Source organism: Capricornis sumatraensis, chromosome 21 (genome assembly GCF_032405125.1).
Source record: "Capricornis sumatraensis isolate serow.1 chromosome 21, serow.2, whole genome shotgun sequence".
NCBI classification, from domain to species: Eukaryota; Metazoa; Chordata; class Mammalia; order Artiodactyla; family Bovidae; genus Capricornis; species Capricornis sumatraensis.
Window position 1 is genome coordinate 37,329,638 of NC_091089.1, and position 122,603 is coordinate 37,452,240.

Below are 122,603 nucleotides of genomic sequence, written 5' to 3' on the forward strand. Positions count from 1 at the left end.
TAAGCGAACTTTTTCACTCTCCTCTTTCACTTTCATCCAGAGGCTTTTTAGTTCTTCTTCACTTTCTGCCATAAGGGTGGTGTTATCAGCATATCTGAGGTTATTGATATTTCTCCCAGCAATCTTGATTCAAGCTTGTGCTTCCTCCAGCCCAGTGTTTCTCATGATGTACTCTGCATATAAATTAAATAAACATGGTGACAATGTACAGCCTTGACGTACTCCTTTTCCTATTTGGAACCACTCTGTTGTTCCATGTCCAGTTCTAACTGTTGCTTCCTGACCTGCATACAGATTTCTCAAAAGGCAGGTCAGGTAGTCTGGTATTCCCATCTCTTTCAGAATTTTCCACAGTTTATTATGATCCACACAGTCAAAGGCTTTGGCATAGTCAATAAAGCAGAAGTAGATGTTTTTCTGAAACTCTCTTGCTTTTTCGATGAGCCAGTGGGTGTTGGCAATTTGATCTCTGGTTCCTCTGCCTTTTCTAAAACCAGCTTGAACATCTGGAAGTTCACGGTTCACACATTGTTGAAGCCTGGCTTGGAGAATTTTGAGCATTACTTTGCTAGCGTGTGAGATGAGTACAATTGTGCGGTAGTTTGAGCATTCTTTGGCATTGCCTTTCTTAGGGAATGCAAAGCTAGAATCATATCATATAATGTAATCACAGGAGTGGTGACATTGCATCACTTTTTTCCTATTCTATCAGATAGAAGTCAGTCACAGGTTTTATCTGCACTCAAGGAGAAAGGACTATACAAAGGCATGGGCACCAGGAAGAAGAGATCACTGGGATTGTGTTGGGGTCTGAGCTCTCATTTCCTTATCTAAATTGGAAAAGAAAGAAAGTGAAGTCGTTCAGTCATGTCTGATTCTTTGCAACCCCATGGACTGTAGCCTACAAGGTTCCTCCATCCATTGGATTTTCCAGGCCAGAATACTGGAGTGGGTTGCCATTTCCTTCTCCATATCTAAATTGGAAGTAATAGGGAATTTCCTGGCAGTCCAGAGGTTAGGACTCTCATGCTTTCATCACTGAGGGTCTGGGTTCAATCCATGGTCAGGGAACTAAGATACCACAAACTGGGTGGTGGAGCCACAAAGGAAAAAAAAAAAAAAAAAAAGGAAGTAATGGTTCTTTTTTTTTAAATTGGAGTACAGTTGCTTTACAATGTTGTGTTAGTCTCAGCAAAGTGAATCAGCTATACATATACATATATCCCATCTTTTTGGGGTTTCCTTCGCATTTAGGTCACCAGAGTTCCCTATACTTCACAGTAGGTTCTCATTGTGTGTATTAGTTGCCATTTCATCCAACCATTTCATCCTCCATTGCCCCCTTCTCTTTTTGCCTTCAATCTTTCCCAGTATCAGGGTCTTTTCCAATTAGTGGGCTCTTCACATCAGACAGCCAAAGTATCGGAATTTCAGTTTCAGCTTCAGCATCAGTCCTTGTGATGAATATTCAGGGTTGATTTCTTTTAGGATTGACTGGTTTGATCTCCTTGCTGTCCAAGGGACTCTCAAAAGTCTTCGTGCTCGTACGACTATCCCAGTCTCCCAACTCATCTGACTGCCTCCCCTCCCCTCTTGGTGTACATACATTTGGTCTCTATGTCTGTGCTTCTATTTCTGCTTGGAAGTAATGGCTCTTTTCTTAAGGAAGATTCTGAATGTGCTTCTTACAGGAAACGTTGCAGGGAGGAAGCCAATTCTGACTCCACGTTGGAACTTTCTTTGACTTGCTTTTTGTTGCTTTTGTTTTATAATGATACAGGGTGGTTTGCCTCAGAGAATCCTGACCCTCTGCCTGACTGTTAAACTAAAGTGCCTTTGTTCAGAACCCTGCTCACCAGTGGATGGCAAGAAAGAAGAAATTAACACATCCCCTGCCTGAGGGTTGCCATTCTAGGAGATATTTGCAAGATTAATGGCCTTTTTACTTCACTTCCTCACCTCCCCTCATCTCTAATATGTAAAAGAACCTGGCATCCAGACCCCAATAAAATGGTTCTTTTGTGGCGCTAGCCTGCCATCTTGTTGGTCTATCGGCACTCCAATTAAAGTCTCTTCCTTGCCTCATGACCTCCTCTTTCGGATTCATCAGGCTATCATGCGGGGAGTGGAGAGTGAGCCTGGACTTAGTGACAGAAACTTGGGCCTCTTCCATTTCAACCATTTTATTTTAGACACAAGACATTGGAGGCTCTGAAAGAGTACATGATCTAAGCTTGGTGGATGAGTTCAGAATTGCTTACTTGCAGGAAGCACCTATTCTGCACACTGGGATGCCAATGAAGAATTTCATATTTTTCACTTCAAACTTAAGCAAAATGACAACTACATGTACCTGTTAGTGGGGCAGGGTACAAAGCAGAAACAGGCATTGCAAAGAATGCGGCAAGTAAATTGTCAAAGATGGCAACCATCATGGCAACCACCATATGCCTTTGAGTTTCTGAGTGTGTTCAAGTACAAGAGTCAGTGACTGAAAGAGAATTACTTACATTCAGGTGGAGGCCAACACATACATCATTCAATTTAGTCATCTTAATAACTCTATAAAGGCAAAAATTACTGTTCTACAGACTGAAAAACACAGGCTCAGTGAAGATAACAATTATTCTGAGTAACGGCAACCATCAAGTTCATAGCCAAACAACATAAACTGCTCACTCTTGCCCATTTCCCTATCACTTATTTATACCATTAATTTACAGTTCTGTAAAGTCTGTCATAGTCTGCACAGCCCTTGCCTTTTTCCCTTTTCACTCTTGGTACATTTTGACGCAAGGAGCTCATAACAACGGATTGTTAAATCTTCTAATCCCTTCAGATGCATGTGAGCAGCTCCTGGCTTTAGTCATGTTGCCATAAATAAGCCTAGCAGGGGCTACTTCACAAATGGTTTCTCCTCTGTACATTAGGTAACTCTCAATTTCCATGTATCAATAAGTTGAAGACGTTAAAGAACCACAAATAAGCTTTTAAAAATGTTGAATCCCAGTTCCTACTCTTGATCTCATTTATCTTCAGGAACCACTTCTCATTTAAGGCATACTCAGCTACTTAAAGGATTCAGGGAGATTTAAAGTCAGTACGAGTGCCCTCACCGTTGACTGTTTATAGACTATTGTTTCTCTTTTGATAGTTTTCTTGAGGCAACACAGCTTCCTTGGGCGATGTAGGATTTTTTTCACTACGTAGGGCATTCTCCCAACATGCATGAACTCTCCCAACATGCATGAACTCTCCCAACATGCATGAACTCTCCAAATCTTGTAAGTCCAAGGTATCCTTCCCCGGCACCCTAAACCTGCTAGTTCATTACATACAGGATTAACCAAGACCCTGGCAGAATCGGTCAAGGTCACCGGGGCAGGTGCCAGTCCCCCAGAACCTGAAAGCGCGCTTCCAGGCCCATTTCCATCTTCGCGCTCCCACCCCCACTCCCACCCCTACTCCGGGGGTTCGCTCGGGCTGACGGCGACTTGGTCCGGAGACGCCTCCGCCCTCACGGTGGCCCGGCTAGGCACTGCTCCTCTGGAAGCTTCCTGAGTGGCAGGCGGTGGGGGCGGCCCGGGGGAAACCGGGGCGGAGCCGGCGGCGGCCGAGGGGCCGGGCTACGCCTCCGGGGGCTGATCGACCGCGCCCGCTAGCGGAAGCCGCGCTTAGCCCGGCTGGAGCCGCTCGCGTAGAAGGTCCGAGGCAGCGCCGCGCCCGCTGTCGCCGGCTAGCCGGCCTCCCGCCCCAAGACCCGCTCCCCCGCGGTCCCCGCGCCATGCAGCGCCTAGCCATGGACTTGCGGATGCTCTCCCGGGAGCTCTCGCACTACCTGGAGCATCAGGTCCGGGTGGGTTTCTTCGGTTCAGGCGTGGGCTTCTCCCTGATCCTGGGCTTCAGCGTCGCTTACGCCTGCTACTACCTGAGCAGCATTGCCAAGGTGAGCCGGGGGATGGCGCGGGCGCCTTGGCGCAGGGCCGCGGGCAGCTTTGCCTGGAGTGACAAGAGCAGGCGAAGCCGGAGGTGCCGCTGGCAAGCCAAGGGCGAGTGGCCAGGGCCGTCCGGGGGGCCCCTTTCCCCGGCATCTGATGGATGCCCTCCGAGAGCGCGGGACCCTGCTGACCTCGGCGCGGGTGGCGCTACCCGGTCACCTTTCGCTAACCCGGCGGGGCTGCCCCCGAGATGCTCTCTTAACATTTTTCAGGGTGACTCCCGGGCGTCAACTCTCGCCTTTCCCTAGAGAGGTTTAATAAACCACTCTTAGGTTCGTTGTGTTTGAAGAACTTGCATCAGGCTTCCAAGAAGGATATTAATCAGACGGGTCTCGCGCGCTGGGGGACTAGTCTGCGCTTGTTACTGGTTTTCGGTCGGCAGAAACTTTGCTCTGTTCTGGGCCCTTCACTGATACTGGCTCTCCCCACAGAAGCCCCAGTTAGTGACGGGGGGTGAGAGTTTCAGCCGCTTCCTTCAGGACCACTGTCCCGTGGTGACAGAAACCTACTACCCGACCGTCTGGTGCTGGGAGAGTCGAGGACAGACGCTGCTGAGACCTTTCATCACTTCCAAGCCCCTGGTGCAGTACAGGAAGTATGTAAATTTCCATTTTTCAGTCATTTCTTCAAAGTCACAGTGTTTTGCATACTTTCAGTGTTTGGTTCATAGAACCTCTGGCTTAGAAAGTATATAGAAGAGCAAGGAGGGATGAAGGTGGAAGGTATGTGTGCCACACACGCGCAACCGCAGGAAGATATTCACGTGTCACCTTTCATCACTGTGCGGGGGGAGGTGCTCTGGTGTAAACGGTTTATTTCTAAGATGACAGAGGTGCTTGGGATTTATCTTTTCCCAATTTGCCCTGCATCTGGCTCTGAGAGCCTAGATTCTTTGATGATGTACATTGAGCTGGTGGTGGGGGTGAGATGGATGCCAGTTAATTTGGACTTTCTGTGATGGACCCCAGTAAAATGCTTATCATATTGATAAACAAATGGGTTTCAATGATAATGTCCTTAAGGTGTTAAAAGATGTGGTCCAGAATATATCAGTAAGCAGGAGATTTAAATGACGCCTATTATTAATTTTCCTGAGTCATCTATTCCTTTCTGGAATTTCTTTTGTTGCCTGGAACTTGCACTATTTATTTGGGAAAATTCTTCAAGGTTGTAGATACTGTGTGAGAAGTACTTGAAACCTTTAAGAAGCCAGTTTTGTAATAGGCACTATAAGGAGACTGCATTATAGAATGAAGACAGCAAGAGCAGTGACCATACCAGCAGTTTACTTATTCATCATTTCCCTGTTGAATTATTTGGGTGACCTCAATCAAATAGGGGTTAAATGCTGGGTATTTCAGAGTAATGAGGAAATGATTAAAATAAGTATGTGAAGTAGTTTGAAGTTCATTTTTATATACTACCTTTTACTGATCTTGCTGAAAATACTTATTGTACTAATTTCGTGACATCCATGCAATGGAAGAAAGTGATGTGTGTGTTAGCGGATGCAGAAAAAAGTTAAGATGACTAAATAATGTCAGGTATATATATGAAATTAAGAACTAACACTAAGACATGACTTGTGGGACTTCCTTGGTTGTCCAGAATTTAAGACTCTGCCCTTCCAATGCAGGGGTTGTGAGTTTGATTGATCCCTGGTCAGGGAACTAAGATCCCACATGCCATGTGGTGTGGCCAAAAAAAAAAAAGTGACTTGAAACACTAAAGGAGTATATCTTTTGTATTATTTCTTTCAGTGAACTTATTAAAACTGCAGATGGAGGACAGATCTCCCTGGACTGGTTTGATAATGATAACAGTAAGCGTTATACGGATGCCAGCACCCGGCCTACTGTCTTATTGTTGCCTGGCCTCACTGGAACAAGCAAGGAATCCTATATCCTTCATATGATCCACCTCAGTGAAGAACTAGGATACAGGTACCCATGAATGATTCCTTTTATTTTTCACTTAATTCATTTTAAGTGAGGCTTCACTGTGTCTATGTTTGTTTCTGAAATACTTGTTATTTCTTTCATGGATTAAGTAATCCCCTAAATTATTATTTTTCCCTGCTTCCTCCTTTCCCTCTTTTTTCAGGAAAATGCATAACTGAATCATTTCACAGAAAATAGCACTTCATCACTGAGTAACAGATTTTGGCCAAACGAATGAAATTAGAATCACCTAGGAATTATAGGATCTAGGCCTGAGAAGCAGTAGGTCACAGTGAAGGGATTGCTGGGAGAACAGTGATTACAAACCCCTAAGAGACCACACAGGGGCCCCCATGTCAGACTTCATATTTGAACCCTGGATCCACTAATCTTCTCTCATCAGATCGGATACCAAGTGGTACAAAATATTCAGAATCAGCTTGTAGGTCATCCTTATTTTTCCAAAGGTGATCTGTGCCATTTCTGTCCACCTGAGTTTGCAGGTGCACAAGGCCAGGGCCTAGTTAATGATGGTGCAGCATTTTTAAGTAATTATTATTCAACTCAGTCACCAGATACTATTTAATTTTTCCGAGCAACTTAGCAACTTTAAGTTTCTGGTTCAGCTCTAAAATTTTAAAGCAGAGTCATGTGAAAGGTACTGCTTTTTTGAACCTTTGTCTTTTTTCGCCAGTGGTAATTATGGTTGTGGAATGCTGTGAGTTGCGGTTAAAGTAGAGTTGTTATCTTTTCTTAAACTTAGAAGACTTGTTTGTGTAAAAAACTGATGTTGACTTTATATTAATAAAAAACATTTTCATATAAAGAAGAAATTGCAAAAAAAAGAAGAAAATACCATAATAGCTGATTCAATTTTAATAAGTTGACTCTGATTTTTTTTATATATAAAGCTGATTTTGTTCATGAGGTGACAGTCTCTTGGAAGCTTTAAGATGGTATTCCAGAATTATGGTTCCAGTTAAATTTGTACTCAGAAATAGGAGGAATTTTATTATTATCCCATGTTTAAGCACCATTTAGTTAGTTCTAATTGATTCCAGTTATCTTGCTGAAACTTAGTCATGCTGAAAAAGTAGAGATCATAAAGCCTTTTGTACATATTTAAATTGCTAATTCTATACTTTGCCTGAACTGTCTCCCAAGATTTAGAAAGTGCTTTTAAAAACAGTGACTTTTTAAAAACGGTTTACATCAAAAATATCTTTGAAGAAAAAAAAGAGGGGGAGGGGGACTTCTCTGGCACTCTAGTGGTTAAAACTTTGCCTTCCAATGCAGGGAGTGGGGTTTGATCCCTAATTGTGATGCTAAGATCCAACATGCCTCTTGGTCAAAAAACCAAAACATAAAAAGAAGTAATATTGTAACAAACTCAATAAAGACATTTTAAAAATGGGCCACATCAAAAAATAATCTTTAAAAAATGAAAACAGTGTAATTGTAGGGAGATGGGGAGTAAGAGGAATGGACTGGGAGTTTGGGGTTAATAGATAGAAACTATTGCGTTTCGAATGGATAAACAACAAGGTCCTACTGTATAGCACAGGGAACTATATCCAGTCTCCCAAGACTGAGCGACTTCACTTTCCCTTTTCACTTTCATGCATTGGAGAAGGAAATGGCAACCCACTCCAGTGTTCTTGCCTGGAGACTCCCAGGGACGGGGGAGCCTGGTGCGCTGCCGTCTATGGGGTCGCACAGAGTCAGACACCACTGAAGTGACTTAGCAACAGCAGCAAGGTAAACCATAATGGAAAGAAAATAAGAATGTATACATGTATGTATAACTATATACATAAATAAAACACAATGTAGGAAAATCTCAAAGACTGAATCTCATCAGCTGTAGAGTTGCCCATAGGTGTGGCTTTTTCCATCACTTGTGAAAGTTTACAAATTTTATTACCATGGCTATCATTACACTGTGCTTCAAAGCTGTGAAAGTGAAAAAGTGAAGTTGCTCAGTTGTGCCTGACTCCTTGCCACCCCATGGACTGTAGCCTACCAGGCTCTTCCATCCATGGAATTTTCAAGAGTACTGGAGTGGGCTGCCATTTCCTTCTCCAGGGGATCTTCCCAACCCAGGGATCAAACCCGGGTCTCCTGCACTACAGACAAACACTTTAGGAAGGTTCTAGTTTCCTTAAGGGCTAAAATCTCTTCTACTGATTCAGAAATTTTATTGAGACTGTACAATAAAGAAGGCTTTACATTGTGAGGGGAAACAAAGAGTTATGGCCAATTGCCCTTATCACAAGGAGCCTAGAGAGCAACAGGCTAGACCAGTTCACTGTTGGCTGCTTGAAGACACAGCTTATTTGGGTTTCAGGAACTCTAATGCTGATCACACTGGATTGAAGGTAGCAGAATGTATGAATAAGCAATGACCAGTAAACTTTTCAATAGCCTTTGAGCCCAACCTCATTTGTTTTTAACTGCAAGGAATCTCTGACCCTACATTGAGAGGGCTAGCTTTTGTTGTATAACAAATTATCCCCAAACATAGTAGCTAAAAACAGCAGCATTTCTACTCACAATTCTGTGCATCAACAGTTTGGGCTGAGCTCAGTTGGGTGGTTCTTCTGGCCTTGGGTGGAATGATTCATGCATTTGTGGTCAGCAGCCAGGGCAACTCTGGGCTTGGGAGTCAGCTGTAGCAATGGTTCATGTCAGCTCCGTGTGATCTTTCACCCTCCATCAGGCTCACCAGTGTTCACTGGGTGGCAGAGGGTCCCGAGAGTCCAAAAGTCAGACCTCCCTGATGGTCCAGTGGTTAAGAATCTTCATGCCAATGTAGGGGACATGGGTTTAAAGAAGATCCCACATGCTGTAGGGCAACTAAGCCTGTGCACCACAGCTACTGAGCCCTTGCTCTAGAGCCTGTGCTCTGCAACAAGAGAAGCCATAGCAATGGAAAGCCTGCAAACCACAATGAAGAGTAGCCCCCACTCGCCACAACTAGAGAAAGCCCATGCTCAGTAATGAAGACCCAGCACAGCCAAAATAAATAAATAAATAAAATTAAAAAAAATTTTTTTAAGGAATCTAAAGTGACAGCTGCAAGTCTTCTTCAGGCCCATTCCCTGGTGGTGGCTCAGACAGTGAAGAATCTGCCTGCAGTGCAGGAGACCCAGGTTCAGTCCCTGAATGAGAAAGATCCTCTGCAGAAGGGAATGGTAACCCACTGCAGTATTCTTGTCTGGAGAATTCTACGGACAGAGGAGCCTGGCGGGCGATAGTCCATGGGGTCACAAAGAGTCAGACATGACTGAGCAACCAACACTACGGTTTAAGCACTCTCACAACATTGTTTCTGCCAGATTGTATTCCAAACAAGTCATGTGGTCAACCTTAAATCAGCAGGTAAGAATTTAGACTCCACCTCCTATTAAGTATGTTTGCAATCTATTGGAGACAGTCAGGTGGTTTCAGTGCCGCTGACATTTAAAAAAAAAAGGATCCTGTGCTTTGGTACAAGTCTAGACTGAGTTCTTAGGTTGCAAAACAGATCTGAGTCACTGATGATCCCTTGCATGGGATGAAGCAGATAACAGAGCTTGGGGAAAGGTGTGTGACGTGCGGGAAGTACATGGGCTTTAAAGCCAGGTCTGGGTTCAAATGTTGGAACTACCACTTGCTGAGGGACCCTGGGCAACTAATTTTTAGCTTCCCCAATATAGCTTCTCACTTACTACAGAGCTGAAACGAATTAGGTTGTAGCAGGTGGTTTCATGCCTTGAACAAAGTAGATCTGTAGCTATGTTTGTCTTCCTTCGTGAGCTTTCTATTCCCTGAGCAGAGTAGAACAGTTTTTTTTTTTTTTTTTAATAGTTTAAAGAGCAAGTACGAGCAAACCTGCTTCTTGGGAAACATCTAGTTTCCTCAGAGGAATGCTTGTACATTATGATAATGTTTCTTATACAGTAGAGTTGCATGAGCACCCCAATATCATCAGGAGGGTGCATGTGCCTTCAAGCCTCAATTACTATCTTACAAAAAGTTCAAGTTTATAGGGAGGGTTGTGCATTCTGTCAGGTCACCAGGGAATCATTGGTGTTTCACTGGTGAGATATGATTTAGAGACAACTTAACTCCTCTCATGTGGACAACTGGGAAACCTAAAAATTTACTGTTACTCTTAAGTAGATGTCTTTTTCTGTACCCCAAAACTAACAAAGAGGCAGAACTTTGCTGTTAAAGTCCAGTAATTCAAAATTAATAATGAAAGGAAACTAAGCTGAGGGTCGTTTAAGGTAATGGTGAGCAAAGGAGGGCAAAGGTAAATGAAACTGAATGGGGAATACTTGGCCTGCCTTCACTGGCAGAGTGCACCATGTACTCGCTGAATTAACTTGCCTCTGGGAGGAGAAGAGAATTTGCTGAGTTGGACAACTCCAGTCATTCTTCCAAATTGTATCAATTAGAAAAGTCCTTCCTCTCCCAGAGAGCAAATAAGGTAAGAAGACCAGGAGGCCAAAAGTGTATTTAGAGAGAAGCCCTCACAGAAACCAGAGTACTAGAGAAAAAATTATTCCCTGTAACAAGTTATAATCATATAATTGATAAAGTAGCTGGAAATCTCATTCATTTCTCTAAGATTTCTTTAAAAAGAAATTCTATTCAATAACACAGCCTAAGAGGTATTATTTTATATACAAGGATAATATCCTGTTTTCTTAAATCTTTTTCCCATTCTCTGAATTAAGTTCCAACACTTTCCCAGTGGCTCAGTAGTAAAGAATCTGCCTGCTAATGCAGGAGACATAGGACACTCGGGTTCGATCCCTGGGTTGGGAAGAGCCCCAGGAGGAGAAAAGGGCAACCTACTCCAGTATTCTTGCCAGGAAAATCCCATGGACAGAGGAGCCTGGTGGGTTATAGTCCATGGGGTCTCAAAGAGTCAGACATGATTGAAACAAACACTATACTGTATACTACTTCAAGTAAGGTCAGAGAGAAAAATGGTAACTCTAAGAGCATCTTAATCATCTTCTATTGAGACCATTCATCTATTTTATGCCACCCCCAACTAATATTTAAAAAGAGTGACCTGTCTAGAATTGTGTAATAATAAGTTCATTGACATCTAGGTCAGTTATTAAGTATTTTGGCACAATCAAGTACAGTATCAGAACCTCTGTTCCCAAAGAGCATAAACACAGTCTAGTGGAACTGACAGAGAATATTCAGTAATAAGAAAGGAATTCATTAGAGAGGACCAGGATTGGCTTCAAGTGACAGAAAACTCAAAATGACAGTGACTTAAACAAGATACAGGTTTATTTCTCTCTCATGTGAAAATCTAAGAAGGTGGACTGAGATTCTGTAGCATCAGAAGAGCAAGTTTTGGGACTTCCCTGGTGGGCCAGTGGCTAAGACTCTTCACTCCCAAGGAGGGGGCCCAGGTTCAATCTCTGGCCAGGGAACTAGATCCCACATGCTGCACCCGAGACCTGGCTCAGTCGAATAAATAAATACTTTAAATAAATAAATAAATAAATACTTTTTGGAAAAAAGTAAGTTTCTTTTCTCATGTTGCTTCATAACTTATGGCTGCTTCAGCTCCAGCTGTCACATCTGCATTCCAACCCCCAAGAAGAAGAAAAAAGGGAGACTAGAGAAAGCACCATCTTTTATTAAGGATGCTTTGCAACAAATGTGCTTGTCAGTTTTGCTTTCCTCACATGGGTCTGCTCTTTCTTAGCTGGAAAGGATGTTTGAGAGTAAAATTTTTATTTGGAGCAGCTATGTACCCAGAGGAAACTGGGGGACTCTGTTACTGAGGAAGAAGGGGAGGGTGGATATTGAGAGATCCCTGACAGTCTCCAGCACTGACTGATCAGAGCGTTGAAAGTGCCAGGATTCTGTACTACCAGGAAGCAAGCGAGACATTTTATAGAGGGAAGAAATAGGTCAGCATGGTTGGATGCAACTGAAAGGGCCAGGAGAATGAGGGTGGATAAAGCACAATTTGAGAAGATGTAGCAGGGACAGAGGAGCCTGGTAGGCTGCCATCTATGGGGTCTCACAGAGTCAGACACGACTGAAGCGACCTAGCAGCAGCAGCAGGGCAGGAGGAAGGAAGCCCAGCTGCTGGGCAAAAAAGGCCTCAGGAGACAAGAGCAAGAGTGAGTCACACATTTGTTTGTTTGTTTGGCCAAACGGCTTACAGGAGCCTAGTTCCCTGACCAAGGGATTTAACCTGGGTCCCCTACAGTGGAAGTGTGGAGTCCTAACCCCTGCACTGCCAGGGAATTCCTGGGTCACACAGTTAAATTTTGACAGAGAAATGAGGGAAACAGCAGAAGAGGACAAAAGGATCAATTGAGGAATTAGTCAAGATTGCAGGCGTATGTTTCAAAAAATTTCCTTCTTGCCACGCTTAAAAAAATACTCACAGGGGCTTCCCTGGTATCTTAGTTGTGAAGAATCCTCCTGCCAATGCAGGAGACCCAGGTTTGATCCCTGACCCAGGAAGGTCCCACATGCTGTGGAACAGCTAAGCCGTTGCACTGCAGCTACTGAAACCAGTGTGCCCTAGAGCCTGTGTTCAGCAACAAGAGAAACCAGAGCAAGGCAAAGCCCTCACAGTGCAAACAGAGAGTAGCCCCAGCTCACTGCTTCTGTGGTGGTAAAGAATCTGACTGAAATGCAGGTGACCTGAGCTCAAAAGCCTGGATCTGGAAGGTCCCCTGGAGAAGGTAATGGCTACCCACTCCAATATTCTTGCCTGGAGAATTCCATGGACAGAGGAGACGGGCGGACCATAGTCCATGGAGCTGCAAAGAGTTGGACACAACTGAACACCTAACACACCAGCTCACTGCAACTTGAGAAAAGCCCACCCCCACAGCAATGAAGACCCAGCACAGCCAAAAAGAAAGAAATCTTTTAAAAAATCAAAAAAGAACATTAAAACAATACAGAAAGCACTGATTTTCTTCTGTGGTTTGACAGGACTGATATCTCCTGTCCTTCATGGCAGAGCCCACTATTGAGAGCAAGGATGTCAGTGTCCATCATTTATCTTTCTTAGATATTTAAAGTGGGTGATGACTTATTTTTTAAATTTTAGGATGATTAATAGATGTATGAAGTTGACAAAGAAGTAAAGGTCAAGTGTATCAAAATGCTTCAGCAAATGTCTTTTCAACATGAAAGTAATGCAGAAATACAAACAATTCCAGTGTCAACCTTTGAGCATCAATAACTCTTTTACCTATTGGAAAGAAGAAAATTCGATATATTTATGCTTCCTAGTTTAAAACTTACCATTATTGTAACTCTAAGAGCTATAAATGTTTCAGGAAGAATAAATACACATCACATGCAGAGAACTCAAAATTTCTTGATAACGCCACACAGTTGCTAATACAGATACATCAACCTAATATCTATGTTGTCTCCTTTTATCACTTTTTGTATTTTCTCTGTCTTTTTAATTTTCTCTCTTTGCTACTGTAGATTATTTTAGCCTAAGAGCTACTCCTTTATTCTCCTTTCCGTTAAAGTGGGAGGTGATTTTCAAGAGGTTAAAATTTGACTAATTGTAAATGTTCCTTCACTTTCCAGTTTGGAGTTTGGGCTTGCGCATTTTTCTATGTAGAGGAAGTAGCTCCAGTGGAGGCTAGATGGTTAGCTTTCCCTGAAGCATTAAGAGCACAGTGGAGGGCTGTCCGGAAACTTTTCCTGAGGGAGGAAGGAAGAGGAGAATGAACTATCGAAAATCAGGCACAAAAACGAAAGGATGAGCTAAGCTCTGGTTTTTCCAGTAGTCATGTACGAATGTGAGAATTGGACCATAAAGAAGGCTGAATGCCAAAGAATTGATGCTTTCGAACTGTGGTGCTGGCGAAGACTCTTGAGAGTCCCTTGGACTGCAAGGAAATCTAACCAGTCAATCCTAAAGGGAATCAACCCTGATTATTCATTGGAAGAACTGATGCTGAAGCTGAAGCTCCGGTACTTTGGCCACCTGCTGCAGAGAGCCAACTCATTGGAAAATACCCTGATACTGGGAAGGATTTCAGGCAGGAGAAGAGAGTGACAGAGGATGAGATGATTGGATGGCATCACCAACTCAGTGAACCTGAGTTTGCACAAATTCATGGTTTTGAGCTTTTGAGTTTTGAGCAAATTCAAGGAGATGGTGAAGGACAGGGAAGCCTGGCATGCTGCAGTCCATGGGGTCGTAAGAGTTGGACACAGCTTAGTGACTGAACAACAGTCTAAAAGCAGTATCTTAGATAAGACATCATTTTAAATTAACATCAGAATGTTTTTTATCTGAAAGTATGTTTATGATTTGTTGTTAAAATAATTTCATTTTTGAAGTTTTGAGAATGAGTCAGTTAACTTGATTATTCATGAGACTGGCTAGGCGAGATAATGCTAAATGTTAGAAAGCACTGAATGAGGTACTTAGCTTATTTAATGGCATTTCTGGGAAGGGATATGGTGGATGCCAACAAGTGATCCTGTTCTCTAGGGAACTCGCTGTTAGATGTTCCACTATAAAATGATACCTTAATTAACAAACTTTCAGGGACAAAGCTCTTTTTATCAGAGCTGACATGCACTCAAAGGGTACTCTGTGTTCAGAGCATCCATCTTTTTGGAAAAAGAGACTTTAATGTTACTAGCTTAGATAGCATGGGGCAGCATAGTGAGCTGTTTAACTGGATCACCAAGTCAAATCTGCCTGCATTCAGATTCCAGCCTTGTCACATACTACCTGTGTTTCCATGGACGAATTATTTAGTTACTCTGTGCCTCAATTTTCTCACCTGTAAAGACACCTATACTTCATAGGGTTATAAGGATTGCATGTAATGTATATGAAGAACCTTGGCCCATGATGAACATTTGTTAAAGCACTAAGCTAGGAAAGTTAAAGAAGTGAATCAGGCCATGGTCTGGTTTAGAAAAGACCCTTGGACTTCCCTGGTGATCAAGTGGTTAAGACTCTGAGCTTCCAATGCAAAGGGCATTGGGGTGGGTTCCATCACTGGTCAGGGAATTAAGATCCCACATGCCTCACATTCTTTTAGTCTGGCCAAGGAGCATCATTCTTTTAGTCTGTTCAGATGGAAATGAGGTACTTACTGCCTTGGCCCTGTTATCAGCTGAGAAACCATCCTAGGAGGGCCCAGAGATAGCAGGGCCAGGCAGTGGGCAGAACAGGGAGAAGGAAGGTGAGACCTGGCTAAGGTGGAGCAGCCATTGGAATCTACGTTGTAGAACACATACATGTCTGACTCAGTTTGGGGAGATAAAGTTGCCAGCAGTGAGCTGTGACGTAGAGTAATTCCTGTTAGTTCATTATTATTATTTATTTTATTTTTTATTAAAATATTATTATTATTATTGATGTAGAACTCTTTTGCTCTTAAATAGGATTTTCTGTAGGTTAGTTCAACTGGGTCTTAAGTTAACAGAAATACCAAAGAGACCCAGCTAGAATTCTAATTAGTAAGATAAAATATGAGAATGTCAGAAAACAACTGAGTAAATGTTAGGGAAAATGGGAGCACTAATGGGGAAAAAAGATTCCAATAAGACATTTTCAGAGATTGTTGAAAGAGAACTCTTGACACTGATGGTATAATAAGGTTTTCAGCTTCCTCACATCAAAGATAACTGACGTTTTCCCCTTGTGGCACTGGTTTTGAAATATTTAGCCTAATACATTGCATTTAGTTAAATGTTAACTTGTTGGTCTCTTTTTGTTTTAAATTCACGAGGGCACTTAGAGCTTGTGATCAGCAAGAAATAATTAGAATTGCTATTTTTGTTTACCATAATTAAATTTAGCTTTGTTGAGTGCCTGCCACATACTAGGTGCTCACTCATTCATTCATTTCAGTCGCTCAGTCATGTCCGACTCTTTGCGACCTCATGAATCACAGCACACCAAGCCTGCCTGTCCATCACCAACTCCCGGAGTTCACTCAAACTCATGTCCATCAAGTCAGTGATGCCATCCAGCCATCTCATCCTCGGTTGTCCCCTTCTCCTGCCCCCAATCCCTCCCAGCATCAGTGTTTTCCAATGAGTCAACTCTTCGTATGAAGTGGCCAAAGTACTGGAGTTTCAGCTTTAGCATCATTCCTTCCAAAGAACACCCAAGGCTGATCTCCTTTAGGATGGACTGGTTGGATCTCCTTGCAGTCCAAGGGACTCTCAAGACTCTTCTCCAACATCACAGTTCAAAAGCATCAATTCTTTGGCGCTCAGCTTTCTTCACAGTCCAACTCTCACATCCATGCATGACTACTGGAAAAACCATAACCTTGAGTAGATGGACCCTTGTTGGCAAAGTAATGTCTCTGCTTTTTAATAGGTGCTATACACAAGTTATTTTATTTAATATGAACTCAACTCCAAGATATATATTACTAACCCCATTTTACCAACCAAAAACAGAACTATGGTATTAGTAATTGAACCAGAATTAAACAGTGTGACAGGGTTAAGTTTCCACTGTGCAGCCTTGCTGCAGAAAGATACATGACTTCTGTTCAGTTCAGTTCAGTCACTCAGTGTGTCTGATTCTTTGCGACCCCATGGACTGCAGCTTGCCAGGCTTCCCAGTCCATCAGCAACTGACTTCTGTCAGGCTCTTTGAAATCTTGGTCATTTTTGAAAACTCTCCTTTACTACATTTTCACATCCTTGGATATCTCAGGCTCCCAACTTGGGAACAATTAGCTCCTCAAGTCCCATGACTTTTGCTTATAGACTAGATAATGTAGACCTGTAATATCACAGGACTCAATTTTATCAGGAAACTAAAGACACGACAGGCAAATAAGTCATGTTTCCTACTCAGAGAATAGATTTTATAGGGAAAGAGTTGAAACAAGAGAATGAGAGAATGAGGCTCATGATTTATGAATTAACTTTCACTCTTCTCCATTACCATGTGATAATCAGGAGCTGGGCATTAATGTGGTCATTAATATATTCTTGTTAATTATGTGTTTGATTTCTGATGCTTCATATTCTAGACGAAAGTATATGAATTATATTTATCTGTCGTGATGTCTTTCTGATCTTAGTGATGTTGGAAATATTCAGGTATTATCATTTTTTAATGAGAATGTATTACGCTATTGGATGTAGTGTTATACAAATGTAAATTGGGTTAAGATAGTTGATTAGGTTATACAAATGTGAATAAGGCTAAGATAGTTGTTAATGTTATTCATATACTTTATATATCTTTACTAATTTTTTTGTCTTGCTGATGTGAGGATGTTAAAATCAACTATGATTATGGATTTTCTATTTCTCCATTTAATTCCATCAATTTTTATGTCATGTATTTGGAACCTCTGTTATCAGTCACGTGTACATTTATGATCGTTAATCTTCCTGTGAATGAACTCTTACATCATTATGATATGTCTTTCTTTGTCTCTGATTATAACATCCATCTGATATTACTGTATCCACTCTGTCCTACTTAGGCTTATCATTTATGTGAATATCTTTTTTTATACTTTAACTTTCAAAGTATCTGTGTTTATTTTCAAGTGCATTGCTTGTAGATAGCATATAGGTGGGTCTTGAAGGTTTTTATCCAGTCTGACAACATCTACCTTTTAATTAAAGCTTTTAAGTCCAATCACATTTAATGTCTTTATTGATATGCTAGATATCGAGTTTACTGTTTTACTGTTTAATATTTTACTGTTTTGTGATTTTTGATTCCCTCCTTCCCCTGTCACCTTTCTCTCTCTTTTTGAGTCTATGAATTGTGTCTTTTAAAATCAAATTTGTAAAAACTTTGGCCATTATTTCTTTAAATTTTCTGTCCTATTCTTTCCTCTCCTTCTGGCTCCAAAATTACAGGCATGTTTTATCTTTTGATAATGTCCCCCAAATCAATGAAATTTTATTCATTTTTTTCCAATCTTTTTTTTTTCCCTCTCTCATCTTGAGATTGGAAGTGCAATTTGCAAATCCAGTGAGTATTTTTTATTTCAGTATTGTATTTTTTTAACCTAGGCTTTCCATTTTTGATAGGTTTTATTGTTCTTCTGATATTTCCTTTAAAAGAAAATTCATTACAAGCTAATTTTCATCTATGTCCTTGAGGATAGTTATAAAAACAGCTTGAAATCCACACCTATTGATTCTAACACCTTGGGCTGTCTCGGCTTCAGTTACATTGATTATCTTATCTCTTGAGTTGGGCCACATTTTTCCGTTTCTTCACAGTATAGTAATTGTGGATTTTGTTCCCATTGTACAGACTCTGGATTCTGTTAAGTATTTCTAAAGAGTTTCTATACATTTTCTAATGACTGATTTTTGTTCTTCAGGCAGATAATTTGGGTAAATTCAAACTTCAAACTCTGCCCCATCTGCAGCAGATAGCAGCTGAGGTCTCTGTCCAGGTTTTCATCCTTACCTGGACTGCTTGGGGCCCATGTCACAGAAAACTCAGTCAGAGCTGTGCACCCCGTGTTTTTATTGAGAATTTAGGCCTCTGCCTCTGTATCTCTCTCTTTTCTGAGGTTTCCTCCCTCATTTTCTCTTATAGTTGCAGCAGATTCTGTTTCCTGATTTTCAAGCCCATGAGACTGAACATTTTTATTTGACCTTTATCTATTACTGGATAATACCAGCTGGTGCCTCTCCTCAGGCAAAAAGCTGTGAACGAGACTTACCCAATGCCATTTTTTTTTCTTCCAAGTGTCAAGTCCCATTTAGTTTCTGCCTGCTTTGGGTGTTCTCCATTGCGTTTATAATTTAGCAAGCATTTAGTTATTATTCTATGGAAGGGCTGGCCTTGCAGGATCTACCATGACATTTCTGGAAGCAGAACTTCCTTGTCATTTTTCCTTAGCCTGGCAACCTGCACCCTAAGCCTATTTTGATCCTAACTTATTTTTTTTAAATTTTCTTTAGTTTCTATCATTAGCCTAGTATCATGTTTCAACTAACATGATCTATTTTCTCATCCCTTAGAAACTTTTATACATTCTTACATAGCGGCTCAGATGGTTAAGAATCTGCCTGTGATGCGGGAGACTTGGTCTTCCCGATCCCTAGGTCGGGAAGATCCCCTAGAGAAGGGAATGGTAACCCACTCCAGTATTCTTGCCTGGAGAATACCATGGACAGAGGAGCCTGGAGGGCTACAGTCCTTGGGGTCACAAAGAGTTTGACACGACTGAACAGCTAATACTTTCACTTTTTCTTCCTGAGGCCAGAAACCTTATATTTTTATTTTGTTTTTCTCCTACAAGCACTAACTGAATCTTTAATTCAGTAACTAGTCTGTTGAATAAATTTTTGAATGAATGAGTCATTCTATATTAATATTCATATAAAATGCCTAGAAGATGATCTAGCACATAGTAAACACTGATAAATATTATCTGTTGTTATTATCTGAAATCAAAATAGTGATCCCTTAATATTCTTCTCACTCCAGCCTTTGCTGATTATTCTTTTCATTCATAGACTCAAAGACTCGTGGAATCTTAGAACTGAAAAATAAAGTTGTATGATAAAAATTCCTTTGTTCTTGTGGATCACTGGGCTTGAGCAGATTCAAGGCTATCTGACCCATTTCTTTGTAACAGTGGTTCTCAACCAAGTGGTTCTCAATAGCCCTTCTACAAAGAAGTACTTGATCCAAAATGCCCATAGTGCCCAACGTTGAGAAATCCTGCCTTGTGGGTAGCTCTCTGCCTCTTACTTAACCTTCTTTAAGAGCTTTCCTAGTTAATGTGGTCTGTTGTCATAGAAAATCCTCAATTCCAGATTTTATTTATTTAGTGTCTCCTCTTTATTTGTATTTTACCTGTTTTAAGAAGAAAATTTAAATAGTTAAAATGCATAGGAAAAATAAGTTTTACAGAAAAATTTCCCTCATATACATACCCTTTAAAATTACTTGGAGGGAACTTCTCTGGTGATCCAGTGGCTAAGACTCCATACTCCCATTGCAGGGGGCTCGCGTTTGAACCCTGGTCAGGGAACTTGATCCCAGATGCCACATCTAAGAGTTTGAATGGATCTTGCATGTTGCAACTAAGACCTGGTGAAGTCAAATAAATAAAACTTAAAAAAAAAAAATAAATAGTTTGGGAGAAATTGTGAAAATAATTTGGATAGAGCAGTTATAAAGTTAACAGGGGCCTATCAAATGTCTTAGGAAGAGTAGTTGTATTTCAACCAGTTCTTTTCGTTTTGCTAAAGTGTCCCCTGACGATGATGAAGGCAGAAAAGGGGTTAAATGAGAGCAGCTAACTGATTGTCACCAATTGGATGGGAGAAGGGAGCCATGTGGAAGCCTTCAGGCTTCCTGCCTCCAAAGCTGCTCTGTCTTATCCTCCTGTATCTCTCTGCCTCATTCCCAAGGCTAGAGGTAGACACTGTGGTGAACGCATAGCTTAATCCATAGAAGTACATACAGATGATTGAACAGGGTCAAGAACAAAGGCCTGTGGAGGGGTCAGTACACTTTCTCCTCTAGCGAGAGGTATTGGAGCTATGAGCCACTGTTCAGAGTGGCCTAAAAGAAAGTGCAGACATCTCTGTCTGCAGTTTGGAAGAAAATCCCAGGTGCGTAGGCTGCTCTTTCCTGAGTGTGCAGACCATCGCTTTCTTTCTCCTCACTAGCTCTGTCCCCTTCTCTCAGGGGATATCTTACCCCGGAAGCCATTTTTTATCCTGAAGTGGTGTTTGCATGCTGAAAGTGGTTCTTTTCTCAATGACAGAAAGCTTCAAGGTCATAATTAAATTTAGCTCCAATTCCTGTGTTATTTAGGTGCTTATGCAATAAATACAGGTGGCTGTCTTGCCATTCTTTTTTAGCAAAGATTAACTGACCGTGTAGCACTTTAACTTTCCTGCATGTTTTTGTAGTATATTAAAAATCTTTCTCTGATTAATCAGTAAAATTTAATATTTCTAGCCTTGTCTCAAATCAGAGTTCTGAGATTTTAAATAATTTGTCTTCTTTAAGTTCAGTTCAGTCGCTCAGTCATGTCTGACTCTTTGAGACCCCATGGACTGCAGCACGCCAGGCTTCCCTTCCATCACCAACTCCTGGAGTTGACTCAAACTCATGTCCATTGAGTCAGTGATGCCATCCAACCTTCTCATCCTCTGTCGTGCCCTTCTCCTCCCACCTTTGATCTTTCCCAGGATCAGAGTATTTTCAAATGAGTCAGTTCTTCGCATCATATGGCCAAAGAATTGGAGTTGCAGCTTCAGCATCAGCCCTTCCAATGAATATTCAGGACTAATTTCCTTTAGAATGGACTAGTTGGATCTCCTTGCTGTCCAAGGGACTCTCAAGAGTCTTCTCCAACACCACAGTTCAAAAGCATCAGTTCTTCAGCGCTCAGCCTTCTTCACAGTCCAACTCTCACATCCATACATGACTACTGGAAAAAACCATCGCCTTGACTAGACGGACCTTAGTCGGCAAAGTAATGTCTCTGCTTTTCAATATGCTGTCTAGGTTGATCATAACTTTTCTTCCAAGGAGTAAGCATCTTTTAATTTCATGGCTGCAGTCACCATCTACAGTGATTTTGGAGCCCCCCAAAATAAAGTCTGACACTGTTTCCATTATTTCCCCATCTACTTGCCATGAAGTGATGGGACCAGATGCCATGATCTTCGTTTTCTGAATGTTGAGTTTTAAGCCAACTTTTTCACTCTCCTCTTTCACTTTCATCAAGAGGCAAATCTGAGGTTATTGATATTTCTCCCAGCAATCTTGATTCCAGCTTGTGCTTCATCCAGTCTGGCATTTCTCATGATGTACTCTGCATATAAGTTAAATAAGCAGGGTGACAATATACAGCCTTGACATACTCCTTTTCCGATTTGGAACCAGTGTTGCTTCCTGACCTGCATACAGATTTCTCAAGAGGCAGGTCAGGTGGTCTGATATTCCCATCTCTTTCAGAATTTTCCACAGTTTGTTGTGATCCACACAGTCAAAGGCTTTGGTAGAGTCGATAAAGCAGAAATAGATGTTTTTCTGAAACTGTCTTGCTTTTTTGATGATCCAGTGGATGTTGGCAATTTGATTTCTGGTTCCTCTGCCTTTTCTAAAACCAGCTTGAACATCTAGAAGTTCACGGTTCACACGTTGTTGAAGCCTGGCTTGGAGAATTTTGAGCATTACTTTGCTAGCGTGTGAGATGAGTGCAGTTGTGTGATAGTTTGAGCATTCTTCGGGATTGCCTTTCTTAGGAATTGGAATGAAAACTGACCTTTTCTAGTCCTTTGGCCACTGCTGAGTTTTCTAAATTTGCTGGCATATTGAATGCAGCACTTTCACAGCATCGTCTTTTAGGATTTGAAATACCTCAACTGAAATTCCATCACCTCCACTAGCTTTGTTTGTAGTGATGCTTCCTAAGGCCCACTTAACTTCATATTCCAGGATGTCTGGCTCTAGGTGAGTGATCACACCATCGTGATTATCTGGGTCATGAACATCTTTTTTATGTAGTTCTTCTGTGTATTCTTGCCACCTCTTTTAATAACTTCTGCTTGTGTTAGGTCCATACCATTTCTGTCCTTTATTGTACCTATCTTTGCATGAAATGTTCCCTTGGTATCTCTAATTTTCTTAAAGAGATCTCTGCTGCTGCCAAGTCGCTTCAGTCATGTCCGACTCTATGCAACCCCATAGACGGCAGCCCATGACGCTCCCCCATCCCTGGGATTCTCCAGGCAAGAACACTGGAGTGGGTTGCCATTTCCTTCTTCAATGCATGAAAGTGAAAAGTGAAAGTGAGGTTGCTCAGTCGTGTCCGACTCTTAGCGACCCCATGGACTGCGGCCAACCAGGCTCCTCCGTCCATGGGATTTTCCAGGCAAGAGTGCTGGAGTGGGGTGCCATTGCCTTCTTCAAGGAGGTCACTAGAAGCTGTTATAACCCATCTTTCTCAGTCATCATAGCCAGGGAGCTATTGGTTATAATAAGTAGCTTGGTAGGTCCATACCATTTCTGTCCTTTATTGAGCCCATCTTTGCATGAAATGTTCCCTTGGTATCTCTAATTTTCTTGAAGAGATCTCTAGTCTTTCCCATTCTGTTGTTTTCCACTATTTCTTTGCAATGTTCACTGAGGAAAGCTTTCTTATCTCTACTTCCTATTCTTTGGAAGTCTGCATTCAAATGGGTATATCTTTCCATTTCTCCTCTGCCTTTTGCTTCTCTTCTTTTCATAGCTGTTTGTAAGGCCTCCTCAGACAACCATGTTGCCTTTCTGCATTTCTTTTTCTTGGGGATGGTCTTAATCACTGCTTCCTGTACAGTGTCACGAACCTACGTCCATAGTTCTTCAGGTACTCTATCAGATAGAATCCCCTGAATCTATTTGTCAGTTCCTCTGTATAATCATAAGGGATTTGATTTAGGTCATATCTGAATAGTCTAGTGGTTTTCCCTACTGTCTTCAATTTAGGTCTGAATTTGGCAATAAGGAGTTCATGATCTGAGCCACAGTCAGCTTTTGGTCTTGCTTTTGCTGACTGTATAGAGCTTCTCTATCTTTGACTGCAAAGAATATAATCAATCTGATTTCGATATTGACCATCTGGTGATGTCCGTATGGGGAGTCTTCTCTTGTGTTGTTGGAGGAGGGTATTTGCTATGACCAGTGGGTTTTCTTGGCAAAACTCTGTTAGTAGGGGCCTTTTAGTAGGGGCTCTTCTTTCAGTAGGGCATAATAAAGCTGTCTATATGACCTTTCAGATGCGAGAAAGAATTCCTTTGCAAAAACATCCTGAAGTAAAATCTAACCCCCTACCCGGTCCATCCAAGTCATGAATATTTATTAGTGAATATTCAATTCACTGGTTATAGAACCCATACGGTGATCAAGAGTACCTTGAAAGAAGGCAATTAGAGTATATACACAATTATTCTGAATATTCTTAATTATAGGCTTTTTGTATTTGTTTCTTCTGTGTTAAATACATCATGAAAACAAAGATAGTAAATGCTTTAAATAGACAAAAGGGATGTAGGGTTAAATTAGAACCTTAAATAATCTTGATTGATTAGTTAAGTAGATAGACAAAAAGAAAATGAATTTTAATTGACATGAATATAGATTCACTAAGCCAAAGAGAACCTATGCAGATACAAGTCAGGATTTTGTGTGAGGATGGCAAAAATACATATCTGGGGTTATGGTTGATGGAAAGTTTTGTCAGTGCAGAATGACTGTGTAAAGGTAGCGTGGTGTTGCAACTACCACTGCTGCTAATTAGCTAATGGTCTTTGTATAGTTACTGTCAGCCAGTGCTACTCTGAAGCCCTTCACTTATGACCACTGACCCAGGACAGGCAAACAGGATTGTAGGACACAGAGCTATTCTTTCCTCCCCTAGGTCAGCCAAACACCAAGCAGTAGCATAGAGGGGTCCCAGCCTTCCAGCTCAGGCGCCATGTCCGTCGCAGTTCTACCTGCCATGATGTTTTCACTGCAGGTAAAATTCCAATCTCTCTATTTGCTGAGCTTTGAGGGGACAAGAGCTATTTCTCAGGATAGGAATAGATGCTCATTCCCTAGTGGATCAGATGGTAAAGAATCTGCCTTCAGTGCAGGAGATGTGGGTTCAATCCCTGGGTCAGGAAGATCCCCTGGAGGAGGAACTGGCAACCCACTCCAGTATTCTTGCCTGGAGAATCCCATGGACAGAGAAGCCTGGCGGGCTACAGTCCATATGGTCACAAAGGGTCAGACACGACTGAGTGACTAACACTTTCATGCTACAAATAGCATAGTTAGAAGACATTTTTTAATTTGAAGCAAAAACATTTAAGTTTGACTTGTATTCAGAATTGTTTTAATAATACTTATTAGAGGCCTACACATCTACATAGGAAGAAGTTGTAAAGATTCTGCTTTTGGTAGGAAAATTTAATACCACTTTGATATATAGTTTTCTGGTTTGAATCCATATGTTGACTTTAGAGAACTAGAAATGTATTTTAGTGCATTTAATGACATTATCAAGCGTCCTTGTTTCTTTGGAATAGATTTCTAAGAACCTTTTAGTGCTCTAATACAGGCCCAAGAAGAGGATGTTAATATTATATTGTTAAGATCATGCATAAAAATAACAAAAATTATCTTCTTGGTTTTTAGATATGTGGTTTTTAACAACAGAGGAGTAGCTGGGGAGAATCTCTTGGTAAGTAAATTTAAAATGACAGCAGCTTAATTTTTAAAGAAATCCAGTTTTATAACAAAAGATACTCTTTTTGATTTAAGATAACTTATTATATCAATAATACAAGTTCATTGTGGAAAAATACGGGTAAGGGGAGAAAAAGGAAACTTGTAAAACCCATAATTATACAACCAGGGGAATCCTCTTAGCCTGTGTCCATCCAGATCTTATATTTAAATTTTTAAATGTTATATATTTCTGTTTTTTAAAATAAGGGTTTATTTTGTAACTTAACTTTTTATACTTACTGTAGGTTAGCATCAACAAATATTTATCAACATCATTTTTAATGAAAAACACATTTTCTTTAAAAATTGACTAGTGCCAAAAAAATTAACCAATAGAGTAATACTTGATTTACATAAGAAATTTACTATTATTGTAAAACAGACTGACTGCATGTTATATGCTTATTTGCCTGCCAAAGTTTACATAGAAGAGATATTATTTTAAATCAGTTTTTTTCCCCCTTTTCTAACCCCTAAGCTTTTGCTAGGGTAGAATTTCTTGCATCTCTTGGAAGATCATCACTATCTGGTGTTTTACCTGTGAGTTGGAATGAGAAATATTACACTCACTGAAATTTTCTTGAAGCTTTTCAACTGTTAGTCCCTCACCACTTCAACAGGTCAAAGGCAATTCTATCAGAATAGAGAGAACCATTTTTTTTGAGTCATTGATAGAGAATGATATTAAGACTATAAATAATTGTCATGCTTTAAATAAACATTTATGATGATGTCACTGTGTTGGTACATTATGAGAATTTGTGAGGAGAAAAGAGCTCTTGCACTTTGCTTGATAAATCCTGGGGGGGATCAAGATCAACCTGATTGCAAAAGCTAAAGTTATAAAGTGTTTAGAGTCTTACTCCAGTTCCCTGTGAAGGTGAAGATTCCGCTTTCCTTATTTGGTCCAGCCCTGTAGGAATCTCATAGGTAAGTTTGTAGGTACTCTAAAAGGGAAGATTTGAATGCGTCACTGGCTCTGGACCAAGCAAGTCATTTCTGAACAGCTGTGTGTCCTTCCAGATGCTTAGAGGACACAAAGCTGGGAAAGGCATGGTCTTAGGCTCTCAAGAAAATAACGCGCTGAAAAGTAAAGGACATTTGGTCCCATAAAATGAGAACAAAGGATCTGTTTGTTCAGCAAAGCTGTGTTGTATGCCTATTAAATCAGGTACCTGTACAAGGCCATAGTGAGGAGTGCACACATTATTACACACAGCCCTAGCCCTTTTTTAGGAAACTTGAGTTGCAACAGAGGGTACATAAGTTGCAAGAGATATATAAAAATACACATAGTACAGTGCTAATTGTGACCAGAAAAAAAGGTATATTAAGGCTACAGAGATTAGAGGGAAGGAGTAACTAACTCCTGGGGGAGGTGGGAGAACATAACATTGGAGGTGGGTTTGAGCTGGATCTTAAAGGTTATGGTATTGAACCAGCAGAGAGGAGAGAGAAGTTTTCTCAGCCTAAAGAACGAGATGGTAAAGAGCGTGGACAGCAAGTCCTTATTCGTGGAGGGATAACGATGGTGATCATTTTCTCTAATGTTTATTGAGTCCTTAGAGTATATCAGTTATGTCTTTTCCTATTGATGTTCAGCAATAGAAACAACCCTGTGATTTAGGTGAGCATAGCCACATGATCCCCATTTTCTAGATGAAGAAAATGAGGCACAAGCAGGCTAAGAATGTGCCCTCACCAAGAAATTCAGAGCCAGGATTCAGACCAGGTAGGCTGACTGTGTGCTTACGTTCTTGACATTTGTGCTGTACTCCTTCTTATTGCTCAAGGAGTGCTAGGAATTCTCCCAGAAAGGGAGGGCCAGATTTTGAAGAATCATGTGGAGAACCCCAAGGAACCTACTGTTGAACCGTTGACTCTTTCTGAAGTTTCTTTATGGATGTATAATTGACATATAAAATAACTTAGTTATGTTTTAGAAAGAAAACCACAGCAGAAAAGTGATGGAGGGGAAGGAGGCTTGAAGGCTTGGCAATTACTAAAGATCTATTCAGAGAGTGAGGGGCTTCCCTGGTGGCTCAGTGGTTAAGAATCTGCCTGCCAGTGCAGGAGATGCAGGTTCAATCCTTGGGTTGGAAAGATCCCCTGGAGAAGGGAATGGCAGCCCACTCCAGTATTCTTGCCTGGGAAATTTCATGGACAGAGGAGCCTGCTGGGCTACAGTCCACAGGGTTGCAAAAGAGTTGGACAGCAAACAGCAAACGTCAAGAACATAAGCAAATAGTCAGCCTACCTGGTCTGAGCGACCAAACAACAACAATCCAGAGTGTAAATGTAGAGGTAGGGGGAGAGAACAGAAATGAGGGGTTTTTCTGGGGCAGAAAGAATAGTATTCATTGTATTGTGGGAAGTGGAGAGAAGGGAGTCAACGTCAGCATGTCTAGTTTTGCTGAATTGTAAAAGGCTAATATGGTGAAGGGTAATATTTGCCGAAATAGGAAATGTAGGACAGTCTACAACATTTTGGTGTTATCGAAATACCAAGTTCAGTTTTAGATGTTGGGGATGCTTTGATGTCATCCGGGTGGAAATTTCTCGTAAACGCTCAGATGCACTGGACTGGCTGTCAGAAGAGACATACAGGCTGGAGAAAGGCATCATGGATTATGGGTATACAGTGGAACCAGGAGGTCAGGAGTAGATGAGATTGCTTAGGAACCGTTGGTCTAGCAAAGGATAGAGTCTTCGAATACAACAGACAGGAAGGAGGAGAGAAAAAGATGAAGAGGAGGGAGCCTGGGAAGACTTCTGCCCTGAGTATTTACATTTAATTGGAAATTTACTTTGAAAGAAGGCAGCAACCCAGTAACTTTGAGCCATAAATTTTGCACCTACATGCTCAGTCATGTTCGACTCTGCCTGCCAGGTTCCTCTGTCCCTGGGATTTTCCTGGCAAGAATGCTGGAGTGGGTTGCCATTTCCTCCAGGGGATCTGCCCAACCCACGGACCAAACCTGAGTCTCCTGCATTGCAGACAGATTCTTTACCTCTGAACCACTGGGAAAGCCCCATAAACTTGCATAGATTTTTTAAAAAGTCTCTACAAGAATACTTCCGGAGATTTTACAAAGGGACAGTAATTAGACAATTTTTTTTTTTTTTTTACTTGTAAATAACTCACTGAGTTTTAAGCAGGACAACAACAACAGGATAAGAGAAGCTTGGTCTCTGGCGTCTTTTACAGTGCCTTGGTTAATTCTGATGAACTGATACCCCCAGCAAATATCTGTATCCTAAACACTAATTCGATCTAGCTTTAAAAAGAATAGGATATCAAATGACTTAAACATAATGACTAAGATCATGGCATCTGGTCCCATCATTTCATGGCAAATAGAAAGGGAAAAAGTGGAAGCAGTGACAGATTTTATTTTCTTTGGTTCCAAAATCACTGCGGATGGTGACTGCAGGCATGAAATTAAAAGATGCTTGTTCCTTGGAAGAAAAGCTATAACAAGCCTAGACAGTGTATTAAAAAGCAGATACATCACTTTGCTGATGAAGTTCATATAGTCAAAGCTATGGTTTTTCCAGTAGTCATGTATGGATGTGAGAGTTGGACCATAAAGAAGGCTGAGCACTGAAGAATTGATGCTTTCGAACTGTGGTGCTAAAGAAGACTCTTGAGAGTCCCTTGGACAGTAAGGAGATCAAACCAGTCAATCCTAAAGGAAATCAAGCCTGAATTGGAAAGTCTGATGCTGAAACTGAAGCTCCAATACTTTGGCCACCTGATGAGAAGAGCCGACTTATTGGAAAATACCCTGATGCTGGGACAAATTGAAGGCAAGAGGAGAAGGGGGCAACAAAGGATGAGATGATTGGATGGCATCACTGACTCAGTGGACGTGAGTTTGAGCAAATTCTGAGAGATAGTGAAGGACAGGGAAGCCTGCTGCAGTCCATGGGATCAAAAAGAGTGGGACACGACTTAGTGACTGAACAACAACAAAAAATGAAATATAATTTAATATACATTTGTAGCCAAATGGATCAAAAAAAATGAATTGCCAATATTGATTGTTAGAGCTGGCTTTGATACTGAGAGCTCTTGAGAGCCTTTCTTCTTTCTGCCTTAGAGCTATGAACAATGACTGTTTCAGACTAGAGGAACTCTATGAGTATTTATACCTTCCCTGTTCCAGAAAGAACTGGATATAGCCCAGACCAAAGTAAGTAAGACTTTAGGGTAGTCATAATAAAGAACAAGAGATGAGTCAGCAAAGATCAAACAGGGAGAGGAGCTGACTCACTGAAATTAATCCAAGAGAGTTAGCAAAGGTGACATGGAATTTAGGGTAAGCCATTCTCTTAGGGGTGGAAGAAAAGCAAGAGGAAAAGATTTGCTGAAATAAGTTGGTGATATACTTAGAATTTATAGGGGTGGTTATGGCCCCTGCAAAGCAGAATAAGAAAGTAGAAATCTTCCAGCACCATATTGTCCTTATTTCTAATTAGTCTTTGCAAGATTAAGAGAAAGCCAGAAGCCTTGCTTGCTGGGAAATGAGAAGCCTGCACTTTTCCCTCTCTGGGCCTCTGAGCTGTGGAAGACAGAGAGTCCCAGTCTTAGTAGACTAATCCTCAGATATCCCTGCAGGCACCCTCAAGGTGGACAGTGCCTTTTCTCGAATTTCTGCAGGTTGGTTTTCAAGGTCAGGAATCCAGGAAGCCAAGTTATACACAAACTGCCTCAGATTAGTGATTACTTTGGGAACTGTCATGTTTCCAGCTTAGTTTTGGAATGATGATTTACCAAGAACTCAGTGAAACCTGAGTTTGTTAAAGGTTACACTCCCCTCTCCTTTTATTTATAGGGTTATGAGCTTTCCATGTCCCTAAACCCAACCAGAAAACCCTCTCAGCCACTTTGGAACATATTCTGGGAGTTTCTCAAAAACTGAAAAATTGAGTTGCTGTATGATCCAGCAATGCCGCTCCTAGGTATATATACAAGAAATGAAAATATTTATTCATACAATAACTTGTACACACATGTTTATAGCAGCGTTATTCATAATAACCAGGCTTCCCAGGTGGCACTAGTAGTAAAGGATCCGTCTGCCAATGCAGGAGATGTAAGAGATGAGGGTTTGATCCCTGGGTCGGGAAGATCTCTTGGAGGAGGAAATGGCAACCCACTCAGTATTCTTGCCTGGAGAATCCCATGGAGAGAGGCGCCTGGTGGGCTACAGTCCATGGGGTCTCAAAGAGTCGGACACGACCAAGCACACACACACATTCATAATAACCAAAAGAAGGAAGGAAACAGATGTCCATCAACAGACAAATGGATAAATAAAATGTGGTACAGCTAGGTCATGGATTGCTATTCAGCATTAAAAAATGAATAAAGTACTGATACATGCCACAATATGAAAGAGACTTGAGAACATTATGCTAAGTGAAAGAAGCCAGATAAAAGATCACATACTATATGATTTCATTTATACAAAATTTTCCAAATAGACAAATCTGTAGGATGGAAAGTAGATTAGTGGCTGCCTTGGGCTAAGGAAGCGGAAGCGACTGCTAATGGTGGAGGGTTTCTTTGGGGAGTGATGAAAATGTTCTAAAATTGTGATGATAGTTGTACAATTCTAAATATACTTAAAAAAAGCACATCTTAAATGAGTGAAGTGTATGCTAAGTGAACCACGCCTCATGAAGTTCTTAAAAAGAAAAGCCTTAGGACTTCCCTGGTGGTCCAGTGGTTAAGACTCTGTTTTCCTATTACAGGGAGCCTGGGTTCCATCTCTGGTCAGGGAACTAGATCCTACGTGCTGCAATTAAGACCTGACATGGCGAAATAAACAAAAATAAATAAATATTAAAAAAAAGAGAGGAAAGCCTCCTTCAAGTACTTTCCAGTTCAAGTTAGAACTGGTTCAGTGAGTTTGGGGGAGGGTCAACAGTGGAGCAGAAGCCAGAAAATACTTTTAAATACTTTGAGTGAAAGTCGTTCAGTCATGTCTGACTCTGCAATCTCATGGACTGCAACCTGCCAGGCTCCTCTGTCCATGGGGATTTTCCAGGCAAGAATAGTGGAATGGGTTGCCGTGCCCTCCTCCAGGAGATCTTCCCAACCCAGGGATCCAACCCAGGTCTTCCGGGTTGCAGGCGGATTCTATACCGTCTGAGCCACCAGGGAAGCCCAGAAAATGCTTTAAAACCATGCTACTCCAAATGTGGCCTCTGGGCCAACTTCCAGTTTTCAAACTATCAGACACCATCGCTGACGGGATGAGAGAATGTGAGCCAACTTCAGCTCCGAGGTGAGCTGATAGTTTTTTCTCATAGAAACACTCTCCGGGCGAGAGAAGCAGCGCACTGATTTACATTCTGACTTCAGCCCCTTATCTCACCCTGGCCTGGCCCTTTAAGTAGCTCTGCTTCAGGGATCCTCTAATCAAAAAAAAAAAAAACACGAAAAAACCCTCATTTAATAAATGAGGACACCTCTGGAGAAGTGGGCTGACAGGCCTGAGGTTGTAAAGCTGATTAATGGTCTTAGGGCAGGAACTCCAACTGTCCAGTGTCTTAACATTTCAGCTCTGGCTTTTGGTCAAGTCAGGCTGAAAAGCTGGAGGTTGAGATAAAGAAGGTTTTCAAAGAGAGGGGATCTTGCCTCAATCTCCGATGCTTTGGGTGGTTAATTAAGGACTCAGATCTAGAGAAATCTGCTCTTGTTCCCTGCTGAGCTTTTCCACCTTGGAAGTTAATGGGGTAGGGCAGGATTTAGGAAATTCACAAGGGATAAAGGACTTGCTAGTCTGAGGGAGGAGGAACATACAGTGCAGGGCTGGCCGGGGCACAGTTCAGACTCTCACCTTCAGGCACCCCCTTTCCCATACCCAGCCATCGTGTGCCACCCACGTTTGCTCTTTCCTAAATGCTTCCCCAGATAGCCTCTTCTGCTACCTATCACAACAACCCCGGAAGGTCATCAGTCAGCTGTGGATATGAGTGTGTTGAATCCTTTAGAATTTTCTTCTAGTACTGATAGGTGCAGTTCAGTAATATCTTATAATATCTCAGTATTATCAATGTTATGAGGTGATATCACTCACTAATATCAACTCTTGGTGGGTGTGCAAAAGATTGTACACTTCTCTATATTTAAACAATTTTCAGTGAACTATCTAGAGGGAAGTTGCTCTATAACACAGGGCGCTCAGCCTGCTGCTCTGTGACAACTTGTTGTTCAGTCTTGTAAGTAGTGCCCTACTCTTTGTGACCCCATGGACTCCAGCATGCCATGGACTGCAGGACTGTGACAACCTAGAGGGGTGGGAAATCCTAAGGACAGAGGAACCCGACACGCTGCACTCCATGGGGCTGCAAAGAGTCAAATATGACTTAGCTACTGAACAGCAACAAGGGGAGTGGGATGTGGGGGTGGGGTGGGAGGAAGGTTCCAGAGGGAGGGGATATATGTACACTTACGGCTGATTCATGTTGTTGTATGGCAGAAACCACACAATGTTGTAAAGCAATTATCATCTAGTTAAAAATAAGTTTAAAAAAGAATTTTAGGAATGGTATATCTTTAAGGAATAACAGTTATAATTTTAGGAGTAACAATGATGTGCTAACCAGCTACCATTTATTGAAGTGTTTCTCTGTGCCGTGTTAGTCAGTCATGTTTGACTCTTTGTGACCCCACGGACTGTAGCTGGCCAGGCTCCTCTGTCCATGGGATTCTCCAGGCAGGAATACTGGAGTGGGTTGCCATTTCCTTCTTCAGGGGTTCTTTCTGATAGAACCCGGGTCTCTTGCATTGCAGGCGAATTCTTGACCGTCTGAGCCGCCAGGGGTTTGCTGTGCGCTGTTTAGCAGCACTTCTCCGTGCGCTGCAGGCAATCCCTGTAGAACTAGACGTTTCTCTTCCCCAGTCACTCTAGGTAGGCTTTGTCATTCTTGTCACTGCAGCCTCCTCCTCTCTTGGCTCAGCTCTCACCCTGGTTCTTTATTCCCTTTGAGCAGTTGCTTCTCAGCCCTGGCTGCACAGTAGGATCCTCTGGAGAACTTCAAAAAATCTGATCTCTGAATGCCATCCTCCAAAGATTCTGATTCGTTTGAACTGGGGTGGAGTCCCCGGGTCTGTTTTTGTCCTAACGCCCTCTTTCTGTAGGCCGGGCTGAAAATCACTGTGAGGTGGTGGGGAGTCCCAGGTTTCTTAAGATCCTGATCTGAGAACTCCTGTCTGTATGGCTGACCTGCTCTAAGCCACTAACAAACTGTGCTCATTTATCGGAGTTGCTTTGCAGCATGACGGCATAAGCATGTGTGATAGCCATCCAGAATGTTAGCAGGAACAGGGCGTACGGGCTATCTTGGCCTCAGAGTTGGCCAAGATATTTCCTGGGGCCCTTTGTTTTGTGGTTGGTTATTTTAAATAATTAACGAATTCTCAGGCATATTTAACTATCTGGTGGTTTTGTATGTCTATCCATGGAGGTGAAATGATTGTTCATTACAGAGCTGGTTTTGCTTAGAGATGCACATACATTTGTTTTCTCTGACTCCTTATTTAACAAACTCAGCTTCCAGAAATAGGGTCAGTTTTCCTAAGAATGATTTGGGCAGCTCACTAAGTACTGGACTGGGAGTAGGTTGAGTGAAAAGAAAACAACGCAACAACAAAAATGTGGAGAGCAGTTCAGAAGTGTCAACTAAAAATGACGTACAACTTTAGAGTTGTGAGTTAAGTTTTATTTGTGGCAAAATGAGGACTGCAGCCCGGGAAGCTGCATCCCAGATAGCTCTGAGAGACTGCTCCAAAGCGGCTAGTGGGGGAAAGTCAGTATATAAGGTTTTGGTGAAGGGGGAGTTCAGTACCATGAAGCACGCGTTTTACAAAAGGTTTTTTGTTAGTCATGAGAGTCTGATGTCACCATGAGGGATTTAGTGCTCCTCTAGATATGAGCAGATGCAAGGACGGAGATCATAAAATCTGTTCCTAAAAACATCCAACTATCTAAAGTCCACCAGATTCCCTGGAGCCCAGAGTGCCTCACTCCCCTGAACTCCCGCAGGGGTTGTTGCAGGTCAACAGCTATAGCAACATGGGGCTCAATCTCCGTAGAGGCAGTTGGCAAATGCCTTTGTTGTTCAGTTGTTGGCAATGCCCTTGGTAAGTGCCAATTTGTAGTTGACAGAAGCATAGTTAGTCCTATTATAAGTGGATTATCCCTTTTAGGGTAGCCTACATCCATACAAGATTTCACAGAGTTTATTTAAGCATCATCTTATCAAATATTTAAGTACAGACCTTTAAATACTAGTAAGAAGAAGACTGTAAAATGAAATATCTTAAGCTCTTGGTGTTTACCAAGACATTAGAGTAAATGTGAAATGTAAGTGATTTAAAAAAAGATATTTGTGTACCTTTTCCAGTTTTATTTTTTTCTGGATAGAAAACTGAACTCTTTTTATGAGCTGGCCTGGTTCAGTGTAGGAAATGCGGCAGGCATTGAAAGGTCCTGGGTTATGGCTTTTTCTTCAGATTAACAAATTAATCTGCTCCCAGAATAGCTAGGGAGAGTCAGGCTATCCGATTAACAGGGTGAATTTTAATTTTTTCTATACTCTCCACATTTTTAAAATGAAATTTGCATTTTATAAAACAAATGACTTTTAAATCAGGACAAGAAAATTCTCTTTCAGGATAAGGGGAAATCACTGTGTCTACTTTTTGGAAGTTATGGGTAAATTAGATATCATTCATAGATAAATATAAAATCTATGCTTTATTCTTTTCTGATCTATTATGTATAATTTATAATTAATTTTACTACATTATTCTCATCAAGGCTTTTTTTAAAAAACTAACTTCTGACAATCATGTACACACTGCTTAATTTAAAATGGATAACTAACAAAATCCTATTGTATAGCATATGCAACTCTGCTCAGTGTTATGTGCCGGCAAGGATGGGAGGGGGTTTGAAGGAGAATGGTTACCTGTTTATGTATGGCTGAGTCCCTTCCCTGTTCACCTGAAACTATCACAACATTGTTAATCAGCTATATCCTAATATGAAATGTTTTGGTGTTAAAAAAAAAAATAACTCTAATAGCCATTTAAGAAATTACTATTGTTTCTCTCTGATCATAGTTGCAGTTGAATAATATGAATAATCTTGGTTTGTAATTATCATCAAATTATTCTGTCTAACTTGTAAAAATACTTGTGTCCAATGTCTGCTTGAAGGTTATCCTTGCTTTAGATTTTTCTGCATTTTTTAAGAATACCTTTCTCATCCTCTTTTTACTATAAAAGGAGTTCATCACTCAATTGAATCCTGCCAGGTCATTCTTCCTTCCTTTAGTGATTAGATGTGGCTTACTTTACCTCTTTTCTGGAAGCATGAAATAAGGCAAGGATGACTGCAATATGATAGTTGCTAGTGGGATTCCCTGGTAGCTCAGATGGTAAAGTGTCTGCCTGCAATGCGGGAGACCCAGGTTCGATCCCCAGGTCGGGAAGATCCCCTGGAGAAGGAAATGGCAACACACTCCAGTACTCTTGCCTAGAAAATTCCATGGATGGAGGAGCCTGGTGGGCTACAGTCCATGGGGTCGCAAAGAGTCGAACACGACTGAGTGACTTCACTCAGCAACTGGGGCTTCCCTGGTGGTTCAGACGGTTAAGAGCCTGCCTGTAATGCAGGAGACCTGGGTTCAATCCCTGGGTTGGGAAGAAGAGAATTAACTAACATGTTTTATCTAAAAAGACGTTAATATCATTTATTAACACATATATGTGTAATCTAGAAAGATGGTACTGATGAACCTGTTTGCAGGGCAGTGAAAGAGACAGAGACATAAAGAGCTGACTTGCAGACACAGCAGAGAAAGGAGAGTGAGGCAGATTGAGAGAGTAGCACTGAAACGCATGCATCATCATATGTAAAATAGATAGCCTGAGGAAATTTGCTGCATGAAGCTTGGAGCTCAAATCAGATGCTCTGTGGCAACCTAAAGGGTTGGTATGGGGTGGGAGGTGGGAGGGAGGTTCAAAAGGGAAGGGACATGTGTATATTCATGTTGCTGTATGGCAGAAACCAATACAATATTGTAAAGTAATCATCCTCCAGTTAATTTAAAAGATGCTATAAAATTATATCTTCAAATCTGAATAAAATTTCTGCCAGACCTACCAACTTGATGTATTACCCCCAAAAAATGTCTTCGCTGTGTGTCCTAGATGAATTCTTTCTTTAGTGGGAGTGAAGTCCTATGAAGAAAGCATATGATGTTTCCTGTTGGAGCCCCGTCAAGTAGCGAGAGGTTGTGTGATATAACTACATAGTTTTGCATGTCTGAAGTTACCAGATCATCTCACTTTCCATCCTGTGTATTTCCGTGTAATCTGACAAGTGTTTAATGACTGTTCAAGACGGAGAAGAGCAAGATAGTAAGAGAGAGAACCTCACAAACATCACAAGGGCTGGGAGCAGGCTGGCCAGGACAAGTCGGGATAGAATTGGGAAAGGCTGTGAGTTCCTTGGGATAATAGGGGCCAAGTCTGACCTTTGGTCTGACGTTTTTTGAATTAGTTCAAGGCATGATTTCACAGGCAGAGCTGACCTTGCAGGGCATGTGGCAGAAGCTTACACAGGTTGCAAGGGTATTGAGAGACTTAGCAGACAAGAGAGGGGCAGGGTCCATGGACCAGAATCCATACAGGTGGAGGAATAGTGAAACACAGGGCTGGAAAAGTGACTGGGCATATTATGAAGGGCCTTAACAGGGGACTTTGTATTTAATTCAGTCAGCAATGGAAAGCTAATGGAGCATTTTAATCAGAAACTGTCCTGATTAGAGCTAGAAATGTTCTCTAGGAAGATTAATCTTGCAGTGAGTGGGATGTGTGATTATGGATGGTTATTAGGAAAGGCTGGGAGTTAACCGTGTCAGAGGGTATCACCTCATGGTCCAAGTGAAAGATACAGAGGCCTGGGAGCTGAGAAGGCTGGTGCCACACCCCTCCCACGACTTTTTCCTCTTGATACATACCATTCCCACCTAGCCTTCCTGATGGCTTCCCACTGCAGGCACTCGCATCTCCAACGGGGGCGTTGGGGAGGGCCTCCTCTAGCCACAGAAGGCTGCTGAGGGCAGACCAGGTGCCAGGGGGTTAATCTCTAGGATGCCTTCCACCAATGGTGAAGTTAACTGGGCGTGCTTAGTCGCTAAATCGTGTCCGCCTCTTTGCGACCCCATGGACTGTAGCCCGCCAGGCTCCTCTGCCCATGAGATTTCCCAGGCAAGAATACTGGAGTGGGTTGCCATTTCCTGGTGGATCAATAACCCAGCTCCCTTGCCACTCAGTTGAGATGACTTTCAGCTTTGTTCAACAGTCTCCCAAAGTGCCCCAATGGGATTGAGTCCCAGTCAGGCACCGCCACAAACTGCTGGCTAACATTCCTGATTGCTTCCTACCCTTCCTGACTCACTCACCACTCCCTTGGTCCCACTTGCTGCTATATCTTCAAATGAACCACTCACCTTTGTCCCAGGGGCCTTCTGAGAGAATCTAACATACCAGGTCTTTACTCGAGTAGAAAGAAGGGCTTGCCTGTGTGTTCTGCAAAGATTCTGGAGAGGAAGAAGCTATAGGACTTGGAAGTGTATTGACTGTGGGTTAAGGGAAGGGAAGAAGGCAATGTCACCTACAGTTTTAACTAAGAAAATGAAGACGTCATTCACAGGAAAACGGGAAGTTAGGGGAAGCATTCGGAATTTTCATGAAGAGATAAAAGGGTTTGCTTTGGGGCAGTCTGAGTTTGAAGTACAGATAGTACTTTACTTCTAGAACTTTAGAATTTGCATCTGGAGCTCAGGAAGAAGAAGAGCCTGGAGATTCAGGTTTAGTTGCAGCCGAAGGCAACAGGAGAAGGGGGCGGCCGAGGATGAGATGGTTAGATAGCTTCACCGTCTCAGGGCACGTGAGTTTGAACAAACTCCAGGAGGTAGCAAAAGACAGGGAAGCATGGCATGCTGCAGTCCATGGAGTCGGAAAGAGCTGGACACTACTGAGTGACTGAACAACAAGAGGTAGTTGGTGAAGCTGTGAGGGTAAATGGGACCTCCAGGAACTGGGTGTGGACCCGAGAATGAGCAGATGCAGGCCTATGACAGAACTTCTAGAACTGAATTCTCCCTTTTGGGGTGGTAGGAAGAATGACAGGAACTGGCAGGAAATGGAAAGCCAGCAGCCAGAGGAAGACGGGACACAGTCATCACGGGAGCCTAGGGAAGGGCTGGAACCAGGCAGATGATGCCAGAAAGGCTCTGGGTGTGCTGAGTTTCAGAATGCTGGGAGCTTTGATCTGTTAGGGGAGTGTAATTTCCTCGGTTTTGTCTCATCACAACAAAAATTTGAAGCGATGGACGTTAAAGCCCTTGGCGCATCACAGATCTCAGATAGTGTTACAGCACAGTTTTATTTAGATAAAGGAAAATACGTCCTCGAGGCGTGAGGGCATGCGGACCCAAAAGATGCCAAGAGAAGAGGGAGAGCGAGCATGCACGCGCGGGAGAGAGACCCCCGGCCCTTTGGCTCCTCTTTGTATATGTTATTTCGTCCCCATGGGCCTGCCGTATGTAATTGGGCCAGCCAGGAGTGCTGTTTGTTTACCTGAGGTCCTCGCTCCGGTCCTTGGACCTTGCTTTCTTCTATTTTCACGGGCTTTTCCCTTCCTTGTCTTGTAGCCACTGCCATTCTGGACTCCTTTGTCCTATTCTAACTACCTAACATTCCCCCCTCAAGAGATGGGAGGCCCAGTTCTTTGGGAATAGGGGCGTCGAGGTCTTTCTGGCTACTTCCTGCTGAACTGGGATGGCGAGGGGCATTGGGCCTCCCCCCTTTTCTAGTCTCAGGCCTCAGAATCCTTATAATAGTGTCCAGCCACCGGTCAGTGATATTTTCCGTGGTCAGCGGTAGTTTTATATCCCCTTGTTGAACTGGCACTGCATGTTGTAGCTTGTTGACCTGGGCCGAGACAAAACAGGTTAGACAATTGATAATAACATGGAGCAATCATAAGCAGCATCAATATGGCATAACAAGGACTAGTAGGGGCATTAGTCAACTCCAAATTCCCATTGCCAGGATGGCTCAAGTGCCTTCTTATTCAGGGATCAGAAGATCTATCTCCTGTCTGTTTTGGAGTACAACCCCTGCCAAGCCGTTGGCTCTTTAGAGCAGTCCTGAGAAATCTTATCCCCAGAAACCAGATTTTTGGGGTGTTCATTAGCATGGCACTCATTTGTAGTCCTGAATAGGCATCTGAGATCCCCCAGGGGCTCACAGGTGTATTGAGTGTCCTCTTCTGTTTTCTTCCACGGCTTGACTCGTGAGTAGTGAATCCAGGAGTCATGTCCTGGTACCTTGACTGCTGTGGGGTAGAAAGTATTACAGGGTAGGGGCCCTTCCATGTGGGCTGGAGTTGAGGCCATCTTTCCAGACTTTAGTTAGGACTTGAGTCCCTGGAGCATATAGTGGTGACTGGTTAGAATCCTTTGGGTCCTGGTTCACATCCCACAAGTGTATATCCTGTTGGAATTGACCAATGGCCATGGTATAAGACTGGAGAGTCTGAGCCTCTGGATCTAGGAAGAGGTCATTGACATAAACAAAAGGTCTCCCATATAGCATCTCTTAAGGACCAAGACCAACCTATTCCTTAGGGGCAGTACAGGTGTGGAGGAAAGCTATTGTTATGGAAGCTCCCTTCCATCCCAGGGAAGTCTCCTGGGTTATCTTTTTTATCACTGATTTTAAGAATTGGTTGGCTCTTTCTACTTTTCCTGAAGACTGAGGCCTCCAGGTACAATGGAGATAATAAGTAATGCCCAATGCTTTAGAGACCCCTTGGGTGACTTAGTAAATGATGTCCTATTGTCACTTTGTAATGACCTGGGAAGACCAAATCTCAGAATGATTTCATGGAGCAGATTTTTTTACCACCTCCTCAGCCCTCAGTCTGAGTGGGAAAGCCTTCAATCCATCCTGTGAATGTATCTATCATGACTAATAGGTATTTATACCCTGGAGAAACTGGCATCTGGCTGAAGTCCATCTGCCAGTCCTCTCCTGGGTAGGTCCCACGTCGTCGGATGGGATGGGCCAGCTGGGGTCTTTGAGCTCCTTGGGTGTTGTTAAATTGGGCTAAGAGGAGACCACTTGCCTTATAGTCATTTGGAGGCCTGTTCCTCTAAAGGACCTTTCTAGTAATCTTTGGAGGGTCTTTTCCCCTAAATGAGTGGTGGCATGTAAGCAGTTAACCAACTTCCATTGGAGGTTCCCAGGCAGAAAAAGGAGTCCCTCCTTTTGGAACCACCCCATATGATCTCGAAAGCCCTTACTCTTAGCTTTAAGAGTCTCACCTTCAGTATATGAAGGCGTTTCTGGCAAATTAGTCTGTGGAACTAAGGTGGCAACCCCTATTGGTCATTGTTCTGTAATGCTGTTCTTTTAGCTGCCTGATCAGCTGCTTGGTTTCCCCGTGCGACTTCCATGCTCCCTTTTTGGTGTCCATTACAGTGGGAGACTGAAACCTCAGTGGGCAGATGGACTACCTCCAAGTCTAAGGATTTGATCACCATATTTGATTGGGGACCCTCGGGTGGTCAAGTGGCCTCTTTCTTTCCAAATAGGAGCATGTGCATGTAGCACCAGAAAAGGATACTTGGAGTCAGTGTAAATGGCTACTCTTTCTTTCTCCCAGCTCTAAATCTAGAGTCAGGGCTATGAGCTTAGCTAATTGGGCTGAAGTACCTGGTAGCAAAGTATCTGGTTTAGCCTCTATGGTCTCAAAATTGGAGACTACTGCATATCCGGCTCTTCTTTTTCCATCCAAGACAAAACTGCTTCCATCAGTGTACCAGATTTTCTCAGGATTGGTCAGAGGATCTTCTGACAATCCCTCTTGGGGTTTTGTCCATTGGTCCAAGGTTTCTAGGCAAGAGTGAAAGGGGAGAGAGCCCTCGGGGGTAGGCCGGAGGGTGGCTGGGTTTAGAACCTCACAAGGGGATATAGTGAGGCCTGGATTTTCCATTAGCACGACTTGATATCTGAGGATTCTTTGATTAGTTCAGTTCAGTTCAGTCGCTCAGTCGTGTCCAACTCTTTGTGACCCCATGAATCACAGCACTCCAGGCCTCCCTGTCCATCACCAACTCCCGGAATTCACTCAAAGTCATGTCTATCGAGTCGGTGATGCCATCCAGCCATCTCATCATCTGTCATCCCCTCCTCCTCCTGCCCCCAATCCCTTCCAGCACCGGGTCTTTTCCAATGAGTCAACTCTTCGCATGAGGTGGCCAAAGTATTGGAGTTTCAGCTTCAGCATCAGCCCTTCCAATGAACACTCAGGACTGATCTCCTTTAGGATGGACTGGTTGGATCTCCTTGCAGTCCAAGGGACTCTCAAGACTCTTCTCCAACACCACAGTTCAAAAGCATCAATTCTTCAGCACTCAGCTTTCTTCACAGTCCAACTCACATCCATACATGACCACTGGAAAAACCATAGCCTTGACTAGGTGGACCTTTGTTGGCAAAGTGATATCTCTGCTTTTCAATATGCTGTCTAGGTTGGTCATAACTTTCTTTCCAAGGAGTAAGCGTCTTTTAATTTTATGGCTGCAATCACCATCTGCAGTGATTTTGGAGCCCCCCAAAATAAAGTCTGACACTGTTTCCACTGTTTCCCCATCTATCTGTCATGAAGTGATGGGACCAGATGCCAAGATCTTCGTTTTCTGAATGTTGAGCTTTAAGCCAACTTTTTCACTCTCCTCTTTCACTTTCACCAAGAGGCTTTTTAGTTCCTCTTCACTTTCTGCCATAAGGGCGGTGTCATCTGCATATCTGAGGTTATTGATATTTCTCCTGGCAATCTTGATTCCAGCTTGTGCTTCTTCCAGCCCAGCGTTTCTCATGATGTACTCTGCATATTAAGTTAAATAAGCAGGGTGACAATATACAGCCTTGATGTACTCCTTTTCCTATTTGGAACCAGTCTGTTGTTCCATGTCCAGCTCTAACTGTTGCTTCCTGACCTGCATATAGGTTTCTCAAGAGGCAGGTCAGGTGGTCTGGTATTCCCATCTCTTTCAGAATTTTCCACAGTTTCTTGTGATCCACACAGTCAAAGGCTTTGGCATAATCAATAAAGCAGAAATAGATGTTTTTCTGGAACTCTCTTGCTTTTTCCATGATCCAGAGGATGTTGGCAATTTGATCTCTGGTTCCTCTGCCTTTTCTAAAACCGGCTTTAACATCTGGAAGTTCACGGTTCACGTACTGCTGAAGCCTGGCTTGCAAATGGCCTCTCTCATTTAGGAGTTGTTTCACTTAGTGGCTGGTAAAAATAGTTAGTTTGCCCTCAAAAGACAGTTTTAAAGCATCTTCTATCAGGACTGCAACAGCTGCAAGGTTTCAAAGGCAGGGAGAGATTTCTTCCCAATAAGGGAGGAGGACAGTCAGGGACCACTAGAAACTGGTGGGAAAATATTTGTTCATCCCAGCCACAAAGTGCTTAGCTGAATCTTTTTGTAACTGTTTTTTCTGTAGCTCCCCAAATGGTATAGGTTTGGAAGGAGAATGCTCCAGAGTAGCAGGTTAGGACAGAGTAAGTAGCCCCTGTGTCAACCAAGAAATTCTCAGGCCTACCTGCCATATCCAGTTGCACCCTTTGCTCCAGCTCCATGATGGTTATCTGTGACAGACATGCTGGTTGGAGCAGGCTGCTTCAGTCCTGTTGAACCATCCTGAGGGAAGGCTTGGCACTTGACCTTGAGGCTCTTGGGTCCCGAGGGCATAGTGCTGCCAAATGTCTCAGTTGATAGTATTTATAGCAAGCTGTTTTAGGAGACTTGTCATGGTTTGGACACTCTTTGGCCCAGTGTCATCTGTCTACAGATTAGGTGTTTGCCTCATGCCTTGTCCTTCAAGGACTTGGGGTTTGCCTTAGGGCTTCCCCAGAAGGCGGCCAGCATCTGGGCATGCCTGGTCTCTTTCCTTTTCTCCTTCTCCTGGGCCTTAGCCCCCTTCTCCTGGGCCTTAGCCCCCTTCTCCTGTTCTCTGTTATAAAAGGTATTGATGGCTGTCTGGACCACCTCATCTAAAGAGGCAGCAGAGGCCTGCTGCTGTAGCTGCTGTAACTTTATTCTGATATCTGATGCACATGGGACAGGAATTTGTCCTTTAAAATCACCTGTCCCTCGTAAGAGTCCAAGTCCAGATTGGTAAACTTTTGGAGGGCCTCTTTTAGCCTTTCCAGAAAGGCAATGGTGTTCTTGTTGGGGTCCTGAGTTATTGCTGAGACTGGGCACAGTCCCACAAGTATTTCCATGGGTGGACTTCCTTAGGAGTGAGTCTTTCTGAAGCTTATCCTACCCAGTACTGTTGCAGCCTGAGAGCCAGGCATCCCCGGGTCAGGGTGCAGATCCCCAGGCAGACCGAGGTGTGACGGCCTCCTGGAGATCGAACCGCTAGGCAGGTTGAGGCAGGTCGGCCTCCAGAGAATTGGGCTCCTGGGCAGGTTGAGCCGTGAAGACCTCCTGCGACCCCTGAACTGGCGGATCCCCAAGCAGGTTGAGGCGTGACAACGTTTCGAGGTCCAGATCCCTAAGCAGGTCAAGGCAGGTTGACTTCCTGGGACCCCCAGACCGGAGTTGGGCATCCCCAAGGTCTCCAGTGTGACCAGTGCTGGGTAAGATTAAAGGGTTTTAATTTTAACTCATTACCAGTTTGTTCACCACAGGTGGCAATAGATATCATGACAAAGCAATCCAAGCCTGTGCCCTGAGACCGGGAACCTGGTGAAGTGGTCATAAGCCTTATCCTCTTACTGCTCTAAGGGATTGTAAGTGACTGATTTCCTCCCCTAGTCCTCCGTAAGAGCAGGTTAGGGTGTCTCCAATGGTAAACATTTCGTTGTCATAGACCCACTTTAGGTAATAACAGGAGTAATGACAAAGGAGTGGGTTGTCTGGCCCTGTTAGGGGCATTAAAATATTTTAATAATTAGGCTGGGTGGAGCGATGTTGCCTACATGGGGCCAGGGTCCTGGTTGTAGGAGTTAATAATTGTCTTAAGAACAAATTGGTAAGAGGCAAAAGACCAGATGTTCCATAAAAGTGGAGTGGATATTTGATCCGGAGGTATGATTATAACTTTAGGAGAAGGGTGGTAAGGGTTTGGGCCCAAATGGCCTGCAGGGCTAACTCCCAAAGTGGCAAACATTATCCCTGGGAGCCCAGTTGCCTTTGAAGGGATGCCAACTGATGGACTTCTAGCAGGCATTGTGTGCCTGTCACCCACCCTAGTGGGTTCACTGAGAGATGCTGGTGTTGCACATGTTGTAGGAAACATGGAAGATAAGGCCTGAATATCTAGAGGGATTGGATATTACACAGTATTTCCCTCCCAAGGGCCAGCTATTTTCTGGTTGTCCCTCTAGAAGACTGTAGAGGCAACACTGTGGGCCTGGATGGGGCTCTGGAAAAGAGCATGAAACAGGAGGGAAGGGGGCTGGGCACAATTTTTGAAAGAATGATATAGCACAAGGGCATAACATAAACCAATTAAAATCAGTTGGGTCCAAGATGACATGTCAAATTAATCTTGTAAGGAAATGGCAATCCACTCTAGCACTCTTGCCTGGAAAATCCCATGGATGGAGGAGCCTGATAGGCTACAGTCCATGGGGTCGCAAAGAGTCGGACACAGTGTGCTTCTCTCTGAATCCTATCAAATCCACCTCTTACCTATCGGTGTGTCTCTCACTGAATGTTTGCAATGAGACATCAGAGCCTGCGCTTCATTAGGTCCTGAATCCAGGCAACATGGGTTTTGGCCAGGCTCAAGTCCCAGGAGAGAGGAGCTGAAGGACAAGAGGAAAAAGGAGTGGAAAAAATGTGCCTTCATAGTCTGCCAGAAAATCTGCTGAATACCTGACCTGTGCTCACAGTTTTCATTGGCTTGATCCTTGGCACAAAGAAGATTAAGGACAAAAGAACCCCCACCAGCTTGGGTAACAGCTACTGGGGCTCAGGAGAGAGTGGAGCCTTTGGGACATACTGAGATGTAGCCTCTCCAGAGTCCCTCACTTGTGCCCACTGCCGCTCGCCTGTTCGTGGCGGGGTTCAAGGAGACAAGAAACAAGAGATTTTAAAGGAATTAAGATTTCGTTAGGCATACGTCCCTCCAGCCATAGCAGCGAGGACCTCCTACCTTAACCGGAGGTCTTCTGGAATCTGAGACAGCCATGTGAGCTTTCTGCTGAGTTAGTTTTTCGCTGTCCAGGTTTCCAGCACGCTGGGCTTCTTGTCACTTCCCCTGCGCTGGGTTTTCTTCGCGTTTCGCTTCCACCATGGGAGCTTTCGCTGAGTTGGGCTCCTGCTTTGCTTGGCCTCCTCCTCGCGGGGGGCCGCATTGAGGTTGTTTCAGCCAGGTTAAATCCGAGTCACGGCACCATAGATGTTAGGGGAGTGTGTCATTTCCTCGGTTCTGTCTCGTCACAACAAAAATCTGAAGTGATGGACGTTAAAGCCCTCGGCGCATCACAGCTCTCAGTGTTGCAGCTCAGTTTTATTTAGAAAATAAAGGAAAATACATCCTCGAGGTGTGAGGGCATGCCAACCGAAAAGATGCGAAGTGAAGAGAGAGAGCGCGCGCACGGGAAAGAGAGCGTGTGCTCTCGGGAGAGAGACCCCTGGCGCTTTGGCTCCTCTTCTTGTATCTTTCTTCCTCCCCCCCGGGCCCGCCCTATGTAAACTGGGCTAGCCAGGAGCGCTGTTTGTCCTCCCTGAGGTCCTCACTCCGGTCCTCGGACCTTCCTTTGTTCTATTTTCGCAGCCTTTGCCCTTCCTTGGCTTTCAGCCACCGCCATTCTGGACTCCTTTTTCCTATTCTACTTACCTAACATTTCCACACCAGCGTTATTGGTTTCCAACTCAGTGTACTCCACTGGGAGAAAAACATTAAGGGAAAAAGAAGCTCCTATCTCTGAGGGCCCCAGATAATCGATTTGCTTATTAAATATCTCATGGAATCCTAGTGCTTTATGAGAACTAGTTTACTTACTACAGACATAAACCCTGTGCTTTGCTGCTTTGTGACTTTTGGCAAATTACTCATTTCAGTATGCTTGCCTGGAGAATTCCATGGACAGAGGAGTTTGGTGGGCTACAGTACAGACCATGGGGTCGCAAAGAGTCAGGCATGAGATTAAACCACCACCACCAACTCTGTGTGTATGTTTATGTATCTGTGTGTGTGTGTGTGCAAGTGTGTATACACTTAACTTCACTTGAAGCCTGCATAACAAGAATATGTGTTGGTAATTGTTGATATTAAGTAATACAGAAATTTTAAAGCTATGCAATGTGAATAAACACAAATACAGTAAAAATGCTAAAGAAGGATATTTTTTTCACCTGAATTCTTGTGATAAATTCTGCAGTCACTATGAATAAGCATGGTAGTAGACATTGGTCTGTATAGATTTTACATTGAATTTGTGCCCCTCAAGTGCATTTAATCACAAAGTATTTTTGGAAGTATCTCAGCTTCATTGTGTATTAGCTGTTCATGAGTTTATAGGAATTATTTAACCTCTCTAAACTCAATTTTCTATTAATAACTCGGTTTCCTAAATAGGATCTTCCTTGGGGTTTTGTGGACACAAATTTAATTATTCAATAAATGTTAGCCATTGTAAATACTGTGAGGTTAACATTTGTCTTTTGGAGAGTTTTATATTTGCAGATCTCAAAAAGATGGTAGTAGGCAATAGGAGTGTTCTAACCTTGAGTTTAGTTGGAGGGATCAGTGAAAATTGCAGTTTTCTAAGACTACACATTAGTGATTGAATGGTGGGTGACACATAACCTTCCAGTCATATTTTATTGGTATATTACCATCCGGGTTGTACAGATAACTGGTTTTGGCATTTTTTATTAGGGCAATGTTACCAGATTTATCTCTTTGTTGTTAAATTTCTAGTTATTTTATCTCATGCATATTTTATTCACACACACACTCTCACATACATTGTACAGACAGGAGTGCCCTCTGCTCCCAGATCTCAAATAAATCATCTGTGAAGCTGTTCTGCTGGAAACAGAGCCCTTATTGATGGGGTTCACATGAAAATCATTAGTTTTAATGCATTATGTATTGAGGCATAATCAGCTTTACATATTTTAACATTTTAAGTGTCTGTTTTCAGTGTAGCACAGCTGGGGTCATATGGAAGTATTATTGAAAAAGAAAATATCTCATTAATAAAGCAGACTGCATGTTGCTTGATCTAGAGTGAAGGCAGTGTCAGAAAAAAAATCACACTCCTTCATGGTGGACAGCACTCAGGTTATACCTGAGCAGGAAGGAGTTTAGATTTTTTTGTGGATTATTGAAAACCTTTTTTGTTTGCTTGATTGTGTGTTTTTTAAAATAAGAATTACTTTGGGGCTTTCCTAGTGGCTCAGCGGTAAAGAATATGCCTGCCAGTGTAGGAGATAAGGGTTTGATCTGTGGTCCAGGAAGATCCCACATGCCATGAAACAGCTAACTGCGCCCCACCCCCGCCACCCCCCTACCCCTGCTGCCGTATGCTGCAACTACTGAAGCCTGCACGCACCTAGAGCCTAGCTAGAGTAGCCCCTGCTCGCCACAACTCGAAAAAAGCCTACTCAGCCACGAAGACCCAGCACAGCCAAAAATAAAAATAAATAAATAAAATTATATATTAAAAAAACAATTGCTCTGGCTTTGTCAGGCCTAAGTTGTTGTTGGTTTCCTATAAAAAAGTATCATTCTCCACTTTTTCTTCCTAAATTGACTCTGTTCTTTAGTTAGAGACACGTTTGAATAGAGTACTGCATATCTATCTAGTTTAAAGTATTTATATTGGTCTTGTCCCATTTCCCTCCAGGCTTCCTTGTGTGATCAGAGTCTTTTGTTAGTGCCAACTCGGGTAGTACTGACTCTAAATGGCATCAATTTGAACTGCAAGACAGAAAATTGAAAATTATCCTGACTCATATAGTATGTGCAAACAAAGGTCATTTTCTCCTAGTTATGACTTTTTGCTCTTTTTTACATCTCTGTGTTATATAAATGATTCCCCTCCCAATTTTAATTTTTGTGTTTTACCTGTCGTTGCTTGCAGACGCCAAGGACTTACTGTTGTTCTAACACTGAAGACTTGGAGACAGTCATTCACCACGTTCACAGTCTGTACCCTTCTGCTCCATTTCTGGCAGCAGGAGTGTCAATGGGAGGGTAAGATTTTTCCTTTCTAAAATGTCCTTGAGGGAAGTGGTCCTAATGCCTGCCTCTTTTTGATGACCATAAGCTACATGGGCATTTAAAAGCAAATGTTTGGGTTTCTCACATTTCATATTTCATTGCATGTGGTTGGATGAAAATGTTAGTTGCTCAGTCGTGTCTGACTCTCTGCGACCCCATGAACTGTATGTAGCTCACCAGACTCCTCTGTCCGTGGTATTTTCCAGGCAACAATACTGGAGTGGGTTGCCATTCCCTTCTCTAGGGGGATCTTCCCAAGCCAGGGATTGAACCCGGGTCGCCCTCATTGCAGGTAGATTCTTTACCATCTGAGCCACCAGGGAAGCCTAGCGTCATTTGTGCTAATTTTTTTTGTGTTTGTTTTTTTGTGTTTTTTCTTTTTTAATTGTTGTTGTTGTAGTAATAGTGAGCTTTAATAAGAAACAAAATTTTTATTATATGGCATTTTGCTGTGCTTAGAGGACCTAAACCATTGTCCAAAATCAGCAAACACATGGAAACAGAAAATATGTTTTCTTAATTTTATAGTCAATTTATCTGTCAATTTTCAAAATGTCTTGGGAGCATGCTTACTTGAAAATGAACAGCTTTACAAATGATAGGCTCTGAAAGATTGGCTCTAACCGTAGTTTTTTAGATTCTGATAAACATAAAACTAAGAAGGAAAGAATACGTTTCTTACATTAGCATGGAAGGTCGGGCTTGACCTACTAAAAAGGAAGAAATCTGAATCAGTACAGAAAACCCAGACAAAATCTGTGAATCGTGCTTAAAGGAAAGTATTTCACTTTTTCCTTTGCCCCATAATGAGAACCTTAAAGGACAGGGTGGCAGCTGAACTTTCTTCCCTTAATCATATAAATTGTTGAATTTGTAAAAAGCCAGACTTTATGTAAACAGGCCCTGATTCTTTATTCACAGGCTCCAGGGAAATGCCTATTCTTGTCGAGTTGAAGTCTCAGTGCCTGAAGGCAGAACTTGACCATTAGCCTTTGCAGCTGGTTGAATAATAATGTCTTGTAAATTGTTGAAAGGGAAGTCCCCTTTCTAGTTGCCTAGCACTGTGACATGTTCCCAAGAGGGTTTACCACTCTGGGATGTGGTTTAGAGCTTGACATTTTTTCCTTATGGAGATGCAGTAGACAAAAGCATCTAAGACCCTTATGCCCAGACTGGGTAATCCCCACGCCTGTTATGCCTGGGGCCAAGCAGCAGTTTGAGCCAGAACTAAGTCTCACCAAGGAATCAACGCTGCTCGAGACTGTCACATTCCAGTCTCCCAATGGGTTCCTAGACTAGCTTTAAAAATGTACAGAAATTTTCAAGTATGTATGAGTAGAAAGAGTATAATGATTCCTCATATATATTCATCACCCTAGCTTTAGTGACTGTTAGTTCAAGGATAATCTACCCTCCATTCCGTCTTAACTTTGATTACATTAAAATAATTTTCAGACATCATTTATAGAGATTTATGTGTCTCTGCAAGTAGATCCAACCAGTCCATTCTGAAGGAGATCAGCCCTGGGATTTCTTTGGAAGGAATGATGCTCAAGCTGAACTCCAGTACTTTGGCCACCTCATGTGAACAGTTGACTCATTGGAAAAGACTCTGATGCTGGGAGGGATTGGGGGCAGGAGGAGAAGGGGATGACAGAGGATGAGATGGCTGGATGGCATCACTGACTCGATGGACATGAGTCTGAGTGAACTCCGGGAGTTGGTGATGGACAGGGAGGCCTGGCGTGCTGCTATTCATGGGATCACAAAGAGTCGGACATGACTGAGTGACTGAACTGAACTGATGTGTCTCTGACAGGTAGAGTCTCTTAAGAAACAATAACAGCAACCCACCACAGTATATTATTACACCTGAACAAAACTAACAGTAATTCCTAAATGTCATCAAATATTCAATGTCAGTATTTCATTTCACTGTCAATCTGTTGGCTGGTTTTTACAGTTTGTTTGAGGCATGCATGAGCCAGATAAAGTCCACATATGGGACAGATTATGTCTCTTAAATCTCTTAATCTGTGAGTTCTTTATCTTTTCTATCTGCTTTTTTTTTTTTCTTGGTGAAAAAAGGGAGTCTTTTTCTTATCAAAGTGACACGGTCTTTTTATGGGGTAATATCTTGATGTTATTTTACTCCTGAGTAATAACCAAAAGTGTCCCCACCTACTTGGTCACAGCTATTCTTGGTGCTTCCTGCTCCTACGAGGTTCGTTTCTAGCTCTTTCAATTTGCCCATTACACTGGCCTCACAGAAACCTCTTGACTGCCAGCCAAAGAACTGGGCCACTACAACTAGACACTAGAATGACCCCTTTGCAGGAGAGAAGCATTATCCTTTAACTAGCTTAGGGAGCCATGTACTATAAAAAAAGGAATGCAGTCATTATGAAGAGTTGTTCTCAAAAGGGAAATCTCCAGCCTGAGGTCTCTGCCCTGGATCAGGAAATCACTGAAGGAGATTGTGACATGATGGAAATGCTGAAGCTCTTGGGTTTTGGCATCTGTCCAGCCTGCAGGTCACTCAGTCTACAGCTGGGATGAATTTCAAAACACAGTGTGGAGCCATTTGTGTCTTTCTGCTGTTAACATTTCCAATAAACCTCATCCAACAACAGCAAAAATACCCCAAAAAACAGCAAACCCTGAAATCTCCATTTTTGATCTAATATCTTATCTCATTCACTCTGTAGTCCATCTGGGTTGGAAAAAAAAAGTATGAGAGAGAATTTTTACTCATTTCAGAACCTGAGAAATTAGAGAAATAAAGGATGCAAAATAGGAGAAACAGAACTTATACTATTATCCTTTCTCTTAGTTGTCAATGTCAAACTTGGATTTCTGGTGTCCTGTGTTAAATTCCATCCTTGTCCCTTTTACCAAAGTAAAACTAGAGTAGAATCTGGAAAAATGATAGAACAAAAGGAAAAGAGGAAAATATGTGAAAGGAGATAGGGACAAACAGCCGGAGGGAGTAGGAAAAGAAAACTAGTGACTTTGGGTTGACTGCTCTACCACAGTTGAGGAAGTCTAACTCCAGACAAGGAAGTCAAGAAACACCTGGAGTAACAGGCAAATTTGGCCTTGGAATACGGAATGAAGCAGGGCAAAGGCTCATAGAGTTTTGCAAGAGAACGCACTGATCATAGCAAACACCCTCTTCCAACAACACAAGAGAAGACTCTACACATGGACATCATCAGATGGTCAACACTGAAATCAGATTGATTATATTCTTTGCAGCCAAAGATGGAGAAGTTCTATACAGACAACAAAAACAAGAACAGGAGCTGACTGTAGCTCAGATCATGAACTCCTTATTACCAAATTCAGACTCGAATTGAAGAAAGTAGGGAAAACCACTAGACCATTCAGGTATGACCTAAATCAAATCCCTTATGATTATACAGTGGAAGTGAGAAATAGATTTAAGGGACTAGATCTGATAGATAGAGTGCCTGATGAATTATGGATGGAGGTTTGCAAAAAAGCAAAATGACTGTCTGGGGAGGCCTTACAAATAACTGTGAAAAGAAGAGAAGAGAAAAGCAAAGGAGAAAAGGAAAGACATAGCATCTGAATGCAGAATTCCAAAGAATAGCAAGGAGAGATAAGAAAGCCTTCCTCAGCAATCAATACAAAGAAATAGAGGAAAACAACAGAATGGGAAAGACTAGAGATCTCTTCAAGAAAATCAGAGATACCAAGGGAACATTTCATGCAACGATGGGCTCAATAAAGGACAGAAATGGTATGGACCTAACAGAACTAGAAGATATTAAGAAGAGGTGGCAAGAATACACAGAAGAACTGTACAAAAACATCTTCATGACCGAGATAATCACGATGGTGTGATCACTCACCTAGAGCCAGACATCCTGGAATGTGAAGTCAAGTGGGCCTTAGAAAGCATCACTATGAACAAAGCTAGTGGAGGTGATGGAATTCCAGTTGAGCTGTTTCAAATCCTGAAAGATGATGCTGTGAAAGTGCTGCACTCAATATGCCAGCAAATTTGGAAAACTCAGCAGTGGCCACAGGACTGGAAAAGGTCAGTTTTCATTCCAATCCCAAAGAAAGGCAATGCCAAAGAATGCTCGAACTACCATACAGTTGTACTCATCTCACATGCTAGCAAAGTAACACTCAAAATTCTCCAAGCCAGGCTTCAGCAATACGTGAACCGTGAACTTCTAGATGTTCAAGCTGGTTTAGAAAAGGCAGAGGAACCAGAGATCAAATTGCCAACATCCGCTGGATCATGGAAAAAGCAAGAGAGTTCCAGAAAAACATCTATTTCTGCTTTATTGACTATGCCAAAGCCTTTGACTGTGTGGATCACAACAAACTGTGGAAAATTCTGAAAGAGATGGGAATGCCAGACCACCTGACCTGCCTCTTGAGAAATCTGTATGCAGGTCAGGAAGCAACAGTTAGAACTGGACATGAAACAACAGATTGGTTCCAAATAGGAAAAGGAGTACATCAAGGCTGTATATTGTCACCCTTCTCATTTGACTTATATGCAAAGTACATCATGAGAAACGCTGGGCTGGAAGCACAAGCTGGAATCAAGATTGCCGGGAGAAATATCAATAACCTCAGATATGCAGATAACACCATTCTTATGGCAGAAAGTGAAGAGGAACTAAAAAGCCTCTTGAGAGTGAAAGAGGAGAGTGAAAAAGTTGGCTTACAGCTCAACATTCAGAAAACGAATTCATGGCATCTGGTCCCATCACTTCATGGCAGATAGATGGGGAAACAGTGGAAACAGTGTCAGATTTATTTTGGGGGGCTCCAAAATCACTGCAGATGGTGATTGCAGCCATGAAATTAAAAGACGCTTACTCCTCGGAAGGACTGTTATGACCAACCTAGATAGCATATTGAAAAGCAGAGATATTACTTTCAACAAAGGTCCGTCTAGTCAAGGCTATGGTTTTTCCAGTGGTCATGTATGGATGTGAGAGTTGGACTATAAAGAAAGCTGAGTGCTGAAGAATTGATGCTTTTGAACTGTGGTGTTGGAGAAGACTCTTGAGAGTCCCTTGGACAGCAAGGAGATCCAACCAGTCCATCCTAAAGGAGATCAGTCCTGAGTGTTCATTGGAAGGGCTGATGCTGAAGCTGAAACTCCAATACTTTGGCCACCTCATGCGACAAGTTGACTCATTGGAAAAGACCCAGTGCTGGGAGGGATTGGGGGCAGGAGGAGAAGGGGATGACAGAGGATGAGATGGCTGGATGGCATCACCGACTCGATGGACACGAGTTTGAATGAACTCTGGGAGTTGGTGATGGATAGGGAGGCCTGGCGTGCTACAATTCATGGAGTCTCAAAGAGTCGGACACGACTGAGCAACTGAACTGAACTCAACTCAACTCAACTGAACTCTAGACAAGGAGCCCTGAGACACTGCTGTAGAGAGCAAGGTGTGCATGTGTGCCAAGTTGCTTCAGTCATGTCCAACCCTTTGTGACTCCATGGACTGGAGCCTGCCAGGGATTTTTCAGGCAAGAATACTGGAGTGGGTTACCATGCCCTCCTCCAGGGGATCTTCCTGAACCAGGGATCAAATCTGCATCTCTTATGTCTCCTGCATTGGCAGAGCAGTTCTTTATCATTAGTACCTGGGAAGCCCAGGGAGAAGGATGCATAGACAATTGGAATGGCCACCCAGACCAATTACTCTGAATCTCCAGGTGAGACCCGGAAATCAGTCAGTTTTTAGAACTCCTCAGGTGACTTCAGTGTGCAAACACATTTGAAAACCACTTGTGATCTTTCACCTGTGCCAAGCCGGAAGCCAAATCTGACTGTTTTTGTGCAAGAGCTAAGAATGGTTATGATATTTTTCAATGGTTGGAAAAGAAGGATTATTTCACAACATGTGAAAAGTATATGAAACTCAAATTTCAATGTCTATGTATATTTTATTGAAACACAGCCATGTCCATTCCTTCACGCATGTCTATAGCTGTTTTAAAATACAGTCGCAAGGTTAAGTATTGATGGTTGTGACTGAGATTTTAGGGCCACCAGAACCCATTTGCTTTGTGCCCCTTTATAGAAAAAGTTTGCCTGAAACACCCCTCCCATAGTAAGTTAAATACTCAGCTAGGGGGCGTGGGGCCAGGGAATTGCAAATTTTTAATAGACCCCAATATAATTTTCAAAAAAGAAAAAGAAAACCACTCTTATGATGGATTTTCCTGATGTTTTACCTCCAAGAAAGATGCACATTTAACTAACAACAGTATGCTTTGTCCCATTCTCAAATTCTCTATCCATATTTATCCATTCTCAAGATAAATATGTGAACAGAAGGAAAGAAAGAAGATATTTTCATGGTTTTCCAAGATAAAGGGGTTAGACACACTGGTTTATATGTTTCTTCTCCATAGTTAAAAGTCCACAATTAGAAATAGGATGTCTTGTGATATAGTCACTGTTTTGTTTTTCCTCATTTTAGAATGCTGCTTTTAAATTATTTGGGCAAAATTGGACCAAAAACTCCTTTGAAGGCAGCTGCAACTTTTTCAGTTGGTTGGAATACCTTTGCTTGCTCGGAGTCATTGGAGAAACCACTGAACTGGCTGCTTTTTAATTATTATTTGACAACTTGTCTCCAGTCTTCCGTGAATAAGTAAGTCATTTTAAACACCTAGTGTCTCCAAATTTTTTGGAGTGCCACAGTAAAATGTTTCAAAGGACAACACTGCTAATGTGTATATATATATTTATTATATGCACTATTATGTTATATACTGTAACAAATTAGTCTTTCTATTGTCAATATGTACAAAAATAAAAAGGGTTGTATAAGCTAAAAATATAGATAAGAGCTCTGATGTTTTCTTTCTGTACCACGATGTACCTTGTACAACCTCTAGTCTCTCTGCCCCATTTTGAAGATCACCATTTCATCACTGTTCTAAATTATTCTAAGAGAATAAAAACAATAGTACTGAATGTATTGAATAACTATGGGCTATTTCCCTGGGTTTTCTACTTGTCGCTAATCTTATTAGTACCTAATTCTCCCCTGGGTAGTAACTAATGTGTTAAGTGTTTTCAGAGCTAAATAATATGTTTTTTAAAGCTTGTGTTATGAACATAGTATGTTTTACAGGCTTAGGAGCATGGCCCTAAAATAAGGATATTCTCAGCCCCCACAATTCTTAACATTACCAAAATATTATATGTGAATTAGTTTTTTTCTGAAATTGTTTCAGTTCAGTTCAATCGCTGAGTCGTGTCCAACTCTTTGCAACCCCATGAACCACAGCACTCCAGGCCTCCCTGTCCATCACCAACTCCCCGAGTTCACTCAAACTCATGACCATTGAGTCGGTGATGGCATCTAGCCATCTCATCCTCTGTTGTCCCCTTCTGAAATTGTTTAGTTATCTTCTAACAGTTAAACAGTATGATAACAATAAACAGTATGATAACAAAGAACATGGAATGTTTCTGTTTATTTTTTGATGACTGTTACTGTGCATTTTAAAGTGAATTGACAACTTTAAATAAAAAGTAAATTTGCACATAACTTAATTGAAAACCATTGTTACCCTGAAAGTTGACATGAGACACTGTCAACTTTTTGGGGAGTTCCCAGGCAGTCTAGTGGTTAAGATTCTGTCTAGTGGCACAGCCCAATTGTTTTTTTTAATGAAAGAACAACGTACATACCTTAATTAAAAATTACTTTATTTAAAAAATACTTAACCTATTCTTTTTTAAAATTAAAAAAATATTTAAAGAACAACCTCTTTGTTACATCACGGATGTTGACTATAAAATATTGCTAGAAATACTACAGAATCATATTTTTATTCATGGTCACTGAAATGGAGGACAGTAGCAAGAAAAGTGAAGAGAAAGATTTGGATTAAAATGTGCGTTATACAAGAAAAATGACCAACATTTAAAAATAGGTACACAAAAATATAAATCCTAATTTTCAGTACACCAATTTAAAGAGTACAGTAAATCTTCAATTGATTTACCCAGTTGAAAGCTTCTGGCTTCAGTGGGGGCCTTTTTGGCCAAATTAGCTTCATAGCATCAGTGTGTAGGTACAGTTTGTTATGAAACAACACTTTTGTTTATTATTGCGCAACTGGTCGCTTCTTCCATAATTAAGAAAAAAGTACCTTTTAAAAAAATGTCTTCAGGTTCTTCATATACTGTATGGTATCACTTATGTGTGTAATCTAAAAAATACAACAAATAGTTGTACAACAAATAAAACAAAAAAGAAGCAGACTTACAGACAGAGAACAAACTAATGGTTACCAGTGGGGATAGGGATAGAGGGAGGGGCAATACAGGGGTAGGGGATTTTTTAAAAGATGCAGGAGACACAGGAGACATGGGTTCAATCCCTGGGTCCAGAAGATCCCCTGGAGAGGGAAATGGCAATCCACTCCAGTACTTTTTCCTCAAAAAATCTCATAGGCAGAGGAGCCTGCAGGCTACAGTTCAAAGGGTTGCAAAGAGTTGGGACATAACTGGGCACACACAGTATTATATATAATGAAATCATATGTATGAAACTTGTCAAGATGGTAAAGCCCTATAGAATTTAAAGATTCATTCAATAAAAGAAATAATCTTTAAAAAGAGTCTTCAGAACAATTACCAATATATTCCTGCTATGTCTGATTAAGTAAATATTAATATTTTGTTGTTGTTTATCGTTATTTAGTTGCTAAGCTGTGTCCAATTCTTTGCAACCCCCTGGATTCCTCTGTCCATGGGATTTCCCAGGCAAGAATACTGGAGTGGGTTGCCATGCCCTCCTCCAGGGCATCTTCCCGACCCAGGGATCAAACCCACGTCTCCTGCACTGGCAGGCAGATTGTTTACCACTGAGCCACCAGGGAAGGTCAATAAACATTTTATTGAGTAATAACTTTATGTCCTGTGCTAAATTACTTATTATTAGGTGTGTTTGAGATGGGAATGACCTTAATTTTTTTATTTTTGAAATTTTGTTTCCAGGCACCGGCATATGTTTGTAAAACAAATTGACATGGACCATGTCATGAAGGTAGGAGAGAAACTTTATGTAATACTTTTATTTCCTCTTTTGATTCCAGGAACATATATAGTTGTTTTCTGTTTTTCAGGCTAAATCCATAAGAGAATTTGATAAGCGATTCACTTCTGTCATGTTTGGCTACCAGACAATTGATGACTATTACACTGATGCCAGTCCAAATCGGAGACTGAAGTCAGTAGGGATTCCGGTATTGTGTCTGAATTCTGTGGATGATGTTTTTTCACCCAGTCATGGTAAATTAACATCTTTGTATACATTTTGACATGAATCAACTGTTTACAAATAATGTTCTTTGTGGGAAAATACAATAATAAGAACCAAAATGTCACTCATATACTGTTTTCCACTGTGATAAACAGAAAAAAAATAGCTTGATACTCATAATTTAGTATCTAAATGCTTCATATCACTTTAAACATTTTCATATATTCTTCTCTAGTCTACTGTGAGAGCCTCAGAACAAATTAATGGCTCTCAGTATTTTGCTTGTATTCATTCTTACAACCTCTCTTTCTTATCAAGTATGTGTTCTTTGGACAGGCTATGTTACAGTACCTTTACCTCAAGAGTACATTGACATAGTTGGCCTTTTCTTCCTGAGGTTCTTATACAGAAAGCTTTGTAAAGGGGAATATTACTCCCCTTTTAAACTTAGAAGAGAGCTTGAGACTTTATTAATAAGATGTCCTTGGATAACTCAATGAATGTAGCACATTCAGACAATAAAGTCATATCCGAAGGGAAAGAGTTTGTTTTACCCCTGGATACTGTATAGAAGAAAATTATGCCCAAGTTAACTTCCTCACTCTCTTAATTCAAGATATATATAATTTTGTAACAAAAATATACATGCCTGTGTTCATACATTAAAGCAATGTAAGATGCCTATCAGTAATCATACCTATCTTAAGGATAAATAGATTTGACCTCTAATTTATTTCTAATGAAACTTCACAAAGCTTCTTATAAAACTTTTTTCTTATTTCTCCCCTAAATAATTTAAAAACATTTTCCCCAAGTACTTTATTAAAATAAACTATTTTGAGTACAAACACAGCACATATGTATTGCCAAAATTTCATAAAATCCCTCAAATTTTTAAAAAATGTCACTTTACCATCTCTCTATGGGATATCATTGTGTGATTTATGATTAAATCAAAGTAGTTTTAGACGGCTGGAACTCTTGGCCTTTGACCACAAATCAGAAAATTAAACCATGAACTTTTTTTTGGCCACATTGTGCAGCCTTGTGGGAATTTAGGTCCCCAAACAGCAACTGAACCTGGGCACTTGGCAGTGAGCACGTGGAGTCTTAACCACTGGACTACCAGGAAATTCCCTAAACTGTGAACTTTAATATCAGTTGAAAATCATGGAGATTGTTTAGCCTATTTTCATTGGATTAAGGAAGTCTAGTATTTCTCCATCTGTTTTTATATTTCACAGGCTCTTCTTCCACCAACAAAAATTTCCCAGCATTTAACTTGTTTTGACCTTGGTTGAAGTTTAGACTCATTATTTCTTATTCTTTCCCAAGCTGCACTGAATATAGTGGACAATTGTCTGCATTCTGAGAGCACAGGCAGCCAACATCTTTCACATGCCTCCCATGGCCCAGCCTTTTGTTCTGCTGACATGACTGTAACTATCAGTGTGTTAGAAATTCCTGAGTGCATCCAGAATGTGAAAGTGGGGCTCTTAATAATTCCATCAGAGACAAATGAAGCACTTTAAATCTAAGCCCTTAATGTAAGATGAAAAAGGAAAAGCAAAAATAGTATCAAGTCATTTCATCTGCCCCTCCCCTTAAGTTCTCACATTTGATCCCAAGAGAGATGTTCTGTTTTAGGTGTAGCTGGCCGGATAAGGATCTGAGTTCAGGACCCATTAAGGACAAGGACTTGGCTTCCTAGGCCTTGATCTAGGGTCTCTAGGTTTATTCTTCAAAGAATGTAGTGAAAGGTCAGGTTAGAGTATCACCTAAACAGGCAGTTGGGGTCCTGCGGTAGCCCTTTCTTGAACTGGTCTCAGTTGTTCTATAGTAAAATTACCTTCCATTCCATTGAAGGGTGTGGAGTAGGGAGAGCTTAACTATAAATAAAAATTCAGAGAAGAAAACATATAATCACCAATGTTTTACCACCCAAAGATAAACACTGTTACCGCTGGGGAGTATTTTATGCCATTTTTTTTTTTTGCTATCTATATATGTTTTTATAAATCGTATCTATACTTTTGGATTCTTAACACAGCCACCAATTGGCCTCAGGAATCTAACTTCATGTAAAGTTAACCAAGTCATACATAGTGAATTTCTAACTCTCACAAAGGTAATAAGATTTGTTTTTTTTTCCCTTGGTGTAACACCTAAGTGGGAATCTTATAGCATAGTGGAAGTATTTACCATTTCTTGAATTATTTAATTTCTCAAAAGACTAGGCCTGTACTTTTGTTATAACCAATTGATTGATTCTTCCAAAAATGATGATCCAGTACATGAACGTGAACATGAACTGTTAGAAGAATATGGATGGTTGATATAAATTAGACTTATTTGATTAGCCATACTCATTATGAATATTTGTTTAACAGTATTTTGGTTTAAAATGATTAGAAATGATAAAGTTGCACACTTTTCCTAACAACAGTTGATATATTTTTTTCTCTCTCCTTCCCCTCTCTTATCCACCCTCCCGCCCGACCATTCCCCATTTTTCATCAAGCTATTCCAATAGAAACTGCTAAGCAAAACCCTAATGTTGCTTTGGTCCTTACTTCTTATGGAGGCCATATTGGTTTTCTGGAGGGAATCTGGCCAAGGCAGTCCACCTACATGGACCGAGTCTTCAAGCAGTTTGTGCAGGCCATGATTGAACACGGACATGAACTCTCAAGCATGTAGTTCTTCAGGTGCACTTTGTCTGAACTACCGTATATAAAGGCAGCTCAGCTTAGTGCACAACTCTTGACTACTGTATATAAAGCAAATAAGCCAGCAGGTGGTGAAGAGGTCCAGAATGACGTGCAAAAACTACTTTTTTGGAGAAACAAACAACTTTGTTGCAAGAAATAAAATATAGATTTAGATGGTAATTTAGGTAGATTTTATTTTTACTATGCCTTACCAAGTATGACCTTAAATAAAGTAGTACAAACATGGAATTGCACTTAACCAAATCTATGGTGTATGTAAAAAGATTTTAATTCCTCAGGGTTTTAATTTAGGCTAGTATTTTTTTAGATTACTTATTTTAGGTGATTTATCCTACTTCAATAATTGTAATAGGACTTTGGTTATTTGAATGTAAGTTATAAGTTGGCACATTCCTAAGGGTATTTATACCTAATGATAGTAACATGAAAACTGAACATAAAATAGAACATGCTAAATCTTTTATGTATCTTAACTTTGAAAAGCAAATGCAACAGTGTTTGACTTTACATGCTCTTTTACTCTGATAATATTAAATTAAGGCTGACTTATGTTTTATAATGATTATAGTTCACATGATTATTTTTTAAATAGTATATGTGCATACATATTTATCATTATATGAAATAAATTCTACCATTTTAAATTGTTTGTGAGTTTTTATCCACCAAAAAGTAATCCCGAGAATGTAATTTATGATCATTTCATAAGTGTGCTAGTAACAAATATTAAAACTGTTTTGTTTCACTGATTCCAGAATATTGAGCTCTCACCATTTCCATCTGACACTGATTTGGGAATAATGATATTTAATTATCTTCCATCACAAGAAGTCTCCAGGTAAGCAGGGCAGGGCTGATACAGATGTTCATCAGTGTCATCAAAAAAACAGGCTCTTTCTGATGCCATATCCCTGGCAGTCAGGATAGCTAGTTATCTCCTAGAAACAAGATACAAAATGAACTCTAAAATTCATATGTAGGCAAATGACTGTGATACTCAAGCTACCAGACCTTAATGTTGGGCTTCCCAGGTGGCACTAGTGGTAAAGAACCTGTCTGCCAATGCAGGAGACGTAAGAGACACGGGTTTAATCCCTGGGTCAGGAAGTTCTTCTCCTGGAAGAGGGCATGGCAACCCACTCCACTATTCTTGCCTGGAGAATCCTATGGACAGAGGAGCCTGGTAGGCTTTAGTCCATAGGGTCGCAAAGAGTTGGACACGACTAAAGCGACTTAGCACGCAGACACAGGATGGCAGCTCACACATTACGTGTGTATTCTGAGAAGAAAAAGGCAGAAGGAGTGGGGCCAGACACATTAAAATACAAGAGAGACCATGTTGAGGAATCTATCCTATAGAAAAATCAGCACAGGTATGTAAAGACTGGCTGCAGCTTTGGACATTCAGGATAACCTATTTCATAAGGGAATGGGCAAATTATGACACATCCACATGGTAGAGCCATCAAAAATAATGAGGTGGCCCTATATGTAATAATTTATAAAGATATTTCTGATAGGTTATTTAATCTAAAACAATTTGATTCATATATATAGGGTCACATTATGAAAAAATGCAAACAAACTTTGTGGCCAGTCCAATATAAACAAAAATAAAATATAGCTCTACATGCATGCGATAGTGTGTATGTTTTTGTGTGTTAATCATAATGAAATGAGCATTTTTAAGTGCTGATGTGGAGGGTCACATTCTCCCCAGTATCTCCACACACTAATATGCTCTGAGAAAGAAAGGCTGTAGTTTATTTCTACATCCCAAGCACTTACCATATTGCCTGGAACAGAGCAGGTCAACAATAGCTGAATAACAGAGGTCTGTATAAGAATGAAAATACTACCGTGTAAGCTAGATCTCTGATTTGAAGAGTTAATGTGAAGTATACTCTGAAATTCTTTCTAGCCATCTCCTCAGTTTCTGCTGGTTATTATCATCATTAAACATTTATTCAAAGCCTCACAGAGCATTGTTTTAGAAATAGGGATACGGAGGATACACTGGCTTTCTTTTTCTTTCATTTTTGACACTGTCCTACACTACACATTTTGTTACATCTTGAACCCAGTACTAACACATATATTTTGTTACAGATCCTCCCCAGCTGGTCCCCAAAAAGGCACCTTCTGCCTGGTATCTTTTGAGCCAGTAGATCAAGACCAAGCATGGTTCAGTTTGCTTCCAAAGAAAAGTTTTAGTCTTTGATCAGAGAGCCAAGAGATGCAGGTTCTGCTCTGATGGAAGGGTACATCTTACATACAGAACAGGAGCTGGGGAGAGAAGAGGTTTTTGCAACCTCATTCCAAATCAGAACATCTATTAAAGCAGTGTCTGTTTCCCCTGCAGACTTCAGTGCCAAAATGGCAATAAAAAATCTCACTGTTGCTCTGAACCTAAGAAAGTGCTGGTCATGAGGTAAGCACCTGGCTTCTTGGAACTTAATTTGGAGTCCAAATTAAGTTCAATTAAGTCCAAATTTGAGGCCAAACTGCAAGGTCAGGTGATAAAGAATACTTAGGAAATATGCTATTTTAACTACAGTTCTCACTTAAAAGAGTCTTTCAGTCCTAACCTTTTCTACAAACAGGCCAACGTATACAATAGAAGCTGGTGTTTCTTGTCCTAAAATATGTTATATAATCTTGTCCTAATGATATATTGTTGATATCAATATTGATACCTAAAGAGGTAAAAATTGTTGTATATTTGATTTTATTCTTTAAAATTTTATTTCTAAATATTTATATATTTAGAATATACAATATTTATATATTTTATTTCTTGAATATTTATATATTCAAGGCCTTGTGATAAAAAAGTTTTCACTTTGTCACATGCATTATCAAGCTGTGAATCATTCAACCGTGCTGTTTATCTCTATCCTAAAATTAAGAGAAGCTTCTTCCAGTTCTATCCTTCATCCACTTAAATTTGGGAATTACTTTGAAAAATGTAAATGGTGAGAATTTGACAAGACTAATTTACCTCACTGAGTATCTCTTTTAAATAAAGACAGTAATTTGGACCAAGTAAGAAAGACTTCACTGTCAGTTAATACCATGACTCAGTATTAACTTATTACAGGACAACTGTTTATTTGTGCCCTCTATAGAGGGTTGTCTTCCCCCAGAGTTAGATTCTGGAACCCAAATTTTGCAAGCAGTACAATGATCATATCTACACCATCTGTACTTTCAGTTTATTGTGAATTATATTGTCAAGCATTCAGTACCAGCTGCATATGAATAGACAGGCTGTCAGAATATTAACAGAGCAGAGTGATCACAAAAGAGCATTACTCTTTTAAACTGTCAACTTACTAATTGGTTTCTGCAAATTTTAAACATCTTATCTCCTTTACTCTACCTATGGGCAGATAGCTTCAGATTTTTTCCCCTGTCTTTCCAGCCTCAAAATGGAACATGCATAGTGCTTAATTCCTGGACTCTGATGGTGGTTTTTTTTCCTTTTAATGCCATATAGAAGTGATCCAGTATGGCCTTTGAAACCTCTAGGTTTTCTTACTAGAATTAAAGGGACTCTGAAAAATATGACAAACAATAAACTATCATATATGTTTTCATGATATGTATTCTAGAATATATGAATAGATATTATAGATATATAAATATCAACATACAAAGTAAAAATGCCAAATATTTTCTATATTTACCTAGAGCTCTTTATAATCATTAACCATAGTTCCTACTATTTTGTGTGTGTGTGTGTGTAATAAAGTTTTATTAAAGTATAAAGGAGATAGAGAAAGCTTCTGACATAGGCATCAGAAGGGGGCAGAAAGAGTGCCCCCCTGCTAGTCTTCAGCTTGATGTTATATAGTCACTAGCAGTCTGTTAATGAAAGAAAGGAATGTCTTAAAACTCAGAATGGCACCAGGCCCCTCACCCATAAGATGCATTTGGGGATAATCTTGGCACCAAATGGTTCATCTTGGGCCATAAAATGATTAACTTGAATCTTGAAGAAGGGCAGATCACCATACAAATAGTTTCATTTCGTGTCCAACTCTTTGCGACCCCATGGACTATAGCCTGTCAGGCTCCTCAGTCCATGGGATTTTCCAGGCAAGAGTATTGGAGTGGGTTGCCATTTCCTTCTCCACCTACTATTTTTAAGATCATTTCTTGGGAAAGAAGTTTGGGCTTGAATTCAGAGCACATGAGGTTGATTCTTGGCTCTGCTATTAATTCACCATTTGACCTGAAGGAAATCATTTGTCCTGTCCAGACTTTGATTTCATCTAGAAAATGCAGATGGTTAAATATATATATATAGATGGAAATATCAATGTTACAGAGTTATTATGAGGATTAAAGAAATATTAATAACATGTGACAATACCTTATGAACTGTGACAGTGCTAGTACTCTGTTGCTTTGAAAAGGTGTTTACTATTAGAAACCAAAACCAAATAACATTTTATTACTAATACAGCTTTCTCTATCTAAAACGCATTGGGTTTAGGTAGGGGAAAAAGTACATGTTGATCTCTGTGGTGATATTAACCTTGATCCCTTGGCTGAGGTGGTGTCAGTCAGGATTCACCACAGAGAAGTTACTAATTTTTCCTTTGTAATTGATTCAGGAGTGGGGTGGGGAAGGGAGGAGGGCCTATTTTGAGACTATGCAAATATCCTATTTGTTTAAATTTCTTTCTACTCATTGGTGGATCTTATCTCGCCTGTAGCAAGGTACTGTTGTGTTCTGATGGTCTTTTTCTATTTCTCACATTCCTTCTGTGTTTGTAACTGAAATCCTTATGAAAGAAAATGCTGTCACTTTTCTCCCCCACTGGCCCAATTTCTTTGTTTAGGTGTTGACATCAGTATAGATTCATGAGTATTGTTCTTTGGCTTGTAATTAAATATCCATACTATCATTATTTTATTGTTCAATTTGTTTCAGTTTGGGCATTCTGGATGGCTTCTGTGTCCCTTTGATATGCCCTTTTTTTTTTAAGTGGGTTGGCACCACCCGATGCTCTAGTCTCATCTTTTATTTTCTCTACTCCAGTCCTGGAATCAGTACAGTTCTTCAAGGAGTCCTGATTTCTCTTATTAAAGAATGATATTTAAAAACCAAGATACTGGGACTTCCCTGGCAGTCCAGTGGTTAAGACTTTGCCTTCCAGTGCAGGGGTTGTGGGTTCTATCCCCAGTCAGCAAGCTAAGACCCCACATGCCTCAAACTGCCCCACTGCCAAAAAAAAAAAAAACCCAAAACATAAAACAGAAACAATATTGTAACAGATTCAATAAAGACTTTAAAAATGGTCCATACCAAAAAAAAAAATCTTAAATAAAAAGTAAAAATCAAGATCTGGATGTAGATATGCTCATTGCTACAGGGATCCCAGTGCTTACAGCCCTTTTCAATGGAGGTAGGAAAAAATTATATGCAAATATAATGCATGCACATGTCTATATTTATCTATCATCTATAAGTAAAGGAGTCCATCCATACTGACACCTCTGACTCCAATTCAGCAACAGAATGAATTCCCATTCCTCATTTGTAATTTCTTTCTCTAAGTTAGAAACCTGGCTCTGATGGTCTATAATATATTTACTTATTTACTGAACAGTACAAATAAAAATAGACAAAGTCGTTTCAGAATTTCTAACCTACACTCCGGTGAAAAATTTACTTAACTTCACTCAGTGTGGCTATGTGACTCACTTGTAATACACTCAGATTCATTTGTCATGATTTGTATTCTATCTTTCTTACCACATCCTGATGGATTTTTTAAAATATATGTAAAGTTTACTCTGTGATGAACAAGTCCATGAGCTTTAACAAATGCACAGAATTGTATGTCCACTACCACAGTTCCCTATTCAAACTTACTATCACCTGCCTAATTCCCCCATGACACATATTAATAGAAACCTATTCTCTTCATCCCCACAGACTCTGGCAACCACCAACCAGCTAATATTGATTAGCTGTGCTTTCTGAAGGCCAAAGAAAGGAATTAATTTATAGTGACTTTTCTTTTTTTTTGCCACGACACATGGCTTATGGGATCTTAGTTTCTTGACCAGGGTCAAGGCAGTGAAATGCCAAGTCCTAATCATCGGGCCACCTGGGAATTCCCTGACTTCGCCTTTCAATCACTGAGTCATACTGTTTAAGAAGCTGTGAAAAACATAGCAATGGAAAAGAATAGCATCCATGAAAAATTACTGAGAAAAAATTAAACGAAGTAGGTGAACTTCAAACTTCTAGTTTATAGGAAGTTCGGGGTCAAAGGAACATGTTAAGAGACCAAATGGGGGTGCAATCAGTAAAATGAAGAAGTCAGGAAACTTTACAAGTTGCACGGAAAAAAAAACAAAATAGGGTAAGAAAACAAATCAACTGCAAAAATGTCATCTATAAAACTTTTTTTTTTTTTGCCACACCATGTAGCTTGTGGGACCTTAGAAACCTGACTGGAGATTGAACCTGTGTCCTTGGCAGTCAAAGTGTGGAGTCCAACCCTATCAGTGATCCTGTGGTTATATTTTTTAAAACTGCCCTTATGTTTCAGGAATATACACTGAAACATTTGTAGATGAAATATCTCACATCTGCTTCAAAATAATCCAGTGGGTCATGGCAGGGGGCAAGGGTGGGGAGATGGGTGGCAGTACAGATGAAACAAGTTTGACCAGAGCTGACAGTTGTTGAAGGTGGGTAGTGACTATAAGGGAGCTGAGTGTACCAGTCTATTCTGCGTACGTTTCAAAGGTCAAACAGAATCAAAGTGGAATACAATTCCACTAGGAAATACTTACTCTAAGATGAATATAATCAATTACTATCTACCAAACCACTTCAAAATCCTGCTGAGAGTAGTCAGTACAGCAATACATTGCAAACTGTTAATCAAGTAGAACATTCCTGGTTTTTACAGGTGACTCATTCCTTAAAGCAATGGAGGATACACTTTGACAACCAACTTGCCCAGCTATAAATTCATAGGCTCTTTGTCACAAATATAGACTGGCCAAATTCCATTTTAAACCTCTAATAATGTGTAGAATTGTTACCTTTACAATTCATCCTATCCTTACTAAGTCAACTGAACAAAGCAGGAATAATACTGTAGCACAGGGGCTAAGCGGTCTCTTTCATTAGAAACTGTATCCCACAGGAATGGCATTTGGCAACAGATAATACAAGAAGCAATATACTATAGTTTGTTCTAAAGTAGTATTTTTTTCTTGCAGAACAGTAAGTTCAGGGGAAGACAGTTGCTGGCACTGGTTAAACATCTTAAGAATGTGAAGGTCTAGGTCTTTAATTCTCTTGGACTTTTCCTCATTGTAAAAAATAGCTGCCTTAGCTCCAGTTATCCCATCTGTGTTCCAGGGAAGAAAGTGGAAGGGATATAGAGTAAAATACCCAAGACAGATGATTCTGTTTTTTATCTGAAAAGAATAGCGTTTCCAGAATCCCTGTAAGAGATTTCTATTTACATGTCATTAATCAGAACCAGGCCAAATGGATCCTGATAAGCCCAAATTGAGTGGGGAAAAAAAAGCTTTTAGAGCTCGACATATTTCTATTCCCCTGAAAACTGGGTTCTTGTAAGAGTAGAGCATGAATATTGAGTTGGTGACTAACCATGTATGCTACCAAACCCATTTAACCCAAGGTCTTCAAAATTTCAGATTTTTAAAATTTCAAAGATGACCATACCTCATCTCTGGGTTTTGAATAAAACTGAGAAGACACTGTAGGTTCAGATTACCTACTTTATTAGTGGTTAAGACAGATTAAAGAACATAACTTGGGTTAGAAGATAAAAATTAATGCTTTTCTTCCCCCGAAGCACACTTAGAACAAGCTTATGGGAATAAAGAGCACTCTTACTCAGTCCATGGATCACAAATAGAAGAGGAAGTCATAGGGTGGAGGACCTCTTAGAAGATGCCTCTAAGGAATGTCAACAGAACAGTCTTCCTTGGGGAGATAAAACGGCCAGGCCTCTTCTACCCTCAATATCTGATGAAAGTGTTTGTTGCTCAGTCCTGTCTAACATTTTATGATCCAGTGGACTGTAGCCCACCAGGCTCCTCTGTCTATGGGATCTCCCGGTCAAGAATACTGGAGTGGATTGCCATTTCCTTCTCCAGTGGATCTTTCCAACCCAGGGATCAAACTCCTGCAATCCAAGTGGATTCTTTACTATCTGAGCCACCAGGGAATCCCAATAGCTAATATTTTATGGACCCAAGCAGGAATATGGAGAGAGGAAGAGATACCCTACCCCTATATGAGAGAGAATATTTAGGTTTTCATTTTCAGGGATACTCCCTGAGAGTTATCATTTTATGAGAACACTGAGTAAAGGTTGGCAGCCTATTATAAAAATATGATTAGGAAATTTAAGCACATTATTTCTTACTGAAAGATAAATCTGAAGGAAATCACAGTGTAAGATCCTGGTTTAAATAAATCTGCTTCTCACTGAAGCACAGTATGTTCTAAGCAGAGTATTTGGTTTTTCTAAGTTGGGTGCCAGCAACAACCTCTACACATGGACTTTATCAATGTTACCCAAAAGAAGTATAAATAGACACAGAAGGTAACTCCTAAAGGGAAAACTACAGCTTAATGAATGGGAGAAACTGGATTAGAGGTGAGGCTGACTAGCAGTAAGGAGTAAATACAACAGTGAGAAGATGATTAAGACAGTTGTAAAGCCCTGTTCTCATGAGGTTGATTTTATGTGTCAAATTGACTGGGTTATACAGGTGTGGGTATTTGCCTTAACATTGCTCCTGGGTGTGTCTGTGAAGATGTTTCAAATGAGATTAACATTTGAGTTGGTGGACTGAGTAAGGCAGATTGCCCTGTCCAGTTTGGGTGGGCACCGTCCAACCTGTCGAGGGTCTGAACAGAAAAAAGTAGATAAAGACAAGAGTTTGCTCTGTGAACTGGACTGATTGATAAGCACTGATCTTCTGCCCTCAGACTGGAACTTCCAACCATCAGTTCCCTCAGTTCTCTGGACTTGGACTTCCACTGTTGATTCCTGGGCTTTGGGCTCAGTTGAGAACTTTCTTGGGTCTCTATCTTGCAGAAGGCTGATCATTTCTGGCTATCTGTCTTTATAATTGTGTGAGCCAATTCATTATAATACATCTCTTTGTATATGTAAATATCTTTTAGTGGTTCTGTTTCTTTAGGGAACACTAATACAGTTTCCCAAGAAAGATGAGTGGTTTTCTTTCACCTACAAATGCATTAAGATTCCTTTCAGCCAAATCCCTCAGGTGACATTTGCTATTTCCGGTTAGGAAAAACAAAAAGCAATTGTCATAAGCTTTATCTGTGTACAGTTAAGGGGAAAATACCCAATAAAAACAAATGTGAGACCCCGGCTCAAATCTGAAAACTGTAGAATGAAATACACATTCAGATTGTACAAGCTGTAGATCAGTCTGTGATGCAGAGGCTCATACTGGGCAAAAGCAGCAGCCGAGGGAACATTAACCGGCCCATGGGTCAAGACACAAAACTGAGGCCACTGTCTTGGAAGTTCTTGTCACTTGCCTTTGTATATTTTATTTTGGCTTCTTTGTTGTTTAGTCACCAAGTTGTGTCTGACTCTTTTGCGACCCCATGGATTCTAGGTAGCCTGTCAGGCTCCTCTGTCCATGGAATTTCCCAGTCAAGAATGCTGAAGTAGGTTGCTATTTCCTTCTCTAGGGATTGAACCTGGGTCTCCTGCACTGCAGACAGATTCTATACTGTCTGAGCCACCAGCAAAGCTCTTTGTAAACTAAATCTCATATTATATACTAACTTTACTCCAAATACAGGAAATACACAGAACTTTAAAACTTTTACTTAGGGGAAAGACTGATTCAGATAAATGGAACACTACCATGGTCCTGCACAGAAAATTTAAAAAAAAAAGCAAAATTTCTCTTCCTTCTCAAAAGTACACCTCTTATTTTATGAATCCACCATGAATTTTCACATTAAATAAAGACCAATATTAGACATATTCTTTTGTTGTTTTAATTGGCATGTCTCCAGAAATGTCTGTTGTTGAAGATAGAAAATTCTTCCTCAACATAATAAGCAAAGTCCATTTTAGGTTTTCAGGAATGACTATTGTGTTATTAAAGGTTATTCTGATACATTGGCCACCTGATGCAAAGAGCTGACTCACTGGAAAAGACCCTGATGCTGGGAAAGATTGAGGGCAGGAGAAGGGGATGGCAGAGGATGAGATGGTTGGATGACATCACTGACTCAATGGACATGGGTTTGGGTGGACTTCAGGAGTTGGTGATGGACAGGGAGGCCTGGAGTGCTGTGGTTCATGGGGTCGCAAAGAGTTGGACATGATTGAGCAACTGAACTGAACTGATTCTGATATTATGGAAGACCATGTGAATTTTGACTACTAAACACATTATTACATTTCACAATACTAAACCATCCTTGCTTGACCAATCTAGTTGTAGTAAAACAAAACACGCTGTAAAATATAATTTCTCTATTAGCTCACTTACAGTTCCCTATATAAACTCATTAATTTCTTTAAACAAACCCCCAAATTTCACAAAATCTTAAGCTTTAAAAGATATCAAATTGGGAAAAAAAAAAAAGATATCAAATTGGGAATTCCCCAGCAGTCCAGTGGTTAGCATTCTGTGCTTTCACTGTTGACGGCTTGGGTTTGATCCCTGGTTGGGGCATTAAGAACTCACAAACCAAGTAGTGTGGCCAAAAGGGAAAAAAACCCACCCCAAAACGTAAAAACAGAAGGCAATCCTTTTTGTAATACCACATGCCTAGTAAAGCCTGCCCTTGAAAACCAAAGGGGACAGGACAAGGAGGAAAGTTCTACAGTCCAACTGGCCAGCTTCACTTCGAACCCAGTTACTTCTAACATCTGGAGATGAGGGTGATGCCTATTGGCTATCCAATAGGAAGAAAACCATCTGTTGTCCCCTGGGTAGCCCAGCCAATCAGAAACTGTAGTTACCCAACCAATGAGAGGCCTCTTCCTGCAAAAGACTCTGCTTATTACTGCCCCTCCCCAGGCCTCCCTGCCTCCCTCCCCCACGGCCTATCAAAAAAGGCCTGCTTCCTGGTTCTCTGGAGTTGCCTGTGCTCGGCCAGTTTGCTGCCAAATTGCAATTCTGGGTATTCTCAAAGTCACTGTGCTGATACAATAACTGGCTATTATTAAAGTTGACAAATTCAATCCAGTACCCACTAGGTTTAGCCTTAAACTGTGTCCCCAGACTGGTTTCACACTACAAATCTTGAAACACTAAAATTCACAAAATAAGACACAGTTAAGGGACTTCTGAAACTCCAATACTTTGGCCACCTCATGCGAAGAGTTGACTCACTGGAAAAGACTCTGATGCTGGGAGAGATTGGGGGCAGGAGAAGGGGACAACAGAGGATGAGATGGCTGGATGGCATCACCAACTCGATGGACGTGAATCTGAGTGAACTCCAGGAGTTGGTGATGGACAGGGAGGCCTGGCGTGCTGCGATTCATGGGGTCGCAAAGAGTTGGACACGACTGAGCGACTGAACTGAACTGAAGGGACTTCTCAGGTGGTCCAGTGGTTAGGACTCCACGCTTCCACTGCAGAGGGCAGTTTTGACTCCCTGGTCGGGAAAGTAAGACCCTGCATGTCATGTGGCTCAGCCAAAAAAATTAAAAAATAAAATGGCACAGTTAAAACATTTTTTTTGTTATTGGCATTTGACTTAAAATGAGCTTCCAGTTTTCAAAACAGACAAGATAATACAAAGTATTATCAGAGTGTTCACAGTTTGCAATTGTGTGTGTTTCCCTTTCAGCCTGTTAGTGCAGTGAGGTCAGGAGGCGCATGTTTATTCACAACTTGAGCTTTACTGTTCGTCCCCTCCTTGATGAACACTGGGTCCCTTTGCCTTCTGCTTGCATTCAACTAATAGGCTCAAAAACAGAGGATGGAAAAGCATGAGATGCACACACACACACACACCACCCACAAATGCTGTTGCTCTCTCAATTTACCTAACTTCTCACACACACACACACACACCACCCACAAATGCAGTTGCTCTCTCAATTTACCTAACTTCTCACTCACACACACACACACACACACACACCACCCACAAATGCTGTTGCTCTCTCAATTTACCTAACTTCCCAGAAGCAGTAAACTATCTTTATAAGAAACTATGTACTGAGACGTTGTTCTTTAGGGTTTCCCTGATGGCTCAGTGGTAAAGAACCTGCCTGCCAATGCAGAAGACATGGGTTTGATCCCTGTGTCAGAAAGATTCCCTAGAGAAGGAAATGGCAACCCAGTCCAGTATTCTTGCGGGGAGATCCCACGGACAGAGAAGCCTGGTGGGCTACAGTCCATGGGGCTGGCACAGGAGGCATATACAACTTGGGGACTAAAACATTTTTCTCTAAATCTAATCTATTAAAACAATTCAATAAATCCTTATTAATGATCAGAAAGAATCCAGTTTTGCTGGCAAATAAGTCAGTTGCCTTTTTTTCATTCTTAAAGAACTACTTGTAAAAGTATTTGGTACAGGAGCCAATGATAGGTATATTACACATTTACAAGTCTCAACACTGCTTATAACAGATAATCTAATGAACACTGTTTACAGTTTCAACGCAGAGAATGTACAACAGAGACTTCCCTGGTGGTCCAGTGGTTAAGACTCTGTGCTTCAAATGCAATGGACATGGGTTTGATCCCTAGTCGGGGAACTAGGATCCCACAAATTGTCTGGAAACCCCCCCAAAAAAAACCCCATTAACAATGATGACAAAATCAACTCCTGAATTAGAAGATGAGCATCACCTTTTACTAAGAAACATCTCCATGGACCAAAACTCAGGAAAAGGAGAATCAATTTTAGACCTCATTCCACAGGACCTCAGTTTCTGAAGTATCAAAAAGGACTTATTTTACGTGTAGGAAGATTCCACGGAAAGGAATCAAGGTAAAACAAAACACGCCAGTGCATGTGAAATAAAAAGGTATATATTCTGCATACATTCATAAAAGAAATATTTTAGTTCAAAAAATTAAAAGCCTGATCTAAGATTGGAATTCCTGTAGGACGACCTAGTAGTAATGCTTAGCTCTTACTGTGTTGAAATCAAGTATATACACATGAACTTTAAAAACTTAATATGATATAATCAACAGACAAATGTGTTACATTTATGTTTATTAAAAACTGCTACAAACAAACAAAGCCTGTACAAAAAACTTGCAACATCCTCCCCTGTGGAACTTGTAAGCTCCAGCAACATTATCGCTTAGGACTTCACATTCCCCTGCCTTGGCCTCAGTCTTCCTCTGTCACGTATCCATCTTCCTGCCCCACCTGCCATAAACAAAACCAGGACAAAAAACATCCCATAATTCTTATCACTCTGAAACAATAATCGCAAAAGGCATTATCACTCAGGGACTCCCTCTTTCTCTGCCTTGGCCACGCCCTCTTCCTTGGTTGCCATAAATGAAACTTGTACGAAAAAACATACCGTAATACTTACTACTTTCTTGGGAGACATTATCGCCTAGGACCCCCTCTTCCTCTGCCCCTGCCTCGGCCTCGTCCTCTTCCTCGGCCTCGGCCTCTTCCTGCAACTGAGGGAAGAGAAAAACAAAGTAAGGTAAATTCTCTTCTGTGTTGATGTGACCTGGCCACCGCCAACAGCACCTACAGTAAAGAAAACTTTAACTCAGCTTCTCTCAAATGTAACCTCAGAGTCACCTCTTCCTATACTTTATCATACAGAACCAAGAACTGCTGGCCTAATACCTTAATATTTGTTTCATTTGACTTTATTTATTGAGAAATTCATCAAGGTTTAAAATATTTTTTCTTTGTATCATGCCTCAAATTCACCACAAAATGAAACACAAATGATCTGAACTTCACATAAGATGAAAGAGATTTCATACTAATGGAACAGAAACACTATGTGCCAGTTTTGCTACTGAAGAGAATCCAAGTAAGTTAATTCACGTTAAGAAAGTTTAAGATACATTACATCAAATAACAACCTCGTGATTTTTCTGAATCTTAAGTCGTCTGACCCAATCATAATTTAGTACTTTAATACAGTAACAATATCCCTGTTAACTGGTCATCCTAGCTCTGAGCTTCCTATTTTCAGGTATCTATGAATGTTCTTAAAACCCTGACATTTCTACTCATCATTCGGAGTCTTATCATTCAAAGCAATAGAGTAAATCTAGCACTTCTCTTGAAACAAGGCAGATTAACCACACTTATCTCCAATTCGCTCTGAGGTTCTATTCACGATAGAAAAGAAAAGAAAAATGGCAAATATCCATGGAGCGAGGGCACAGAAAAAATGCAGCAGTTTAAACATTTCAACAAATTTCTAAGTCAGAAAACAGAGTGAGAACAACAAATTTTTAGTAAAGGAAGAATAGCCTCAAAAAGACCTAGGACCTTAGAAGCCAAGGGTAAGGTGAGGCAGGAGGCTGAAGACATGGGGGAGAGGCTGACAACCCTTGTGTGGGGCAGCTGACTGGCTAGCCGTCTTCCTATCCTGCAATGCTGATGCCTATTTCCCTGACAGGTAGGCAGGAAAGGAAAGAGAAAATTAACCTAAAGACTTTGAAGCAGAAAGGGTTTGGATTTGAAAACAGTTGCAAAGTGGATGGCAGCAAAAGTCACAGAGCCAGAGGGACGAAGAGAGGGATCAAGTCAGTGTTTTTCTTTCGAGCTATGTGGTACAGCCTGAATGTTTTTTTTTTTTTTAACTGAAAGAATAGGACAGGAAACTTAAGGGCATCTGCATGTATAAAGACTAAACAGTTCTTTGTGAAACTTTGAATGAATAGGTCATGATGCAAAAAGTGTATTTCTTAGTGTGGGTGGGAGGAAAAGTCTCAAAATCATTTTGCTAAGTTCAGTATTAGCCCCTTTCTCCTGTCCTGCTCCTGCGATGCTGGTTGCCAGACACGTCTCCCATGTGACTACAATCTTTTTCTAAGAAAACCAGTTCCAGAAAAGATTTCCACATCCTAAAATTTGGGGTTGCCTCGGTGGAGAAGCAAATTTACTTTGAATCCACCAGCGAAGGAGTCCAGCCTCCCTTCCCAGAAGTTCTCCTTCTTAAACCATGGATGGCCAAAGTGCAAGATACTATAGTAACGCCTTCAACATAAAGAGCATATACACCAAGTTTAGAATAAAAGACAGAGAGAAAAGTAAGAGAAAAGACTCAGAGTCAGTCAGAAAACTCAATTATTAAGAATTCCAGGAAGAAAGAACAGAATAAGCAAAACAGAAGAAATTTATCAAAGGTACACAAGTAAATTTCTTAGCTCTAAAATACAAGAATATCCATACTGAAAGGGCCCACCAAGTACCCAGAACAATGAAATGGACAAAAAGCTAAGTCATTAAGGAATTTCAGAATAGCAGGAATAAAGGGTTCATCCCCAAATGTTCCCAAGTGTGCAGGGAATGGGGAACCAGGCCATGCACAAAGGACCAGCAGGTAAGAACAAACAACACTGGTCTTTTGAATAGCAATACCAGGAACCATAAGAAACAGCAGGTGTACTCATGACAAGTATAGGCAATTAAAAGCAACCAACCAACCTGTGTTGTTGGCAGATATAAACATATTTTGAATAGTGCATTAGGTTATAAATATACCATACACAAAAATGTTTATAATCCTTCAAACTTACCAGCTTCCCTTTTCTTAGACTTCACCTTTGGTTCCACATCCACGAGCAGTGTATCCAGAGGTAAGCTGTCTGGCAGAATAAAATACCGAATGTTATTTCCTCGAATACTCAGTGTTTCCAGCTGTACAGGTTCTCTGTTCTTCAGGGTCATTTTCACTGCTTTAAGATGTGTATTCATACTGACATCTACACCTGGAGGGAAAAAAGAGGGCAATTATTAGCATAAAAAGGAAGGCAACCGATTTATCTATCAGGCCACAGTTGGTACTATATTAGATTTATGAGCTCTATGTTCCAGGAATGGTTCACTAAGGCATTCTAGTTTAATCCTCAATGTCCCTATGGCAGATGGTATGATTATCCCTATTGTGAACACTAAAATATATAGCCAGGATAGAAGAAACGTAACAGTGGTTGTCAGTGAGGGGAGAGAACTGGATTTTTACTAGATTTTGCTCCCCCAATTTACTAAACTTTTATTAAGTGCCTACTGTCTGTGAGGCAGACCTTGCACTGTACTACTTCTGTCTTCTTCCACCACTGTATTTTGAATTCGTAAAAAGCAGGAAGAACACTCAGCCTCCTCCACAACATGTAACACAAAGCTCAGAAGTGAAAGTGAAAGTCGCTCAGTCCTGTCTGACTCCGAAACCCCAGGGACTATCCAGTTCATGGAATTCTCCAGGCCAGAATACTGGACTAGGCAGCCTTTCCCTTCTCCAGCAGATCTTCCCAACCCAGGAATCGAACCAGGGTCTCCTGCATCGCAGGCGGATTATTTATTAACTGAGCTAGAGCAGACTAAATCATTGTTTAAAATCACAGAATTTTAACAGCAAAATTATACTTCCTTAGATACGATCAATATGTATCAAAACCTTATACTACATGGACTTCCTTTCACAGCAATTGGTGTTGCAAAGTTCTAGCAAACTCACAAAAATCACCAATTATGTAAATATTTCAGAGAGTAGAATGGGGCCATCTGCTAAGATAGCATTTTCTTTCATCAATTCTTTTAAAAAATCTGCCCTTTGGCGGGTGTGTGTGTCTGTGTGTGTAACATCTACTATCAGTAAAGAATCATAGTGGCTTTAAATATAAAACTACATATCAAACATCTAACATCACTAAAGCAGAGACATCTAAGAAAAAAAGACACCCCCTCCCCATTTCCTATGTATGTTTTACCCAAGATAATCAGATATGGAAACCCTATCCTCTATCTTCAAAGACTTTACCATTGAACAGGGGACACAAAATTCTAATAAAAGTAATATGTGTTTTGGAAGATGTAACACTCCAGGGGGCACATACAGGCAAAAGTGGAAAAGGCATAAATCAAGAAAACAGTGGTTACACATAGGATAACCTGAATCCAGTCTGGTGTTAGCACAAGAGCTTAAGGGGAGACACATGTAAGAAGGTGCATGTAATACTCCAGACAAAAGGAATGAGATTTGTACTAAATAAATGTTATTAACCAAACAAAGAATTCTGGCCTGCAGGTCAAAGAGACAGGGGGGAAAAAAGTGTTATAAACTCAGTCCAACCTCCATACCTGTGATTGTTCCATGGACCTGTGTTCCATTCTTTAATTCAATGGTTACAGTTTCGTGACTCAATTTCATCAAAAATCTATAAAGACATTAAGAATAAACAGCAAGTTTTTACTTTTACTACTCCAAAAACGCGTTTATGAAGTCAAAAGTGAAATTTCTAGATGTAGAAAACGTGCTCTGGATGCTGTCTGCACCCATTCCCGTTAACAGTGTGCATTATAATTCCCCTAGTTGTACAGAAAGGGGCCTCAATAACATTCACTGAACAGTCATCCATTCCTCACTTCACCTATTCTGCTCTCCAACTTATGAAACAATGCAGAGGAAATTGAAGAGTTCACAGAGTCACAACCACATCTAGGAAAGTGAACCATAATCCTACAGTATGATCTAATATGCAACTCATAGTCAAGATTTCTGGTCTATAGTATAGTATGTACTCTGTATACTCTACCACAGCATCCACCACAACTGGAGGATTCCCTATGTCCCCACAGAGAGAATCCACTTGAGGGGTGGGATTAGGAGCTTTGTATCTAATCCTGGACTGTAACAAGCACTAAGAGTTGGCAAAAATGTTTCCACGATTAAAGGGAAGTCAGCCTTAAAAATGTAACTTTTTAAGAGGTATAGATAGCCATCAAAAAAGGAGAAACTACTTGATCTTGTATAAAAGCAAGTCTCAAACCTGCTCTCATATAAAGAAAAACCCAAGTGTTAAATCCTTTCCCTTTCCATATTTGCTGTCAAGGAAAAAAGTCTCTCTTAATGAACTGAATCCAAATACATTTTATCCAGTCCAAGGATATTTCTTTGATAAATAATACATGCCATTCTATAGTACCTGGTACTCCCTGTGCTTGGTAATGAGTATTAAAAGTGAGCAAGACTAAGCCCCCAAGGAGTTCAAACTCCAGGAGAAGAAGAGACACATAAAATAATTTTTTAAGGTAACTACATAAATTTAAAGCACTATGGAGATATGCACAGGTTTTTTTTTTTTTTAAATCATGAATATAAAGTAGCATGAGTAGGAAGGAATCAGATCTTAGTGGACTTCTAACAAGAAGTCTGAAAGGTTGCTAATATATGCAGCAAGAGAGATAAAAGCAAAGACACAGTAAGAAATAGCACAATGTACACAGAAACTATATGTATTACTGCTGAAATATTAAGTCCAAGAAAATAAGTAGAGAAGAGTTGCCTTTCAGGGGATGCCCCAGCTCTGTTAAAGAGTTCTCCTACGAGAACAGAAGGGTTTTCATCAATGGAGTGAAGCATCACATTAGATGACAAAGTAGGTGTCTTCTGGGGTCGGACACGACTGAAGCGACTTAGCAGCAGCAGCAGCATACACTTTTCGAAATTGGGAAATGCATGCTAAATTTCACTGTATGAGACATTTACCTTTTAAGAAGTGAGATTTAAAAACCTGGGTGGGGAAAAAAGGAAGTCTGAACAGCTTAGTGGTGTCATGGGAGTGGCAGGGAGGGTTTATGGAGGGCAGGAGAAAGAAACACTACCATCCAAGCCAGGAACCAAACAAATTAAAATTATTTTCTGATAAAGCTTTCACTATCTGAATTCCCTTTGCTTACTGAAATTCAGATACTCAGATAATACTTAAATAGTCAGGTAAAATGGGATCCTTCAGTATACCACTGAAATGGCATCCAAAGCCACACTATTAAATTAAAAAATCAAAACAGAATAGTGAAAGATACTTATTAGGTACTTAAATCTGCCAAAACCTGGCAATTTATCAGATTATTAGGATCATCAAGAGGAATAAGTCATGGATGACTCCCAGGTTTTTGATCAGGGTGACAGTAAAATAATAATGATGTCACCAACTGAGATACTGAAAGAAGTCAACCAAATCTGCAAGCCACTTACACAAATAACCATTTTTTCTGTGCAAAATACATTCTTCAGGTATTAGAAATTTTGTTTCTATAGTCTAAGACATGGAATAGGATTCAGTACATTCATTAAAATTTATATGAATACTGTCACATGGACTGTCTTTAAATGAGACAAACTGATTTCAAAGAGTAATACATCAAACTTAACTATAGATTCAGGTTGGCAGGTACTGACTACACACCAGTTATATCTCAATAAAACTGGAAGGAAAACAATGTACAAAAAGTTGACCTTAAATGCACTCTCTAAAATGCCACCCTGAATATAACAATGAGCATTTTTATATGTTATTTCAAATGTACTAGAAACTATCTACTTGTCTGCCTTCACCACAAAACATAAAACTCCAGCAAGGCAGGGACCCTGCCTGGAAAAAAAAAAAACAACTGACAATCCTTGACTGAACAGACAGTAAACTAGCTAAGTTAGTTTATAACTGCCTGCTAAAATAGAAACTTAGTTATCAGAAACCTCTGCTTCTATGTTCCACCTCTCAGTCTCAAGCAAAACCACCAAACCCAATCTATTTGCAGGGAGTACAGAATGAATTACTTCAATCAATCAGCACGTCTTCAGTATGCAAAACTAACCGGCCAAATTTAAACACAGATACAAACCAGAAGAAATCTCGAGTATCTGTGTAATTAGTCAAAAAATACAGCAAACAGATTCTTCCTAAATCAAAAGCTTACTCTACAGGGAATTAATGCAGACTGTATAACTTAAAGTCTAGGGAGTAACAAGAGGGGAAAAACACTAAGAAAACAACTTACAAAATCAAAAAAGTCTGACTTTTTTGATTGAAACATTTGGGAATTGGGTTACATTATTTCTTAATAAACCTCTGCTGCATGCTGAGACGAAGCAGAAAAGTAACCCAGACTAGAGCACAAGTTCGACGCCAATTAAAGTCTACCGACTTTCACCCAGAGTTAAGGGCTTGGGAGCCTGGCGCTGCACCTCTAAGGCCTCTATGACTCTAGGTGGGAACACCGGGTCTGGCCTTTATTTCCACCTCTAGGAAGACAGGCAGGACCCCGGCACGAGCCAGTCTGAAGCCCAGGCCCGAGCGCCTGCGGGGGAGCGGGCCAGACCCGGCTGCAGTGGCGGGCGCCGGAGGCCGTTGGCAGGCCGCGCGCGCACGCGGCTTTCGCGCCTCCTGCGTCGGTAGCAGCCCGGCCTCCCGCTCCGGGCCCCGATCGGCCCTCCCGAGGCCCCACTCCGCTCAGTCACCTCCTCACCTCACGAGCTTCATCCTAAAGGCGCCGTCACCCTTTCGGCCCGATAGTACACGAAATCCGACCACCGAGAGCCGAGGTTGGGCGTATGAATGGCCGGAAACACTTACTCTCGGGGCTCCGACGTAGAGACCGCGCCGAGCGCAGGGACGCACGGCGGAAACGCTGCGGCCGTGCTTGGGCTTTTCCCTTCCGGCTGCGCGAAGCGCCACGGCGGCCCCTGGCGGCTGGAGGTGTGCCTCGCAACTGCTGAGGGTGTTTAGGGCAGGTTTAGGAGACTTTCAGTATGGAGATTTGAAGAGATTACATCCCCTTAACGGGCAGGGCAGGGCTCCGTGTATTATGCAGCACCAGATTTACTCGTTAATGAAAGTTAGTTCTGGGAGAAGTCCAGAGGATTATGCTAATTCTGTTCCAACAGCAGGAACTTCAACATTGCTTTATGTGCCTGAAGAAAATCACACAATTTAACTGATTATTTTTACTTTAAATTGTGGTCACAAACCTCAAAAGGTGCCCAGAGATCTAGAGATCGTGTTACGCTTCTCTAATGGATACTTTCTCCTTTAGTCCAGGTGATCTCCAAAACTAGAGCTTTAATTTGTATCTCCAGCTTGGACTTCATCCCTGGTCATCAGAATTCCTGAATATTGTGAGGCATTGTTCATCAAACATCAATGTCATCTGGAGGAAATGTTAGAATGAAATTCTGTCAGCATGGGGTCTGAAATTCTGCACTTCTAACAAGCCTTTTTATTTTTTATTTTTATTTATTTATTTTTACTAACAAGCCTTCAGTTGATGAAGATGCCCCTAGTCCATGGATCTCAATTTGAGTAGCAAGACTGTAATGGACTTATGTGTGCTACCTTCTCAACATCTATCCCCCTGTCTTCCCAACAGCTCCTAATAATCTCCTGGCGATCCAATGTGGACCAAATGGCCATCATTTTTGTTTTTATTTTCTAGCTTGAAAATTTTTAAGAATTTTTACTCTCTCATAGTATAAAACCGTCAAGAGTCCTGAAATAAAGTCAGCAAGAATGCAGGAACAAAGAAAAAGCCTTTATTTGCTGCTAGCTAGAGGGTCAGTCTGCAAATGAGACTCCTCTGTCTTCTTGGAGTTAACTGAGGTTTTGTATGTTACAAATGGCTTCCCTGGTGCTGCAGAGGTTAAAGCGTCTGCCTGCAATGCGGGAGACCTGGGTTCGATCCTGGGTCGGGAAGATCCCCTGGAGAAGGAAATGGCAACCCACTCCAGTATTCTTGCCTGGAGAATCCCATGGACAGAGGAGTCTGGTGGGCTACAGTCTATGGGGTCGCAAAGAGTCGGACACGGCTTAGCGACTTCACTTTCACTTTGTATGTTACAAGTATTTAGATTGGCCATGAGAAAGAAAAGAATAAGGAAATGAGAATGCAACCAGCGGGGCAATACAGCTGTTCCATTAATTTTTAGAGGCTGATGTCTTAATGATAAGGGCTTCCCTGGTGGCTCAGTGGTAAAAAAGAATTCATCTGCCAATGGAGGAGGCTTTGGTTCCATCCCTGGGGAAGATCCCCTGGAGAAGGAAATGGCAACCCACTTCAGTATTCTTGCCTGGGAAACCCCATGAACAGTGGAGCCTGGAAGGCTACAATCTTTGGTTGCAAAAGAGTCAGACATGACTTAGCAACTGAACATTAGCAGCATGCAAACCCCCACCAAATTCACTTATGCAAATTTTCACCAACAGTAATTGTCACCAATCTTTTTATGGACAATTTGATAGGGGTAAAATTAGACCAACAGGCTACAGTCCATGGGGTTGCAAAAGAGGTAGACATGACTTAGCAACTAAATAACAATTAATTTGTTATGTATCAAAAATAAATACATATGGTTTTATATGGTATAACCTTTGTAAGGATTCCCATGTTCCTGATTGTGGCCAACACAAATACAGTGAATAGACAACTCAGAAGCAGAGGCTCTGGAACTTCCCTGGTGATCCAGTCGTTAAGACTCCATGCTCCCATAGCAAGGGTCAGGGAACTAGACCTCCCATGCAGCAGCAAAAAGATCCCACATGCTGCAGTGAAGACCCAGCATGGCCAAATAAATATCTTTTTAAAAAAAAAAAGCCAATTTGGGGGGAATGGAAACTTGTAAATATGGTTTGTGTAGGTGTGTATGTCAGAATTTGAGTTATTACAGATAAAGTGGTTTACACACAAAAAAAATTCCACCAATTGTCTTGACAATCTAAAGGTGAAGGTAAATGTATTAATAAGTCAGATATTTTATCAGTAGGAGATAACCAGCTTTAATCAGGTTGGCAGTCTACTCCCTGGCATTAAGGGCACAGACCCTCTGCTTAGTGGAAAATCCATGCCTAATTTAGAGCTGCCCATCCATATCCTGGGTCCTACAACCTCCCAACAATCAGTTGATGATGACTGTTTACTCTTGTATTTACTACTGGAAAAAAAAAAATCCCCGTATAAATGGGTGTGTTTAAACTTGTGTTGACCAGGAGACAAATGACTGTGTCAAGGATTGGGGATGTGGGGGTGAGGGGCGGCAGACAGGTTTTTGCCAATTATCAGAAGATATGGTGGTGTGGCCAATGGCCTCACCCACCAAGAGCTCTCATTTTGGTTTTTAAACCATAGCACCTCTCCAAACTAAACTGACAGGCAGCTCTATAAAGTTTTATGGAAGATGATGGAAAAAAAAAAAAATCAGGTTTCACCAACTTGAGAGGGTATATTGGGGTGGACTTGGCTTCAAAAAAGGAGGGCAGTAAGAACCATGGGGAGAATCCACTTTTGATCACCTCTTCAGATTCTCAAAGGCAGGAGGACTCACTCACCCATCCTCACAGTCCTACAAATAAGCAAAGAGAAGCAGAGAGGGCGTGTTCAAAAGCAGTGTAGAATCAAGAATCCTAGGATCCTGGATTCAATCTTTGGAGGCCTTTGTCTCAACACACGCCGTGACTAAATCTGCTGGAACTTCCTACAATTTCTTGTCGACTCTTGTGCTCTGATGCCTAAGGAGGAAAGTGTGCAAAGAGACGCTGAAGCCCTGCATTTTGGGGAGACGCTGGAGTGCAATGCCGGGAAGGAGGGAGAACGGATCAGTCGCCTCCCCTTTTTTGTACACTGGCTCGTGTGGAAGATGAGAGGTATCTGAACTGGAAGTCGCAGAGAGCAGTACCTGCAACCAACAGAAGAACCGCTGGCGACGGATCTTCAAGACAAACCTCCACCGCTGGGGGCGTGGGTGGCTTTATTCCGAGACGACCGGGGGGAAACAAGGAAAGCGGCTGCCGGTCGGGTACAAGGCGCCCACCCGTGGAGGCGCGCACGCGAGGCCTCCCACCGCGCCTGCGCTGCGGCCGGACGCGGGCTCGCCTCTCCCCGACGCCCCGCCGTCCCGGCCGGGGTGAAAAACGGCGTGACACGCAGCGAGCGTGGCGGCCATCTTCAGCCTCTGGGCACGTCAACGGAGCGGGTTCGGGCAGAAGAAGAGCGTTGCGCAAGCGCGCCCAAGACGGTCCCAGGTAACTCCCTTCTGACGGGCGAGGCGTCGCCGTCGTCGCCGGAAGTTTGGCGTTTCTGTGCCGCGGGAGAGGAGGCGGCGGCGGCAGCGGCAGCAGCAGAAGCAGCTGAGTGTCTCCCGATACCCGGATGTGAGGCGGTCTGCTGGCTCGCGTCGGACCCTCGGCCGGGAGCGAAGAAGGTAGGCGAGCGTCCCGCCCGCCCCGCCGCCTCTGTCGTCCTCGTCTCCCTGTGGCCAGCCCCTCCGGAGAGCCGGACGCCTCTGCCCTTTCCCGTCCCACCCTCTGGGTCGCGTCGCCTCACACGCCTTTCCTCCTCCTAGGGTCTCGGCTTCGGGCGCCCGCGGGAGGGAGTGGGCGGTTCCGGGACGCGGTCGCCGGAGGCAGGCAACCAACCTGCGCGGCTCGGCTGCCTGGCCGCCGCATCACCTGCCGCGGCCCGCTGGGAGGTCGGAGGTATTTGAGGAGTCGTGGCCAGGGTCTCGCCGGGGCTTCTGGAGCCCCGTGGCGGCGTGCAGCCATTGCGGCGGCCGGGGCGGTGTCGGCCCGCAGGTAGCCGGGCCTCGTCCCGATCTCCCCCGAAGCCGGTGCTCCAGCCCCGGCGGAGCTGCTGTCCTGCGGCTCGCTCTGCTGCCCGCCGCCCACCCGCTGACCCGGCGTGAACCCCGAGGCCTCTGCAGTCTGCTGGCTGGGCTATGGGGATCCCGGCTTCACGATCCTTAGCCTGGGAGGGGAGCGGTGGCCTGGGTCCAAGGTCAGAGAGGGATTCTGGTTGGACCCGAGGATCTGGGCGCAGGCCAGGCTGCTCTGGAGTAGAAATTGGGTTTGTTGAGGGCCATCGCGAAGTTTGTAGAGAGAGATGCGAGCAGAAGGGAGTTGAGTCCTCGATTTTGATCCCTGTTCATAAGATTATTTTACAACGGGGGTTGTTTTCCTCGGGCAGAATGGGAGAGATAGCTACTCCAAAAACTGGAGAACTCTCCCTCTCCCACACCCTCAAGCTTCCCCTCCCCCATCCCCAATTTTTTTTTTTATTGAAAACCCACCTCATACAGTAAGGCTTCTCTAGTGGCTCAGATGCTAAAGAATGCCTGCAGTGCAGGAGACCCAGGTTCGATACCCGGTTTGGGAAGATCCCCTGGAGAAGGGAATGGCTACCCACTCCAGTACTCTTGCCTGGAGAATCCCATGGACAGAGGAGCCTGGCAGGCTGCAGCCCATGGGGTCGCAGAGTCGGACAAGACTGAGTGAGTAACACACGCACAGTATTTTACAGGAGATGGGGCGGGGAGGAGGAAGGAGTAAGCTTTGAGGTTTGAAAAGTACTGTGAACCTTGTTTTCCGGTAGCCTTTGGATGGCTGAAAAGGGATTCTTTCTGCAGGAAGTAATTGCAGCACAGAGTATTTAGATAGTATTATCAAATGCCGTTTCAGTAAATAGCCTTTGCAGGAACCAACAAAAGAACGCTACTTAGTAGAACAGTAGGATGTGGGTGTACTTTGTTTTTTTCCCACCTCAACATTTTTTTTAAAGCTGGGTAAAGCACGAGTTCAGTTTAAAATATTTTGAATGCCGTGAATTATGCTATATTCAGGGACTTCTGATCAGGTCTTTAGTACGCCGGGCACCAGCGGCAGCGGAACTGGGTCTAATTTGAAAAACTTAAAAAACCCCCATGGACAGAGGAGCCTGGCGGGCCACGTCCATGGCGTTGCAAAGAGTTGGACACGACTTAGCGACTAACACACTAAAAAATCTCACCGTGGAATTAGATATGAGAGTAGGATGAAAAGTGCTTAATTTGGAAGCTGCAAATTGAGGCCTAGAGCTTGTGCGGAAGTGAGAAAGCTGTAACACAGACACTTCCCCTTTTTAGGCAGAATGCAGTATACGCCCCTAGGTCAGATGTATGACTTTGGAAGTACCCGACTTAGAAAAAACTTGTCCTACTTTATGCACATCTGCTCATCTTACTATTTCTTGGGTAAAGAAAATTCGTTGATTAGTATTATGATTTTGTAGTGAAAAAGTAATTGTTTTAACATCAGCTTTAAGCAAGATTTTGTGGTAGCCCTTTAAATCAATACATTATTGAAGAACTGGGAAAAGGCTCTAATTAATGAATGTCATTAACCCCTTTTGCTGGGTGGCCCTTTTTAGCTTGGTCATTCATTACAGCACAAAGCTGACTGTAATTATTCTAATAATGAAGGATACTGGCATTGCACAATGGATTTTTTTAAATAGTTAAAATGTTTATCATGAGATTTGTTACCTGATTTATATTATACTTTGTGAGTAAGTTGAATAACCTCAACTGAAGGTGATCAGAAGTTGAGACGGTAGTTAGAAACTAACTCCAGTGAGATTTTAACCATACATAATTTGCTTAAGGACTCATTTACACCGCCCCCCGCCCCAAGCCCAGACTTTAATGTGTTTCTGTGCATCCTTTTTTCTTGGCACAGTAAAAGTTCTTTGGCTCACTCTCTGCGTAAGTTCTTTCTATCAACTACTGTGGTTACTTTTGACGAATAACATCATTCTGTTGACCTGACCACCCTCTCTTCTTTTTTGTGAGAGCTACATTTTATGCTTAGTTGCATTATAGTACACCTGAAGAAGTCAAGATTTATGTCATCTGCTCTCTTCAGCTTACTTTGAAGATTTATGGCTGTGTATGTGAAATTCACAAGAGATAACTCAGTATATAAATTAAAATGGGGTTTAAGATGTTACTTTTTAAATTTTTATTTTATCAGCCACACCTCATAGTTCGCAGGATCTTCATTGCCTGACCAGGGATTGAACCCTGGTCCTGGCTTTGAAAAGGTAGAATCCTAACTCCTGGACTGCCAAGGAATTCTCTTAAGTGTTACTCTAATATAGTGGTCTCAAGCTTTTTGGTCAGGATCCCTTTACATTCTTCTTTTTTTTCCCCTTTACATTCTTAAAATTATATAGGACTCCAAATAGCTTTTATGTCTGTTATATCTATTGGCAGTTACTATATATTAATTTAAATATATTTAATATATAATAATAGCTAATAAATAATTACAGGTTAATATAAATAACTTTTTAGAAATTCTCCCATACATGTTGTATATGACAACCTTAAGCATAGTCTCTTTTTTTTTCAAACTTTAAACTTTTTATTTTGTTTTGGGGTATAGCCAATTAACTATGTTGTGGTAGTTTCAGGTGAACAGCTAAGGGACTCAGCCGTAAATATACATGTATCATCTTTCCCAAACTCCCTCCCATAAATAACTTTTTAAATGCAAAACTACTATTTCCTCCCTCCCCCCAAAAAAAGATTAGGGAAAAAATAGCAACTGTTTTACATTTTTGTAAATCTCCTTATTGTTTGATCTAATAGAAGACAGCTGGATTCTCCTATCAGTTTCTGCATTCAGTCTTTATGTTGTTCTGTTTGAAGCATACGGCCAGCTGCACAGGAACGTGTTGGGAGGAGTAATTGAATAACATTTTGCATTAATTGTGATATTCTTTGACTTTACAACAAAACTCAAGTGGTAGTTTCTTAACAGTTAGTTGTGGTGTGGAGTCTGAAACTATACCTATATCCTTCTCATACGGTGTTGCATTAATTTCATTGGTCTGTTTGCAGTTTGAATTGATCTTTTACTGGTATATAATTTTAATCTCATGAGCCTTTGAAAGGGTCTCTGGAATCTGCAGGATCCCTGTACCACACTTTGAGAACTACTGCTTTAAGGTAAATAATTTAATAGTTTAGAATTAATGTAATTACTGAAGCTGAAAGGGATAATGGTAGTATGGAAAGAGCTGACAAGTAGTTAAGTGAAATGAGGCATAATTAAGACAAACATTTTCTTTTTCATGCTTTCTTTTCATAAAAAATGTTACATCAGTATATTAATTATTACAGCAAATTATTATAACTAATACTTAATAACTGCTTACGGTTCTAGGAACTGTTCTAAGAACTTGGTATTAGGAAATGAAATGTTCCTGTTGTCATTGTTGCTGTCATATTCATTTTTTGGGGGCTTTATTTTCTTGATGTGGGTAGATGGTAGTATAATAAATTGTGGAGAATGGCGATAGTGGAATGACTTGACTGACAACTGAATTTAAGGTGCCTTTAAGACATCAGGATGTATATGTCGAGTTTGTTGTTGGATATCTGAGTAGCACTAGGGATGGAAATTGTGTTGGGCTATTCGTTTGTATGTTAGTGGTCTACCGGTAGTAATCGAAAGTATGAGTATAAATGAAATGAGTTAATATGTGTCTTTTGTGGTAAGAAACCAAACCTTGGGGAATACTAATTTGTAAGAGACTGGTGGAGGAAGAGAATTTAAAAAATTAAATTGTCAGTGTCTGTCTTAAGAGTTTTAACTAATGATGTTGAGAATAACGTTGTTTTACTGAATGTCTATTATAAATCTAGTGTAATAAAGAGATTTTTGTCTTTGAATGTTTGGAAAAATTTATTAGGGATAGTACCTTGTATTACTGTATGTTTCTGTTCCATTCTTTGTTAATGGTTTGTTGTTGCTTCGGTTGTAACATTTTATGTTTTTGGCTAGTGGTAATTCATTTAATTTTATGTTCCTTAACATGTTTTTTTAATTTCTAAGTATTTTTTGGGCATTTTAGAGCGTGAGAAACACTTGGATTACCCTAAATAGGGGATAATGAATGGATTGGCAGGATACACAGAGAAATAAGGAAGAGAAGACTGTATTTGTAGAGCCAGATCTTGTGGAAGGAGAAAACAGGAATCACCAACACTAGGCTTTACAGAAATCAGAAGTTAGTTCAGGACTCAGAAGGTTGCTGAGAAAAGGTGCAGCTCTGGCATTTGGCTTACTTACAAGATACGCCAAATGTTCATCCAGGGGTGATTTTTGCCTTCCAGGAGACATTCAGTATTGTCTGAGAATATGAATATATTTGATTGTAACAACTGAGGGCAAGTGCCACTGGTATCTAGTAGGTATAGACCAGGGATGCTAACTGTTAAAACATCCTCCATGCCCACACCCCCATACTCCCTGTCAAAGATTTTTATTTGCTCCAAAATATTAGTAGTGGCAAGATTGGAAACCTTGCATCATAGTGACTGTATTGGCTGCTTTGGTGTCAGGAATCAGCTGGAGAGCGTAGCGTCCATGTGGTGATAAAAGAGTTAGAGGCGACTTAGCAACTAAACAACTCTACTTGAGCCCTGAAAGTGTTAATGTTAAGTGAAAGAAAGTGAAGTCGCTCAGTCGTGTCCGACTCTTTGCGACCTATGGACTATAGCCACCAGGCTCCTCCATCCATGGGATTCTCCAGGCAAGAATACTGTAGTGGGTTGCTGTTTCCTTCTCCAGGGGATTTTCCTGTCCCAGGGATCAAACCCAGGTCTCCCACATTGCAGGCAGACGCTTTAACCTCTGCGCCACCAGGGAAGCAAAAGAAGCCATCCACAAAAGGCCATGTGTATTGATGATTTCATTTATATAAAACAGCCAGAATAGTGAAATCCATATCTACGGAAAGTGGATTTGTAACTATCAGGAACTGGAATGGGGTTGGGGATAGGGAATGACTGCAAATGGGCTTGGGGTGGTGAAAAGATTCTGGACTTAGTGACAATTATTATACAACTCTGAACATATTAAAATCCACTAAATTGTATAATTAGGTGAATTTTATAGTCCATCTCAAATTGTATCTCAGTTAAAAAATTTTTTTTTTTATTCCTGATCACACTGCTTGTGGGATCTTAGTTCCCTGACCAGGGATTGAACCTGGGCACTTGGCAGTGAGAGCTTGGAGTCCTAACCACTGGACTGGCAGAGAATTCCCAATTGTAAAATGATTTTCAAATCACTTTAAACTTAAAATATTTTGGGTGATGTAATCTAAATGCTTTAATGATTAAAATTTGAATATATTTTATTATAACATACAATTCAGAAATTGGATGTACTCTTAAATTCTCAGGTACTTTCTAACATGTGTCTTGTAAATTGTCTTTCTATATAAGTGTTGTGGATTTTCTGAAGTGATCGTTTTATGTTAAGTTTGATTATTGTGTTTTGGCCCCAATATTGATTTTATTAGAATTCTATTAAGAAGCTAGCTTTGGCTTGTGGAGGGATCTTGCCAATTTGTTAACAGGTGAGAGAATGCATTTTTACAAGATTTTATTTAATAGAAAGGGATGTTATTACGGTATATAATGCTAGGTTAATAATGATTTAACATATAAGGCAAACTAAAGTGAACTAATCCTTAGCATAACTGAACAGGTGAGTGACACAAATACTGTAGATTTGTGTATCAATTAACCTCTTTGTTCTGTTAGGGCACAACTGCCAGATGTTAAAATATTTAGAAATTGGGAGGAAAAGATGTAATACATAATTTTTAAAATTGAAATTGTTGGTGCTTAAGTAATAAAGGACTTTAAATGAGTTTTTTCAAGTAATTGTACCTCAGAGGTTTGTGTATGTGTGTGTGCGTGTGCATGCACAGTTGCTCAATCATGTCTAACTCTTTGCCACCCTATGGACTGTAGCCTGTCAGGCTCCTCTGTCCATGGTATTTTTCAGGCAAGAATACTGGAGTGGGTTACCATTTCCTACTCCAGGGCATCCTGACCCAAGGATCAAACCTGTGTCTCTCTGCATTTTTTGCATTGGCGGGCAGATTCTTTAGTACTGTGCCACCTGGGAAGATAAACCTCTGAGGCTTAATTTTGGGAAAATCTGGGGCTTCCCAGAAAATTTAACTATAATATGTATTAGTCAGTTACTGTTGTATGAGAAACTGCCCTACAACTCAGTGGTTTAAAACTGTGTAAGCAATTGTTGTTGATAATACATCTGTAAGCTGCTGTGGGTTAGGTGATTTATGTTAAAGTGACTTGAGTTATGCTTTGCTGTGGGTGTGGGTGAGCTTGGTGCCTCATTAGGGGTTTGACTCCAGTTTACTGTTTGTGTTTCTTCTGGGGCCTAAGCTGAAGAGGCAGCATCTACCTGCTGAAACTCTTCTTCTGGTAACGGCAGAGGTAGCAAGAGGGCAAGACCAATTGCACAAAGACATTTTAGATCTCTCTGTATCTTTTCTGCTAACATCCCATTGGCCAAGTCATCAGATAGCAAAGCTGTAGGGGCAGGGAAGTATGCTCTGTCCACCATGAGGCCAAAGGAAGACATATGGTCAAGCTGAGCCTCTGATGGGAAGGAAAATAATATACTCCTTCCATGGAGGTGGGGTTTGGGGTAGAAGATAGTGATTATTTTCAGAGAAAAACCAAATTTATTATATGGTATAAGAAAATGAGATGTAACCATATTGAACTGCAAGATTTTTGTGTATCAAGTGAAAAATGGTCACTAAGCTATTGTTAGTCTAGCTTAGTCCAGGTTGTTCTAATAGTTAATGGACAGTTAATAGATGATACTGTTTTTGTATTCTCATGTTTTTTAATAGATTGTTTTACTTTATCCATATAGAATTCTTTTTTTTTTAAGATTAACAGCCAAACACATGGAAATTATTAGAACCATCATTCATTAGAAGCATCATCTATCAACTTGAAGAAAAAAATTATATGTAATTTTCATTTCAATAAGGTAAGTAGCTTATATTGTTATAATTTAGTGCCTTCAGAGATAATTGGTCAGTATGCCAAATACACTTGAATATATTCAAAGAAATGTAACTTTTTTGGACAAGATTATATGTTCACATAATAAAATGGAGTATATAGTGAAAAGTAAGCATTTTTTTCCCACACCTCTTGCACTTGGTCCCATAGTTCTCTTTCTCGGAAGTCTTCACTGTTACTAGTTTCTTGGGCATCCTTCCAGCCTATTGTGTTCACAGGCAAGCATATGTTTCTATACCTTTCCTTTCTCCCACTGTCTTCCTTTTTTCTTTTTATGACAAGGGGAAGTCTGCCCTGTTATGCACCTTGCTTTATTTGGTTTAACAGTGTTTCTCAGTTGTAGGACCATATGAGTTACTTACAGTTCTATTTTATGGGCAGATTTATTAAAGCATAAGTAGCGAAGTGACGTCACTCAGTCGTGTCTGACTATTTGCGACCCCATGGACTGTAGCCTACCAGGCTTCTCCGTCCATTGGATTTTCCAGGCAAGGGTACATTAAAGCATAATGTATGTATAAAAAATGGCAGCCTTTTAAAGTGTACAGTTTGGTGGATTTTGACAGATTTGCACATTCTTGGAACTACCATCACAATCACGATAGGATCATTTCCATTACCTCCAAAAGTCTCTCTCTCCCTCTACTCCTACCCCAGGCAGTGACTCATCTATTTTCTGTTACTAAAGATAAGTTTTCCTTTTCTAGAATTTCATAAAAGTAAAATACTTTATGTACTCCTCGTGTCTAGCCCTTTTCATTCAGCATCATGATTGTGAAGTTCATTCACGTGGTTCCAAGCACTTTGTTCCTTTTGATTGCTGAGTGTTCTGTTGTACTGAAACACCATATTTTTGTTTCCCCATTCACCTGGGCAATAATTGGGATGGCTGTGTGGGGATCTTTCTCCCCATCTTGTGGTACTGCCCATTTCTGCTTCTTGAGAGATTTTCTAGTTTAAGTAGAGTTGCTGCTCACTTGGCTTTCCTCAGTTTCCAGTTTAGGATCAGGTTTCTTTGAGTTTGGAGGTTATTTGTCCTTCTTTGTAGCTTCTGTACTTTTATTTTTTATCATCTACACTTTTGTTCTTTATCCTTTGGGTTTATGGTTTTGTCTTGCTTCATTTTAATCTGTTGCTTTTTTTTTTTTAAGTATTACATGAGAGTAGACATAAATGTTGTGTATTTAAATCTGCCTTTTTACTGTGTGTCACTATTTTTCTATGAATATAATTATTTATGTGCTCTATTTTTCCTCAAAGTAGGATTTTACTTTACTAGCTTAACCACTGTATGCTTGTATTATGATTTTTTTTTAATTACAAAGTTTTTCTAAAATGTAGAATTGAAATAGAAAAGCTTACTTCATTGAATGCACGTGCCATAGTTTACTTCAGATTCAAAATACTATACTTAAGTGTTATGTGTAAATAGAGCTCTGAAAACTAATGTTGCTGCTGCTGCTAAGTCGCTTCAGTCGTGTCCGACTCTGTGCGACCCCATAGACAGCAGCCCACCAGGCTCCCCCGTCCCTGGGATTCTCCAGGCAAGAACACTGGAGTGGGTTGTCATTTCTTTCTCCAATGCATGAAAGTGAAAAGTGAAAGGGAAGTCGTTCAGTCGTGTCCAACTCTTAGTGACCCCATGGACTTCAGACAAAATTATGGAGTATAGATTAATATATTGATTAATAGGTGAGATGTAAATAATTACATCTTTGTACTTTATAAACATTTCTCAATATTTTACTTTTAGGTGCTGTATAATGTGTTAAAAAGAAATTATAAGGAATGATTTTGTCAAATTCTTATGAGTTATGGTGGCTGAAAGATCACATGTTTCTTGTGGGAAAGGAAATGTAAGTAACCTCAAGGAATAGATTGATTTTCAGCTATTCTCTGTTTATTTAAGACAGGTTTTCGATTTATAAGACTATGCTTAGGATACTTTTTTCTGTTAGCCTTAAGTATGCTGCCCCTTCAGCTTGGCCCCAGAAGAAACACAAACAGTAAAATGGAGCCAAACCACTTTTGAGGCACCAAGCCCACCCACACCCACAGCAAAGCCTAACCCACAGCAGCTTAGAGCTGTGTAATCAGCAACAATTGCTTATACAGTTTTAAAGTGTATTCTAAGTATACACACTCAGTAATTGAAAGAGAGAGTAACATTTTTTGTAAGTTGTGGTTATTTCTTTGTAGTGTTAGCATTGCCAAATGCTTGGATTGTACAAAATTTAATGTTTGTTTTTTATTTTTCCAGAAATGGCAGCACAAAAGGAAATCTATATTAATAGAGTATTTTATTAAACGGACGTGGTTAAATAAGAACTTTAAATCAACAGACTCAGCAAACAAGGAAAGAAACGTGTTAGCTGTAAGACATGTTTCTAATGAATCAAAGTCCAATAACTGTAGACTTCAGAAGAAAAAAATTTTCAAAAACTTTGTCAAAACAGACAGGTCAGTGATAAATAACTTCTCCAGTCATAGGCCTAGGCCTGAAAACGAATTTAATTGAAACATTAACAAAACAGATGAAACTTGAATTAAAATTTTTGTCATAAAAAGTTCTGAAAATATCAGCTTAGATTTAAATTTTCCTCAAATATCTATTGCCTTGTCCAAAGTAAAGCAAATATCATTCAGCCTTCATGCCATAAGGATGACAGAAATCTTAGCAGACTAGTCTTTTGTTGAAAATGTGTATCAGTATCAGTTGATTTTTTTAGACCTGCTCAGTAATAATACTAGACATTCAGCATTTATTATTTACTAGGACACAAAAATTTCGAAAATACTCAGAAAAGGAGGACCTTACTCAGGAATGATGTCCATTCAGGAGAAATCAAAAGAAAATTCCTCCAGTGTTATTAAAAAGAATGAAGATAAGAATTTAGAAACACAAGTTCAAGGTTCTCAAAAGAATCTAGCCAAAAAATCAGATCCAAAGGAAGCTATAAAATCACTGGTTAAATCTTCCAATGAAAGTAAAGTAAATCAGCCTGAATTAGGAACGTGCATGAGCACAAGGTCAGCATCCACTGATAAAAGAGCCAGTAAATCTACTAATAAAAATATGGTGACTGTAAAGGGACATTCACAACAGGAATCTACAAAAGAGAAGAAGATATCTCAGAAAAAATCAGTGCACGAAACCCCTAAATCAAATGAACAGCTGAACCGGAGATCACAAAGACTACAACAGCTAACAGAGGTTTCAACAAGGTCTCTGCGTAGTAGAGAAATTCAGGGTCAGGCTCAAGCAGTTAAACAGAGTTTGCCACCAACAAAAAAAGAGCACTGTAGCAATACTCAGAGTAAATCTAATAAAGCTAAAACAAATCAGAAACATGTGAAAAGAAAAGTATTGGAAATAAAGCCTGATTCTAAAGAGGAAGAAAATTCTGTAACTAATGAAGCGATCAATTCCCCCAAAGGAAAAAAGCGCAAAATGGAGCATCAGACGGCTTATACTTCTAGTTCTCAGTGCGTAAAAGGATCTGAAAAGTGTCTGCAGAATACCAGAAAAGAAGAAACAAAATCTGCTTCTGAGATAAAAAGATCCAAAGTGGCTGCTTCAGTGGTCTCTAAAAAGAACCAGATAAAGAAGTCGGTTCACGCACAAGTGAATACTAGTGCAAAATCCCAAAAAAGTCCACAGCCATCAGTGCCTGAACAAACGGTAGACAATGGGCTGGAGCAAGCAGGAACAAGCAAACGCGGGAGCATTCTCCAGCTCTGTGAAGAAATTGCTGGTGAAATTGAGTCAGATACTGTAGAGGTAAAAAAGGAATCTTCACAAATGGAAAATGTAAAGGAGGAGAAGCCTACAGAAATAAAATTGGAAGAGGCAGAGACTGAAAGACAGATACTTCATCAGAAGGAAACGAATCAGGACGTTCAATGTAATCGTTTCTTCCCCAGTAGAAAAACAAAGCCTGTGAAATGTATACTAAATGGAATAAACAACTCAACTAAAAAGAACTCCAACTGGACTAAAATTAAACTCTCAAAATTTAACTCTGTGCAGCAAAATAAATTAGACTCTCAATTTTCCCCTAAATTGGGCTTATTACGAACCAGTTTTTCACTACCTGCGTTAGAAACGCATCAGCAAGTGACTCAAAGTACATTTTTAGGGTCAAAACCATATGGTGATAAAAATAAAGCTTGCCAGCAGGAAGAAATGAAAGAAGTTAATTCTGAAGATGTTAAACCTAATGATATTGCAGTTGAAATGAATAAGATCCCCCAAAAGGCTCCTGAAAATTGTCATTTGGGTAATCAGATAAAACCACCTCCTGACCAGCCATTGGATAAGCAGAAGAATGATGCTTTTGAATCAACACTGGATAAGGTAATCTATTTTCATTATGTATCTGAAGGTGTCTGAGTATTTTCTGATAAGAATTAAGTGTTTATAATGTACTTTAGCTTAAGAATTAAGTTGTAAAAGATGGAAGAGTTATTTGGTAAGGAATTAGTGAGAGTTTCATTAACCCAGTCTTGTAGTGAGTAATAGAACTTACTGACTCCTTTAGATGGCTCATATTTACATGAATGCTTGTCATTGTTTCCTTATTTTCATATTTATTTTATGTGAAGCACAAACCTATCAAATTCTAGCTTTTCATTTTCATTTAACACACTGGTTTGTTTCCTTTTTCTATTAATTATAACCAAAGAAACTGTTGCATAGTGAGAGACTAAAATGTGGAACTTGAAATTGGGCTCAGTTCTGATCAAGTTGTTAAAATAACTTCATCTGGCACAAGTCAACTTTTCACCACCTGATAAAACTTGAATATTTCTAGCAGAAATGCCTTTTGCTTTGACTTGTGTAGCCATTTTGAACAGTTGGCAAATAAATGCCTGAAGGATGTAAATAATTCAGTCCTCAGGCTAAGAATAAAATTATCGTGGGCAAAAAGTTTGTAAATGGGGAAGTAAATTGAAAAACAAAATCTAAATAGCTGGAAGAAACTTGATTACCTAAGAAGTAGTTTTGAAACTTTATAAAAGCAGCTGAACCATTTCTTTCCAAATTAAGATATAGTTAAAATATCAATATATAAAATCAATTGGCAGAACTTTAGCACTATAACACTGATTTTTAAAACTCCACCAATTTTGTTTCAATTATTTAATTTTATAATGAGAAAGCTGAGAGCGGTAGAAGAATGTGGGTTAGGCCATGTGTTTGGTGGCACAGAGAGATTTGAATTCAGATGTCCTGATTTTCAGTCCTTAATTCTTTCTACAGTGATATACTCTGGATATAAGAAGATCATTTGAGAAAAAAAGTCACTTGAAAGTTTTACAAGTGAATTAAAGTTCTCTTTCAAGGCATTTCAGTCTAGAAGCAAATTTGAGTGAGTAAGGAGTCAGGGTTTGTGTCAGAAGCCCCCAAAATAGATTATTGTTTATTCTTATTGATACATGGGTATTTTAATAGTTGTAAAAAAATATACCGCACTTTATTTATGGTTTCCTCTGTGAAAGCCCTTTTACGTTGTTTCCAACTTTTTCACTGATACCAACAATGTAATGTGATCACTATCATAAAGAGTGGTTAGGAGATGTGGTGTTGAACATACCGTTTCAAGACATATTGAGTGCCTGCTGCATTCAAGACACCGTGCTAAATCTGTGTCCTGCCTTTAATGAACTTACATTGTACTAGTCACTTAGAGATTTCTCTTCTTCCCTTAAGTACTAAGATGTTTAGTGAAGCCATCATAATAGCTTTTGTTTAATGAATACTGCTTCTTTATTAAGCAAAGGAGAGCTTCATATAATTGTCACCACATTCTACAGTGTGAGTTTAATTACTATCCACGTATTACAGGTGAGGAGAGTGAGGTTTAGAGATGTAAGTGAAGCTTAGCAATCTGTGTAGCATGTAAGTGATGGAGCCAGGCTTTCAACTGAGATTAACTGGCTTAAGAATCTAGCTGGATTTATGCTTGGGGAAGTAGAAGAGTGTAAAAAAGCAGACTTTACACCATTTGAAAACTTTTTCTGTGGCTGTCTGCAATTTTTCTTCTTTTTATTACATGGTGTCAGTCTCAAAAATACTGAAAAATGATGATGGTTAGTAAGGCTAAGCATCTGTCTGATAGGCCTTCTGAATTCTTTGGGCTGAATTTAAAGTATTTGGATTTTACGAATTTTATTTTATTTTTTTGTTTTTATTTATTTTTAATTTTTTTTTAAAAATTTTACTTTACAATACTGTATTGGTTTTGCCATACATTGACATGAATCCGCCACGGGTGTACATGAGTTCCCAATCCTGAACCCCCCTCCCAGATTTTACGAATTTTAAAGCTCAATTATTTTATGATTTTTTTTTTAAAAAACTGGTAATTCTAGCTTCCTAATGGAGATTGATTACTAACATGTCATTTTTTTTATTTTTTAATTTTTCTACCTTTTAATGACAAAAATGTTCATATTTCAAAAATGTAATGTTCAAGAATAATGTTATGTGTTCTTTGTAACAGTTATAATACAGATAGATACAGACACACACAAAAGAATTATCTGTTCACCACCACATTTCCATTCCTCTGAGATAGCTAATGTTTGAGTTTGCACTATTTTCCTTTGTTAGTTATTGAGTATCTACTTTGACAGAGTTCTGATTTAGGAGCTCTTAGAGATACAAGGATAAATATAATAAGTCTTGCTCCTAAGAGTATTAGGAGATTAAAAAATATATACTTGAAACTATATACTTAAGTATATATATATACAAAAATATACTTACATATATACATATGCATACGTACTTAAGAGTATATAGGAGATTAATAAAAAAATAATTCAAAATAGAAAGTGATAAGGGCATGAAAGATGGAGGAGGTAATTGGGAAATTTGGGAAAAAGGAATGGAAAACTTGGAGGAGATTTGATGGAAGGGGTTAATATTTAATGACTTGAGTTTATACAGGGGTAAGCTGTTGTAGATTAGCATTGTTCAGTAGAGATAAAGTGTGAGCCACATAAATTGTTTAAAAATTTCTGCTAGCCACATTTTAAAAAATTTGGTAAAGTTAATATATTTTACTTGTCATGTAAAAATAATGGTTCAATGTGTCATGAGTTTTAAAAATTGAGGTGTTTTTACTTTTTTTTTTGTCTAATACCTCAGAATCTGGTAGGTGATTTACATCTGCAGTAAATCGCAGGTCAGTCATATCACATTTTAAGTGCCCAATAATGAGCTGCGACAGTGGCTATTGTAATGGACAGTGGGACTTAGGTAGATGAAACCCAGAAAAAGCATAGAGCTGGCAGATGTGGAGTGTATCTGTGGGAGAGGTAAAGTTTTCAGTCTAGCATGAAGGGGAATAGTAAGAGTTGATGCTGAGAGGAAGGGTAGCTTGTAGGGAGATCATAAAGAGACTCATATCTTGTGTGAATTACTCCATATATGATCTTAAATTTTCTTAGTATAGTGCTAAAATTCACTGAAAATATTGTAGTAAGACCTAAAGGTTGATACAAAAGTGAATATTAACATTTTGGATTATATGTGCTTAGAATTGCAGCCTATGTTTGGAATCTAAGCTTGAAAACAATCCAGTGGAAAATGCCACTACTGTCTCAGCTCTGCTCAGTCAAGGAAAAATTGATACAGGAGAGAATAAATGTCCAGGTAATACTTTGAAAGTATTGTTTAGATTTCACAGTGGTCAGAGATTTTTTTTGTCAGCATAACAGAAGACTATATCCACTATCAAATAAACCTTTTAACCATTGCTTATGTTTTTCAAATTTGTGATAACCTTTGAAGGGGGAGAATTGTGTCTGTTGATTGGGTTGTGTACAGTACTTAAGGTGATTCTTTAACTCCCTACCAAAACTACTTTGCTTTTAAATCTTTTATTTTGTTTGTGAACTTACTTTCTGGAGAAGTGTTATTTAATGAATTGCTTAAATTAATGATGGCAGTTTATTTCTCAAGTATAAATGACTAGTTTACCAGGTTCTTATCTTTAAACCTTAATTACTCAGTTTTCCATCTTAATAATTGTATCTTTGATTTAAATCAGTTCTTATAGTCTGTTCACTTTTACCATAAAACACTTTATTTTTGTAACCTAATGAATATTTTGAGGGTAATTTCCTGGCAGTCTAGTGGTTAGGACTCAGCGCCTTTTCTGCAGGGGCACGAGTTCCGTCCCTGGTTGGGGAATTAAGATCCCACAAGCTGAATGGCGTGGCCAAAAAAATTGGGGAATATAATCTTTGAACTCTTGAATAGGAATTTGTTCACCTACATCAGATGAAGCACCAGGAGATACAGAAGAGAAATTCCTAAATATTGAGTTCATATAATTGATTGCATCGCATATGTCATTTAACCTTTTCACTTAGGAGTGCTTAGTTGCTAAGGTGTGTTTGACTCTTGTGACCCCATGGACTGTAACCCACCAGGCTCCTTGTCCATGAAATTTCCCTGACCCACCAGGGACGCCCTTAGTGGGGGAAGGGGAAGTATAATATGAATGCCAGAAATGCATTTATTTGTTAGAAAATTAATTGTTATTGCATTATTTGATTAGTAATATAATTAAAGGACTTCCCTGGTGGCTCAGTGGTAAAGAATCTAATCTGCCTGCAGTGCAGATTCGATCCCTGGGTTAGGAAGATCCCCTGGAGAAGGAAATAGCAACCCACTCCAGTAGTCTTGCCTGGGAAATCCTGTGACAAAGGGGCCTGGCGGGCAACAATCCATGGAGACGAAAGAGTCAAACACTACTTAGCACTTAAACCACCACCAATGTGATTAAAACTCCAGAGACTACAGGTTTTTTTAAGCTAATGTTTTCCTTTATTTCCGTTTAGAAACTAAATAACTATGAAAGCATTATTATGAACAATTATTGCTGAAACTAGAGACACACTGTTAATCTATTAGATCTCTCTGTAGCTCTGAAGAGCTGTTTCGCCTCTTCTCTGCAGAGAAATTCCTAGAAAGGTGACTCTAATTTTAACAAATGGTATTTATTAAAAATAAAGCATTTAGTGCATTGAGGTTGTTTTTCTTCATGATAATTTTTAACTGTTAGGTGGAGGGCTAGTACAAAGCTTAGTACATAACCCATCTTTTTATTAAATCACAGGTTCAATTCCCAAACAGCACAGTATATTCTGTAATCAGACATCTAAGATGAGTGATAACAGGTAAGGTATTAGATTAATATAAGTATAAATATGAGAACTTCAGGATTTTATACTTGGAAGTTTTAAGTTTGGGGAATTTTTTCCCTTGAAAGTTTGCATTAGTAATCATCAGTATTTCACACAGATGTGATAGAAATTCTGTTTTTAGTGTACTTATTTCCTGTGTGTACACATAGTGTTTTGCAGCTTTTAGTGTTTTCTCAGTGTGTTATGGAAGATAGATATTTTCTACCTTCTTTCCTCATTCTTTTAAATTCTGTATTAGATTTCATTGTGCACATGTTCCATTGTTTATGAAGCAGTTCTCTATTGAAACCTTGGTTGTTTCTAGTTTATTTCTGTCAGAAAAAAAGTCCTGCAATGAACACTTATCTTTGTCCACTTATGTGGCTCTTTCTAGGATAAATTCATAGCTATAGGATTTAACCTGCCTTGCCAAATTTCCTTGCAAAGTGGTTGAGTCTTCTCCCAGCAACAATATATGAGAGTGCTCCTTTTGCCCAAAAAGCCTCATGATACATATTAGCAACATGTAAAAGTGTTTCAGCAGATTGAAAGCTTTTTGTTTCTTTATTTTCAAAATAAATTAGTATGACATTTTTGCTTTACTGATTACTGAAAACAGTATTTAGGACAAACTGTAGTGACTCAAATTGCTGAAACTATGAAACTTAAAACTTATTCATACTATAGTAGGTACTACATTTTTTTGTCTTTATGTTGTAAATAAGATGTTTCTTTGGGTTTCCTTTTGGTTTTTAAAAGGTTATTTCCCCGCCCCCACACCCCTTGAAATTTTATTTGTCACAGTGTTGTATAGAAAATCCTAAGTATTTTTCTACCAGTGATTTGAAATGATATGGATCTATAACATTTAATAGTTGTTTGGTTGGTTGGTTGTTTTTTCAAAGGGAGATACCACCAAATCATTCTTGGCCCAAGTGTAATTCCCATTTGGAGATAACAATTCCAAAAGACTTGAAACTAAAAGAAGCAGAGAAAGCTGATGAAAAACAGTTGATCATAGTAAGTATACAACTTGACCTTTTAGCTAAAATGTATTACACCATCTTATTTATGCACATTGTCAAGGAATAAGTTCATTTTTTTCCCCTACAGAGCCTTTTTGTCGCTGTAATTCTTCATTATGGAAATAATTCTTGGTATTATGACAGCCACTCTCTCAGTGATTCTATCCTATAACAATAAAAATTCAAATTTCCTTACTTCTAGTTTTATTTACAACAGATTGATACTTTATTTCACATTATTTTCTTAAATGTGTCATTTGTTCCCTACTTTCTTTTAGTAGTTGGTTTAAATTTTAAAATAACATGGAACTTAATAAATACAGATGATTTTAAATATGTATATTTTAGTATATGGTATAATTGTAAAACTACATTTTACAGGAAGATAAACCAGTAGTTAATTTGAAATAGAAAATAAGTACAATTTGGTGGCAAGGTAGAAAAGAGAGGGAGATAGTTTGACTGATGAAAAATCTAATTTGAATGAGTGAGCACAAAATTAAAAAAATGAAGAAACCCAAAATAATAGGAACATTTAATGTAGTTCCAGTTGACAGAAGTAATCAGATTTTTTGGTAGTGGATAATTGGTTCTAGCTTTAATATGGGGGGATAATTTTGTAAGAATTGTCTAGAAATCTTTTTGAGAAAGATTAGTGAGGGAAAAAGTTGTTTCATCAAATTCAATACTTTTCTGTAGTCAAATCAGTATGATAGTGAAACAGGATTAATTAGACAAGTAGAGTCTAAAGCTGCACCATCCAGTGTGGTAGCCACATGTGACTGTTGAGTACTTGAAATGTCACTCACCAGAATTGAGGTATGCTCTAAGTGTAAACACATATGCTGTGTTTCAAAGATGAGTACAAGAAAACATGTAAAATATCCCACTAAGTTTTACAAATATTTAATGTACATTGAAATTGTAACATTTGGTATATGTCTTGTTAAATATTTATTTTATTGGTTTGCTTCTGCAGAGTTTAATGTGGCTATTAGTAAATTTAAAATTACCTTTGTGGATGACGTTTTTGTTGGATAATGCTGGTCAAGAGTTGATGGTAATGATGATGTTAATGATCACGATAGCAGCTAATATTTTTCAGTACATTGTTCCGTTTCCTCCACTTATATTAACTAAGTTAAGCTTTAGAAGAAAGTATGAGATAGGTACGACTATTATTTTCCATTTACCAGTGAGGAAAAGAAACCGAGGTAGATACTTAGTCATTACTAAGATAACTGCCTGCTTGAAGAGGTTGTTTGTACATCTGTGTTTGCTACTCACAACTAAAGCAATTAAAGAGTGGAAGCAACTAAAGAGTCCACCAGTGGGTGGATGGTTGAACAAAATGTGGTGTGTATGTAGACGGTGGAATATTATTCAGCCTTAAAAAGGAAGGGAATTCTGACACATACTATGATTGAACCTTGAGGACATTATCTAAGTGAAATGTCAGTCACAAAATGACAAATACTACGTGATTCTACTTCTATGAAAGGTGCCTAAAAAAATCAAATTCATAGAGATAGAAAGCAGAATGATGGTTTCCAGGAGCTGGGGAGGAAGGAGGATTGGGGAACTGTTGAGTGGGTATAGAGTTTCAGGGATTTTTGTTTTGTTTTGTTTTTTGACCACTCCTTATGGCATGTGGGGTCTTAGTTCACTGACCAGGGATCAAACCTGTGACCCTAGAGGTGGAGGTGTGGCGTCTTAACCAGTGGACCACCAGGGAAGTCCCTAGAGTCTCAGTTTTGCAAAATAAAAGTAATTCTGTGGATTGGTTGCACAACAGTGTGAGTGTACCTCATACTACTGAAATGTACACTTAAAAATGGTTAACATGGTAAATACAATGTTTTGTATCTTAACCATAATTCAAGCAATTTTTTTTAACTCCCTGAATTTTCAGGTAATATTTTGTCAATAGTTTCAGTCTTTCAGAATGAGCTTCCCTTCAGTTTTATATGCAATCTTTCGTTTACCATTTGATTTCTTTTTGCTCTGTGGCCCTAGCTGTAAGGCACTAGGATATAGTTACCTTCTGTTTTTTGTTCTTAGTAATTAGTTGAAATTTCCCAGTTTCAGAGCAGCAAGAATAAAGGAATTATGCTTTTAAAATTAATATTAAAGTTAGGTCATATTGCTGTAATTTGTCTTTTTAAATGAGGATAAGTATAGAAAACCTTTTGTGACCAGTTACTATGCTGCAGCACAAGTATGAATTACTGGAGTATAGGTGATTATAGTCAGTCTTTCACACTTAACTTGATATAAAGAAAATAGAGAATGTTTAATTTTACCTTTGCTTAAGAGTTTCTGGTGACATCAAAATACTCTTTTTAATATAACTAGAACAAAACTATTAAAGAGAAAAGACTTAAGACATTATAAAAAAAAGTCTATGAAGCATTTCTTCTAAACTTCAATGGTAAAATTATCACAGATACAAAATACATACTAGTTCTCATTTATAAGTATTTGCCATTTGAGGCTTTATAACTAAGAGTGTAGTGTTAGAGATACTTTCTCGGTTCTTTTCAGTCGTTATTAAATGGTGTGGAGTGAATGATTACAAAAATGGAAAACAATTCTTAATAAAATTACATACAGATTTTGAAAGTTAGCATCTTCATTTTTGTCATCAACATGGAATGTTGTTTTAAACAGTTCTCACTCTGTGTTCACATTATAACTTTAGAGACTGATATTGTCAAATTATTCTTTTGTGGGGGGAAAAAAAAAACCCTTCTGTTTGTTTTTTATAAATAGGATGCAGGACAAAAAAGATTTGGAGCAGTTTCCTGTAATGTTTGTGGCATGCTTTACACTGCTTCAAATCCAGAGGATGAAACACAGCATCTGCTCTTCCACAATCAATTTATAAGTGCTGTAAAATACGTGGTAAGTGGAATTCATGACTTCTAAAACGCAGAATCAGATCATTAGAGATGAATTGTCAGATTCAAGTCACTGAAAAAATTTTGTCTTTAGAAAAGAGCACCATATACAAAGCCCTTGTAGTATATATACAGGCTTATTTTTTAAAACAAAGCCAAACATAAAACCCACCCAGCAAATTCATTCTGGCTGGTGTATGTTGTGGGATTTTAAAATTTAACTTAATTTTTAAATTGTTATATTTTTAAAGTGTTATTGTACCTCTTCTAACAAGTGATGCTCTTCAACTTGAGTATTTTTTTTTAATTGCCTTTGATTTTAATTGTTAACTATTGATAAGTCTGTTTAGTATTCAGAATAGCTTGACACAACTTTTTTGGGGGGGAGTTGATAGTGGTATATATTATACCGAATAGATTGTGTGGGGATTTCCTTTACCTTCTCTTTGCTAACATAAGAGTTTTTCTTATTAAAGTTAAAGAACAATTCTTGATGGCTAAAACCTCAGAATTTGTAGTATACTTAAAAAAAAAATCCCACAAAGTAAATATGTTTTAGTATATATATTTTAATGTATGTGCAGTTGAGGCATAATGTTATTTAATATTTGTTTTTGGAAATAGCAAAATTTTAAATAATTTTGAACCATTTCAGATATCTTGTGAAAATAGTAATTTAATGTAATTGCTGTTTACCCGTATCTGAAATGGAATTTATTTTATACATGTTACCTTCAGTACTGTACACTCACATTAATAAGACCTCCAGGATATCTGAACTGAGATCACCAATTCATTTCACATAGGCACTAGATTTAAAAGGTCTTTATTGGCTTCAGTTAAATTTGTATCCTTATCTTTGGTTGAAGAATTCATATTCGTGGTTTTATTTATTCAATTACTTCTTCCCAAGATAGGTGGGGTTTTCCTTTTTTGGTTCCCTGCTGTGGTGATCCTTTATATTCCTTATTCCATCTGCTCTTCCCCCCACACACCCTCCTCCCACTTAACTAAATAAAATAAAAGGTGTGTGGACATAGAATATAGCTAGATATTTATTTATCATTTGAAATTTGTCCTTTTCCAATTTGACTCTGTTAATATCCTTACAACTTGAAAAGAAAAATAGGCCTTCAGGTAGCTGAATTATGGAATACTTCTGGGGCAGAAATACTTACTTTACATCCATCAATCTGGTAGAATTGTATTCTGCTCAGGTTACATTATTTGATTCTTGCAGCCAATTTCCAAAAATTATAAAGAAATTTGGTTTAAAAGACTTAGTTCTTTATTTTAAGGGAAGTTCTTAATTTCTGAGACCAATTGTAAGGAAATCAACCAGGAGATAATGTACTTTGCTCTTCCACAACACCAAAGGAAATTAGTTTATGGAACAAGGTGGAGGCATCACTTCTTAACAAATCCTGACTCTTGCAAGTCCGTAAAGCAGCAGAGCAACTTAAGGAAGACTGATTCCTGCCCAGACCCCCCTCTCCCGCTTCTTGATGGGACAGAGCTAAAGGTTATTTTATTTACTTTGACATAAACTCAAGAGAAGGAATTGAGTTTAGCAGTTGGCCATCCTTTGCTAACATCAAAGTTAACGTTCTTACCTTTTGTTGTTTCCGAACATAGATATACATAGATTGTAAGGTAGAAACTCCTCCAGAACTTTGTAGCATTCTTTTCTAGTGTATGGAGAGGATAAAAAGCACACCCATATTAAAGATGTTCTGCTGTGACCACAGCTCTGGATTCTGGGTTGTCACTTACGTGAATCTTTTATTGGGCACCTAGTGTTGTGCTTTTGCATTAAGTACTCGTGTTTGATGAAACATCTAAATTTTTTAAATGCCAGTTTATCTGTCGTGTCTGTTTCTTGGAGAGAAGCACTTAGAACTAAGAAGTCATTTTGTGCTGTGGCTTTTGTTTATATTTTTAATTTTAAATGGGCAGTGTTCAGGGATTGGGAATAAAGTTCTGTACTGCTTAATATAGAATTAATTCTTTACTGCTTAAAATAGAATAAATTAGAATAAGTTTTAATTCTTTTATTTTAATCAAACACTGTCTATAACATAAGCAGTTTTTCTTGACAGAAATTTTTTCTTATAATTATTTCATGATGATAATCTATGACAGGTAAAAATGTCTGAAGTCTTCTTTTCAAAAGATTAAAATAATATATAAGTTATATAGTCATAGTAGAAATTGATGCCGCAGAACCTACTTTTAGTTGACTAAAATATTTTATCCCTTACGTATTTTCTTTGACTTGGGGTAGGGGAGAAAAATGACAGTGCTCTCTGTGTATTCCTTCATTGTACTCCATCTGCTTCATTGACCCCATTTGTGGAAGTGTATTTTACGTGACTTACTGGAAACTATTTAGGAAGGAGCCTCTTAAAGCTTCCTAGGGATCCTGGATTCTGGTTTAGACCTAGCTTCCCTTCAGTTTCCCTTCATGAAGTGTTTTCCTAAAGGTGTGAGGAGAAAATAGGAAAAACTCCCCCAAGAGCATTCAGCCTTATTGCCAAGCAAGGAACTATCCAGAATTCAGCTGTATTATAAACTTTCAGTAATGCAGAAGAGGAATAATATTTTGGGTTTTTTGCAGAAAAACTCCTGACTTACTCCTTCTTTACCTCTGTCTTTCACTTAACCTCCTTTGAGTTGATTATATGACTGAATGCATTGTGGAGGACCTTACATGCGGGGTATTGGATATGCCCTTGGCCTGCAAATTTAGGAACAAAGCCTGAAAGAAATGAAATGTTAACAGTAAAAGATTTAAACAGCTATTAAAGCAATAAATCAATATTGACTGTTTAAATTATAGATTAACTTTTCAGTTTAGAAATGATAATTACTTTGGTAGAGCGGTGATCAGAAGACGGGTTGTTTTTCCTGTCTTGGTGACCAGAGAAGCTTTGAAGAAAGGTTGGACCAATCCCTAGTTGGCTGTATAGCTGCACTGTCCAGTTTGGTAACACCAGGCCTCCGAAAATGAGAAATGCAGGTCCTCATTGACACCAGCCGGTGCTCCGTTGTCACATGTTGCTAGATGCTACATGTCACTGTGGAGGTAGAGTATTTGAATTGTCATAAGGAGTTCAGTTAGTGCTGCCACAAGTAGATTTATCAAAACAAATAGCTTTAGTGGAAGAGTGGGGATTCTAGCCTCTGTTCAGTTCAAATATTGCAGGGAATGAGAGAAGTACACTGGAGGTGATCCTGCCGTCATAGCATACCTACAAAATGAAGTCTTTAAAGCATCTTTAGAATTGAATCCGATTTTTCTAAAGTAACACTTAAATTCTTGTGTATATTCTTTTATTCCTGACTTATTCAATGAGGGAAAAAAACCACTATGTCATGGGACTTTGTTTTTCTGAATACCTTCTGTCAAACTATGAAAGATTAACTTAAACAGGTTGGCTTGCTTTTAGTGGTTAAGTCATTCAAAATGGGAAACCATGAATCTTGAAATACTCTAGTGATAATAAATATAGCTAACAAATTTGAAGGTTAGCTTCAGAAAGCATTGTGCTTAATTATGCTTTAATAGACCAATTATATCACTCATGTCTTGTTAGCTGAACATAAGTGAGTTGCTCAGTCATGTTTTCCACCCCATTGACTAGAGTCAGTTGAAATTCTCCAGTCTAGAATACTGTAGTGGGTAGCCTTTCCCTTCTCCAGGGGATCTTCCCATCCCAGGGATCGAACCCATGTCTCCCACATTGCAGGTGGATTCTTTACCACAAATTAACATATATAAGATACTAGGTTTTAATTATTTTATTTTAATTTCAGCAGTTATATTGTGTGTACAATTAAATTTAGTTCAGAAATAAATTGACCTCAGTCACTTTCAAACTAGTCTCAGATTATCATCTTCAGTGCTTGTGATACTGTGATTTATAAGAACAATATTTATTTAGTTCCTGACTCACAGCTCCCAAAACCTTTGAAATTTCCTAAGAGATGGGATACAATGTGTTTTGTTATGTTAATGAGATGACCTTTGGAACTAGCCTAAGGATGGGAGCCAGCTACTGAGGGTTGGAACTTTGAGTTCTCACACAGTGATCCTAGGAGGGAATAGGCACTGGAGATTGAATTCTGTTACCAGTGGCCAGTGATTTAATCAGTCCCACCTCCGGTGAAACCTTCAAAAAGCCAGGACAGGGTTCAGAGAGGTTTTGGGTTGGTGAACACATGGAGATTTGGAAAGGTGGTATGTCTGAAGAGAACATGGAAACACATCTTTAACAGTATTGTTAATACAAAATTATTTTTGCACAGTAACCAAGCATGAAGTTAAAACCTTCTGCTTGGGGATAGTTAAGGTATATTAATACTTTTATTATACCATTTTATAAAAGTAGAAAAAACCAGGAAATACAGATAAGCCAAAAGGAAAAAAATTAAATCACATAAATAACCTTAGTTTATAATTTGGTGTACAGTCTTACTGACTTTTAAAATATTCATAAGTACATGTTTGCTTTTAAAAATCATTTCAACAGAAATCTTTTTACGTATTTCAAGAGTCTGTAATTTGTTTCTTTTATGCAGTTTTTCTGCAGTTTTTTATGCTGTGTGCCATGGGTACTGTCAAATAGAGCATGTGACTGAATTTTGAATGAGCTAATTTTAATTTACTTTTGTTTCTGAAGATTAAAAATTTTTTAAAAATGGTATTTGGAGTATGTTTATTTAAACAAATAACAACTGTTAGTCTTGCTGTTGAACTAAAATGTCTGTTTTTCAAATTCCTTTAGTAACTTAAATAAAATTTTAATTGAAATACAGCTTGTAAAGAGAAGTACACAAGTAATGAACGAGTGCACAGCTTAATGGTGTATTTTTCCAAAGTGAACACCCACATGACAAGAAGCACCACTAGTATCTCAGAAGCCCCTTTGTGCCCCCATTGCAGTCAATGCTTGTCTCACCCTCAGGTCTAATCACTCTGCAAACTGGATTCATTTTACATTCATTTTTCACTTCTGAATAAATGGTATTTGCGTAAGCCTTGGACCTTTGGCATAGTTTGACAATTGGGTGATTTGAATTTTCCAAAATAAAGTTCATTCCCCATTCCCCCAACCACCACCAAATAGCGAATCCCCATGTATTTTTCACTCAGCTTCAGCATAGCAATAAACAAGATTTTAAGAGTATAATCACACCTTTAAATTTTAATTCCTTAATATCAGCTATTCCCTTATGGTTCAGAATCTCCCCAAATATCTCATAATTTTCTGTACTGTTTGAATTAAGGTCCATATATTGCACTGGTTGGTATGTCTATTAAATGTCTTTTAATCTAAAGATTCTCCCTCTAGGTTTTTTTTCCCTTGCCACATTTGTTGCTAGTCTTTTTGAAAAGCTAGTTATTGATTTTATTTCTCAGAGTATTCTTTCATGAGTATTTCCATTCAACCTTTAATGGAAGTGATTAGTAGGAACTTTTATAGTTGGGATATAATTTTAACACACAAATCTTAAATGTTTGATTGATGAATTTTGACAATTGTATATACATCAATACATTTACCACCCAGTGTATTTTGTTTTCACTTGTAATCTTGTTCAAATAGAGAAAGAGGAAAACCTCTTCCATTCTTGAGACTCTAAAGTCTAGAATAGAACAGCAAAGGGCAAAAAAAAAAAAAAAAAAAAGATCATTGATTGCTATTAGCAGTGTAAAGCTTTCTGCTTTTTAGCAGCCAGATGGGTGAATTAAGAATGGGATTTGGAAAATACTACTTGCTAGCAGAGGGCTGTGTGTAACATCTTAGAGCTAAAGGTGAAAGGTGTAAAGGCACTGCATTGAAATTTATATCTTTGGAGAAAGCTGTGGCTATTTGGTTATTCCTCTAAATCACATTTACCCTTCAGCAAACAGCCTCTGTCTGCCTCAGTTTCAAGCAGCAGACAGACTTCGTCTCATCTAAATTCTCTAAAGATAGGAGGATCATGTGGTTATTGACTCCAGGAAAGAGTTAACTGCAACTGAGGCATATAAATGTCTTTAGTATCTTACTTGACAGCTTTTAGCCATGTTGGTTCTTTCATCTTTGCCTTGTCCAAGGTTTGAACTTATTTTTGCATGTAACTTTGGGGGCTTTATTAATTGTGTTTTCTTAAAGTAGTACATTGATTGTAGTTTGACACCACTAGGAGGGTAGAGTGGAAATTACTAAGAGTTTCTGAATAGCTCCTCTGTGTGAGGAATCATCTTAAAGCAGTTCTCTAAACTACGAAGTGATGTGGGTGATGACAGCTGTTTTGTCCATGGCCTAGGTCAGGAAACAGAATGGGTTGCAGTGATTTGCCCAAGATTATATTGCTAGCAACTCAAGAAATGGGATTTAAACCCTCAACTTTTAATCCAGAGCTCTTAAGGTTTTCTCTTAAATATGCTGTCTTCATGGGTATTAGAAACTGAAGCAGCAATAACTCTGCCCTTTGCAGTTGCTCCTGCTTATACACATACATGAAAAAACAACCATGTTTAAAACATTTTTGAAATTGTATCAAATCCAGTTGTGAAACATTTTCTGTATGAACATGCAAGTCTCAACTTGTTTCAAGAGAAAATTTTGTACAAAAAAGTCAGTAAAGCAAAATAATTTATATAGTGCTGAATATATAAAGCAAAATAATTTATCTAGTGCCGATGGTACAGTATAATTGGCCAGTATTGTTATTTTTAAAGACAACAGGAAAGTAACTTATCAAATTATTTTTAGATAATTCAGCTCAGGAAACTATGACTTTGTTATAAGTTGGAGTTAGTTAAATTCTAAATCTTCATTGAAATTGTAGCTTAGTTTTTAAAATGAAAAGTCTCCATTTTCATTTTGTGTAAAATAGATTTATTTTAAATGCTTTTCCCCAAAATAACATTAATGTAAATTTGTTTTTTAAAGAGGATGATATCTCATGCCTTTTCAAAACATTTACCTATATTCAGGTCTGGATATGATTCAGATTTCATTTCTGATTTGAAAAAAAAATGACTTCTGTGACTATTGTTTCTGCTCCTTTTTTCTTTTCAAATTTTGGGAACACGTGACCATCCTAATTATAATCATCTGAATTTGCTTTACTTTTGGGTGCTCTATTTTTAAACAAATTCTGGTTTTAAATACTTTAATCCAAACAGTTGTTTATACCAAGTTTGTTATTAGGCTTTTTGTCCCCAACCAAGAAACTACCCTTTCCCAAAAGACCATTCTGGATCATTTAGGAAAATCAGTCTCCTTTCAGACCTGCCGTAGTGTTTTTTAAAAATATTGTTGCCTTTTTCTTGGTTTCATTGAGCTTTAATACTCTGAAACAAATTTCAGAAAGATGCTGGTTTTCTTTAAGATAAACACGTTGCTTCTTGAAAAACCTTTTTATTTAAAGTTGGTTGGGTAAGACAAATGGAACAACTAGTTAAGCTCATTCCTTCTGTACTTATTTTTAACCTCAAAGCTCCTAGTTTTAACCTCTGGTTCAGTCCCATCTTACTAGATTTAAGTGGCTTTTGTTTTGTTTTTTTTTTCATGCAGGTTCTGCTCATTAATCACCACGAGTGTGGATCTGAAGAAGAGTTTATTACCTCTCTTTTTTTGAGTATGTTTAACTTCAGATACACACAACGTAGCCTCTCCTTCCCTATTAGATTCTTAGAAGGTAGTTATATTTTTATAGTATCCTTCTTGTGACTTTTGATAGTTGTGATCAATAAGAATAAAAACTATTCCTTACATATTGGGCTCCTGCATGCAAATCAGTTCATTTAAAACCTCCTGGAGGTCTTTGGCATGCCAGACATAAAACCACGAGTGTGTGTTTGTGGAGGTAACCATGTTCCAGAGAAATTTAAGACTTTACTTCTCTTATCAAGAAACTGGGAGAGTTATCCTTTAGGTTCTGGGAGTCACTGACTTTAAGGGGCTTGCTTTTGCTGTGTGATTTTCAAAATTAATTTAAAATGGAAAATGATAAATTAGAAATGCTTTTGTGGTCTTAGATCACTGAGTGAATAGTAGAAAGAAATTAGCTTTTAATTGTACCTGTGTGTGCTTAACAAATTAGCTGATTTATCATGTCTTTTTAAACATTGACGAGCATATATACTTTTCCATGTTTGTAATTTTTAGACACATTGATGTATTTTTCTTACTGTACATGAATATGATGTATGAAATGTGATAAATAAATTCTATTCTTTTTTTTATATATATCTAGGGTTGGAAAAAAGAAAGAATTCTAGCTGAATATCCTGATGGCAGGATAATAATGGTTCTTCCTGAAGATCCAAAGTATGCCCTGAAAAAGGTAAATTTCCAGTGAAATTTCACACAGAATGAATAATTTCGCAGCTGATTTTAAGAGTACAATGTATTGCTGGCAGAGCACATTTAAACACCCCATTCTGAGAATAAGAAATAAGCATTTAGTCACAACCCAACTGAAAAATGAATGCTTTAACTTTGTAGTGTGTCATTTGTTGTTGTTGATTTTCTAAGTCATGTCTGACTCTTTGCAACCCCATGGACTGCAGCAAACTAGATTTCCTGGTACTTCACTATCTCCTGGAGTTTGCTCAAACTCATCTCCATTGAGTGAGTGATGCCATTCAACTGCTTCATCCTCTGTCCCCGCCTCCTCCTGCTCTCAGTCCTTCCCAGCGTCAGGATCTTTTCCAATGAGTCGACTCTTCCCATCAGGTGGCCAAAGTATTGGAGCTTCAGCATCAGTCCTTCCAATGAATATTCAGGGCTTATTTCCTTTAGGATTGACTGGTTTGATCTCCTTGTTGTCCAAGGGAGTCTTCAAGAGTCTTCACCACCACCACAGTTCGAAAGCATCAATTCTTCGGCACTCAGCCCTCTTTATGGCCCAATTCTCATATCCTCACATGACTACTGTCTAGCATATGTGAAATGAATTTTTAGTGGATTGATTAGTATCTCATATTATCAGTAATTTGAGTAATGATATAGAAGGCATAGTAAGTGCCACATAAGTGATTTTAAGAATCAAAATACAAATCTGAATAATAATTTATAAAACTGAAACTAATAGATGTCATTTTATTCTGAGAGTAAATTTCTAATATCCTTGTTCTTAGTAACCTACAGTGCACTATGTTACTGGTTAGTAACCCATAATAGGTTAAAAATCCAAAGAATTGTGAGTCATTTGCCTTTAGGAACTGAGTCAAGTGTTGCATTGTGGGATTTTTTCTAGGATTAAGAGGACTTGGGTTTTCATCACTGAATAAGGAATGTGTTACATGGTATTCTGCAATTCAGAAGTGTGAATACTTAACCCCCTTATGTGTCATTTGCATTTTAAACTTAGTGTCACAGATGAATGTTTATTGGACTGAATATTTGCAGATTTTTTTTAACTGGCAAAGGAACTGATGTTTGAGTGCCTATAAAAATCTTGACTTTGAATACCTACAAAAGTTTGAGCTTATCGTATTTGACCTTGACAAGAATTCTAGGAGGTAAAGTGGTAGAAGCAGTTTGAGCATTATGGGCTCAAATCCCAGAAATCCCAGCTCTTTGGTTCCCAGTGTCCCATATCTGACATGGGAAAGTTATTTAACCTCTGAATTTTATTTCTTCCATATGCAAAGTGAGAAACTATCAGACTGTAAGAGGTGTTGGATTTAAATTAGATAATACTCATAAAGTGCTTTGCATAATATCTGGCCCTATAAACTTTTGATAAGGAATAAACATTTATGCCTTTTCTCTGTGCTCACTTTCACTCCACTGATGAGAGTACAAATTAAGGCTTTCTAAGAACAATGTGGCCTTGCCTGGCTAAGGTTCCAGTGAAGTTCTCTCCAGTGCTCCATTCTGTGATGCTTACACTGGGAAGCCTTAGTGTCCTTATTACCTATCAGAGGAGCTCTCACTCTTGTTCCCAGACTACTGGGCTTGACATTACTCTCCATTCTTTCTTTCTTTTGCAGATTGGTCCACAGAGCTTGAAAAACATTTAGTGATCAGGATAGTCATTCAGAGGCACTCTTTAGAGGATGTTCTGCTTGGAATAATATGCTCAATTTATTGAACTGAAATAGAGCATATTTTTACATATATAAAATGCTTTTGTTTACAAAATAATAATTTTTCTTTATTTGGCAGGTTGACGAGATTAGAGAGATGGTTGATAATGATTTAGGTTTCCAGCAGGCTCCACTCATGTGCTATTCCAGAACAAAAACACTTCTGTTTATTTCTAATGACAAAAAGGTAGTTGGTTGTCTAATTGCAGAACATATCCAGTGGGTAAGTGATTTTTAAAGAATGGTTGTATGTAGTTTGGTGTTTAAAGAGTTACAGCAATAACATCATTCTGGTAAATTTTTCAACATTCTGTGTAAGGAAGAGTATGAATGCGAGAACTCCTGTGCATAATTTTTTTACTACAGTGAAGTTGTCTTGCATGGGAGTTTGTTTAAGTCAGTAAATATAAGATAAAAATTTTACAAATCAAAAGTAGTATTAAATTTTGTTTAGGAAGTTTGCTTGTTGGCTACTAATGAAATGTCTGTCTCAGTCCCCTTCAGCACTGAAATAAATCAAGGGTTGCCAGATTATAGTCCAGAAGGCAAAATCTAGCCTGTTTTTTACAACATTTTATTGTAACATAGCTATGTCGATTTGCTTAAGTATTGTCAGTGGCTGCTTTCACACTGCAGAAATTGAATTAAGTAGTTGCAAGGGGTCAGTTATGCTGCACCGCCTGAAATACTTATTTCCTGGCCCTTCACGAAAAACTTCCCACCCCTGTATTAGGTTACCACTTCTTTGGTTGAGCTCTGTTGAGGACTCGGCTTGTATTTAAGAGCCAAACATAAACAAATAATAGGATTATAGTAGAATTGGTATATTAATATTGTAAGATGGTCCCAAGTTAGACCAATTTAAGAAAACAGAAGACTTTGGACTTCCTAATCATGCTCACCTTGAGGTAGACCTCCTGTGAATTGTCTTATTTTCATGAATTCAGTGTGCATTGGACTTGACTTTTTGTTTAGTCGATATTTTTTAGTATATTAATAGTTGCCTCCAAGTATATACGCTTCATCATAAAATTTTCTAGTAAGGTGCAGAGTTGAAACACATATGTGTGATTAATGTCTATATATTAAGCTACATAAAAATTGAATCTGAAAAAAAATTCAACTTGACATTGTGTACGTTTATGAATTTTGCTATTTGTAATCACAAATTTGATTTAAATAAATAGGTGACAAGGTAGTTTGGAGATATAAATTTGATATAAAAGGACTAAGTCATAGAAACTTGCCATCCTGTAATTGAGTTAATTTTGCATAGTGCACATCTTTTGGCTTTATTTTTTCCATTGCCCCAGATTTATTCTTTGCTTGATCATTTGTCCACTTGATAGGTCTCTGAGTCTTGATTGACCCACTTTTAAAAGATATCAGCAATGTTGTGCTTGATTTACCAATATGTCAAAGTGCTTCCTGTGTGTATCAAATAACTTGTGTGTTTAAGGATTGTCCTTAGCAACTCATCCCCCTTAAATTCGATCCAGCTAGCATGATTTATGACTCCTGAGGAGGGTTAATAGTAACGTACCCACTTGAAGGAAGTATCACTTTTTATATGGGACATAACTTCAGACAGAATTGATCATTGAAACAAATGAAGTTAATTAGAGGAGGGGAAAAAGATATTTGAAGTCAGATTTGCACAGAGTGATAAAGGGTATTTGCAAATTTTATATAGAGTATTCTTAAATTTGTTTGGCAAATGACTAAGCATTCAAAAAAAATTGCAGACATCTATCTGGTTTTTTGACTGTTTCTTACAGTGTTTTTTTTTGTTTGGTTGGTTGTTTATAATGAATGTTCTTTGATAAATGCGCGTGTTGCGGGGTTTTTTGGCCCTGCTGCGTGGCTTCTGGCATCTCAGTTCCCTGACCAGGGATTGAATCTGGGCCGTGGGAGTGAAGGCACGGAGTCCTAACCCCTAGACTACCAGGGACCTCAGCACCCTTGTGTGTTTTTTAATTCCTATTCTACCCAGTTCCAAAAATGACTTGTCGCAGTGTTTATATTAGAACATAGCTGTGCAGTACTTGCTTGTTTATTCTTTGTTAACTCTCACTTGTGTTGTCTAATTGTTTTAACTTTTGTACCTCATTCTGTCAAAAGGCTGGTGGTGTCCCTTTTTGACCACTAGACTGGCAGAAGAGATGTATGTTTTTCAAAGTACTTTTTTTATTTTTAAGAGATAGGAGTGTAGGGAAAGGACCTTCCTAAACTTCTGATTCCTCTGCCATCCTGAGTCCCAATTCTGCACAGCTTTGAACCCTGTAACGATGACAGCTATCACCGAAACAGTTGTGACTGCTGAGTTCACCACATGTACTTTCGCTGCTAGCCCTAGAACATGGGAGGTGGAGAACATTAACATTCACTTCTATTATGTGCCAGCCGTGATGACCAGGTGCTTTGTATTTCCTTATTTAATCTCTCGCAAGTCTCTGAAAGAGATGGCGGAGAGTTCCAGTTTATAGGCAAGGAACCCAAAGCTAAATTAAGTAACTTCATCTCGTGGTCACATAACTAATAAGTGAGAACAGAATGTAGATCCAGGTCTGTTTATTTTCTAAAATGAGAGCAAAAGGCTCTCATGGGAACCAAAGGTTCCTATGGTTTGTTAAGAAGCCAGGTGGACGTAGTGATGACCTCACAAAAGGTCAGTATGAGACAATTGCTTAATAATAGTCTCACTTTAAACACCCTCCCCCCCTCCCCCTTCAGGAATGTCTGTATGTGTATAACGGACTCACTTTGCTGTATAGCAGAGAGTAGCACAACATTGTAAATCAACTATACTTCAGTTTTTAAAAAATCACCTACGAATTTCCCCTTAATTTTGCTGCATATAGGGCTACAGAGTTATAGAAGAAAAACTTCCAGTTATCAGGTCAGAAGAAGAAAAGGTCAGATTTGAAAGGCAAAAAGCCTGGTGCTGCTCAACATTGCCAGAGCCTGCAATCTGTGGGATCAGCCGCATATGGGTGTTCAGCATGATGCGTCGGAAGAAAATCGCTTCTCGCATGATTGAATGCCTAAGGTAACTTGGATGTAATCCTTCAAGTCATTGTCAGTAGTTAGCATTTAAGCAGAGTTTTATATAAAGATTGACATTTAGTTCATCGTAAATGTATAACCTTTATTTATATTAATTTAAAATTTGCATAAGACTGTCAGTATGTAAGAAGTATGGGAAATTTCTTGGGAGTTTAGCTTTTAGGAAAATTTTTAAGAATAATATTTGTAAATAATCTCAGTCTCTCAATAGTTTTTCTTGATTTTATTCCTTTTTTCTTTTTTTTAAAGTATGAAAATATGATAACACATTTACAAGAGACTTGGAAAATACAAAGTTATATATACATATTGCTTGATTTTTAATCAAAGGGATAGAGATTCCAAAAATTACGTTTTTTTTTTTTTGCCTCTTGTATTTGCATATGAATTTTAGGAACAGCTTGTTAATTTTTGCAGAAAAACTCACTAACTATAGATCAATTTGAGGAGTAATGCCATTTTAGCAACATTAAGTCATCTGATTCATAATCATGGGATGTCTTTCTGTTTAGTAAGGTCTCCTTTAATTTCTTTCAACAGTGCTCTATGGTTCTCATTTTTTAGGTCTTGCATGTCTTTGTTAAATTTAATCCTAAGTATTTTACTTAGATTACTGAGTATTTACAATGTATTTCAGTGTTGTTTTCTAAATTTCATTTTGAATTGGTCATAGAAATAAAATTAATTTTTAATATTGATTTTATAATTTGGAAACTTGCTGAACTCGTGTTTTATTAGATCTGTCATTTTGTGAATTCCTTAGAATTTTTGTATATAAAAGATCATGTCATCTGTGAAAAGATAATTTTACTTCTCCCTTTTCAGCCTGGTTGCTTTTCACTTCTTTTGCTTGTCTAATGTCTAATTGTCCTTGATAATAGATAGGTGTCAGCAGTATGGCCTTACCCTGTTCCTGATGTCTGAGGAAGTTTTCAGTCTTTTTTTTTTTAACTGTTAACTTTGATGTCTTTTGTTGCTCTTTTATCAGTTCCTTCTATTCAGAGTTGTTGGAGTATTTTTATCATGAAAAGGTGTTGGGTAAATGTTTTTATAACCATTGTTGCTTTTACAAAACAATTATTTTTAAGTTTCTAGAATATACACCATTATTTGATGGGTTTTTTCCACTTTTAATGGTTAAAAATAATTTTCTTTTTTTTACCTTCCACCCCCCCCCCCTTTTTTTTTTTTAAACAGGAGTAACTTTATATATGGCTCATACTTGAGTAAAGAGGAAATTGCTTTCTCAGACCCTACTCCTGATGGAAAACTGTTTGCAACACAGTACTGTGGCACTGGTCAGTTTCTGGTATATAATTTTATTAACGGACAAAATAGTACCTAACGTAAACTCATGCCTGCAGTATCAGAAGACATCTACTGATGAGAATGGATTGGTTGTTGACTTAAACCAGGAACTAGGGCCATTTTTATTACAATGAACTCAGGACTGGCAACAACCAGAAGGTTGTTCCATTTTCATAAAATTGGAAAAAAAAATGAAGTAATTGCTTATTGTTGTTTTGTTTTTTAAAGAAGATATTTTATTATCTTTTACAGAAATTTATGATTGATGTATTTTATCTATAGTTATTTAGACATGTTTACATGCAGCAGATAATTGTTCATAGTGGACTGAAAACTAATGCAAGGACTATGGTCTCAGTGATAAGTATAATCTGAAGTTCTTAATTGTGGCAATATACCAGTGTAGCTTGGTACTGTATTTTTTTATATTGATCTGCTGATACCAGTTATAAAGATTGTATTTTCACAGAGTGGAAACCAGTGTTTTTACATTATTATTCAAGAAGGGTGTGATATGTTTAGGAATCAAATCTAATTCTTAAAGGGTCTGATACCTACTTTAAGGGAATCATCACAAAAAAAGCAAAGCTCCTTTAGCAAGAGAGAATTTGAAATACTGAGTTTGTTCTTCTGTTTCTCTTTTTCTGCTTCTTGCTGCCATCACGAAGCAGAAGGTGGAAAAGAATTGAAGCTTTCCTCCTTGGAGAACTATGAATGACTCGAATTAGAATGGTGCCCTTTAGTTTATTTATTTTTTCATTCTGGTTTCACTTTTTAAAATAAATGTTAACTTGGCACACTTTGGCTATTCACAATCCCAAAGAGGTTTATAAAAACCTGTGGACTAGTTGCAAGCTAAATATGTATGAATTGGTATCTGCTTTGTTACTCCTCAGAAATACTGCACTGGGTATATGCCCTCATTATTGGACTTCATTTTGATACTTGTCTATCCTTCATAGTGCCCTCTACTTTTAAAGGGTTTATATGTTGAAAAACTGCTGTGGCCTTTTATGACTTGTATATAGTGTAGAATAAAATAATAAAATACTTGATAGTTTTTTCTAAGTGATAAATGTGATAATGATATGTTGTTATTGTGCTTTTTCAGGAAGTCTGTTAGGTTTGCTACCTTGAAATAAGATTAAAACAGTGGGTTTTGAAAAGCTAGTTTTCATCAGTTTGCTACAGAATCTGTATATCAGTAACATCTCCAAAAGACAAGATCCTAACATGGGAATTTTCTGGTCTTTCAAAGAAATGAAGAGCCATGGCCCAAGAATGAAACACCACTATGATTTAACGTAGGTGAATGTTATGAGCTGACATTAAAACCAGCTAAAATTAAGACTTTTAAATTAAGATCGACATATTGTGATATATGATATATATCATTGTGATACACACACACACACACACACACACATTATCACCCATAAATGTGTGATTGAGTGGTGTAAGGCTCTGTACCTGTCAGTAGGGTGGAATGGTAAGGCAGTGTGACTCTTCTCATTCATCATGATGGTCCAACTCTTGACACTGCTTTTCTCTTTGGTCTTGAGACTCTTTTAGTCATTGCTGGTCTCAATGTTTGCCTGACGGGGAACCCATGATTTTTTAAAAACAGGATGAAGACTTCAGGTGTAGCATAGATGTTCTAGTAACTGTTAAACTCACAATATAGGCCCAGATCCCATAAAAGCAATAGGATTCTCTGGGTAGCCATACTCGGTGGGTTTCAAAGGGACTTGGAAGTAGACAGGCTGTATTTATTGGCTGGTTTAAAGGTTACCATTACTAGGAAGATTGTTTCTTTTCATGTTTATATTAAAGACACAGCCCCTCAAATAAATTTTACAATCTAGCGATTTCTCCAAGAAGAGAATTATTAATAATATTTAACATTTGTGTGTTTGCCATGTGTCATACCTTGTGTTTGTGCTGTGCTTAATCACTCAGTCGTGTCTGACTCTTTGCAACCCTATGGACTGTAGCCTGCCAGGCTCCTCTGTCCATGGGGATTCTGCAGGCAAGAATACTGGAGTGGGTTGCCATGCCCTCCTCCAGGGGATCTTCCAGCCCAGGGATTGAACCCAACTCTCTCATATTGCAGGCAGATTCTTTACCATCTGAGCCACCAGGGAAACCCAAGAATACTGGAGTGAGTAGCCTATCCCTTCTCCAGGGGATCTTCCCGACCCAGGGATCGAACCTGGGTCTCCTGCACTGCAGGCAGATCCTGTACCAGCTGAGCTACCAGGGAAGCCCTAGTGATGCATTATTTAATTACGACAGCCACATAGGTAGTTTACAGGTGAGGAGTCTAGAATTTAGACAAGCTTATAGGAGAGGCTGCAGTCTTTGTGAAAGATACGCAAATTGAACTAAAGCTATGATGTGTAGACGAAAATTAGACAAATGAACTCTGAGAAGTTAAAATTGAAGAATTGATGGAGTTGATAACTGACTAGAGAAAGATCATGACAGGAGAATCTGGGTAATTTTGGTTTAGGTAGCAGAGTAGGTGGATTTGGGGCCGAGAAGAGCATACTGGAGAATTAGGTGGGGAAGGATGAGCTTGGTTCTGCTCACAGTTTGAAGGTGGTTGCTGAATCTCCAAGTGGAGATATCTATTTGGTGTATATAACGGAACATGTAGACCTAGAGTTTGGGGAAAGTTTGAACTAAGCCAATTTATTTAGTTATTTGAAGATTTAGAGGAGATCTCCACCCTGGGGT

The 122,603-nt window shown here is 39.6% G+C and overlaps 3 protein-coding genes across 6 annotated transcripts; 2 read left to right on the top strand and 1 right to left on the bottom strand.

The window, feature by feature from the left end:
- Window positions 1-3,767: 3,767 nt before the first annotated feature.
- ABHD3 (abhydrolase domain containing 3, phospholipase) lies at window positions 3,768-61,108 on the top strand. 2 transcript variants are annotated; one of them, XM_068993832.1, is made up of 9 exons: window positions 3,768-3,946; window positions 4,430-4,593; window positions 5,759-5,941; window positions 25,101-25,146; window positions 48,410-48,522; window positions 55,041-55,214; window positions 57,578-57,626; window positions 57,706-57,871; window positions 60,364-61,108. In XM_068993832.1, exons 1-9 carry the CDS (start codon window positions 3,785-3,787, stop codon window positions 60,540-60,542), a joined length of 1,236 nt encoding a protein of 411 aa, XP_068849933.1. In that variant the 5' UTR covers window positions 3,768-3,784; the 3' UTR covers window positions 60,543-61,108. The 2 variants fall into 2 exon arrangements, with proteins under 2 accessions (XP_068849933.1, XP_068849934.1); XM_068993833.1 differs by lacking the exons at window positions 25,101-25,146; window positions 48,410-48,522.
- Window positions 61,109-61,396: 288 nt separating this feature from the next.
- SNRPD1 (small nuclear ribonucleoprotein D1 polypeptide) lies at window positions 61,397-81,202 on the bottom strand. Of its 3 annotated transcripts, none has more exons than XM_068993886.1 (5): window positions 81,072-81,202; window positions 77,904-77,980; window positions 76,343-76,534; window positions 74,161-74,254; window positions 61,397-61,512 (listed from the first exon to the last, which is right to left on the bottom strand). In XM_068993886.1, exons 1-4 carry the CDS (start codon window positions 81,083-81,085, stop codon window positions 74,178-74,180), a joined length of 360 nt encoding a protein of 119 aa, XP_068849987.1. In that variant the 5' UTR covers window positions 81,086-81,202; the 3' UTR covers window positions 61,397-61,512; window positions 74,161-74,177. The 3 variants fall into 3 exon arrangements, with proteins under 3 accessions (XP_068849987.1, XP_068849986.1, XP_068849988.1); XM_068993885.1 differs by lacking the exon at window positions 61,397-61,512 and adding an exon at window positions 73,831-73,988; XM_068993887.1 differs by lacking the exon at window positions 61,397-61,512 and adding an exon at window positions 73,831-73,988 and having other exon boundaries at window positions 81,064-81,105.
- A 13,893-nt stretch (window positions 81,203-95,095) lies between these two features.
- On the top strand, window positions 95,096-120,858 carry ESCO1 (establishment of sister chromatid cohesion N-acetyltransferase 1). Its single transcript, XM_068993846.1, has 9 exons — window positions 95,096-96,628; window positions 99,820-99,934; window positions 101,406-101,466; window positions 102,378-102,492; window positions 105,270-105,401; window positions 113,651-113,740; window positions 115,570-115,713; window positions 118,352-118,539; window positions 119,754-120,858. Exons 1-9 carry the CDS (start codon window positions 95,096-95,098, stop codon window positions 119,899-119,901), a joined length of 2,526 nt encoding a protein of 841 aa, XP_068849947.1. The 3' UTR covers window positions 119,902-120,858.
- Window positions 120,859-122,603: the final 1,745 nt, after the last annotated feature.

Excerpts from the sequence above, each read along its gene's own strand:
- ESCO1 (XM_068993846.1), top strand. The coding sequence starts at position 95,096 with ATGATGTCCATTCAGGAGAAATCAAAAGAAAATTCCTCCAGTGTTATT. Across the intron at positions 101,467-102,377 it reads TCTAAGATGAGTGATAACAG|GGAGATACCACCAAATCATT; the intron begins GTAAGGTATTAG and ends GTTTTTTCAAAG. Across the intron at positions 113,741-115,569 it reads CAAAGTATGCCCTGAAAAAG|GTTGACGAGATTAGAGAGAT; the intron begins GTAAATTTCCAG and ends TTTATTTGGCAG.
- ABHD3 (XM_068993832.1), top strand. The coding sequence starts at position 3,785 with ATGCAGCGCCTAGCCATGGACTTGCGGATGCTCTCCCGGGAGCTCTCG. Across the intron at positions 3,947-4,429 it reads ACCTGAGCAGCATTGCCAAG|AAGCCCCAGTTAGTGACGGG; the intron begins GTGAGCCGGGGG and ends CTCTCCCCACAG. Across the intron at positions 57,872-60,363 it reads TGTTTTTTCACCCAGTCATG|CTATTCCAATAGAAACTGCT; the intron begins GTAAATTAACAT and ends TTTTTCATCAAG.
- SNRPD1 (XM_068993886.1), bottom strand. Across the intron at positions 76,535-77,903 it reads GGTCCATGGAACAATCACAG|GTGTAGATGTCAGTATGAAT; the intron begins GTATGGAGGTTG and ends TTTTCCCTCCAG. Across the intron at positions 74,255-76,342 it reads GTCTAAGAAAAGGGAAGCTG|TTGCAGGAAGAGGCCGAGGC; the intron begins GTAAGTTTGAAG and ends CTCTTCCCTCAG.